Here is a 121,896-nt window from a genome sequence, read left to right on the forward strand (position 1 = left end):
CTAAAACCTACAACGAAAGTGGATTGGCTCATTGTGTAAGGCTCACTCACGCTGATACATTACCAGCGTACGAGTCAAAACCCAGAAGTCTCAAACCGAGCCACAACAAAGGCTCGACCGAAGGCCTACAACTTCCAATGCCAGAAAGCACAGCTCCTTCTCATTAGTAGCAAGTGGTAGATCAATACCAAATGGTAGACTGTTTCCACAGATACAGAGGGAGGGAGGGAGAGAAATGAGGGAGCGAGAGAGACTGCATTAAACATTGATGGGGCCTTGCGCTACAGATCGATGAAGGCAGCCCTCTTCACACAATTACCCGTCAGCAAGCAGTCGCATGATACATCACAGACACATGGACGCTCGCATTTGGGGCGAAAGGGCATCTATAGAAATAGAAATAAAGAGCAGCGGGTCTAGATTGGCCAATCTCTCCATCCTCTATCTTTACGTATGACTTTAATTCTATGGGTTGAAAGTGAGAAATGGCAACATGTTTGTGTGATTCGCCCCTTTGTGGCCATGTCTTCTCTGCAGATTTCCCTTCCCAACACATGACACATTTTTTTCCATTCATCTGAACTTGAATCCCTCCTCCTCCTCCTCCTCCTCCTCCGCACATTTAGTAATTCAACGAGACAATCATGTCCAGATGCTGGATGCAAGGCTGAGAGGGGCTTCTCGTTGGGATTGTAGCAACAAACTGAAACAAGCTCCAAAGGGCCTTGAACAACATTATTTAAGAGGGGTTTATCTTTTCTCCGCAACTGATTCAAGATGGGAGGACCAAGAGAGGGAGCTGCAGAAGGGAATGGACAGACAGAAGGCGAGACAGAGAGATGAAAAACCGAAAGACGAAATCAGCGGGATTGAAATGAGCACTTAACAATGATGAAGCCCCAATGGTAGCCTGCTGAGCCTGGCATCTTAATACAGGGCTGAAAACAAAGTGACAAACAAACATGAGAAAAGGCTGCTGCGTCTCCAAACTAATCAGCCGTCCACTCGAGGGATTTATGAATAAAAAGGGAACATTTTTGACAGAGCGACGTGTTTTCGAAACAAATCGTGTGGAAATTTGTCACACAGGCAGACACTGTTCACTCACTTTAACTTGGGAAATCGCCCAAAAATAAGATTGTTTATTGATGGATAAGATCAGCTCAAGTCCAACATGGTCAAGAGCATTGAGCCGAGTCACCGTGTTCAACGGAGAAGACGATCCTTGCGAACACAGATGTGAGACTCTTATAATCCGCGTCACACCAAAGCTGTGTCACTCATACTGAAGGCTTTTTCGTTTTAAATAGAAGATACAGCACAGTCAACAGAAATACATCAAAAGAAATATGTTACTTCTATGTCTCCCTGAAGACAGCAATGACAATGTGGCTGATTTGAAAATTGAACAGAAAATAATCTGCCAACCTCGGAGACATTAGCTGGGAGTGATGGAATACACAAGACCCGCTTCGGTGAGCCACAGACAGAATAAATGAGCAGGCTCACAAATCACAGCTCACACACACACACACACACACACACACATACACAAATGTATAAGCAGTGTGCTAAGCTCGCAGACACTCGCTCTGGCTGAGTGAAAATAAAATTTTCGGCATGAAAGACCAGGTCTCGGGGACAACAGAAAAAGCCGAGAGATGAGAGGAGATACAGAAGAGGGGCCTCACAGAAGCCAAAGTGAGATCAGCAGCAGATGTTAGGAAGAAAGCCTCGCAAGACAGAGGAATTATTATACATGCAGCATCTGCAGAACCTGATGAAATTATCCTGTCATCGCAGCAAGGTGACATTCTCTTGGCCTGACACATCTGGGCTGCCACGTCGCATGAAAGTTGAGATTCAACCTTGCGGCACTGGGTGAGCAGCCACACTCTCTTTCGCCACTATTAACCCCGAGGCGGGGTTGGCAACCACGGACACAACCAATGCACACCCAGAGGTTGGTGACAACAGACTTACGCATCTAATCACTTCCGCGTGGTCAGTCACTCATTCAGCTATTGGCCTGAGACTGAAACAGCACATTTGTACATAATCCCCCCCCCCCACCATCACACACACACACACATCTTACACCTCTCCATCTCTCTCTCCATCTCTCCTTCTCTCGCTTCCTTTCCCTCTGCTGGTCAGGGGAGAGAGGTTAGGCACATAATTTGCATACATTAACATTGCATTAGCAGACAGAGTGATCTTTAGAAACCAGGCTGCCGGTGAGTGTCATCTTTAATTCATCATAACCCCACCACCCACCCTCCTCTCGCTCTCTCTTTCCCTCCACCTTCTTCTTCTCCTCCCTCTTTCCTCTCCCACGCATCCATCCCTCTTCTCCCTCTAATCCCAATGCACCCTTTCTCCTCCTCGTCTCTGCGTGCCTCTTCCATTAACCACGGTCTTTCATCCCCCCCCCCCGGTCTATTTTTTGTGCCTTCTCTCTTCCGTTCCTTCCCCTTATCGTTCTTTATCTCTGCCTGCTGTTGATGACAGGCTACGGGGGGTTTGATTTCTCCTCATATTTGAGCTCTATGCAGGATAAGAAGGAGAAGGGACACACCCAAAAAACACAGACACTCCTTGTGAGCATCGGACTGGGAGGCAAGACTGAGAAGAGGATCTCTCGGCTTCATACGGGGATCTCTGATGTGACACATTGGCCTGTGCTTATTACAAAAGAAAGCTCCCAATCAAAAACTCCATATCTTCTTCTAATGCTAGCAAATTACAAGTAATTTTCTAGCTCACTGGATGTAAAGGAGAAGAAAACCAATGTTCTTCTACATTGTAACCATTACCACAGACTGATTGGAGGAATCTAACCAAGAATTAGTCCTATCCTATGGGTCAATTAAAACCAACAACCTAATTACTTTTAGCGTAAGTGCAAAAGACTTTCAATTAATCCTCCTTCTATACAAAATAAGAAGGCGATAAGGAGCAAAGATGGGTAATAGCTAAACTACATAATGGTGGGGCTGTAGAGTTCACGCTAGACACAGATCAATGTGAGCTCAGCAAATCTCCAAAATATTTCATAACATGTGTATCAGTTTCAGGCCAAACAGTCCATGAAACGGTTAAATTACATCAAACATAATCTGGTGAAACACAGTGTTCAGCATTCTGACAAAAGATACACCATTTCAAAAGTCTCGTTTTCTCTCTGCTCGTGACGCACACAGCAGAAATATGATCGGCCCTCATGTAGATCTTTGGAGGGAGTCTGGCAGTGATGACAACGCTTCGGGAATTCTGCAGTTACTTCAGTCAGACCGTCATTTAATGGATCCTCGTAGGGACCAATCAAAAGCAAACATTTGTGTTGTTGTCCCCCAAACCCCCCCTACGGTGAAGATAACGCTTCTCACCATCCGTTTGGAAAGGAAAATAGACAACACTGCATGTGTTTACACATATACAGCACAGAAAAGCCCAGTCGTTATTTTTATTTACACTCTTCAAGATTTTGTGAAGAAGTGCTTATAGTGCTAATTTTAGAAAATGTGAACATCAAATGTCTTTTTGTTGGAAAAATGTGTCTACGTGGGAAAGAAATGTGTACTTCACAAATGAGTATATATTATCTGACTATGTAAGGTTAATGCTTACATACACACTCATTGGACTGCCGAACACGTAGTGCAGAGAAAGTCAATATGAAACCATTTATACCTCACGGTAATGAGCCCAGGATCGGCTAAGGCTCGCTGTAGCAGCAGACCAGCAGCAGTGACCAAGCAATAATCCAGATGGAAGCAGCGCTAGCCTCCCACAACCATCACAATACTCATTACTGCTGATATTACCTCAGCCAGCCTGTCTGCTTTTAAGAAACCTGGCAATTTGCTGCAGTAAAATGAGGTAATTACAACTCTTATCAGGCTCCTCACCTTACAAAACAGAATCCGGGGAGAGGGAGCCGACTCCCCAATGGTTCACTGGCTGTAGAACAAGACCTTGGCTGACCCACCCACTGTCATTTATTCTCTTTGCGACTCCTCCCACTCCCCTTTCTTTCCAATAATGGCACTAAGAGCAGAAATTTGATCACTACTGACACGATTAAAAGAATTTCTCAATCAATGCCCCAAATTAAAAGCGCAGAGTGGGTGACGTGAACCATAAGGGCCCGAGGAGTATCATTTTACAGCACAACAACTGTGCCAAAAAAACGCTACCCTGCTCCCACAGAGGTGAATAAGAAAATGACTGCTAAACTCATGTTTATGTTGGAGAGCGACCATGGAGGGGGATAAATGGTAATGTAAGTTAACCTTTTGCCATACGGGGAAGGGCTTTATAATGAAAGTCTATCCACTACAGGTTTGACATTTCTAAACTTCACAAATGAAAGTTAAGGTTTAGCCATGACTTTGCCCTATCATCACTTCTGCTGGCTAGAGACACGAGCAGACTGACGGAGAAGAGCTGTGTGTATGTCGCGCTGACATTTAGAAGTATAAGCTATAGCTCATGGGCTACGCGGGGCTGAGTTAAAGCATCTTTGTTTTTCAACCAGTCCAGGAAATAGTGCTGAGTGCACAAAATGATGTCACTCAATTAGCTCCCGCTGCAGTCCTTCACTCTAATTAAGACAGTAGGAATAGTCATTAGCGCAGGCCGTGTGTGAGTATGCATGCCGTTGAAGAGTGAGGGGTGAAGGATCACAAAACTAAGTGCAAAAAATAGAGAAAAATAAAGGAATCAATAAAGTGAATGTGCACAGTGTCTCTGGTTGCATGTCATAGCAACGAAATAGAACCGACTGTCCTTTTCTTTCACACAATTGAACGGAGATAATATGTGGAGCCAGTATGGAGGGCAGAGAGAGAAACCGAGAGCGATAGAGAGATAAAGTAAAAGAGAAGGACAGGACTGACATAGAGGGAGAGGGAAGACGGGCTGTAGTTGTATAAAGGAGAGATATGGAAGGATTAATCAGAGACACTGCGATGGAGAGGGCACCATGTGGCAGCGGCCTGCGTTATCTCATACAGAAATGGATCTAACCTTAGCTGAACGCACAGAGTCACATCATTCCCTCGAAACCACCTGACAACATTTCTGTCCTGCCGCCTGAATGTACAAAAGATACACTCTGCACCTGTGTGGCAATATTTATTGTGGCAGCCGGAGGGGCAACCTCAGAGGAGAAGTGGTAGAGGGACGATATTGCCTGACATGGAGGCGGAGCCCCCATGTCAGGGAGTGGAAAAGAGCGCCAAACCACCATCAGCCCAACAAGCAACACCTGAGGAGGAGAGACGAGGGAGCGACCACACCCTATCAGAGGAGGAGGAGGGGACTATAAAAGGGTCCCGGACACAGGAAACTAGGGGAGAGTAGGAGTGGAAGGAGACGGAGAAAAAGCAAACCCATTGGAGACAACTGCCTTACCCCTTGATCACCCTGGAACGTCTGACTACCCGCCCGGCTCCCGACCCCTGCCTGTACGACTACCCTGCTCCTGCCCGCGCCCTGGACCGTATGAGGAATACCCGTTGTGCACCGAACCGTGGAAGTGAACACCGACCATCCCTCTGGAAAGCGGACAGTGTATTGTTGAGTGTCTATCCTACCTCTATCCACTCTCTATATTCAGTAAAAACCTCACTTGCACCATTTATCTACCGACTGGTTGTGTTTATTGGTCCGTGTTGTCGTGAAACCCCCTTGCCACCCCGGGGGCTGTCACAATTTGGTGGAGAATGTGGGCACAGTCCGGTTCTGGCAACACTGACCGATAGACCGACCGACCCAGTAAGCATGGCCACCCCGGTGCCATTTCAAGAGCTGCTAGCGGGGCTAATCGCTAGCAACCAGGAAACCCAAAAACGCCACGAACAAGCCATGCAAGTACAAATGCAAATCCTCCAAGCACAGCAGCAACAACAATACCAACAGCAAGTACACATGGAGAAGTATATGGAGGTACAAACCGAACGCGCGGAGGCGATGCAAAGCGAAATCAAGGGCATGTTACAGACACAACAGGAGCAACGTACCGTGGAGAAAGCCAACCCAGCGCGCTTCCTTCTCAAGCAGACGGCAGCTGACGATGTTGAAGTGTTTTTTCAGATATTCCAGACAACGGCACTCCGGGAAAAATGGCCAGAAGAGCACTGGGCTGAGTTGATAGCCCCCTTTTTGATCAACGAAACGCAAGTAACGTATCAGGACTTAGAGCGCGCTGGAAAAGTTGACTTCCGGGTGTTGAAAGCGGAAGCGTTACAGCGATGCGGGGTCACGCTGTTAATAAAGGCACAACGATTTCATGAATGGACATATGACACCTCCCTTTCTCCGCGAGCCCAGATGCATGAGATCAAGAGGATTACGACGGCCTGGCTGCACGCAGAGCCAACCGAGGTGTCGCCCACCGATCGTGTCGTCATGGACAAATTCCTTAGATCCCTCCCGTATGAGGCAAAAAAATTGGCCGGCCAGAGAAACCCCCGCAACCTCGAGGAACTGGTAGAGATCATGGAGGGTTACCACGCAGCACAAGCGTTAGTGCGTGGGGGAAGAAACCCGAAAGTGGAGGGGTCCACCCGCAAAGAAAAGATGAGAACGGAGGAAACTACCTATGTGTCTCCCTCCTTTCCCCCAGGCTTTCCCCGACGTCGGCCGGCGTTTGGACCGGAAGAGAGGAGGTGCTACCACTGCGGCGAGATCGGGCACATCGCCTGGGAATGTCCTCACCGCCAGGACGCACCCATGCCCACGGCCAGTGAGGGGAGTCGCCCATGCGGACTGATTACCGGATGCTGGGCCACTCACGAGGACCACATGCCCCTCACCCCGGTCAAAGTAAACGGCCGCGACGCCTCCGCGATGGTGGACTCCGGGAGCGCTATTACCTTGGTGAGACCTACGTTTGCTCAGTACCCGCTCCTAACCGGCACCCGAGCGGTCACGTGCATCCATGGGGAGACCCGCGAATACCCCACCACCGCCCTCGAGATATACACGACGAGGGGTAGATACGTCGGCACTGCAGGAGTAGTGGAAGGACTCCCCGTAGAGGTGCTGGTCGGCCGAGACCTGCCCGTGTTCCAGGAGCTGTGGCGCAGCCTGGTGGTGAAACCAGGTACGACCCCTCACCGAAAGTACAAGAAGAAAGCCATCTGTGGGCTGGGGGAGGAGATCTCCACCGATCCCCTATCGGAAGGAGTCGCCAGTGCCGTGGCCCGGGCGTTGGTGGAGGCCACCCAACCCAACCCCGAGGACGTAGATGCCACAGCCGTCGAGAACGACGGACCCTCCAGCCCCAGTGAGCCCGAAGGAGAGGCGCCGCCCATCCCCGAGGAGGCAGATACCCCCTCCCTCGAAGAAGAGGAGCTGGCCGGGCTGTTTCCCCAGGACCCGGAGGAGCCCATCTTACCCGGGCCCCTCACAGGGAGGTTTGGGACGGCCCAGTTGGAGGACCCCAACCTAGCCCACGCCCTTCGGCAGGTGGCCGCCGTAGACGGACGACCACTGGACGGGGTAAGAGACCTCCCTCCCACACATTTCTCCATTTATAACGGGCTCCTCTACCAGGTAGTAATAAGGGACGGGGCCCCCCTCAGGTTGTTACTGGTACCCCGTCCTTTCATACCCTCTGTCCTCCAGTTAGCCCACTCCCATATCCTAGGTGCCCATCTAGGAGTGGAGAAAACCCTGGAAAGGGTGAGGGCCAGGTTCCACTGGCCCGGAATAAAAAAGGCCGTGGAGGATTACTGCCGGAGCTGCCCCGAATGTCAACAAGTGGCCCCACAACCCCATCACAGAAACCCGCTGGTGCCCCTGCCGATCATCACCGTCCCCTTCAGCAGGATCGGGATGGACCTAGTGGGGCCACTACCCAAGACCAACCGGGGACACAGGTACATCCTGGTGATAGTGGATTACGCCACCCGGTATCCCGAAGCCATTCCCCTACGCTCTATGGCCACCAAGGGCATTGCAAGGGAGCTGGTGATGTTGTTTTCCAGGGTCGGAATACCGGAGGAGATTCTCACCGACCAAGGAACCCCGTTCATGTCTAGGATCATGAAGGATCTGTGTGGCATGCTGAAGGTGACCCAACTGAGGACGTCGGTGTATCACCCCCAAACGGACGGACTAGTAGAACGATTCAACCAGACACTGAAAAAAATGTTGAAAAAAACCATGGACCAGGACGGGAAGAATTGGGACCAACTGCTACCCTTCCTGATGTTCTCCATCAGAGAGGTGCCCCAGGCATCTACCGGATTCTCGCCCTTCGAGCTCCTGTACGGTCGACGACCCCGGGGGCTACTCGACCTGGCCAAAGAAGCCTGGGAACACCAACCCTCCCCCTACCGCACCATGGTGGACCACGTCGAGGAGATGAGGGTGAGGATGGCATCCCTCTGGCCCATCGTCCGAGAACACATGGCCGAGGCACAGGCGGCCCAAGCCCGCGTGTACAACCGGGGAACCCAACCCCGAGTGTTTAACCCAGGGGATCGGGTGTTGGTCCTGGTACCCACGGCGGAATGTAAGTTTCTAGCCCGATGGAGGGGGCCGTATGAAGTGATGGAGAAATTGGGGCCGGTAAACTACCGAGTCCGGCAACCAGGTCGGAGGCACCCGACGAAGGTTTATCATGTGAACCTGCTCAAGAAATGGGTGCGTAGGGATGCCATGCTCTGTTTCTCTCTCTCTACCCTCCCAGGAAAAACGGAGCCAGTCGAGGTACCCGTGGGAGAAGAGTTGACCCCCCGGCAGAAGCAGGACGTCCGGGAAATGGTGGATCGGTTCCGGGACGTGTTCTCCCCGGACCCCGGATACACCACACTGGTGCAACACCGGATAATCACCGAGCCCGGGAAGAAGGTGAAGCTAAGGCCGTACCGCATCCCCGAAGCCCGCCGGGGGGCGATAGAGAGGGAGGTACAGAGTATGCTGGAGGCCGACATCATCGAACCCTCGACGAGCGAGTGGTGCAGCCCTATAGTGTTGGTTCCGAAACCCGATGGCTCAGTCAGGTTCTGCAATGACTTTAGGCAGCTCAACGCCATCTCAAAATTCGATGCCTACCCGATGCCCCGGGTGGACGAGATGATAGAGCGCATCGGGAGGGCCAGATACATAACCACCCTCGACTTGACTAAAGGCTACTGGCAAGTGGCAGTAGCCCCCGAAGACAGGGAAAAAACGGCCTTCACTACTCCCATGGGACTGTACCACTATAAGAGGCTGCCGTTCGGTCTCCACGGAGCCCCCCCCACGTACCAGAGACTGATGGACCAGGTACTACGTCCCCATCGAGAATACGCGGCAGCCTATCTGGACGACATCGTCGTGCACGGGGAGGAATGGGGGGCTCACCTCCAAAGACTGGAAGCCGTCCTGAAAGCTCTGCGAGGGGCGGGGCTGACAGCCAACCCCAAGAAATGTCGCCTCGGCCTCCGGGAAGCTGACTACCTGGGGTACACCATCGGCCGCGGCTGCGTCAAGCCCCAGGTAGGGAAAGTCGAGGCGATCCGGGAATGGCCCCGCCCCCGCACAAATAAACAGGTACGAGCATTCATTGGGCTAGCTAGCTACTATCGACGGTTTGTTCCCCAGTTCTCTGCTCTTGCAGCACCCCTGACGGACCTAACAAAAAACCGGCTGCCAGATCGGATCGTATGGACGGCAGAGACCGAGGACGCCTTCGAGAAGCTGAAGGAAGTACTCTGTTCTGAACCAGTGCTGGTGACCCCGGACTTTACGCAACCGTTGGTGGTACAGACGGATGCCTCCGAGACCGGGGTGGGTGCCGTCCTGTCCCAGCTGAGGGATGGAGAGGAGCACCCGATCACATACGTAAGCAGAAAATTATTACCGAGAGAAACGAGATACGCCACGGTCGAGAAGGAATGTTTGGCCATCAAATGGGCTCTGGGGGAGTTGAGATATTATCTGCTGGGACGACACTTTACCCTGGTCACGGACCACGCCCCCCTGGTATGGATGTCCCGTTCAAAAGACAATAACGCCCGGGTCACCCGCTGGTTTTTATCCCTTCAACCGTATGCTTTCTCTGTTGTCCACAGATCCGGGGCCGCTCATGGAAACGCGGACGCCCTGTCAAGACGGGACGCCCTAGGTTCCTGGAGCAGTCCTCCCCCCAGGTCGGATTTAAGGGGGGGGGTATGTGGCAGCCGGAGGGGCAACCTCAGAGGAGAAGTGGTAGAGGGACGATATTGCCTGACATGGAGGCGGAGCCCCCATGTCAGGGAGTGGAAAAGAGCGCCAAACCACCATCAGCCCAACAAGCAACACCTGAGGAGGAGAGACGAGGGAGCGACCACACCCTATCAGAGGAGGAGGAGGGGACTATAAAAGGGTCCCGGACACAGGAAACTAGGGGAGAGTAGGAGTGGAAGGAGACGGAGAAAAAGCAAACCCATTGGAGACAACTGCCTTACCCCTTGATCACCCTGGAACGTCTGACTACCCGCCCGGCTCCCGACCCCTGCCTGTACGACTACCCTGCTCCTGCCCGCGCCCTGGACCGTATGAGGAATACCCGTTGTGCACCGAACCGTGGAAGTGAACACCGACCATCCCTCTGGAAAGCGGACAGTGTATTGTTGAGTGTCTATCCTACCTCTATCCACTCTCTATATTCAGTAAAAACCTCACTTGCACCATTTATCTACCGACTGGTTGTGTTTATTGGTCCGTGTTGTCGTGAAACCCCCTTGCCACCCCGGGGGCTGTCACATTATGAACAGTAAAACAGGAACAAAAGTGTCTCGCACTCACGCGAACATGAACATCAGGCCAACAGCAGGAGAAAAAGGACCGCACAGAGGGATATAAAAGAAAGTCTCAAACATGTGCATGCACAAAAAGAAAGGCACGATGTATATATGTGCACGCTCACAGGAGCCATCAAATACAGCACAGCCCAGCTGCACCTCCTATATCACCTCCATTGGGACACCCTCAGAGTCTGACCCCCCCCCCCCCCCCCCTCCCATCGGCAGAGAGGGACAGAGACAAGACAGCACAAGAGAGCAGCAGAGAGAGACGGAGCCTTGACGGCGTGATGCCGTGCTGTCGCTCCCTCCATCTCATCTGTGGCAGTAAAAGTACAACCTTCAACCACCTTCAACCCACTGGAGCTGAATTTCAATAAAAGTCAAATTATCACCCGCGCCCATGGGGCTCGGGGAAAGGCACTAAGCCTGAATTGACTGTGCGTAGAAGACGATTTAACAGTCATATGGAAGTGTGAGTGAGTCAATCATATGACGCACGTCTTATTTCTCACTCGGGAGGACATCTCAGCGGTGAGCAGCGGTTAGTGTACCCTGTCGAGAGAGGGTGCCACTGGGATGGATCGCTGATTGTTTTCCATGAGAGTGAGCGTGCGCACGCGTGTGTGTGTGTGTGTGTGTGTGTGTGCGGGCCAGCACTTGCATGTGCGTGAATGCACACATGCGAACATGCGATTGGGAAAGTGTTATTCAATTTAGCTGCCGTTCTCCCTTGACCGACGTGGTGAGATGCAGGTAATTGATGCCTCAGTTCGGTATTCCCCAACCACGCGCTCTTCACCGGAGGGACGGTGCTGGCTGAGCCGGTGCGAATGAGAGGAAACGCGCGGTGTGATCTCAGCTCCCTTAACTGCGAACGAGGTGTTCTTCTGGGATCTCGTTAGTGCAGCTCCACCACACACATAAGCGCCACTTCACCAACAACACACACACACACACACACACACACACACACATAAGCGGCGGATACATCCCAGGAGTCTGGCTAAACTATTGGCGACCGCAGACATTCTCAGGTTGAGATCACCTCTCATTCCTCGCTATCTATCTCCATAAAAAAAAAAAAGTATGTCTGTGCGGCCTCTCAAATGCCTCCGAGCAAACACAATGCTTCCATTAAAAGCAAACACTAAATCCACCTTCTTGCAGCATATGCTCACATGCCTGGGGAAGTCTATATACTTTTGGAGATGGGCTTTGTTTTTCTATATGTATAGAAAATAGTCCGGCGGCTAAAAGAGAGGATCTTGACCTTCTGGCATCAGGCTGACAGAGGTGGGTGAGACTCTGCAATAAGACTCTATAACAAGAGAGAAGGAAGGAAAGAGAGATAATTTGTACCATGGGGAGTAAGAGACAGACCTTTTTTGAGTATATTTGTCTGGAGGACTTCTATCCTGCAGTGAAAAACAGCACATGCCCGCTCTGCTTTTCAGCGCTTATTTAGAGTTGAAAGAGTTGGGGAATGGAAACCGTAAAAAGCGGAAAGAGGCTGATGGGTTTGGTTTCCAGGAGGAGTTTGTGTTTGATGTCCCTCCATTTGATGCTGCTGTTTTTATTTCCCACCATCAACCTGCCCACTCTTTTCCTTTTGCTTCCTCTTTTTAATCAGTCCTTTGTTCTCTTTGTCTCTCTCGCTCTTCTTTCTCCCAGCCACTCGGCTAAGCCTCTGCTGGGAGAGCAAATGTCATTTCACACACATTTTTATTCGGTCTGCTTTGCCACAGGGAGGATGTGGGTGATCTTGATCTCGTGCCGGTGCCACCCACCCACACACACACACACACTGTATCTGACCTCATCTGATTTGGCATCCAGGGTGCCCGGGCGCTTGATCTCTGGCCCGGAGCGCAGCCCAAAATGTCACAGCTGTCCAGTGACACTAGAGGGTGAGCGCTAACGTCAGCCGTCCCTCCGGCCCTTTCTGCTCTCTCGACAATAGCTGTGCCGGTACTAGCTGTCATCTTTGAAGCAACATCCACCACACGCTTCTCTTTTTCCCTCTTTTTTGAACCTGCCATTTAGAATCTTCCGGTCCCTCTGTTGACGGCTGATGTAACGGAGAAAACGTGGGTGGATCAGAGGGCAAGCCTCTGGATGCAGTAAGACAGCCTGTGGTTGCCCTCTCAGTTAAAGAAGGGCCAGCCAGAGGAAAGCAGAGAGCTGCCAGGCAGCGCTGTACTCGGGCAGCCCCGCCAGATGAGGCCTTTTCTTGACGCGACGTGAGGCGTGCTCCCGAAAGTCAAAGTGCGACACTCTGCTCGACAACGGTGACGCTAAAGAGCTGAGACGCCTCGTTAAATATGTAGTGCCGCCGACCCACTTCAAGCAGTTCCTTTACTTCACGCGTAAGAAGCTGTGGCAGGAAAACACTCGCTCGCTGCTCACTTTGCTCACTCTCGAGACACACACCTTCACGCATCCACTCGAATGCACAAATACAAGCAGATTATAGAGCTGCAAAAGCTGCTCCAAGCTGGTGAATTTCTCCGGTTGTATGTCACAGAGTTGGAATAGATGCAGGTGTCTGTCCTGTGTGGGCGCGAGTATATCTGCTGCTGGTGTAAATAGCTCTGATGGGAGACACAAGTGGTTCACAGGTGTTTGGAGAGAACAGTCAGGACCTACTGTGTTTCAGATGAAATGGCAGGAGCGTTTGCGTTGGCGGGAATAACACCTTTGGGTATGTTGTGTTGGAGAAATTGTATGCAATACTTCGTATTAGTTTGAAGCTGCTCGGAGGGTAAAGCGAGGTTTTACTGCACTCCTGTGTGCCAAAACATTGAGACAATCGTTGTGTTGTAAAACTATAAGGCGGTGTTGTCAAGCTGATGCAGTAAACTCCACCCTGTCCTCATGTAAGTCGGGCACTGAAGAAATTCAAAAAAACACTCAGCTCATGAGGATTTAACAATTCTTTCGCATACGATCATGCACATTGATATGAATACACAGAAGGAGACATATTTTGCAGCATATTAATATCTTTTATTTGAACATTTTACATTAATTGGATGGTACATGGTAATGATTCATGTTACATGCGGATCTTGAGTAGATTGAAAAAGCCTCTGGGGCAGTAGACACTAAAAGCTTCCACTGATAATCAACGGCTAAGATCACTTCTCTGTGACGCAAGGTAATAAAGAATATGGCAGGGCTGTCACTTTTTCCAAAAATCAAGTGTGAAAATCGACATAGTATATGTTCAAATTCATTCAGATGCCACACACACACAACACAGCCTAATCTGCTGCAGAATTAACCTCTTCTACTCCTTGCTAACTGTCAGAGGCTGTAGCAGTCTCAGTTTTAGAGCCACATAAAGGTTCTGGTATCATATTATCTGATGAAAATGGGTTTTATACCCAGGAGTCGACCCTTTACAGACATGTCCACTTTATGCTTATCCAGTTCGGGGCAAAAACAATGAAATACTATTTGTCTGCAGTATATATATATATATATATATATATATATATATATATATATATATATATATATATATATTAGTCATAAGCTCAGTACATACGGCACTTGTATAAATGCGATAAAGCACAAAACCCTGAGTGCGACGGTGGAAAGAACAACGATTTTACCCGCTATTATAAAAGGCAATATTCCAAATGTTCGCCAGTGTACACAGTACATTTCAGAGAATGCTTTTTTTGCCCAGGCTTACGTGTATGCTCAGCAAATATGACTGCCGTTTCATGAAGTGTTTGTTGTCTGCGGTTGTGCAGTTATTATGCAGATGGGTGTTGGAATGACTCCCAGAGAGTTTTCACACACTACCTCTCTTCTTTTCAATTCCCCAGGGGTGTTGTTAGCCTGTGTCCCCTGACAGCTCGCTCCACATAATGACGCCGACAGCCCAAAACAAACACAGTTACAAAACATAGGTAGACAAAAAAAAAAGAAAGAAAGAAAAGAAAGTAGAACCAGAGGAGATGAAGGAACGAGGCGGGCAACTCGCAATCTTTGGCAAGACCTATGGCTACTGCTGTGGTGGCTGTGGTCGGGTAGACTATTCGTCACTGGTTTTTTTACCCTCCCTTTTGCATCCCCATCTTTTTTCTCTGCTCAGCTGGACACAGATGTAGTTGGTCATGGTCTCTGTAAAGGCATCGGGCAATGGTGAGATAATGCACTGTACCATCTCTTCTTTCTTTCCCTATTACCCCCTTCTCTCTCTCTCTCTCTCTCTCTCTCTCTCTCCCTTCCTCTCCCCAGGTGTGCTGGGTCTCCGTGATGAACAGAGCCACAGTGTCCGCTGTCTCTAATGGGGATGTTATGCAGGAGGCGGGCAGAAGTGCTCCTACTCGCTGCATGGCCTCACTGCGCCACTAACCGTGCAACAGAAACGCACATATAAATGGGGGGGGGGGGGGGGAAGCTCCACATACACACACACACATATGCAAACACATATGGAGTATTTGCATACTTAGACAGATGAATATATATCTAAACACACACACTCAAATGCACATCTGCACATGGGCTGCTACTGCACAGCCCATTTCCCTGATCTCCAGTGCACAGCAATGTTTGCCATGTAGCTACTGGGACATAATTCACCTACATCTGTCCGGTGATAGCACCTCTGCCAACAGGACAGTGTGCTACACCAGAGCTTGTGTCAATGTGATTGAAGTTTGACAGAGCAGTTAAAGCATTGTTAGTGCTCCCTGTCACAGCCCAGCACACACGGGGGCCTGCCGGTGCCACAGGTGAGGTAAACACAGGCCCCATTTAGCATATTACCCATCAGTCAACATGACAGGCAAAGGAGATAAAGAAATGCACACCCACTGGGAGTGGGAAAACAAGCACTCCAGCTTGGCCCGTCTCACAAGGAGGGCTATATGAAGGTATTTTGCCTGGTGTGTGCACAGGCAACCCACGCACACACACTAACCCACAGACATTCCCACCCGCACACATACAAATACCAAGCAAAGACACTTGCTTGTATGCGCACACACACACACACACAGGTTGATGACAGAAGAGGCATTATCTGAAGTAAAATCTCTCCAGGAGACGCCTCACATAGCTAATTGACTGCGATGAGCCAGAGCCGGCACGACTTGATGCTTTCTTTTATCTTTTCTTATTTATCCCTGAATTTCCACTTTATCTGCACAAAGATAATCTGTAGAAATCCACAAATTTGGGTATTTCTCCTGTGTGATTTATAAGCATCAAATCTTTGAAAAGATCCCAAACTGCTTATGCGTGGCTTATTACTACAAATATGCTCATCTGAAAAATCCGGGGTAAGGAATTCGATTTTATTGTCTGCCTCGAACATATCGCTTCACAACAACATGCTCCATTTCACACTTGGGATGATGGAAGTGAAAGAAAATGTCAACTCTTAATTTCAAGACCATTTAGGGGGTGGGGAGAAAACGTGTCAGTAAAGGTACGAGCAACACGTATAGGAGTTAGCACACACCAACAATGGTAGGCTCTTAACAGTTAGCGTGCGGGGGGGGGGGGGGCATGATGTGGCAACAGGGGCTTAGCAAACAGAGCTGATTGGACTAGAAACAGACAGCTGGCACAGTGGTAGGGAGACCCGTTTAAATGTTCTCTCCTCAGGAGGCCATGAACCAAGTTGACCTTCGCAGACTCAGTCAAATGTAGACATAAATATACAAATATACACTCACAGGGGTGTTCAGTAAAAAGCAAAGATCAGGGGCCTTTTGGTTGCATTGTGCTTTCCATTGAGCCGCAATGAAATAAACAAATAAACAATAAAAAAAGAGAGGTAGGTTAAGAAAACAATGGAGTGAGACAGGCTGACGGCGCAATTGATACAGCAGACAGCACGCATACTCTCACAGCAATATTTACACGGTCTGCTGGTATTTGCCTTGCATCTTTGAAATGGCATGAAACAACCTTTATCCAACGTGATTCTTCCCTGAAGATAATGGATTGTGAACACAAAGCCTCCTCCTCAAACCGCGTCGTCTGCCCCTTCCTCACTTCCCATCATTAACAGACACACACACACACACACACAGAAGCGCGGACACAGCAGACAGAGACAGACACACACACACACACCTCCGTCAACACTCCCCGAGGCAGTAGTGTTAATTCCTCCCAGCCTATTCTCAATCACACATGGCCGGGAAGGCAGTCGCCAGCGGAGCCTCACTGCGAGATTAACCTTTGCTCTCGCCACAGATTTGTTTTTCAGTGGGACCGGCAGTCGGACAGGGGCCACGGCTGGCAGATAGTAAGTCATTGTCAGAACACTGTCAGCGCTGCATTAGTGGCTTTTGAAGCGAGGGACTGTTGACGTGGGCCGGGTGCCAGCCAAGAGGAAAAGCAGGCCCACCGCCCCACACAGCACTCAACCTGACCTTTGCCCTCAGGATGTGGGGAGAGGGTGGAAGAGTGTGAGTGTGTGTCGCTGTGTGTGTGTATACCTGCGTGGCGGTGGAGAGTTAAAGTGTTTTCTCTGTGCCCAAGCAAGTGTGTATTTTGGCTGCTGCTAGATCCCAATGCAAAAGAAAGGAAAACAATGCTGGCATTTTCTGGCCATTTCTCTCAATTTCTCACTGGTGCACACAATGTGCCATTCTGTTTCCCCTATTCCCCCCTGTGGTCTGTGTTACATTGACCAGAGGAAAAGGTCACATGTCAGAGTGAATGTAATGAGCATGCTCTGGAGAAATACAGCCACTCGGAGTCGAGCTGCACTGTTAAAACTTCAAAATTAAGAAAACCTCAAGTACAAAAACTGAACTTGGATTTAATTTACCCCTGTTATTCTTCACACACCTCAGCAGAATTACGTGTGAAAGCAAAGGTTTTCACACAGGCTTTAGTTGGTACCTGCGGTTGATCCAACTGTTTGACCCGCATGTGCAGCTGCAGAAATATGCACGCGAGTGAAAACATAAAGAATCAATTGGGCTGTGAAGTATTTGTTTTGCTGTAGAAATCAATACTAAATGCCTTTGACAATTATCATTGGAATACACTTACAACACTCACTGGTCTCCATTCTTACTTACAGCGTTTCACTTCAGTCAAGTGCTGTGTTACAGTAATGGAGAAACAAATTGCTCAGACTTCCAAAAACACGTCTTTCAACTTAATAGACTAGAACAGACTTCACTGAGGAGAGAGAGGGAGCGAGACACAATGAGAGGGTGACATATGTGTGCGATAAAGAGACAACGTGATAGAGCTGCTCAACTGCTTTGCCTCAATTTTGATAAGATATTGGCCCTTTAACCGAGCTGCCGCAGCAGAGGTGTACAGTGGTCAACAAAGTCCCTGCAAGCGAAGAATGGCCAGGGCCCTGTGAGCATTCCGGTTCCACTTGCAACAGCTACACAAAACCTTTTAAATGGCTTATAATACAGCGGAGGGAGGAGGAGGATGAAGGGGTAGGGGGGGGGGGGGGGCCGGAGCGGGAGCAGCCGCCGGCAGCTTTGTACCTCATTGTGTGGTTTGAATAACACGGAACGGCGAGATAGCTCCAAACACAAGCGGAACAGGAAAAGGCCATTGGAGAGTTCCTTTCAACAGCCCCGTGTCTCGCTCGCTCTCTCCCACCCCTCCGCCCGCCCCCATGTCACACAGGTGAGTCTGCCTTGCTCCGCATGCTAACCAAGTGAAAAGCCATTCCTGCCAAGGGATGTTCACCAGTGGGTAATGTACTCTTTACAGCACCTTATTCTCAATAAAAGCAGGCGGGGGCTGCAGAGTCATGGAACCGAGCTGCTCGTAACAACAGGCCCAGCACAGAAATTGAGCAGGCAGGATGTGAGAGTTGTCAGGCTGGCGGAGAGAAGGCTGCGACTGAAAAAGCGATTTGGGGTTTTAATGAAGCGCTGATGAATGGGTCTCAGACCGCGGCGGCTACAACTCAAAGCCCAGGCGGAGACACTATACCTTGCTGGGATGAAAGCTGCTCACTGCTGGTTCACAGCAGGGTCATGTCTGTCTTAGAACTATAGACAGACATGACACATATTGTCCAAACTCTGGTTTGTAAAGCAGCAAAAGGGGTTTAGTTTTTGTTGTTCAGAGTATAGTTTAGTCTTTAGGAGAGGCCACCGTGAGGGTCTGAACATATATGTGCAAGAGTGGGTGGGGGAGTATATTGTATGTGTGTGTAAAACCCAGTCATGCAGTCAAAAAGCACATTAAATGTTCAGATTGATATGTCAGACACAGTGAACAGGATCACATAAAAGCCTAAGCAAGACCTCAGGCCCATTCCACATGAAGAAGAGTATAGGAAAGTCAAAGCTTTGTTTAGTACGGTTCTTGAGTTACGGCATATTTCATAGTCTTCCCAATAAAAACGTCACAACGTTGCTCTTAGTCTTATACAACCACTTACAATGAAGTTTCCATTTTTGCTGAGAGTAGCTGCGTACACTGTAAATATGTGAAGGCAAGAGGAAATGCCCATTTTATGACAGCATATCCGGAGTTAAGTGTCTGAATTTGTCTCAGATTGGAACACAAGGGTACATGGAGAACAAGATAAATGCAACTTGTAAAACCTGTAAACTCATCAGCTGAAAAAGCTACTGTACTAAAAAAAGCTACTCCTAATGGATTTTTGAGAAGTGGATTTAGGTACTTTTCCACTTTTGTTGGAATTACTGTACTCTTACATAAAATGTCACAGTGAGGAACTTGGTTGTTACCATTTGGCATTATAGCCCATTGGTTTGAGGAATTAACTTCACTGTCTACAATCATAGTATTGCCACTTTTAAGGCTTCATTTTGCTCAGCTGCCTCACTGCCCCCTTGATATCAGCTGTGCGCCATGCAGGTTAACACTGTACACAATACAGGCAGCCAGGGGAACTCTTTATAAAGAAGTGGCATGAATTGATCTCAACAGCAAATCAACGGCAAACAGCTAACTGTAGCTTCCAGGACATAGAGTGTCAAGAAGAGGCCAAAGCTTCCATGTGCAAAATGCACAGGAGAAATAGTGGAGGAACAGCAGACATGGAGAATATTTTCATGATGTTATGTTTTCTTTAAATACTATTTAATGAGGTTCTGAGACTCCTCCACAGCTGCAGGTTTTTATTTTATTATTATTTTATTTTATTATATTGTGTATAAGTTGACAGACAAGTCTGTGTTTCCGCACAGCACATCCATAACTGTATTTTATGCATATGCAAGAACACACACACACACACACACACAAATACACACTCATGCACTTACTTGCATGAAACTTTCCAGTTTTCCCTTTTAATCATAAGCTACCATATGTCTCCTTTCTGGAGATCCCCTGCTGCCTCGCTCCCAGCCAGGCAGGTAGGCAGAGCTTTTGGGGAGTCCACCTGTGATGGTTCCAAAATAAATCCAGCAAGCATCTCGGCTGTTGCGCTGAAAACCTCGCCGCTCGTTTTTTTTTTACAGTGGACTAAAGCCAATGCTGAGAGTCAAGCTCGGTTCACAGAAGACGCAGAGGACAGCCTCGCGAATACTTATGCCTTAGTAATTAAACGTTTATTTTTGCCCATCGCAGCTTCGCAGACTGAAACATACCGTACATACCCACATGTCTAAAGGACAGAGCAGACTGGCAAGCAGAAGGAAGGTAGATTGCACCAAGGCTATCAGGGATTAGAACACAAACCGTGGACACTTTTACTGTGCAGCACCTGTGCCAGCAGCAACACACATCTGCCTTGCATCTGCTCATTACGGGTGATTAGCGAGATGATATGGTGTATTCTCCACCTTCTAAATACTACCCTGCAGTAGAAGTACCTGGCGTCTCTATACACATCACTTACCTAAAATATACCATTTAGAAATAAGGGCTCTTTCAAAGATAAAGTGTGCGGAAGAATCATGTTCCCATCTGAGCTGGTGTGCTTTAAAACAACAAAAAAGCAAACATATCTTCTTCTTGTTTCTTTTCCAAACTCCTGGGTGGGCTTAAAAATAACCCGTCAGACATTACACCTACATCACAGCAGAGATGACCCAACAGGCAAAAAAAGCACACACAGGACTGACTCAATAATCAGCCCACATACCACATACATTGAAAAAGCATTTGACTCCATTCATCGTGAAAGCCTTTGGCGTATATTGTGGCATTATGGGATCCCTGAAGATATAGTTCATGTGATCCAAAGTTTTTACACCAACTTCACATGTAGGGTTGGAAACAGTCTCCAAAAATTCCAAGTAAAAACAGGTGTGAGACGAGGATGTGTGATGTCAGCTTTGCTCTTCAATATCACTATTGACTGGGTAATGAGACAAACAACTGAAGACTAAAATAGAAGCATTAGATGGACTATCTTCATCACTTGAAGATCTCGACTATGCAGATGATCTCTCTCTTCTTTCACATACTCATCGAACATGCAGGAGAAAACATCCCGCTTCAGTGATTTTGGTCAGAAGATTGGCCTGAAGATCAGCAAAAAGAAAACAGAAGTGATGACTCTGAACATTCCAAGTCCCTCACCAATTCAGGTTAACGGAGAAGATCTCCCTAAAACTGACGAGTTCACATATTTGGGCAGCACTGTCAGACATGATGGGGACACAGATAAAGACATCAAGAACCGTCTTAATAAGGCAAGGAATGCTTTCAGAGTACTGAATAACATATGGAGGTCACAGCAGTACACCATCAAGACCAAACTCAGATGTATCAGAGCTGTGTTTTATCCACCCTGTTGTTCTATTATATATGCTATTAATATAAAACCTATTGTACGGTTCTCAATGCTGGAGAATGACACAAGAAGATCTCAACAGACTACCAACCTTCCACACCAGAGTTTAAGACGAATACATTTTCTGGCCGAACACCATTTCAAATGAAGAACTGTATGACAAATGCCAACAAGAATGCATGGAGACCATCCTCATGAGAAGAAGATGGAGATGGATGGACATGTGTTGAGAAAAGATCTTGCTGATATTACAAGAACAGCCTTACATTGGACACCAGAAGGGAAAAGGAAAAGAGGCCGACCAAGAAACACACGGAGAAGAACTGTGGAGGCGATGCAGAGCCTGAACCTCTCATGGGGCACCATCCAGAGACTCGCACGGGACAGACGGGAGTGGAAGACTTTTGTTGCTGCCCTACATGCCAAGAGGCATAAAGGTAAATGATGATACCACATACAACAGCTCCTAGTTTCAACATTAAAGTGCAAATGTGCAAAGCTCCAAACATTATCTATCTATCTATATCTATATCTCTCTCTAGAGAGAGAGAGAGAGAGAGAGAGAGAGAGAGAGAGAGAGAGAGAGATATATATATATATATATATATATATATATATATATAAATAAATGATTTTAAAAAGTCATGTTTCTGATTCCAGCTTCTTAAATGTGAATATTTTCTGGTTTCTTTACCCCTCTGTGACAGCAAACTGAATACCTTTGAGTTGTGGACAAAGTCAAACATTTGATGACGTCATCTGGGGCTTTGGTGAACACTAATAGACATTTATTACCATTTTCGGACATTTTGCAGACCAAACAACCAACCAATTAATCGAGAAAATTGTCTTTTGGTGACAGGACCGAAAAGGACAAAGCGATGGTGGCAAATAGCTGAAAATTCAAAATGTCAAATTCAGTATAATTAAATACATTTCGGGGGTGTGTAAGTGTGCACTAAGGAGACAAAAGCAAACTATCAGGGTTCCTAAGGACAGTGAGAACAAACCCTATTAACATAACCATTTACAATAACAAAATAGAACGCAGGAGCTGAGATATGAACTCATAGGACTCTAAATTGAGAGTCGCAGACAACCAATGGCGGGTAATTTGCAAATAATATCAGTAATTGAAGCAATTAACTTTGTTTTGTTGTGGAAAGGAAACCGTTTAGACACTCATAAACACACACACACACACACTTACTCTCAGACACAAACACAAACATACCTTCACTGGTTTGCGGGATGATGAGGGTGCAGCTACAGCTTTCCAGTGTGTCTTTTCTTGAAATACTTGTAGTGCAGGTCTGATACAATACAGTGCCGTAATGCTAAAATCAGCATTGCATGCATACAGTAGGTACTGACAAGAGGCCATTTATTATTCACGTTACGAAAAATTAAACTGTGTTAAAAGCCATTCCAAAAATCACTGCAGTCTCTCTCATTTCAACAGTGTACCAGATGGTGGTCCTCTCACTCCTTTGTTCACACATTTTTCTTTTGTGTTATTTTTGTGTCTGCTGTACCTCAGTCTACCAACAGACAGACGCCGCCTCGGACACAAAGCAGACAAAAAGCATCCGCCCCTCTGTTCTCTGAGGCTGCTCGGATAACTAGCTCGATAACTAGCCTTTCATGCAGTGAATCTCTGCCCAGTCTTCAGGGTGCATTTTTCAACACACCTGCTGCGATGGGAAGGCCTACCAGCACAACAATGCCCCACAAGACAGTTTGAATGAATTCTGCTGCGAGGCTAAAAGGGAAGTTGGTTGTTTGAAAGCCTTAAGTTATGCATGCGTTTGTTATGCAGGAGTTGCTAGCTTTCCAAAAATAGCTGGCAGTGACATATTTTCCTGGTTTATCTATTATTTATAGACTCTCTAAACCATTTTGGTCTATTAGCCCTTATTCAGGTGATCAAAAGAGTCGTTATGTTAGACTTAGTATTCTTTTTAAGAGCATGAACGGAAGTCCAAATATAATACCAGTGGATAGATAAAGTAGCACCACGCAGAGGCAACAAACAACACTGTTATTATAATTATCATCACCCTGATGAAAAATCCTGCTTTTATCTCACAGTGAGGGAGATCCTCTCCCGTGGGCGTTCAATAGAAATTCTCATTGCAGGATACATCTCTAGATGTGAGCGGCTCATGTAGTGCTACATCACAGACAGGAGGGCAGTTCTGCTTACCGGTCTCATTACGTTTGAGTAACACTCAATGAAAGAGATTGGAGACAATTGGAGACGACTCCGCAAATAAAGACCTCATGTGTTAAAATCCGGCTTTCAAGATACATTGTTTCGGTAGCTTGTTCACACAGCATTTGTTTCTATTGCATTTTATGACGGCATTCTGGCCATTTCTTGAGCTATCCGAATCCTGACCAGACTGCTGGGAGAAAGGTACGAGGACAGCACCTAATCTGCTGATCAATAAGAGGATTTCACTTCATACAAAAGACTGCTCATCTGCATTCACCACAGCAGCCGGGGAAGAATCCTGCAGGGTTTCCGAAATACTATCCTCTCTATCCCTGTGTTCTTTTCCAGCCCTGCCTTTTCTCCATGTTCACCTTTTCGTCTGTTAATCCCTGTCTTTCATGCCAACAGGAATGGGCGGATTAGAGCTGGGAAAGTATTCACACAGCACACAAACCTCTCGCACTCTATATACCCTATCTCCAACCCACACTCTCTTCGGCAGATTGTCTGCGTGTATGCGCGTGAGAGTGCACTGCATGTGCACAGGGTATGCTAACCCCTATTGGACTGGCATGTAGGTGTGGGATGCGTGTGGGTGGTACAGTGCTTTACAACGTAGTATAAATTAGGGTGAACAGTCCATCACTACTTCCTCTAATCCTGTTTAAATTAGCTTCTTCTAGAGAGATGCTCAATACACACACACACACACAAACACACACACACACTGTATACACAGACATGTTCTTTGTCTCTATCTCCCTCTCTCTCTCTCCCTCCCTCTCTCACACACACACACACACACACACGCTCCACCACAGCTGAATCTTTTGAGCAACTTTGGATAAACACACCTGTTCAGAGCAGACCTGTCTGTCTTAACCACAGTTTTTGTGGAGTTAGCTTTTAATCCTTTTCACTCTCCCCTGTCATTCTTGGGCTGCCTTCATCTGTGGGCCTAGCTAAACCAGACCAGTCACAAACACACACACACACACACACACACACTCACACACACGCTCAAGCTCTCAATCACTCGAGCTGAGCCTTTGAGGGACTGAAACAGCAAATAAAGCCGTCTTTCACAGATGAAGTGCAAAGACTGGCAGGATCTAATAAAACGGCATTAGATGGTCCAATCTGTCCAATCCATTCAGGGTCGATGCCTCCGCATTCCTTCTTATTGCAGATGGTTTGAGATATGGATTCATTTTCAGATCTCCTGCTGAGACAAGCACTGCGAGCAAGAGGAGGATGACCCTCACTCTCAGGTCACATGCTCGTCACACGCTTGATCAAACACACATTTATTCTGGGGTTGGAGTGGGTGCTATTTCCACCAGCCATTAGTAGTTGTTTAACACTCCAAAATGGCCACCTAACATTTTGAGACCTCAAAGCTTTCAGTGGTCTAGTGAATGATGGGTGCTCTTAAAAGGCACATAAATCCGCAGAACTTGACACAAATAAACAAGTTCATGTCCATACGCACAAAGGCCATGCAATGTTCAGTGTTAGCCACGCAGCAATAAAATTGGACAAACGAGGCTCCGCCACTCTTAACAACATCCAGGACAAAAATATTGAATAAGAGTACAACCCATTCGGGTGTAAAGAGCAATATGGTCACCATCACATTTGCGGAAAGAGCAACCACAGCAGGACTAGGCTATCATGCCATGGAGCGCAAGAGGGTATGCAGGTTTCCATTCCAACCACAGACTCGTTATTTCTGCCAATTACACGGCTCGGTGGAATCATCTGGTGCAGTCTTAGATGGTTGCCTATCTGTGATCTATAGTGTGCTACGGATCCTCAATGACTAGACTAGAGAGAAAGCTCATGCTGCACAGCCCCAAATAATGGTTTTGGCATTATGTGTCAAGGCAATGCAAGACGGAGCAACATTTAATTAACATTTCTAATTGTGCCTTGACGGCTGCCTCGATTTAGTGGCGGCTTCATCCGCAGCTGATTACGTTGCAATGATGAGGTTAATGGTGCTGGATATTTGGCTGCTTGGCAAACAGTGAGCTTGAGGACGCTGTGGGGTATGTTGTTGCCCCTGGCAACCCCATATTCAGACGTGAATTAATAGGGGCTGTGTTTAATATGTTGTTCTGTATGTTAGCCTGGACTTTCTGTTCGGTTAAAAAAAAAAAAGGGACACAGAGTTGTTCTGAGAAAATTCAAGCAAGCCTTCCGTATAGAAAATCATGAGTTGTGCACCAGTCAAAAGCAAACACACACACACACACTAGGAAAGGCACATTGGCGCCCAACACACTCAGCCCGTATTATTCTGCCTCACTGAGCTCACTTGACTCTCTGCCAGTGTAACTGTAAAAGTCACCCCCCCCTCCCCTTCCCTGCTTCTGTCTACACTCCTGTCCTGACTTTCCCTTCCTTGCTCCATCCTTCTCTCCTATTTCCCCATCTTCAATCCCAGTCCTTTCTCCCATTTCACAATAAACACTGCGACCCTGAAACAAATGAGGGACATATAAATGGGCTCTCGGTTTATTGTTAACAAATAGTGCACAACACAGCAAAGCATTCATTAGGACACAGCAAGGAGCAGCCGTTTATATTGGCCGTCCAGTGGAGAAGATGGAATTGGTGGAGCAAAGATAACAGCTGTAAGATAACAAAGACAAACCTGATAACACAGAATGAGTCAGAGAGGCACCCAGAGATCTGAAAGCCATTAACTCTGGTGCTGGCTGAGAGGAATCGGGTCGGTGATGGCCTATTTCTGTAGGCTCTATATCTCATCAGGGGCTATCACCCCAGACTGTTGTGTGATTTATTTGCCCTCAAAATCCCTTCCTTTCTTTTTTTTTTTTTTTAATCAAGTCTGTGCATGTGTAAGCCCAGAAGTACAAGCCCGCTCCATCTAGCTGTTCCATCAGCTGAAGACCTTGAGCCCAGGTGTGATGTGATGGTGGAACAGAAAGAGGAAATAGTTTTGCTCCAGATTCCCCTCGCTTATAGAACTACTTGATTTTAGCCACAACATTGCCGTGACTCAGAAATTTCTGGGTCACCAATCCATGTCATGCTGTTGAAACAGTTTCACAGTAGTCCATTCACCATATGCACTGCAGGCCAGCTAGTAGGGTATGGAATCTGCACGCAGCCAGACTTTATAATGAGACCTCGAGCTGTAGCTAGGTACTCTATTGATAACATATTGTGCTGACAGGGGACCATTGATGATGCTACAAGGACATGTGCACAAAAAGGGCCACCCTGAATGGCTCATCCACGTCCGTGCTACATGTTGAATCAGAAGTGTCAAATGATTTGAGTTCATTGAAACCTGATATTCAATCGAAAATTTAATTTAAAAAACATGTGAAAGAATTTTATGTAATTTGATCTTTTGCGATGACCTCTCTGTCACCACATATGCACTCGCACAACTGAAGAGCAGGCACTTGGCAGATAAGGAAACCTGGGGGTTAATGTCCGCCTGTCCTCAGGTCTCAACTCTGAGACAGGAAATGAGCTGCTGTGTCCACCAATCACTTTAGATAATGGTGAGATTTATTAGAACGGAGCTGATGCTGCTGTGCCAAGTCTAATTCATTTTCCTGTGCGTGCGAGAGAGAGAGAGAGAGAGAGAGAGAGAGAGAGAGAGAGAGAGAGAGAGAGAATAAAAAATTAAAATTAGGCGTGAATAAATGTGAATGAAATACTGTCTGTGTCCAAACATAAATATTCCAAAATAGGCTGATGGATACCATTGGTTTTGTTGAAAGCATGTAGGTTTGTACTCCATTTGCTGCGGGACAATGTTAAACATGTGGGCTTGGCAAACCAGAAAAACTATAGATCAGACAGCGAGGCCCAGCCAGCTGGCCCTGGCCAAGTAGCCCTCCGCTCTGTCAACCTCATCACGAATTAGGACTTTTGCACTGGGCCGCATGTGCCTGTGTGCACAAGTTTAAGAGCTTCCTAAATGAGAACGGAGATTAGTGAGGTGCTCGTTGAAACTGCAGTGCTGCAGCTTCTGCTGAACCCTCACAACTATAGTAAATGTATAACGTGTGACAGGCATAGCTGGCCAAACAGATGGCTGCATTTTGAATGTTTTAGGCAAATGAGAGTGTCACTCTCTGCACTTTTAGTGGTTTAACTTATACCCATCAGTTTCAGAGCTACATTCATTATTTGGTCCAAGTTCATCTTAAAAACTACCATGCCAATAAAGCCCTATTGAACTGAATATAATTATTACACCACTACTTCTATGCTTGAACATAATGAACAGGTTTATGCAGCTTTAGGAAACAACAAAACCCAAGTGGGTCTATCTAAAGAAAGAAATCCTCTACATATACTCTCGGAAAGAAGAGGTTTGTCAAGATGTGCTGGAGAACTCCCTCTCAGACCCAACCAGTCCCACATCCACCCTGCTCCCTTTATAACAGCTATTCAATGAGAAGGGCATTGCCTCATTTCCTCTCTGCTAAATCACTGCCCTTAATGTCTCCATGGGTGACCAGTTCTCTTCTCCTATCAATCTTAACTTCTGCCACCACTTATGTCTTACCCCCCTATTTTATATCAATATGCTCTTAGTTTCTCAATTACTCGAACCCTCCTTCCTTTCCTCCACACCACATCTCACTCTTTCGTTCTCTCTGCTCTGTTGCTGAATGAGCCTGGAACCACAGCAGTGCGACGGCTGACAGCAGGGGAATGTGTTGAGGTCTTACCGAATGTTTAACATGCAGTCAGAAACGCCCAGACGGGCGCCCGGGCCAACAAGCTTGTTTTATTTGCAATAATGGCTTCCTCTTAACAAAATATCTGTTGGCGGGAGGCAGTTGATGTCTGTGGCTGTGTGTGAGGGAAATTTATATACTTGTCAAACATGAGCGGCTATAACTTGTGACTGAGATCATTTAACCTGCTCATCATAGATCTTGTATTGTGTGCGTGTGTGTCTGTGAGTGATTGTTTTTTGATACTCTGCTACCCCTCACAATACATCTTCTATAATGGATGGGTGACTGGGAAGGCCCCCCCCCCCGTCTAGATGGTGGGGTGGCGTAAATCAGAGTTGATTTGGCTTCCTGCCACAGATGTGTCAGCTCACCCTGTCCAATGAGGATGCAACAAACAGCATTCCACGTCAGTCACATCACACTCCATAGTTCTTCCAGGTGGCTACAGCAGGCCTATCCCCCTGCCTTTTTCAGACGGACTCCGCCAGACTACTGCTAGTGCCCCCCACATGTCCCTCCCATGGATTTGTTGCAATACCATGTCATCTCTCTTCCTTTGGCCCCTGAAATAGGCCTGTCAAGAGAATTTCAACTGCATCAAAAAGCCCAGAAGGCTACAGTCAGCGGGAGTGAGAGGGAAAGCCTTCAGTACAAAGGCTGGAATGGAATCAGATGACATGGAATATACTGGGTTCAAAATCTCATTGTGGTGCAAGAACATAGGGATAGATCTCTAGTTCATTCAAGGCATTGGTCCCAGTTGTGGAGTGATGGCGAGTCTGTGCTTCCTGCCATGTCTGCCTGCTGTGTGTAATTTCTCCAGGACCATGACAGAGAAACAACTGGACAGAGTGTGCAATTAACGAAGCGCGTCTGCGTTCGCGCCGCTGCTCTCTTCCTGCCACTTGCAGTCGGACAAGCAGATTGATGCTACAGCAGCGAGCACTGTTTCGCTAGCATGTCAGGTCGCTAGCTGCACTCTGTGTGCCTCAGGAGAGAGCAACAGAAGAACATGGTTCCCCCTTTGCCTATGTCCTCGTCAGCCTTGTTCGTATTCTCTTACCGAAGGATTTTCCTTCTCCTCGGGTGAACAAGTTTTACAAAGTGACACTCGCCATCTAAAACGTTTGACTGCCTGCAGACAGACTTTTTCCTCTCGTGTCCAACTCTGAAGACAACAGCAGGCAGTGCACCTCGCTGAAACATGATGTATGGGCGCTTTGTATCGTGCCTAAATGTAAACACTGGAGACCAAGTCACTGTGGAAAATGATTTGCATCGTTGATGTAGCCACCGCAAAAGGCCATTTGGTTTAGAGAGATCTCATTATCAAAAGCAACTTTGTTGTCGGAGGATCTATGAACATCAAAAGAATCCAACACTGTAATATGAGAAACCCAAATTAACTAACATGCACACACACACACACACACACGCCAACGATGGAGACAGTGCAGAACATCTGTGATCAGCATTAGTCGGATGGATCTGCTTGAATACGCATGCAAATCTAGTAGACAGCGACAAAGGCAAGGCTGTTCTGGCACACAGGGAAAGACGGAGGCCGACAGAAAGCAAAAGAGAGAGAAAGAGGGCAACAGAGATTGGGATGGAACCAGTAGTTTTTCCACTCCCAATGCTGCATGGCTCAGTTTTGTAATTTACTTACAAGGGCAAGGCAGCGCAACTGAGAACATGAATAGTTTGAGCAACTGCCTGAGCGAGAGGGATATTAGAGCGAGAGGAAGGAGAAGAGATGGAGCTCAGAATAAATGGGGAGGGGAGGAAAAATGAGAGAGGCAGACTGGGGAACTCATTAACTTCTCTTTAATAAAGCCCAAGTCACATGGGAGCCCTTTCATTCTGTCATCTATCTAGTCACACACACACAAAAGGCACACAATACACTCAGTGCCACATTGATCACGTCCAGATTACCACACACATTCGCACATCTCCACAATCACTAGACTCACATTAAAAATCACTAACCTATAGACCTTCAATAGTGATGGGATAGCCCTGACAAACCTTTGTGACTCTAAAGTTACTCTAGATCTACAGTGCTGACAATAACCTCGCCACTCCTTTATTCTGTGACTAAATTACCGAAGTGCAGCCCGTGAATGCAATGTTTTGGAGTCTCAATGGGACTCAATGCCATTACCTAAGAAACTTGAGATCTTAAAGCAACAGCACAGCTTTTGAGGAAAACTGCAAAGATGAAGGAGAAGCAAAACTTTTTCCAGGACTTTTCTATGTATAAGCCGTCTTCAAAGACAGAAAAATGGAAACGTAATTCCATGATGAATATTGAAAACGGGCACTAGGCCCAGTATCAGATTCCCTTTTTGTCGTTATCATTTGTTGGATAAGTACGCTCTGACTTGGAGGCACAGGAGCGAGACTAGAATGGTTGGATACTATAGGGAAGGAAAGTAGGGATTATAGAATTGAGGCTTCTTCTATATCTGAACATCCATGCCTTCCCAAGGGGCCAGACAGCAAGGCTAATTTAAGAAGCGTGGGCCCTGTCAGCTGACACGAGCATGCGCGCTGACAGACACACACAAACGGGCACAATTATCCGAAAACACACATGGCGCGCAAATGCACTCGCTGCACAAGGCTAATTCCAGAAATGCGGGCAACTGCGAGTACAAAGCCAACACAACCTGGCGTTCTAATGGGTGGAGGCAGGGGGATACACACACACACACACACACCTACACAGAGACAGAGAGAGAGATTGATTAACGCTGAATAGCAACACAACAAAATGAAACAAAAAATAAATTGCATGCATCTACTTAACATGGCAACCCATGGCATTGTGTGAAGCAGATGACCCTTTTGCCATGTGAAGGTGTGTTAGTCACATCAGTGAGTGTATGGGCTTTCAGGAATAAAGACACACAGCACAAAAAGTAACACAAGCAATTAGCAGTCTTGCAGGTTCGTCGCATGTCACTGTGCAAGATGAGTCCAATTGAAACTGTGGTCAATCAGTGGCCGCAATCTCTGTTTACAGCATGTACAAGTACTTTTTGGCCAGTTCATGCTTTTATTTGAGAGTCCACAGTAGAGAGATGACTGTGTGTGTGTGTGTGTGTGTGTGTGTGTGTGTGTGTGTGTGTGTGTGTGTGTGTGTGTGTGTGTGTGTGTGTGTGTGTGTGTGTGTGTGAGCAAGGTCAGTCAAAAGAAACAAGTACAGTCATGGCCAAACATAAACCCAGACCGCACACACGCACTCTGTTCCTTCACCCTACATAAAATTAAGCGAACGTACAAACACTAGTAGAGACATAATATTCAATTACCGATACCATTAATGCACATTACTGACTTTGCGTCTTCCCGGAGTCTTTGTGCTTTCTCGCCTCACAGGTTTCCATGGATCGTATTTATATCTGGACCCTGCTCCTTCCCCCCACCATGGCCCTGCTGACTCCCACTGCTAATATCATTTTTATTATTACTCACATTACTATTCTATATTAACGATACCATTAATGCACATTACCGACTTTGCTTCTTCACCGGAGTCTCTGTGCTTTCTAGCCTCGCAGCTTTCCGTGGATCCTGGTGATACCTGGACCCTGGTCTTGGCTCCTGCCGTGGTTCTGTCATATGCATTGAATGTGTTGTAACTCTGTTATGTTGTTCATTCTGTACACATGACATCTATTGCACTTCTGTCCGTGATGGGAGAGGGATCCCTCCTCTGTTGCTCTCCCTAAGGTCTCTTCCTCTTTCCTCCCCGTTAAAGGGGTTTTCGGGGGGAGTTTTTCCTGTTCCGATGTGAGGGTTCCGGGACGAGAGGATGTCACATGTGTACAGATTGTAAAGCCCTCTGAGGCTAATTTGTAATTTGTGATTTTGGGCAATACAAAAATGTATTGAATTGAATTGAATATGAGGAATATTTTTTTTCTTTACTGTTCCCTTACTCAAATGATCACACCCAGGTGTTCTGTGATCAAGAGGGATTTCAAAAGCAGGGACTTGCAATTGCCAGTATCCAGGGGGCGACCGCCGGCCTACCCTATCAGAGACACCGACTCTCCGCCTCAATGGGCGGCCGGCCATTTTGTATAGCATCAGTTCTTCACCACAGAGATCAAAGAGACTATTAAACGGCGATCAAATAATTCCAACAAACACGACGAACTGGCTGCCACCGAAGGAATCCTTATGCTGCCAGCAGTCGTGGAATCGGTAATCGTGTGCAGGAATTCATTCTCCCAAGATACCGTGTGACATTCCTCAAGCAGATTTCCATCTCAGTGCCACTGTGTGCATGATGACTCATATGATACAACTTAAGGGTTTGGCACTGAAATACATTCGCATTTTAGAATACATTAGCATACCCATAGGGAGCTGTGGTAGCATTGATTACAAGTAACCTCATGTATTTAGATGCTTCTCTCCCTCCGATCACACACACAATATGCCAACCCTGCCCAACCCCCTTGCGCGCGCATACACACACACACACACACACACACACACACACACACACACACACACCTTTTCTTGGTGAAGCAGTCCCATCCCTGCTGTGAAGCAGGTGCCGTAACATGATTCTACCTCCCTCCATGCTGATACACATAGACACACACACAATGACTTGCAGGCACATACACATGCATGTCTTCAAAGACAGAGCTGTGAGGCAGAGGTGACAGGTCTCTGGTTCCATGCCATCCTCAGCAAATGTAGTGCTAATTGGTATTCCCCCACTGATATCGAGTAGAGTGCCTCCAACACGGCGTCCATATGGACCCCAATATGGAGTCATCTCCCGCACACTAGAGGATCATGGGAAGAGAGATCAATTAAAAACATGTTTCTGTTCAATTGTCAAGCGAATGTTAGACAAACTTTTGAAATGTTGCAAAAAAGAAATGCAAATTAGCCGTGTTTCAATCAACTGCTTTGGAGTATACTTGGGCAATATGATGAGGTCGTTTTTGAAAGGGTAAATGTCAGTACTGAATGAAGTACAATAAAACATTTTGTGAATTTTTGGAAATGACATCTTTTTTTCTCAATACATTTCGACTAAGGATTGAGATTATACAGCGACAAAGACAAAGCGCCGCGTTTGTATTAATAAAACCAATGTCAATGTTGTGACAAAATCCTTGAAGCTTCAAACTGTTTGGTACAGCACAAGTAGTTATAGTAATAAGTCCATCAGGAAAGATGCACCCTCTCGCAACAAGAATGCAAATCTGTCTATTTGCCGATGGTTTGGTTTAAAAACCGACCCAGAGAACGTGAACACAGTGATTTGTAAGCTGTGCGATAAACAAATCGGGCCTTAGAATGTAAACAACACAAATCTCCATCTTAAAACTCACCATGCAACAGAATAGCTCTGCCACCGACTCCGTCCACAAAGAGCAGCCGGACAAAAACTGTTATAGCAACAGGATAGGAGAAAAAACGGTTCGCAAACCGGAAAACAGAACAGGTCAACTAACCCTTTGTGTATTCAGCTTCAACTCATGTACTCATACAGTATTTGGCAGCTGGGCAGAGGCACATGTAGACGGTTTAGTATGACAGCTGATTAGAGAGATGAGAGATGTGACTGCGACACCTATAATGATCTCTTCATCAGATTGACGGGCTAGGCAAGGCTCCAATTCACACATTTTGCACGACACAGAATGTCGTGCACATACAGCAAAGAGGGTCAGCATGTCAGACACACACACACACCAATACGCCACACACACTGCTCCACTGAAGGTTAGAAAAATACTATTTGCTTTTATAAATCCCTCCTGTGACTTCCAGAATATTCCGCTATTATGTAGGCCCGAGCAGGGCTATTTCCTCCCCCAGTTAGCCTGTCATCAGGGGCATTGTGCTCTATTGTCTGGGAGCGAGCCCAAATGGGGCCCTTTCGGGGATATTTTCAGGTACTTTCATGGAAGAATGGAGAGGATATTCGTATCACATTTCAGTTTTTCTATTGCTGAGCTAACACAGTTTTGGACAACACACAAACACACCTGCATTGACACGTACACAGACGCACACTCGCAAACACACACCGGCACTTCCTTCACTGACCCAAACGAGCGAGTCAAGTGCATTTCCAGCTCCCGGCCATTTCCTCCATCGTCTCCCAACAGACAGGATCCCATTACAAGCGCCTGGCTGCTATCTCCCACAAAGGCGGCAGCAAAGATCGTAATACACGTTGCAAAAAGGGAATGTCCGAAACATTTCCAGGAGACATCTACAATTCTGGGACAGTTGTACTGAACTTACAACACAAGCATTGAAGACCATCTCAAAAAGGATTGACCTGCTTTACTAAACAAGGGCACACTGATCAGTCCGGCTTTCTTAAAAGGAACTGGCATGCTGGCGCGAGCTCCTTTAATTGCGCTCTCACTGATCCATCTCATGATTATTGGCAATTATCTGTCAATTAGCAATGTGCTGATGTCACCAAGATGTGAAAGGCAAAGCAATCAGGGGGTGTTAGTATAGAAATGGTTGTCCATATTAATGACCCAATCAACTGTCCAGCTCGCACAGAGGACCCTGTGTGTGTGTGTGTGTGTGTGTGTGTGTGTGTGTGTGTGTGTGTGTGTGTGTGTGTGTGTATGGTCCTGTAACTAATCTCCAGTGTGACTGTAGCAATCACAGCATATCAGGCCTGTCAACACCACTTCATGTCTACACTGCTCAGTCGTTTCTGGGGCTGCTAAATAGGATACATATGCCACTCAAAACGGCCTTGACTGGAACACACTTAACCCCTCCTCCAATAGCCCCCTTACCAACCATCACCCCAGTGAGGTGCCCAATTTATTTGAGTCTTATTGAATCGTAAAACACTGTTCATGTGATAGAACCGAATTCTGGTAATTGCTCTATTAAAATAATCTGTCCTTCGGAAGGTGCTGGATGTAGATCCAAAAGAATATCACAACACAGAAGGCGCGCAATATTCAACATGCATCTGAAATAGCAATCGTTATTCTATTATGTTGTTTAAACTTTGAATATCCATGCAGTGATATACTTAAGTTGTTTTGTAGTTATGAATGCTAATATTGAGGCACTGTTCTACATGAGGCAAACCCCTTTGTTCGCCCGGTTAAATGTTCAGGAAAAGAAAAAGACGCATAGGAGATGACGAATCATCCTTGCATCCACCAAACGCAATCAATCCATCAGACAGACTCTTGCCTCTCAAATAAACAGAGGATGGTTGCTTACGACATCTGTCATTCCCTCCCCATGCTGTGATCCATGATATGATCGCAACGCTGATACGTCTTGGACGACTCACAATCAATCTTCAGAGCAAAGGCAACAGACAGACAGTCACCGAGAGAAAGAGCGAGAGGCCGATTCTTGTTTGCTTTTTGTCTTTTTCAGAAACACCACGACCATCCATCATGCTTTATCTTCTAGAAGCTGCCGCGTGATGTTTATCAAAGGAAGTAGAATTCCAAAGCATTACCTGAGCCTCAAATTGATTGAAAACATGTGCAGCAATTCAAGTCACTCTCTGCGCTGTCTCTACGTTTTCAACTATCAATAACAGCAGATAGAAGGTGTCCTCTTTCAGCCAATCATTGCCAGGTGTCTGAAAGTCCTTTTAGAGCAGGCTGAGTGATTTCTTCTTTTTTTTTTATTCATGCTTACACAAGTACACACACACACACACACACACACACACACGGACTCCCACAGTGACCTTGTCAGGAGTTATAAGCGTCACTTGAACAGAGCATTCGTACACGTGTCTCTTGGGTTGGGTTAGGTAAGTCCACATATCAAGTAGCCTTCATAAATCTGAAAATGGACGGTGTATTGTGGGACTGTTCGAGAAGTAAAAGCACATTTCGAGACTGGGCAGATTTATCTTTTCAAACCTTGAAAGTACAGTCAACACGGCTGGCACCAGGTGGGTTGTTAAAATGTTAATAGAGCCCCTTTATTCATTGGCGCACACACACACTACTTCCCACACTTTATGAAAAAAAGCAGAAGTATCAATACATAGTCACACATACCTGTCGGTGCAAACACATGCATGTATGCACACACGTGCACAAACACACAGAAGCATTTCGCACCATTGCCTTAGATGGAAAAACAAAGAGAAGACGACCTTAGAAGTGTGAGTTTGCAAATCACAGCGGCCTAACACAGTCACGCACGGCTCTTAGAAAACATACAAATACAAGGCATTGCTCCTTCAACGCCCGTACCCGTTTAGTGTTGACTGAGGAAGGACAGACAAAAGCTTTGGCATGGAAAACAAAAGCCAGGGAGACTGTCACACAATAGCAAATCCCTGCATGACTCTGCACGGCCAGCTGCTTTTGTCGGGATCGTTTTGTGAATGGTGAATAGTACACAGTCATCATTGACTTTAACACAGGTTGGAACATGACACATCTACCTGAAACGGTTGGGAGGAACTGAGTAATGTGCTTCATTTAAACTTAAGTATAGTTAAAACTGAAATGACGCCCTTTCGCACGAGACAGCAAACTGTACGTGTTCACATTTTGTGAGAGCTCCCGGTGTTAAGAACAACAACACTGGAGCGGCGGAACCAACCTCAAAACCTGAAGACCGAATGAATTAAAGTGGAGAGAACAGAACAGGACGAGTGACGATGACCATTTCAATGAATTACACAGTTTAGCCACGCCTCCGCCGTGCTTTGATTACACATGAATAGACGATGTGTGACGGACAGCGTTTGCACAGGACATCATATTAAGAGACGGTTTTCTTGTTTTGGGGACTTTTTACATGAGGTCATTTCTAAACCTCACACAAACTTGCAGAAGCAAGTTAACAAAAAGATAAGACAGGCAAAGGTAAAAGATTCTTAAAACTAAATAGAACCAGACACACATAATTATGTAATTATGTGTGAGAATTCAGCACAATAGACACTTGCATACGTACAGTACACACACACCACAGACTTCATGTCAAGTTAGGCCTTTAGACATCATTCATAATTGATTAAGCCTGTAGTGGAAATCCCAGGCTGTGCTGGCGTGCATTCAGATAGAATAGAATTCATGATACAAGAGGCACGCATTACATATTATGCATTAATAATCTCTCATCTCGTATATGTCAAGGCTGCATCCTTTGATATTGTCTGGATTTCCGCTAAAACTGATGCGAGGCAGTCGTAAAACACAGCCAAGAAAACCGCTGTACAATTTACATTCAGCTCGGCTTAGCGGGGACGTTTGTCATCTTGACATATCATCAGCCGAGTGCAGCCGCACGGCCGCAGTGGAAAATTTCTGCATTTGAAGGAGCACATCTGTTCATTCGCATCCACTTTATCGAGAACTACCTGAGCGCGTGCCATATGTGTGTACAGTGTATTCTCGCAGTTCATTTCCCGAGCTCTCAGAAACGGGCCGACTCCACCCAGACATCAGTGTCAATCTGATGAGTGGGTGTCTAACAGTGTGTGGAGCTCACATCAAAGACACGCCGCTTTGAATGCCTGGCCTTGGGAGAAAGCGGGGAGGGAAGAGACTTGAAAAAAGGATGAGGAGGGAGGCAACAATCGGGGGTTCAATTTTATACTGTTCAGCGAGCCCCATTACCGGAGAGGTTTGGGTTCTGACTGTATGACTGAGACAGCGATGCTAACGAGCTCAACCAAGACATCCTTTGTAGATTTAGCAGCGACCTTAACAAAACGAACTCACACTAACAGCACATGCACAGGCTATGACCCAAACAATCTCTACATCATTCATTATAGCTACGATGTTTATTATAAAACAAAAGGAAAAGCACACTCCCAACAGACATCCAAGGACTCTCACGAAGATGTGCGCAGACATACACGCTCTAAAGAGCTGGATGGGCTTAAGGGTTAGCAGCCAGAGCCAGCAGCCTCCTCATTAGCACAAGATGGTAGGCAGATACAGGCCCATCCTTCTCTCCCCTCTGTCTCTTTGTCCCTCTTCGCCTCCGTTCTCTTACACAAATGTGTCCTTATCCTTGTCCTCTCGCAAAAAGAGTTGCACATACAGCCGTAAAGAGGGAGGAATGCTATACCGTCTCTATGCGGGAAATGTTTTACTTATTTGATGCATCTGCTAGAAATACATGCTCAATAATATAAGGCAAGGTTTATCACCTTAGTGTGTTTGGTTGTGACCTTCAGGTTGCATTGCATTGAAATGAGTCCCCTTGGTCCTTACTGTCATAACTATTCATGAGGGGCCGGCGAGGTCAACAGGCCAACATGGGCTGGGATCAGTTTGTCATGAATATCATAAAAATGCACATTTGGGAGAATGTATTCAGGAATACTGAACATTAGACAGCAGAATCGGGTATTCACATCTTGAATAATTCCCATGCTGGATTTCCATTTGCTTTTTACAGAACAGAACTTGAAAGCCAAGCAAACCACCTTTGGTTCTTTTAGGGAAATCTCTCTTTCACAGCATCACTTTTCTAGTTGTACTCTAGCCAGCCAGGAAACTGTTGCTAGATGGAGACGCTGTCCACTCATCTCCCATTACCCTCTGTGCTTCAAATCAATAGCTAATTACCTCCAAAAATCTCTCTTCTTTAAGCTAGAGAAGTGGACAGCACAGGACAGGCAGACATTTGCCTGGCAGAAGGAGTGTTATGCGGGGTGAAAACTGCCCTCCCACTATTGCTACTTATTGGCCCATCAGTGTCCTTCTCAGAAGTGACCATTCCATTTTGCACTGAGCCGGCACTTCATTTCTCTCCACCACACAATTTTCATTTCTCATTTCTCATAACGCAGACACGCGCGGTGACACAAAAGAATAATTCATGCACAATTTCTCTCTATCTGCCCCTCACTTGCCAAGAAGCCAATGCTTAATAAGAGATTACATTTATGGTGAGGAGAGGGGCAGGGGAATGACGAAATATGTCCACATGCCCTGAACCTGGGAGAGGCACTGGCTCTAACTCATTAATAATGGGACAGGCCCCAGGCCCAGGCCCTTAGCTCTCCGTCGCTACTCATTTCCTTTCCACACATCAAAGATGTGTGTGTGTGTGTGTGTGTGTGTGTGTGTGTGTGTGTGTGTATGGCTGCCTATGTGTGAGTGCTGAGGCTCTTGTCGATGCATATCTGTGCTTGTGGACCCAATCAACTGTCCAGCTCGCACAGAGGACCCTGTGTGTGTAGGTGTGTGTGTGTGTGTGTGTGTGTGTTTGTCAGTCCCTGTGAGAAACAGCCTGTGGAGGAGCCAGCTTTTATTTAATCAGAAGTGGAGCAGCTTCCACCACCATCCGTAATTTCAGCCCTATTAATGTTCTGCCTTTAATTCCTCTGAGCGCTGGAGACGCAGCATCCTCTGGGCTGCTGATTCACTTAAAATTCAAAAAGTACCACAAAGTTGTTGTTTTTTCTTCCCTGTACGGTAGCAACTTCACATATTGGACATTTAGGCTCCAGAAGCAAGGAATTTGTTGTATAAACACAGTGTGTGGTGTACACCGTGAGCTAAATCGATTTGATTGTGGACTTTAAAAGGTTTCCCACACATCGAAAGTCGTAGCACCACTCTACCTGCCTCCTCCTACTCCTTAGTCAGCCTTTGCCCCGCAGCCTTCCTGCTTGCAGCCCTTAAGCCTGAGCCGGGCTTAAAAGTAAAATGAAATCATTCTGGGCTTGACTCAAAAACAGATCTCATTATAACAATCATAAATGAAGCCCTTTGTTCCTACAAGCCCAACCCCAGCAGTCTCTTAACCCCTTTCCTGTTCCTGCCAATGCTGCGTCTATTACCTCTTCAGAAACAGACTCATGTTTCACTTTTTGCCCCTTGTATGTCCCCTATAATGCTTCATAAATGCATCTGTTTTCCACAAAAAAAAAAGTGCGGGGGTACGAGGCAGGTGAGGGAGGGAGGAGGGGATAAAAGAGGGAGAGAAGCCGCTTGAAACAGCCAATTATTCCCAGGCAGGAAGGTTTGGGAGAGGAGGTGGGTGAGAAGGGGGTGTAGCTTGCAACTCTCAGATTTAATTAAGATTCATTGGGGAAAAGAAATAACAATCTAGAAGGCAAGGAGAAGTGGCCAGGAAGTCGAGTCAAAAACAGGCCTTTGTGGATCTGGCCGAGGCCAATTCAGGGGGGGGGGGGTGGGGGGGGGGGGGGTTGGGGGTGGGGGGTGGGGGGGGGGGGTTGGGGGGGGGGTCTTAAAGGACCATGGTGTGGAAGAGGCTGCGAGCATAGAGGCCCGCAGGAACCAGGCTGCGTGAACACGGGAAATAAGACTTGATTAATCAATGCTTTCTCTTCTCGCCAGCAACAAAATATCGAAGAGGCTCCCATTTCCTGCTGACTGTCGAACTGTCGCCCAATCTCTAGGACAGGTGATAATGGAGGGAAAAAGCCTGAGAGACAGAAAAAGAATGAGAAAAGCGCATTTTTCACACCACCATCCTTGAGTGGTGGGACCGCTGGGTCACTGCTCCCAATCAATTACTCGTATTGCCATTTTCCACTTGGTGTGGCTCGGAGGTTTATGTCTAAGTTTGTGCTCTTGTGCACATTAAGCCACGATGAGTATGTCTGTGTGTGTGTCCATGTTGTGCGTTTGCCATGTGAGAGAACTGGCTGTACCAGAAAACAGATGACTCACACAGTTTGAGGTTGAACCGTGTCGCGAGCGTCAACGCTTTCACTCCTGCGCTCGAATGTGTTTCGTATGTTGCTGACGCAGTGGGCCCGCTTATCCCCGAGATTGGACTGATAAGGCCTTAGCCTTCGTCCCTGCAGTCAGTCACCTGCTCCGATAAGGGCCGAAGCGCCAAGCAAGACGGGCGGAACCTAACACTGCTGATAGCATCTCCTCGGCAAATCCCAGGACACGGGAATGTGTGGAAGACACGGGAGGACAACATGGTACAGAACACAAAATATACACTCGGCGAGAGAAAGAAAACAAGACCGATAAGAGAGGCTGGAACGGACGCACATACAGTACACCACAAGCTGCTCTCCTCCTCTTCTCTCTCTCTCTCCACTCATTCTCACAACGAGACGCACACAAAAATGTGCACATGCATACCAGCCCCCAACCTGCATCCACCATCTGGCCTTCCCAAGGCTCAGATGTCTCTGGGGTAAGGTGAGCAGTGAGGGGGACTTTGTGTGTGCGTATGAGTTATGTGTGAGTGTGTGTGCATGTGTGCATGTGCATATGAGAGAGAGAGAGAGAGAGAAAAAGAGAGATTGAGAATTCAGCAATCCTACTGTCCAACAGAAAATACGCACTACAGTATACGGTGTACTGCAATACGTGGAAGAGAACCTGCACAGACCACAGATTATTGCCACATTGTCTCATTGACTGCATGCAAGCGCAACACTTTCACATTAAAAGGCAATGCAACACGTTTACAGCACTGCAGGTACATGAGCTGCAGGCAGGGGTTTTCACTAGGGGTCGTCATAGCTGAGTCGGCCGCGTAAGCACACCTTAACACCGACTCGTCTTTTTCACTGTGGACAAAATAAAGCCTCCATTATGGGATGAGGCCACGTCTGCTGCCCCTGCCTGCCATAATGGCTTTAGCACTCGACTGACGACACAGACAACCCAAACGTACAATACACACACACACTGCGGTAAAAGAAGAAAAGTGGAAATTGAATTCTACTTCAGGTTGTCCCAGATCAGCCGTATACACACGTAATCCTTCATGTCTTTTCCGTACTACCACCTCGACCCGTGGGCCTGTGTTGCGCTTACATTTTCATTCTTCTCTTTTCTAACCATTTGAAATAAGAGAGCAGGGGGAAAGGAGCAATCTCGCACACACATCCATTAGAGACTCAACAGGACTCGTTTCACAGACTGCCACCTCTGCACAGCTGGTGAGCTCACATGGACGCACGGCTCATAGAGCGGTGAAGAATTCATAACTCAACACTGAATTAGTCTCGCAAAGTCATTCTATATCAATAAGTGCTGTGTTTTCAATACTATAATTCAGTGGCAGCTGGTGGAAAATGTTCTAGGTAGGGCCATCCTATCAATTTCAGCAAACATCCCAGTATGATTTAATGCAAAAAAAATGTAAGTATCAAACACGCATTATTACTTGGCAGTTAAATATTTAACATTTATTCCAACACGAAAAGAATCAGTAAATAACACTTATATAACATAATATAACATGTTCATTTATTGAGATGCCCCTATGGACCTTGTTATAGGAGGTAAAGATCAGGAGAAGTAAACATGAAGTGTAATTATGAATACTGATGTTAAATTAAGCTATGATGAGTTTTCACTGTTAATTTAACATCTCTATTACATGTTGATGCCTCCATGACCAAGTTAAGCAGATGAGACTGAGGACAGCTAGGTAGAAGAAAAGATGTTCACTTTGTCTAATATGTAGCTTGACAGAGTTCTCCATGTGTGTCCTGGTGTTCTCATGTTTCCTTACCTCCTCATCCCTCACTCCCTACCCTGGTGTTCTCATGTTTCCTTACCTCCTCATCCCTCACTCCCGTAACTGTCCGTGCTGGATCCGTCCCCGTTGTTTTAAAAAGCTAAATAAATGATTAGCATGACGTCATCCAGCTAGCCAAACCTGTCTGGTGTATAGCTAGTAGTGAAGCTTCGCATGTACTGCTTCCCTTTCCCGTGAGTCTGCTGTCTGATTGTGAGGTCAGGCTGATCTGATATCAGCTCTTTGGCTGCAGAATCTCCTCAAAGTTCTCCTCTCAAACGGGTCTTGGAGGAGGAGTGCTCGCGCTGGCGCGGGTGCCTGTAGAGACTTCTGACGAGAACGCGCAGCGAGGGGGGCCTGATCGTTCTGGCCCCAAGCTGAATCTATTTGAGGGCGCTGATTGGCTCAATTGTATGCCACTCATTTATATCTTGAATCAGCAATTGGCTAAACTGCTTCATAAGACCCGTCTCTTTTGGGCCAAAACGATCAGGCCCCCCAAACTGCGCGTTCTCAGAGTGTCGTGCACACAGACAGAGAGCACGAGCAGGAAAAGCATATATTTTGCGCAGATATCATACTTTACACACATTACTGGGTACATTCCACAGTTCAAAAACACAAATATTTACAATTTGTATAATTTATGATTATTATAATTATTGTTTTGTTTTGTGTGGCTCATGGTGGGGCCATGCCCCATGGCCCTCTATTGACCAGCCGCCACTGCTAGAATTAAGTCTGTGTAGCAACTGGTAATCGTTTTCAGACCAGCTCCATGTCGGACCATCCTGAGCACCTGCAGTGTTCTTAGATGACGATGTGACTTGCCCCTCAGAAAAACAACAAAACATTTCAACTTGATGTGGAATATGTCAAAATGAAGCACGATTTTGAAACTGCTGTTTTTTTTAAGACAGATTTTTGTGGATATTATTAATTAATTAATTCCAACTTCCAGCAGGAATTCACCAGCAGAATACCAATAATGTGATATTTTATGAACCCAAGAGTCTGATTCTGACCTCTCCCACAGTAGGGTCAGAGCACCGGGTCAGCTGTGAGACAGTGCCTCTGGAGATGAGTCAGTGTGTTGCTCAAGGGAACTTCAGCAGGGCAGCCATGACTCTTACTCAGATGGAGGCTGGAACTTGCTCTTCAACACGAAGTCCTCTAACCTTTCAAATCAATATTCCACTCTCACACTAACACTCCTTATTAATGTATACTGACAACGTGCGGTTCTGACCTCCATGACTATTATCTGGTACTGCAGCAATCATTAATATTGTTTATTCAGGAAGCTAAAACATCCTACATTGCATCCCCTCGGCCCCTGAGGATGAAGCATTGCTTTAGTATAGCACAGGTACTTAACACAACATCCTAACGGACTGGTTACTGCACATTAGTGATATCTTATCACACTGAATGTTGCTCCTGCGTGGGACTCTGACGTGTCAGACATCGGCCTCTCATCTTTTGTATCTGCCTCCCTCCCAGGTCTATCTTCCAACCGCTGTTTCATCCCTCCCCCCACCTTCCATCCGTTCCTCTAACCTCCACCACCCAGTTCCAGGCAGTTAAATGCGCGGGCTTATCTAGGTCTAATTGGTTTAAGGGCAAAAAGAAATAAGCAATGGCTCTGTAAGTAGGGGAGAATTACTGCTGCTGTTGGCAAGAACCATCCGCACACCACGAAGCGAGCGAGAGAGAGAGAGCGAGAGAGAGAGGGAGGGAGGAGACGAGGAGCGCGGAGAGACAAGAGCGGAATGGGGGAGATTAGTGACGAGACTTGTGGAAGACAGAGCAGGATGAAGAAATGAATGGGGAAAGGGAGGTGTAGTAGGCAGAGGGAAGATGATATGGGAAAAATGTAGAGAGAAGACGGACAAAGGAGGGTGAAGCAGAGAGCTGCACAAGCTTCTTTTTCTAATGGCATGCAAATCCCGTCTTCCCTCTCCTCCTCTCCTCCTCCTCTCCTCCTCTCCGTTAGCCCTTTTGTTTCGGTCTGACTGCCCTTCCAATAACTTGTCGGCAAATGCACTTTTGTTGGCAGATATCATGACTTCATGTGTGTGTTGTGTGTGTGTGTGTGTGTGTGTGTGTGTGTGTGTGTGTGTGCTGGGTAGCTGCGCCTAGAGTTTAAATCCAACAACTTTGAAGTCCTATAATTAACTTTACACTCAAACTGTTTTGGTCCATCACCGCACAAACAGGCACCTTTACACTGGCCACCGCGTCTTTAAGCTTCAATTCTCCATCTCATTTGTCTGTACTGCTAAACTGCCTCCCATCTTATCCATTCACCCCCCGAGTTTGTCAGGTCATCAATTATGTGGGGTGTTTACTGTGACTGTAAGCATGTGTAAGGAGGTCAAATAATTTGTTCATTTCATGGCAAGTATGTGTCCATATGGTCACGGCTGCTCCTTACTATAAAGTAACAAACACACGCGCACAGATCGCTGACACTTTGTGATTATCGGCTGATTTGGGCTCCTAATCAGATTAAGGGTGACTGGAGAGGCAGGGATAATGTGGTCAATGGCTCCACTCTCTTTCTCACACACACACACACACACACACACACACAATAAAAGCAACAGATTGGAGTTCAGATCAGTGCAGATTTTAACCAGCCCATGGGACAACCTCCTTTCAATTAGCGAGCCAAACAAGGAAATCACTTTCATCCTTGTTACCGAGGTAACTCATGAGCCATCTCTCTGCCCATCTGTTTCTTTCTGATCCCATCTTTAAGAGGAGAAATCCCACACTCCTTTCCCCGCGGGGACACGTCTTTCCTCCCTCCCGTCCTCCACTCGTCTCCCCGGATTGACATGTCTGTCTTCATTTCACACAGGGTAAACATTTGAACCTCAAAATATCCATCCTAACAAAAGGGTAGCAATTGTAGGCCTGGGCTGGGCATCCATATGGCTGTGTTGAAATGTGACGAGGACAAACAAGAAAGCCACCGCCGAATTACAGAGCACAGGCGAGGCTGAGAGCAGCGGCGGAGCAGAGTTGTAAATGATTAAAGAGGAAAGATGCATGTGAAAACTCATTTCATGTGTGCTTCTGATTTACTTATTTATGCCACAGGGAGGGGGCACATACAGCCGTGGGAAGCCGCTGTGTTCCTCTGTATGTTTTATTGGAGAGTATGAGATACTGTACAATAAAAGGAGAAAAGAAACCATATATCCATGATGCTGCCGGGATATCCATCCATCAGCCAATGTCTGAGGCTACAGCCAGTGTTTGGGTCCCCAGGGTGCCACAGCGGAAATGAAAAACATATTTAACTGAGGAGATATTAGCCTACTAGTGGCATTGCCGCCTGTCCAGATAGAGCGCGCACGAGAAAGAAATGAGGAAATAGGAGATGCACAAACACAAGAAGTGAGAGAAAGGGAATGGAGATGGATGGAGAGAAAAAAAACATAAAGGGACAGCCTGAGAAAAAGGGTTGAGGCAGAGTGTTTGTTGTTGTTATTTTAGTTTGTTATTTAATCGACTGGTTGATTTCCAAAGATAATAAAAGAGAATTGTACAGCTTCATTAAATCCAGGTTAAAAGGGAGACTTCTAAATCAGTGCAATCCACAATCTAAGAGCGTTTGTCTCAGCAGTTTAAAATGCCACTGAATGATGCTCAGGGGCTTCTGGAAATAGTGTTTCATCGGGAACATTGGAGGTTTGACAGGCTCATAAAATGTAGCCTTCGTTTCCCCACTGTGAAAAAGTAATTGCTCATGGGATAATGCAAATCTAAAATAGCATAATATTTATGGAGGAGACTCCTCCTGTCCTGCACTCCTGATGTATAGAACGAGGAAGGCTTCAGAGTGAGAGAAACATATTCTAGCCACTGATAAACTATCGGATGCGACTAAACACATTTAAAGGCATGCTCTTCACGTGGACAAGCGACACCAGTGACGAGCAGCGGAGTGGGAGGACTGGCGCGCCGAAATAAAGGGATTACCACGGCGATCTGCTGCGACCCACGTGTATTGACATCCCTGTACCCCTATGCCAGCGGCGCAGCGCTGCCCAACAGAAGAAAAGAAACGTTGCAAGCATCCCCAAAAAAAAAACGGCGCGTCTTGGAGACGAGCATTTCAAACAAGATCTACAACAAGCAATAATCACAAATCTTTTTTTAATTACCTTCCATCGCGGAGGATGTGGTGACCAGCACGCATAAAAGCGCAAACAAATCCACTGTCATGGCAGAAAAGGTAGTCTCCACGGCCCGTCCCCAAATTACCAAGACGCACGGCGCGCGTCAAAAAAGGCTCCCTCAGTTGTCAGAGCGGTACTCCAGCAGATAGCCTGTGTTGTGAGTCACATTTCAAGCCGTAGTAAACAATGTGTGACAGTCAGCGGAGTGTAGGGGCTGAGGGGTGCGAGGAGCAAGGGGGGGGGGGGGGGGCGTTAGGGGGAGAAGGAGGTGGTGGGGGGGGGGGGCCCGACATTGCCTGCTCAACGCCCCATTAGAGCGCTGGGGCCAATCAACGACCCAGAGCTGAAACTCGCTAGCCAATCAGCGGCCCCACCGCTCCGCCCAGCTCGCATTGTCAAAACACAAAACTTTTCCTTGACCTATTTGAAGCGGCGTCCGCTTCACCGAAGGGAAATACCGCCACCACTCGGGTGACTTCCGCTACTGCACAGCAAGCGCGCACGGAGCCAAGTCCATCCCCCGTGGGAGACGATCTAAACGACTGTGTACTGGTCCAGTGGCCTGTCAGCCTGTGGTTCACGATAATGCTGCTGTTGAACAATGCATCAGGCTCCCATATGGCCTGTTCACGTTCCCTGTTGGAAATGTGTGCTGCACATGAATATCATCCTGAACTAAGACATACAAATCAAATGGCTTACACAAATAATTGGTATTTTACTCTATTTTCATTGCTAAAAAGGGACAGTTTGCCAACCCCACCTTGTTGACACCAGACATTGTAGAAAAATGTCTGAAGGAGCCCATTGCACGGTGTGGCCCCCCCTCTCTCTCTCGTTCTGCTCACACGAGTGCAAACATCATTTGCGATGAGGATGTTCTTTCATAGCGTTAGTGAATCCAACTGCACATTCTAATGATATTAAACAGGCATTGCACATCAGCCTCCCCCCCCTCCTCCTTGCCCCCATCACCCCTTTTGTGGGCACGTGTGCTTCAACAGATGGTACACACAATGAGCAATTCCCCTCGGGGGACACAGAGGGCCGAGGTCTGAGGTCTCAGCAGTAGAAGGGGGCAGTTGCCGCCCTGTGGCCCAGAACCATACACCTGTCTCGGGCTAGATATGCCCCCCCCCCCCCCCCCCCCCCATCCCTGGAGCTGAAGAATTGGGTTGTTAATCTACAGCCTGAGTCGACCTGGTTTTTACCCGGGGCCACTGGATGGCCTAATACTTCACTGCTGTCTCTTCTCAACATACTGCCCCAGATACTTTTTACCTGCTTGGGTTGAACAGTCTGGTGCCGCAAATAATATTTAGCTGATAAAATGAGAGCCTGTATCTTATTGCACAGTTAGTGCAATAAGATACAGAAGCAGTTAAAGAAGCCACACGTCCCTCTTAAGTATCTGCATCTTTTCCCCCCCCGTCAACAAGCCCGGACTGTATTCTTACTGCGTCTACCTTTTGTGTTCCTTTGCGATTCAATTCCTAACCTTTACGATGACAAAAATGAAACACCTTATAAATCAAAAGTGACTCACACTGGTGGTGTCCAACTGTGGCAAAGGCCAGCAGATGAACTGGGGCAGACTCAGTGCTTCAGAAGCATCAGGCAGCGGTTGCTAACATGGGAAAGTATAGCCAATGAGAGCGTTTGTCATTTTTAATGGCGTGGCGAGAAGTGGCGCTGTAGTGTGACACGGCACAGTACAGCACAGCGTGCCCCCCCGGTGCTGGCTGGCTGCTTATTTTTCATCGGGACCGGTCGTCATAACCTATGACTCCACGGGTCTTCTTCAAATACAGGAGCAGCACATTGCAATCAGTCCCTGTTTGCTGTCCACACCCTGTGGAGGGGTGGGGTGGGGGAGGAAGGAAGAGTATGAGGGGAGGTAGGAACAACAGTGCTGCTGCTGCAGCACATCCTCCCTTACAATACACACACGCGGATACCACACTACAAACGTGCGTGCAGCCGCTCACCCACACAGCACTCAGATAATGAGCCACACAAAGCCACACAAGCACTTGCCTACTTCAGCTGGAGAGCCTCAGCCCAACACCAGCACTGAGCCCAACAACATTGTAGAGAGCCTCTCGTTCTCTCTGTGGCCTGATTTCTTCTGCGTGGTTAAGCCTGCAAGTGCAGCATCCCAGTTCTTTTATCTTTTCTCCATTCCTTTGTTCAAAACCAGATTCCAGACAAAATAAAATAAAAAAGGCAACCTCTCCAGGCGGTTCTCTGACTTCTGTTTGATTTTAATGTTTTTCATTCTCTGCATTCTGCGAGTTGACCCGAACGTTATTGCGCTTTTGACCTGTAAACATCCAACTGGTATCTTCCTCTCCATGACTAATGTGCCATGACCTTTACATTTCTCCTCCTCTCGGTCTCCTGTTTCCTGACTCCTGTCCGCCTGCTGGAAGAAAAAAGAAAAAGTCACAATTGTTCTGTTTTTCCAGTGGAGTCAGGCAGGAAATACAAAAGAAGATAAAGAACAGAAAGTACCTGCCGCACACAAGGAAGACCTTTTAGGATGAAAAGATGACGTGCATTATATGGAAACAGCAGTGTTTACTTCACTGCATACTCATTATTTAGATATGCGATAAGCAGAGTGCAGGAGGGGGATATAGTTGGTGACAGGAGGGATACGCACCAAGAAGAGCTGGGCGATTAGAATAGCACAGAATGTGAAAGGTAGAAACAGACACACGGGAAAGAGAGAGGTGTGTCCCAGAGACCACGGGAGCTGGAAAGATTTGTCCGGTGATGAATATGAATGCATGCAAATGAAATGCCTGAGTCAATATGGAGACAGTGCAGGGACCCAGGTGACAGAGGAGCGCAGTGCTACCCCCCACCCCGGGGGGCTGGACTGGTTATTAGGCTGGGCTTAATGTGCTCTGGACCGGTGTTCCCCAAACAGAGGGTCAGGACTAGTGAGTCCCAGCCACAGTCGTATGTTCTGGGTCACGGCTCAAGAGGGGGCGATGGAAGATATGTTGTGGGGGGGGGGGGGGGGGGGGGGCTGTACAAGCGAAGGCCAGCCTCTTTGCCTGTGTTGTGTTTGTACTGCAAAACATAACTCCAAAGACAATGTTCTTCAGTGAACTAAACATTTCATATGGCTGTGAAAAATTCAACCGGTCCCATTCAATCAGCCATCTATAAAAGAAAGATATGAAAGCAAAAGTTTGAAGGTTAGTGTCACATAGGAAATAAAGAGTTCCAAGAGCAGAACAACTCTCTGACAGTAGGTCAGACAGAGAGACAGGCCAGGAGCTAAATCCAGCACTCTCATTAATCTGCCAATGATGCCAAGACTGATGGAGGCTGTCCCCTGCTATCAGCACACACTTCAGGGACATTCATTGCACTCCTCTGACACGGAGCGACACGCAGAAAAGAAAAGACACTTCTATCAACACGAAGACAGGCACTCGACCCTGTACGCGAGCACACATGGAAGTACCTATTTACAATATTCTGTTAGCACGTACAGAACAGGTTTCATAAATGTTTGTGTTTTTGTATGGGGAAACGAGAGAGAGAGAGAGAGAGAGAGAGAGAGAGAGAGAGAGAGAGAAGAGGGATTACACTCCAGCTCTCCTTGCAGCATTCTTTGCTTTAAGTATCGCAGTCTGATTAATAAGTCATCAGCTCACGTTCATCCTATTCAAAGATTCAGGCTCTTTAGTTACCATTAATCACAACAACACAATGAGGAGATTCTGCCCGGCATTGAATGAGTAAGAGCATCATTATAGCTTGCCCTTCGTCAAGTGTGCACGTGCGAGGATGAGTGAGTGAGTGAGTGAGTGAGTGAGTGAGAGAGAGAGAGACTAGGAGTTCGGGCCATGTTCCTACTTGTATTTAGTCTTTTGCGCGCGTGTGCATGTATCATCATCATCATGTGCAAACTCGCATGTGGCGCGGCTGACTCAAACGGAGAGTGATGGATAATATAGTGGTGCCCCCCCCCCCCCTCAGTCACTCTGCTATGTCAGCTGCCATAGGGTTGTTCTGTTGCAGACGATGTTCTGGCAGCAAGCACCCAATCAGTCTCTAAAAAGGTGCCACCGGTGCCCAAAAAAATCTGAATGGAAGACATAAAAACCCTGCAAAATCCAACATCATGCACGAATTTACTGATTAATTCTTCTTTACTTGATGGGCATGGTGATTAGGATGTATTAATTTCCTGTGATTATGGCTCTCTAATCACAGCCTCTCTAATCACATTTCAGAAAGCTTCCTATTAACCATGTGGCCTTAGCCCCATCCGGTGTTATACACCTTTCAATTTATGCACCAACCTTTTTCCACCCACTTCAGAAGAGGTGCTTTGACAAAAAACATTTGACACATGGTAAATTGTTTTTTGTACCCCCGAGCGTGTTATCGTGGGTTAGTTGAGCGGAGAGGCTCATAAAGTAGTTTCCTGGCTAGAAAAAGAAGAGACAGTCAGGAGGTGGACTTGTTAATGAGAAAAAAACAAAACTAGCCTGACAGCTCATCCCTTCACGTCAGCTCCCGGTGACAGCCGATCCCACTCATTCCCCGTCTCGTTGTTTGTTTCGCAGGGACATCATCAGAATGCATCCCTCCGTCCTGTCTTCTTCTTTTCCTCCCCTCCCCTGGCCTGAGACAGATAGTTCAGTACAATCTATCAACCTCAGCCAGGGCCATTGCTTTGTTGAGCCACGTATGGACAACACACACACACACACATGAGTCCGTCACACTAAATGGGATCAACATCTGGCGGTGGAGGGGAAGAGAAAAACGGAGGTCAAATCAATCTGCCCTGTGTCTGCCGTACACTGATCCCCTTTCATAGGCTGACCTCTGCAAAACCCAGCAAATGAAACTCCAGTGCTGCATTTGAATACAAAGAGTGCAGCACTTCAGTTTGTCTTGAACACAGTGGATGAGAGCACTATACTGACGGATGACTGGACTGAAACATGTAATAATCCTTTAAATGTGTCTTCTCACTATTGTAAAACATTTTACCTTCTGGTAGTTAGAAGACAATGGTGTTACTTTTCTTCAATAAACACTAACACTAACTATATGGGTGGGAATAACCAAAGGCCCCACGGCACGATGTCATCATGTTAATGATGACATCGGTTTATCTCACTTCAGTTATTTAGAATTTCAGCAAAAATGGTTTCGTCAGTCAAGCAGACAGATCGACTAACACTGTAATGAAAACTTGTCATAACTGTTGCATCATGAGGTGTTTGTATTAGAGTCTACAGAGTCCATGCTGAGTTTACCCATGACCACACCAGGAAAAAAAACTAAGCATCCTCTTGTGGAGTGAAAAAACAATTGTTACCAAAAGATTTTATCTGTATTTGCCATTAGGAACGTGACAATATGAAATGTTGATATCATATTGGTGATTATTAACCAGAATACTTCTAATGGGCCTATAGCCAATGAACTAAAATGTATTTTATCATCAACCATTTCCTTTTACTTTACGTTGTGAATAACACACGCTGCTTCGAGCTGTTAGGAAGTTCCTAATTCTGTGCCAAATTTTTATTCATGTCAAACAACTTGATTTATTTTAGTTTCTCACCAAAACTACATTTTACAAGATTGCATTAGAACACATCGTCCAACACTAATTTTTACTGAGTGGCGCTTCTAGAAGCCCTTTTAAAAAAATTCGAATTAATTCATTCATTACATAAGACTGAATCATTTAATTTCATTAAGACCCATTTGTTTTGCATGGCCCTGTCTTATCAATTGCTCCGCCAGTTGTTTGTGATTACCTTTTGTTCTTTAATTCTTTGCTGTGATTTTCTCTTTCATATTTAGTTTTCCAATTTGTGGTTTTATACCGCACCACAAGCAAACTCGTTTATAATTATAAAAGGATCCCTTTAGTTTCTGTTACAGTTCATGTAAAATGCAAATGTAGTCTCACGCAAATACTTTTCTGCATACGATGCATCACACACACACACACACACACACACACACACACACACACACACACACACACACACACACACACACACACACACACACACACACACACACAGTTGTCTCAATGGTTCAGGATGTGATGGTGGCGGTGACAGCAGAAAAGAACAAAAGGATTCATAAAACAATGCACAAGCCATCAATAAATGTCACGATAGTGCTCCTCAATGCTTTTTCCGTGGAGGACGGAAAATGTAAATTGATACTTGGCCGTGGGACAACAATGCACTTGGACATTTGTTATTTAGATAATAACCACAACGACACACAGCAGTTATAGTCACGCACACACGCAAACAAACAATAGCGCAGATTTAACACACTGACCTTCTGATATTAACATTGACTTTTGAAAGCTATCTGTTCTCCCAGCATGCATCATCAGATCAATAAACATTGCTGCCAGGTGATGCTTGAGGCATTATCGGCCTGTTGCAGGCTCAATTACAGGACACACACACATACACACACATGCGCACACAAAACGTTAACAAAGCGCATGTCAAATCGTAAATGTCAAAACCTTGTTCTGCCTCAGAATGTGTTAGTAATTACTACTGTAATACACACTCACAACACTTTCACTCAGCATTGACTTGTTGAACATCACTAATTGTTAATCAGCATTTTGTGTTATGTGGTTAGAAGCAATGAGCACAAGTGAGAACGCAATTAACATTTCCAGCGCTCTCACTGCGTCACTCTTTTACATTTTTCCTTATTTCTCTCATTCGGCGTCTACACCGCTACCACGTGACTGCATGAAGCCCAGTCATCTGTTGTCATCTCCTTATCCAATGAGAAGCAGAGCCCATTACCTCACAAGTTTCCCAGTCAATGATTTCTCATTTAGCCCATACTCCCCAGATCCTCAGCTCATTGAGGGCTTGATAGATGACCTGTCAAATATGCATGTGTGTGTGTGTGTGTGTGTGGAGAGAGCTTACCCGGGGCACGAGACAGGTGCAATGAGAAAACAGATTTCAAGCACCACTGGGTCAGAGTCCCCCAGCACTCTCATTCCTAAAAAGTTTAAATCTTTCACAGTGACGGCATCTCCTTATAGTCCTCAATCTTTGTCTTTTTGCAAAGAAGAAATTGAATGAATAATGGTAACATTTTTTTAAATAATCTACTTCGTGGAACGTTTTTTAATGCACACACAATAAATGACCTGATACACATCGCTCTTGTCCATGTGTTAATGTCAGTGCACCATTCCCACTGTGGGCTTGCAGTAGCATGTCAGGCAGAGCAGTCGCACTGGAAAAAAGGGACAAAAATGAATATGCTCCATGTCAGTATTCATACGGGAATAAAAGATTGATTTTATTCAACCCCAAAGCATTTCACAGAGGACATGGAAGACCTGCACGAAGCTGGGAAAGAAAATGAAATCACGAGACAGCCCGAAGATGTCTTGGCATAACAAAAAGGTGTTAAATATTTATTTTTGGGAGGTCTAATTGTCAGTGGCATTCAAAAGTCGCACGTTGACTGATGCCTGTTAGCACACTTGTTTATTCATTTCCTGTTAGTACACAACGGGATATCATATTTCTTGTACACAATAATAGTAATCCATGACAGTATATAGAATAGTGCATATTTAATGCAATTATGTACGATATTGTGAGCCTGCTGGAGAAAAAGCATGAAGCTATGCCTTTGTACAATTCCATCACTAAACTGAGCACACTTCTACACTATCATTAGTGCTGGTGGGGCACGAAGACAGCCCGATTCACTGTAATACAGTAACAAATACTTTGTTGACACCACATAAATCCTGATCACACAATCGTGCTTTAGCAGGGAGGGGAGGGGGGGGGGGGGTAACCCTGAAACTGTGTGCGCCACAGAGAGACCACAAGAAGCATCAGAGAGCCTTTACTTGGGTCGATATGAGATCGGCCGACATTGCAGCAGTTCACCTAAGGACTTACAGGACTTAACATCGGGGATTGTCCTCTTCTTTTGTCCTCCAAGATAGAGGGAGTGACAAGTTCAGCAGACCGACCCCTCTGCACAGCTCCAGCTGAACTCCTGGAGCAACATTGTCATGTCACATAGAGGGCCACGGGGTCAGAGGTTATTATGGATCGGTTGAGGTCACAGAAGACGGCGCGAGTCCCCCTGTTGGTTGCTCAAATGTCAGCTGGATTCACAAAATGCGTCATCGGGAATCGTTTCAAGCTGCTGGAGAAGTGTGTCGACACCGAAGAATTTGTGTGAATTATATATTTGTGTTGCATTTTTCTTTCCCTCATGTGAGCAGCATGGGAAAAGTATGCCTGTTGTGAAAGCACTGCCACTTCCCAGCACTGAGCGAAAACACGTCCTGTGGCACCACACAACACTTGACTTACTGCTGGGATCGGCCATGCCGTTATGCCACAGCGCCACCTGGCCCATGAAGGCGCGCCACTGCAACTAGACGTGGCCACGCTTTGGCATGATGAAGCTTTCCCGTAGAGGCTGCTGATGATGGAACGTGGTCCTGTGACGACCCCTCCCTTCCACCAGGGGTCTGTGTCCTGTTTCCTCTCAGCTTGTCTTGCAGGATGTCAATCGGCAGCTAACGAGCCCCACCCGAGCCTGCTGGAAGTGGCCAGCTATAAAGAAGGACCCTCTTCTTTGGCCCGCTCCTCTCCGACTCCTGTGTGGAGTAATGGCTGTTTGTTGGTTTAGTTAGTGTTACTTTATATAAATGTCTATTTATTACTTCATACTCGTCTTGTCTCCCTCATGTTGCGGCCTTTTGAGCCGGGTTGTGACACTCCAAAAATAGTTTGCGGCAAAAACAAGGCATTTTCAATGTGGAAAGTATATAATATTTTATTGTATTGCCAATGTGAAGTTATATATTTTTCCCCCTAAAATTAGTTTTTTTGTGGCTGAATTATCTTTAGAAGTAGTATTTCAGTCAGACATTTCACTCTTTAATTAGCTATTAACCTTGATGTATAACAGCAACATTTTGCAAGCTAACATTGTTTATCCTTAGTCTGACACAAATAACATGATATTCAAAAAATAATACACATACAGTATATTACATATAATATGTATAGACTTTGTCTTAAATTTCCAGATCGACAATATTACGTCTTACACCTGATATGATGTTTACCGTCTAACAATGCCTGTGTGCTCACACTGTAAGATATTGTGTCCTCTATTGTTTCAGTGGCACACACTCAGCTGCTTCCATCATTGTTTTGTTATTGTTTACACCTGTGCTTTCCCCCCGTTATGTTTATCTCACGAACGCCAATGCTATGCAATGTGCCAACAAAACGCGTAGAACAATGAACCAAACGTCTGTTTATTTTTCAAGTGTCATTATTTATTGCTTCATGAACTATACAGTAAATACATGATGATACAAGGTTGCAAAGTAACCCTGAACATCAAATACCAGATGAAATAACCGAGAATAAACATCTGTATCAATAACCTAGATAATGAACAAAGACACAGGTAAATAAAACTAAATCGGTGGCTTTAAACACGCGTATACTGCCATCTAATGGCAGACATGGTAAACACTTTCACGCTGCGTCTCCTTATGCAGTCTGTATGCTCTGCGTTCACTCAAGTGACAGCACAATACGGTGGACAATTAAATACCAGTGCTAACAGCAACAACACTGCGCACAGAAAAAATGACTATTACTAACTGTATTGATGCACAGATTGATCGAAAACTAACTCTTGCTGTGTACATGGATAAATGAATATTAAATTGCATGTAGTCTACTGTTGCAAACATATTTCCATCGGCTTAGGTTTATTTATTTACATGTATTTATTTTATCCTAACGTTACCCTGGTATATGTGCTTGCATCATAGACGGAAAGTTTTCTTGCATGCGCTCAGTCTATTGCCTTGACTTTTATTTTGACATATTCTTACTTCCATACTGTCTTGCTTTGCGTCCCTCTTCAAAAGAAAAACCAAAAGAGGGCTTTGCAAAAAACAAAATGTATGCCAATTAGGGGTGTAACGGTTCACAAAATTCATGGTTGGGTACGATACAGTGGAGCCACGGTTCGGTACGTTTCGGTACAGTAGAAAACTATAAATGCCAGAGAAATGTACATGATTTTAAAATATATTTATTCATTAAAACTAACAATGATGGAACTATTCCTGAGTGACCCATTTTCTGGGGTGTCTTCTTAGCAACACATAAGCATAAAAAACAAAAACTGCTCCTTAATGTTATGTAGTATTGTTACTTACATCTTGCAAAAGAGATGTTTAATCTCAATGGGACTACCTGGTTAAATAAAGGTTAAAAAAAATAAAAAATTCAAACGTTTAACGTTAATTCAAAGGTATTGTTCGTCATGCGTACCGAACCGTGAGCCTCGTACCGAACGGTTCAATACGAACACGCGTACCGTTACACCCCTAATGCCAATGTATGTCTGGGAGACATTACTAAGTGTGAAGTCCTACTTCAAAATAAAAGCATACCTCATGATGGGTAGTAAAGAAGCGAGTTAAGTGTCTTACCTTGACATGTAGCGGTTCATGTCTCTTTGTGTCTGCAATGCTACGGACACAAGTACCTGAAAAGTTATTCCTCTTGTGTTGCTTTCGTTTCTTCTTCTCCGTTTACATTTTGGCGGCCTGCAGGCTGATCCTCGCATTACCGCCACCTACTGGAGCGGAAACTGCTACTGCAGATAAATACAGCTGAAAATATCTCTTTAGAAAAAAATGAACAAATGAATAAAAACTCAACAAAGGCCTGCAGTGCTCACTGTTGTGTGTGTATGACAAGTTGGGCAAAATTCTTCTTCTTCCTCTCCAGTATAAAACATTTAAATGAATTAATTAATTACAAATCTGTTGATGTGTGTGTTCTGGCAGCGCCTGCTCTTTTTAGAAGCTGGGGCTTTGAGGCTTGAGAGGCAGATAACGTTCTGAGGTTTCTTGAGAGTGATTTAGTGTCATCGCTTGATAGAGGCGTCCCATCACAGTTCTGTGAGCAGCAATCACTTTCAACTGTGTGTGTTTTTGTATGATAATATGTCTACTGTTCAGTTGTATTTCTGCCTTCCAGGAACAATGCTTTCAAGAGACTATAGCCTCAAGTGCTTCATAGAGTAAAGTTATCCGAAATATGTGAAACGTTTGGAGAATTAGCTTTGGCCAGTGACCCACCACATATTCTCTCCTGGAGAGATGACAATTAGGAACCAGATCCACCCTGAAGTGCAGTTGTGGGATTACGTAAATTGAGGAATAATACATACTTTTTCATTTTGTGGATGTTGTTTTAGTGAACCGTTTTGATCTTGTCATTCGTCCTGAATCATTCTCCCTTCAGTCTTATTTGGTGTAACCACTCTCAGGGTTCCAGCATTAATAACATCTAACCGCCATGAAAACGGTCTGCCAACTGTTCAAGATGAACTACGACCATGGTACAGATGTTCTGGTGCCAAGGACATATCATTTAACTGTCTCAATACTCCAGTCTGAGGCCAATATGCATGGAGCAAACCTCGTGGAAGGCATGGATATCAGCAGCTACAGTAAATACGAATTTGTGTGGTAAAACCAAGCTGTTAAAGCTTTGAAGATGTCTGTGTCTTGCAATATTTCCTTCTTGTATCTGCAGTGATTAAACACACTTTGATTGGACGCACTAAGCACACACCCCTTGGAAAATTCACCACAAGTGTTTCTAAACGAGAAAAACAAAACAGCCACAAAACCAGTGCAGGCCCTGAATCAACAGAAGTCAAGTAAGAAAAGCAACAATTACGATGTAGACAATTGTAGTTTTTACAATGCAGTCATTCAAATAAAAGCCACATTTAAACAACAATATAAACCAAGCTAAAGAGTACTGTTTCACAAACCTTTTTACAGACCAAACCCAGCATCACTAAACCGTTCCTGACACGTTTACATAGGTGGGAACTCGAACCAGATCGACAGACACAAAGGTTGAGCTGGTATTACCGTGAGTTACTTTACAATGAATGAATTATATAAGTACAACAATATAGGCTTTTAAATCTGTTTTTTTTTTCTTGTCATGTGTGTCCCTGTAATCGTAATATCTATTCCATGTGTCCCTCGCCCTCATTTTGAACGATCAAATTCTTTCTTAGCTGCACTGAGACCCTTTCCCCACTGGGTGGCAGTATGTGCATCTGCTCTGCACAACCTGAGGGAGAACTGTGAGCTCTTTTGTAGCTTGACCCAATCTCACATTCAGTCATCTGACAGAGGCAATGATGTGAATCCCTTGATCTCAAATGTAAGTGCCGATGTAAAATGACACAACAGCTCAGCTCGATTATGGAGAGAGAAAATGGGAGAGGGGAGCGGCAGGCTTTAGTTCAATTACAAGGCAGATCAAAGAGTGAGAAGAAAAGGTGACAGAATATGTCTGGTGAGCCAAAAGGCAAAAAGGAGTGCGGTGCACATCTGCAGCCATGTAGGGACATTTAGATGGAGAACAGCCTCTGCCAGTTCTTTCAGCTGAACTTCCAGATTTGACACTGATGTTAAAAAAATTACAGTGGATCTCATTCTTGGAATTTTTTTTTGGCATTTTGATGTGAAAACCTGGGTGCATTCTTTCTGTAATCCACATACGAGTAGCTGGGATGATGAAGCAACTAAGACAACAGGATAAGTACTTCAAATGCCACGTTTATTCGGTCAAACATTCCCTTACTGTAACCTAGCGATGAAAGATTAGGTTTACTATGGCACCTGCTGGTCAGGAGAGAATAAGACAGAAAGAAAAGGTTCTGCATCGCTCCAGGGATTTATTTTTAAACTATTTCAGCTAAAGAGTTGCTGTCATACTGGAATGGAAGTGTATTGAACATTTTATACAGCACATCACATTTGAATGTGTTTTTCTGAGATATTAAGTGCACCGTCCTGGTAGCGTAAGCCGTGACGGACCCGGAAAGCAAAGCCAGATCAGGATGTACTGAGCTGAGGAGATTTTATTGACAAGTGTTTTGCCCTGAGGTGATATTTCAAATACGGAGGCCATGTAAGGGGTTGCGAAGCGGTCGCTCATGAGAGTGCTGTGAACCAAAAGGGCAAAGCTGAAAGCTAAACGGAGGAGAAAAACGTGGGTGCATTTGTGGGGGGGGGGGGAGGTGAAAAGCTTCAGACGTAATCGATAGCTGACAATGTGAGTGTGTCTCCTCCCCGCTTGTGTTCACAGAAGCAGCTGCTGAGGGAAGGGGGCCTGCAGAGACATGAATAATCATTTCAGTGAAATTGAACAACACAATTGTCTCACTGTGAGAAACGCACCCCGTCACTGAGTAGAAATATGTGAAGTATATGAGATTGATTATAAAAACTATGTGAGAGCGGATTGTTACATTTATTCGGACACAGTTTGCCTTCGAATGCCCATGTTGTGAGATCAAACAGGTGAAGAAGGTCGACCTATACAAGGACAGACTCTTTGTATTTGGCCCAGCTGAGAGGCTGGCACTTGAGATTCACTGTGACATCATTTAACATTCATAATCCTGGTTAAAGAGTGCTGCGCTGACTCAATCTTACATTTTTGTCACTCCTACAATCTGTAGCCTTGTGACAGACACAGAAACGTCGCAGCTCGGCGCGAGAACCATGAAGTCCTTTAGCTTCTGTTCCCATACTGGAAGCACTGTGTACACAGCAGAAGCATTTCCGTCTCCCAGAGGATCATGGTCAAGTACGTACACATTGTTAAAACCATCCTGAGGTGGGGGGGGGGGGGGGATCATCCCATTCTCTACACACAGAAACAAGACAAAGCACTTTGTGTTCTCTGAACATGTGGCAAACAATATTTTTCTGCCTGTGTGGCAACAACCAGACAACAGCTGTCACCTCTGACATCATCACTGGAGTGCATTTGGCCCTATTGAGGTGGCAGGGTGCCCTGATGCGCTCTGGGAAACAATTTGGGCAGATGTTATGCGCAAACAACTTCCTATTCCTTTTTTTCCTAAGAAAACTAGACACATTGTGCAGGAATTTAAAAACCTTTTTACGGGATAAAACAATGTACTGTATATATATTTCATTTTCACTGACAAAAACACACACACACAGACAAACACACCGACCATTAAAGAAACAGTACACAGGCATGTTGAAAATCTTACAATGTATATAATTGACACAAGATTTCAGGTACAACAGCAAATGAGACATTTGTATTTTCCATCCTCTTTCTGGCATCTATCTCCACCATAAGCACAAACTCTCCATAGATTTCTGAAAACAACAAAAACCAAAATACATAAAAACAAGAGAATTAAAAGGACTTTTTTCTCCTCATATATTGGCACCTTTAAGAAATGTCTCTCGTATTCAACTCAGTGTAGAATAAAGCCTTCTTTAAATGGTGGTATAACCAGCTTTGCATTTTTGCCACCTTAATGAATGAGAGCAGGATTGAGGTGCGCAAGCTGATTGGAGATCAGCACTGTGGGCAAATCTTCTCCCCTGCCTCCTCTCTCACTCACAGGGGCTTTGTTTTTACACTGTTTCACCACAGTTGAACAGGAGACGTCTTGCTGGGTCAGATCTATCTGCATACACACATCCCCCCCAATCAATAGTCGTTTCTGGAAGGTGTTGACTCGCGCATCGATCAACCGTCTTGTGATGTCTTTGTGCAGACAATGCCATTTATTGGCCTCATAAAAGTGCAGGTTTTATAAAAGGGAGGGGGACTTTGAGCAACAAATTAATGAGATCAAAAGGTGGAAGAGGAGAGGGGGGGGGGGGGTTGTGCAAATTTCAGCCGATGACATTGTGAGACAGTCATTGAAACTGAAGTTGTGAGTCATAGTCGTCTTTGAATTGGAATGTCACCATCACAGTTGGAGTCATTTCTCATTCTTCACCGGGCTTAATGTGGACTTTCATATCAATTTGCAGATTTTTTTCTAGAGGGTCACAAAAAGAAGACCCACGTGGTGCTCTTGCACTGGACCATCTAATATTCTATCTCAGAATCGAGAAATGGACCCCAACCCGAGACGAAGTGTCAAAGGCAGTCACAGGCAGATTTCTTTCACCAGGAACTAACAGAAGGAAAGACACTCGCACACAGACACCAAGCATTCGTGAACTAAGCATGTCAAAAACAGGAAAATATCTCCAAAGTAACACGTCAGGTAGCACTCATGACAACAGCGTCACCCATTTGCAGAGCAGTAATGAACCAAGAATCGAACAGATGCGCTTCTCATCCTTTGACGGAGCCGCCAACAACTTAATTGGATCTGTAGTATTGTCAACTGTACGGGGCATATTTTCATTTTTCATAAAATGAATAAAACCTATATGCACCTAACATTTGACAATACCAGTGTACAACTGAAGCAATTGTGTATTTTAAAACATGTGTCTATTTACACATAACATACAATACTTTGCAATACTGACGAGCAGAGATACCCTCAATCAGATCGGGAGTCATTACAGTGGCAGTTAGAAAATCCCATTTTAGAAAAATGACCTAAATTAATGTTTTATTGCTGTCAGTTGAATAGCACTAAATCAGACAATGCTCGTCCAATATCTTTCAATATATTTAATTTCCGTGCCCTCCAAACTATTTATGAAGCCTCCATCGTCCGACCATCTTTTCACACACACACACACACACACATATATCAGCGTCTTCCCAGCGCCCTGCACACAGCGTTCCAAAATGAGAGCTTTGACATGTCTGTGAATTAAAATGTGGTGTGTGTGTTTCCCCGTCAGGAAAAGCCTTACACTGTGTTCCCACAACATTCCCAGTAAGGTTGACACATAATGAAGCACTGTGTCATCATCATCATATTGGCCTGGCACCACGTAGAAGCACGAGGAAACGCTTTGAAGGTCATTATGACTGATGGGCGGGGAGAAGGGTAAGAGGTACTAGGGGTGGGGAATTCAGAGGCACTGATAGAGAAAAGTTGCAGAAAAATGGAAGGCAAATATGGATACGCTATGACGGATGACGAATGAAACAAGTGTAATAGCATCCAATGATCCGGCTCTTATGAAATGTTCACACTTCATTTGCTATTTTCTTGCTAGAAAACAGCAAAGCGGAAACAGAAATATGTACACTGCGGTGTCTGCCGTTCAAATAGTAGGACGATACAAAGACGTGCGTGGTGTGGCTTTTACCGTGATATGGGTCATTGCTGTGATTATACAAAAACACATTATATTGCAAGTTGCAATTATGATGCTGGATGAGTGGATGGATGGAGTGGCGGCCGGTGTCACGTTACTCCCACATTAGACGATCATGCCGGTGTGAATGTGATCACGGCTTTTATTACAGCTTACATGATGAAATGGCAAAAAGTGCTGACGCTCGCATCCTCGCTGTGTGAGAGTGTGTGTGTGTGTGTGTGTGTGTAGGTGTAATCGTATTGTGAAGCTTAATGCATTAAGAGGTCTGCTGGGTCGTGCTGTCCAGATCATCCCCCTTTAAAAGTCATCAATATTGTATTTCATTTTAGTTTGTGGTTTGTGTAGATTGGGGAGTGATTAAACCACTCTGGGGTCTGTGGTGAGTTATTGATAAATAAATGGTTCAACTGAACACAAGTGCTGTTTTAAAGGAGTGGAGTTACAAATCTTCGTGCCGCTGCAAAGCCCATTCTCCCTCTCCCCATGGTGTCAACACCAACACACTGTTAGCAATATAGTCTTACACATGTTTTAGGTACAGATATAATCTCAGAAAACCCAAACACCAGAAACAAAACATTAGAAGATGCGAAAAGACCAGCTCCAATGGTGTCATAATATAGCAAGAAACAAAAGAAAAGAGCAGAACCCAAACACTTAAATCCATTTAGTTCTAATCCAAAACCAACACGAAGTTCATCCAAGTGATTTTTTTTGTTGTCGTTTCCTTTTACTTATTTCGTTTTTTGGCAAAGTAACTAACTCCCCACATCTCCCCCCTCCCCTTTCAGACTCTCCCCGACCTCCGTGTCCCAAACTCAGTCCCAGTTGGTCGATTCCTCCGTCAATTATCGCCGGAGCAGCAAAATGAGCAGTGGGAGCAGGTGAATGGTGATGCAGGGGAGGTGCTGGCTGCTGCTGGAGCTTTTTACCTTCCTGTTGTCTGGAAGGTTGAGATAGAATGTGGGTCGGTCGGTGATGGGGACAATGAGGCGCGGCCCACGGGAACACGTATTGTCGGCGCACATGCCGCTTCCTGAACCGCTGACATCATCGCCTATAAGACGGAGGTTAGGACATGAATGTAACGGTTCGACATACATGCAAGTCACAAATGGGGTTGCTTGTGTATTCATAGAATTAACATATTAAGACCTCTGCAACACACTCATACATATTAAACTACACCAGCAAGAAATATGAGGTTCACTGTCCTGGTGCTGGCTCCAGAAAAAGGATGTGAATTTTAACGCCAGCAGCAGCTTGTGTTACTTGCATTATGTGGTATGAAATATCACTTCAATAATTCAAAAAGGCACATTGATTTTAGGCCATGCATTTTTATACTGACATCTTATTCCAAACATACTGCCTTTGCCCTTTTGCTGGAGTTTATACCAGCTAAGTGTGCTGTCTCCTCAGATAAACAGAAATGGAGTTACTTCCTATTATCTGGACCTTGTTAAAAAAAAAGCTTCTAATTATCATTGAGTCATCCGGGATGAAGTTTCCTGTGACTGCGCTTGAGAAACCTCTGAGCTGTGATGGTGAATGTACTCACTGGTGTCCTGAAAGTCCACATCCTGGCCGTTGAGAGCGTTCCTCAGGCGGTGAGTCATGATCTTCAGCTGCATTATCTGTTGGCGTATTGTCATGTCTGGTTTGGTGATGTCGATTTCCACTTCAGGGTTGTTGATCTGGCTGGCAAGGCCGTCACCCATCACCTCAGGAAGGTACCTGGCACACATTAACATTTCATTACACAGCGTCTGGAACTTTTGCAGCTTCCCACCACAGTTAATTGGACACAGTGAAAGCTTCGCTGAACAGTGGACACTGTGGCCTAGAAGTGGCATCGGCGGGATAAAGGCACATTGATTTTCCGTCATTTCCCATGATTCAGTGGAGTTGCTTTAGACACATCATTTTAAGGGGACCAGAATGACAGCGGCACCTTTGCACCTATACTGTAAAATGCAAGCCGCTAACACGAGAAAAAAGTACTCATTCAACAGTTCAACAGCGCCTCACAGTACCCATTATACTGTGCATTCACGTCACCATTTTGAAAGATATCTTGTCAATTCTTTTTACTTTTTACATCTTATTTTGAAACACATTTCTTCCTGGGTTTCTGTGCCTTACCTAGCACGATTCATGCCGTTCCAACACTTATCCTCGGCCCCTGTTCCAGTGGCAACTCTGTCACTGCAGAGAATGCTTGGGAGAGAAACCCAGTACGGCTGCATGTCCCTCAGTCTCGCGGTTACATCAGACACCTTGGGCAGAGCAAATTCATGAGCCTTTACACTTTGTTCAAAATCACAGCGTGATGGTTCCTCAATAAAATAACTGCAGTGCTCAGTCATATGACTCATCCGTCCATCCAAGAGTTCATTCTCATCTAATCACCCGATAGTTGTCTGTGTAAAGGTGAAATGAACAGAAAAAAAGGTTTAATTGCCCATGATGAACAATGGCTCTTGTGTCATTAAAGCGTCACTATGAATGGGCCAGACGAAGCCATCAGAGAACAACAACGAGGACGCAGACAGGTACATACTCACCAGTTTGAACATCGTGGTCGAGCTGGTTTCCAGCCTGTCCTCCGGCATAACCTTCCCTCTCTTCATGTCATCGACTCCCGTGCTGCTGGCTCCTCCCTCTCTGATGTTGCCACACGCCTGGAACAACTGGGGCAAGAGGAAGCGAAGGAAAGACGATTGATCGACAAAATGTGGAGAGGGGATACGCGAGAGTGGGGGACGAGTTAACAAAAGGGTCGTGTGAGGAAATCAGTTTTGACAAAAAAAAAAGTTGATACTTTACTCATCTTTCAAAACACTGCAAGTCCCAAATCAGATCTCTGTGCTTTATCATCGAATTCATCTTCACAGAGTAACTTGAAATGAAAGGCTTCAGAGTTCAGACTCGCTCTATCAAGTTTATTTTCCTTCCGCGTGCAGTTCTTATTGGTGTTGGTGTTAACAAGACTAAAATGTAATGATGCTGAAACCAGCACTCGGAATAGAAAGCTATGAACCGCTTCGTGCAACAGCACAACAATGTGTTTGTTATATATACGAGTGCCTTTGAGAATACAAGTCTCTACGTTTGAAAGCCAACAGCCACAAGTGAACTGGTTATTTGCATGACCCCAAGAGTCAATCACAGCATCGCTGCAGCAGAATGATTCACAGCTCAGGAAGCACTGCTCGTCTCTACGGGGCTTACAATTTATAAATGGAGCCCAGGGAATACAGTCAATCTGTCATCCAATCTGGCCTGTTTATAGGAGCCTCAAGCCTTTGAACCTTCACACATAACTAAAAATGTATCCTGTTTTAAGATTCCCGCCATGTTCGTCAGCATAACTCCTTGGTGTTGTGTTCACAGCAGATTGAATAATGGACATCAAAACACGGCACTGACTCTGTTGAAATGGAGTCGTGGCAAACGGACCTCAAACACATTTACTCATGCACAGTGCAGTTTCTGTATTTGGTACGTTTTATGGGGAAAGTACATACAGTAGCACAACAATCTGTTACAACAGCTAATCTGTCCTACGCAGTGTCTACCATAATACCAGACTGTAGACATGAATTGACTTCCACTGGATCAACACGGCACTTTCCCCGAGAGATGAAGATCAGAGGCTGAAGCTGTGTGTGATTACCATATTGAACCAGGTCAGAGGCAGTCCGCCAGGCTATGGCTCACCTCAAGCCTGACAGGCTCTTTCACAGCAAACCAGCACAGAGGAAGCTTTGTCTTTCTTCTCACCATCGACACTGTTTCCCACCTTCACCAAACAGCCCAGTCAGACTTTTATTGCTGCCAGTGCCATGTAAAAACTGTTGCTCGAACACCATTATACAGTGACGTACACGCTTGGCCTGCAGGATCGGTCATGACTCACATCCTTTTGTTGTCAACCTAGTATATGAAGCATTGCAACAACAAATGAATGTAGTGGTATGATAGGTGTTGATTGCACAATCAAATGAATGCAGCGGATATAGCGCAGCATAGTGAGAGTGGACCCAGTCTCTGAACGGATGGATCGATGGGATGTGTTACTTCCTCACTCCTAATTTTGTTGCTTAGCCAAGTGAAATGGCTTTCTCTTTAACATGAAATAGTCATGACTAGATAAGCAACAGTCAGCTGATTTGGCTGTGCTTTGAACAGATTTGATTGACAGCCGTCTGGCTTCATAAGCAAACAATGACACGACGACTGTCATCTCTTTTTGATTCCAATATTTCTAGATTCTGATTGGGTGCGTGGAAGTGCGTCACATCACATTTATTTCCACCCAAAGAGTCCGACTTACTTCAAACCACTGAGTAAAGCACAGACACAATCTCTCTTGTGCAAAAAATAAAACTGTTCTAACTTTGGCTGAAATTGTGTGTGTGTGTGTGTGTGTGTGTGTGTGTGTGTGTGTGTGTGTTTTTGTAGGACAACCTGGCTCCTAGAAATAGGCAAGAAGCCTTCAGGGTCTTTTAAAATATAGTGCCAACCATTTTATGGATATGTTTGCAAATTTGACTTTGATTTACTTCCCTCAAGCAAGAAAGATCTACCAATATCTCCGTCTAACTAGCGATGAGAAGTGTCAGTACATGCCATGGAGTTGCCATTCACTGGCTGATAGACGCTCTCAACTGTAGCTGTAACACTGTATGTTCCAAATATGTTGAGGGTTACAGGCCTGCACGGCGCTGTAGTTTGTGTCTTTAACCAAAATAAAGAAATTCACAAGTCATGTCTTTTTCATGACCTCTTCATTGAATAAACAGCAAACAGCTGTATGTGTGTTCCAATGTGTGCTCTGACCTTGCTGTTGGTGGTTTCCATATTCCCCGACATGGTAGCCACGGCGTCTGATATGCGACTGGGGAGGGACAGGAACATGCTATCGACACCAAATGTGCCATGAAAGCTTCCAGCCACCTGCATCAGTGTTTCTACAAAGACGGGGAAAGTACAGTCAGCGTACAGAAAGTGTGAAATGTTTAACATGCTGTACACCGGCAGAACGATTCCGCTGCATTCGTTGCACAAAGTAACGTCATGTGTCGGGCGAACCTGAGCGCAAACATATGGCTGAATTGGATGCATGTGTCAATATGTGTGCGCGGCCCCCACCTGCCAGATGCCTCCACTCGGTGTTGAGGTCGGCCTGGTTGGCCAGACAGCCTTTCATGACGTTGCTGCAGTAGTTGGCACAAGGTCTGGCAGAGGGCATGCCACGGCAGTGGGGACAGTAAGTCATCCTCATCATGGCCCGCATGCAGTCCAGGCTCAGCTGCACCTGGGGTAGGGCACAGATACAAATACACATACAGCACCTGGATGAAAGATCTACGTTTTATTAAGCATACATGATCTAATAGTCTAAAAGTTAAAAAGAAAAAACGACAGCAGCAGTTGATCAAACTGTACATTTGACCACTTTCACAGTTAAGAGCCCTGCTGCTACTGTACAGGACAATTAAATACATGATGCACACAAGTCTTGTATACATAATGTTTCTATAGCCAGACAATAACAGTCGCAGGACTGCGGGAGGTCACCTCCCTTTTTTGACCTTTTTCTCAGTTTGCGCCAGACTTTCATTCAGCACAGTTTCCTTGGAAACCACCAGTTTTCTTTCTGTTTCACATGCGATGAAGAGGCCCTGACATTCATACGAGTATTCTCAGTGCCTGACACCATCCTTCCCGCTTCTTCCATTTCACTCTGTATCCCACAAGGCTGTTCTCCCAGGAAAAGTAAAACTGGGTTAATACCAGTAAGCTCTGTTCACAAGAGAGTACAGCTATGCATACAAAACCTCAGGAAGTGTGTCTGCGTGAGAGAGAACGAGAGAACGAGAGAGAGAGAGAGAGGTGGATCGAGCCCAGCTACGCATACAAAGCTCCTCTAAGCTGACATCTGGGCCATCTTGATGCCTTTCCTGGAAACAGTTCTTCCAACAGGAAAGTTACAGTTAAAACCAGCTTTTAACAAATACACAGTGGGATTAGGACAACAATGGGAATCAGGTGGGAAAACAAATGATAGATACTTTGAACACCCTGCAGACCTGTCAGTAGCTCAGTGAAGATGGCCTGCTCGACATAAAAGTGATCACCCTCAGACCACTTTGTGATCCACACTTTCTCACGCTTTAAGTGCATTATTTCATCAGCTCTTGTGTTGAAAATGGAATATTTTAAAGTTTCAAACATCTTTCATTGTGTTCTGTTTTAAGTCTTGGCTGTATGAACCCAATCCCCCCACAAGGATCATTACAATTGAATGTAATCCTATTTGATCCACATAAGGCAAAAGCAATTGATTTAGACTCTGCTTCAAAATCAAATTAAATCTAAAACCACATTAGAAAAAATATATAATGAGCCAAAATGTGTAAATGGATAATTATTGCCAGTTGCACAAGGAGGACAGTATGAAGTGAAATAAGTGACACAGAAAAGCAATAACCACATTCTCAGGCTTAATCTCAAGTCATATGAGACATGAGTCAGATCCTCACTCCTGCCCTCCGTTTTCTCCCGTCCTCCCATCCTTACCCCACCACTCATGAGCCAGAGATGAGTCAGGCGAATGCGTCTTTGGTGAGAGAGACGAGTGAGGGGTAGGGAGTGTGCAGGGATGAGTGAAGCAAAAGAGAGATGGGGGGGATGTTTAAAAAGCTATGAGATTCACCGAGGGCGTTGGCAGGGGAGTAAAAAAACCCCTGTAGGGTGGTGTTAATGAAATACTTATTAAGGACAGACTGTCATTAGTATTGTTTCTGTTACATCATCCATACAGTATTAATGACGGGAGTCCTGGGTCGGGCACAACAGACACGAAGCAGAATGTAACACTTCCATGGTGCTAATTGGAGGTTGCTGTTGACAACTTCCTCTGTATTCTTGGAGCTGCGGTGCACCAGGCACTGCGAAGGAGGGACCGTCAAATTAGAAACAGCAATAAGACTCACATGCCCAAGGCTGCAACTGTTATTTTCATCATCTACAAATCGATAAACTGAGAAAGACAAATTATTAAAATGCCCATCTCAATTAGCCAGAGCACAAGGGGCCGTCCTGAAATTATTAAACCAATTGACAGAGATATAAAATAGGAAAAAAGGAGGAAATCCTAATTTTTAAGGAACTGGATGGATTTATCAAGCAAAATTGCCAAAACACACAGATATGTTTCTTGATAAATTGATAAATTGGTTAATCGAGACTGTTACAGATACATTTTTAGACGATCAACGGAGCAATTGATCAAATAACTGCTTCAACACGTATAGAGGCACATGCACACACATATATACACAGTACACACACACACACGTACACTCTCTGTGACGTGATTTAAATCCTCTCATCCAGCGATATCAAAAGAAAGTTTCGTGTTTGAAATATTCTCTTTGATGGTTGCAAGTTCAGCTCATCGCCACGACTGCGTTACATTTGAAACACCCACACCCTTTCTTGCCCCTACCCTCGCTTTCACAACATGCTCGCCGCACCTGTCAGTATCTTCCATATTGCTCGTGGCTATCATGCGCCAGGCTCTTCTGTCTCTCTCTCTCCCTCCCTCTCTCTGCTTGTCTTTCCTTTATAATTACTAGGGCTACATGAGCGACCTCTCCCCCTTGTGTTACAAAGCAAGACGATCCAGACTCCTTGCCTCCAGAGTGAGCCATGTGGCGCGTGGCCTACTTCCTCCACTCCCCTACCTAAGGGAATAAAAGAAGTCCGGAAAACGTTAAGGACACAGCAACTGGTGCTGCTCGGCGCGAAGCAAGGGAAGAATTAATACCGAAATCATCCATCAAATTATTACGGTGTTCCGCGCATCTTGGTCTTATTCTCAGCCCCCTTTCGGGATGCTCTTTCATCACCTTTCACTACACTTCCATTTTTTTTCCACCGCTAAAACAACTAAAACATGGCAGGGAATCATGTTATGTTTATTCTGAGTTTGTACCAAACACAGACGCTTCCTCGGGAGACAAGGGAAGCAATTAACAGCAAAAATAATTGTATTCTATCCAGCTTTCACACTCCCTGAGCAGCGTGTGGTAAACATCCTCAGTCGCTGGTCCCTTTAAGTGGCGATACATAGCTAAAAATAGGAGCGGTTGTCTCGTTAGGGCCCAATAGATCGAAGGTAGAATTACAGTGGAAAGGAGGGGAAAGCTAAGCTCCAAATTAGTGTACCAAGCTCTTCACAGTCAAAGGAGACATGACTTGACTCAAAGAACAATTAGCCATTCTGTCTAATTGCACAGTCCTTACTTGGAAATTCCCATTAACAGAGATTTTCCAAGTGTGTCCATAGCGACTACTCTCTTGATACAGTGTGCTCTTGCCTTCCCTCTTAAGGCTTTCGATGAGTGTGTGCCCAGCCCATGACCTTATTCTAAGTGGCAGCGCTCCGGTGCCCTGGTGTGACATTTTGTAATTTTGTAAAAGCCGCGCTAATTATGAACACGTATCCCCGAGCCAGCCTTGTTAAATTGAACACATCGCTCACTGTCCTTCAGCACCAACAAAATGGCATCAGTCAGGAAATATGTATCGAGAAGTAGCCACACAGGGGAAATGTTCATCACCGTTGGAGGGAAATGAGGGCATGATGAGGTGTGTGTGTGTGTGTGTGTGTGTGTGTGTGTGTGTGTGTGTGTGTGTTTCCGTAACATTATGCCCTTGTGTGCACATCTACTTCAGTGTGAGCATGAGCGTTTGTCCAAGAGAGCTGCTTATCAGCTGCAGAGATCACAAGCTGTTCTGGCTGGTCCAAGGGTACACAAATCATGAGCAGCAATTCCAACACAGCATGCTGCCCATGCTAATTGCGATCCTTACTTGTCTGCTGGCTCGAGTCAAAGTTAAGTAGTAACTGTGTGTAGCGCCGTTAGACTAGCTGCATCCCTTAGCTCCGGGTCAGGCAGTTTTAGTTAATTGTCACTGTCACTCTCCGAGTCTAATTATTCACCAGCTTCCTGCTACGCCAGACGAGTTGTGCTCATGGTTATTCCTGATTTTACTTCCCTGTGGCTGCAGGTGGGCTACTGCTGCCAGCAGCCACTTAATTGAGACATCCTCTGGTCCCTTTGTATAGGTGTGAGACGTTGCACCTATTTTCTGGGCCAGAGATAGACAGAACGAGAGCGAGAGAGAGATATATGCTATAGGCCAGGCTGTCTCACTCTGATGCAAGCAAACAGCACCGTCTGTGCCACCCACAGTGCTAGTCTGAACACAGGGAGAAGGATCATATACAGTCTTTCTTCGACATGCATCCAAATGTGTGGCTTTGTAGTCATGTAGCAGCACCACAACCGACAATGTCATTATTTATTTATATTCTCCTGATCTTTGTCTCCTCACGCCCCCACACACAGTCTGACCTTGTGATATTGTCTTCAGATAATACTGTAATATTCATCTCTGAAGCAGCATTGTTTTCTTAAAGAATGAGTATATTTCTCATGGGGCCACTGCTCTCAGCATCCTGCCTGCCAAGTGTCTGACGGGAGATATCTTTCAGCGGCGCGTCAGTATTGGCCACCTCCCTTTCAGGAGCTGCCGTTATTTCTTGCTCTGATCTTAACCTTACTCTTGTCTTATACACAGAGGGGACCGTTTCTCTTGGGAGGTATTAACCCTCCCCACGGCCCAGGGAGACATTTTTCAGCGTGGAGCTGACATTAACTGTTGTTGCAGGGGCTGATTGTCTGATTGCCATACTTTATGGAGCCTCTCGTTTCCACCAACATTGATCTGCCACTGCTGTATACGATGCGCACGGACTGGTAAAACCATGCCTGTGTGTGTGTGTGTGTGTGTTTGGGTGTTCACATAAAGAAGGGGCAATGGTGTTCACCAACAAGAGATGAATACAGACCGCTCAACACCAATGTTGAACACCAATGAACATGTGGTGGGAGCAGAGAACATCAGCTTTCCGGCAGATTAGACACCAGGAAAAAGGTTTGCGAGGCAATTAGACACGTTTATCAAAAAATAAAATTGAGTCTGTCATTTTAAAAGGGAAGGAAAACGAATTGCGGCCACTGGACGGAGGGGATACCATTCAAAATGAAAAGGGGAGAAAATGGGAGAGTAAGCCTTGGGTTTTACCTGGGACACTTTGCGCACCACGTCCCCACTGACCGCCAGTCCCTGAACAAAGGAGCGTGCTGCCACAAATGTGCGCGTGACCATCGTCTTCATCACGCGGGGCGTGTCTCCGAAGGGCCGTAGTGTCTCTATCTGCTTGGACACACACTCCAGGTAGTCCTCACCTGCAAGCAGCATACACATCCATTAACATCGTCATCGAAGTAGAGAGGACATCTAAAGATTGTGCTTCAATAGAATATAAAGTCATCTCAAACATCTGTACGAGGTCAAGAAATAGGATATTATCATTGACGGTCAGAGCCATGCCAAATGTTCTGCTCTTTATCGCATGTATCTTATATTTGTACTGGTCTCAGGCAATACACCTGTGTTAAGAAGCAGCACTTGGTTGTTAGTTGGTGTTCTACAGAAAAGCTGGTTGTACCTATGTTATACTGCTTGTTTGCCTGGAAGAAGAGCTTCTCCAGCAGCCTGGCCCAGAATTCGTTCAGCACCTCCTCCAGGTTGACATGGGAGCCTCGGTAGTACTGCCTCAAATCCGCGTACAGGTCAGAGAAGACCTGGGAATTCTGGATGTATAGTAAGCCAAAATTTACAGTCAAAGTCTCCTGTAGACTATTCGCAGAGCGGTTCAGCATCTCCAGGAAGTAACCTGAAAACAAATATAGACAGTTTATGGTTTAAAACTCATGTTTACACTTTCGGCAACCACACACTGGGCAATGTTATTTTGTTCTGCGCCATATTTATTCCTCTTTCCATTTCCATTCTGACCCACTGTACATGTAGTGTGTGCTGCTCAATATAGAGTTATTAACGAAGATGTGTCGGCCCTTCAGAGCTGTAAAGCTGTCTGGAATATTCCCAGAAAACGATTGTTTTTTTACACAATTTCCCTCTTATTCCTAACGCCTTGTGCTGCATACCAACACTTGCCTCGTACTGTCAGTGAACCTAATGCTGAAGTATGTGTGAGTGTACCTCTAGGGGGATGTCAGAGAATTGACAGCGCTTCATGGCGCAGTATATACTGCTCTGAGTGAGGATTCAGAGATATAGGCTTCAGACAGAGCTAGGCAGGCAGACAGACAGACAGACAGACAGACAGACAGACAGACAGACAGACAGACAGACAGACAGGAAGGCAGACTGTCAGCTTTGGGGGAAAAAAAAAAAAGTTGAAGTCAGACTGAGACAATAACTAAAAGAGTAAATGGAAACAGGAACGTAAACTGCAAATCCAAAACTTATACTCATGTTTTGTCCCGATCGTTTACATTTACATTCATGAGGGGCACAGGATATTACACACATCGAATGCAATAGGATACAACTCCACTAATATCTACAGCCTCAAAAAAAGAAAAGAAATTGACTGTTCTAAGGTTAAGCAACTTTATTTGATTGCATTGGATTGCAGTTCAAACTGGTGATTCACCAGTGGTTGAGTTTCCGTCAAGGTGCATACACTCACACATCGAGTTTGTTTTCACGAATCCCAGCTATTCTGTGGCCAGTGGCATCAACATGTTTCCATCCGTCTTGTGTGTCAACAACGTTTATAAATGAGGCCCGTGTTCTGCCAAGTGTGTGGCAGCAACAACAACACTGTCCCCGAACCATCCATCCATTCAGAGCCCACATTTGCGCTGCATCTCCACATACACAATGGGTTCAAAGCAGATGCATGTGTGTGTGTGTGTGTGTGTGTGTTTGTCTGTGTGTGTGTACATGTGCATCTGTGCTGCAGGGAGATGGGAAGCTGGAGAGTGTGCGACAGTGTTCACTTTGTAGGTGTCTTATCTCTGCGTGCCACCACCCCTGATAGGGCGGAGACGTGAAAAGGAGTGAGGTTGTGGCCTCCACAGGGGACACCTCGCCTGGAGCATATTCCCATAACGAAGCGTTTTTTAAAGACATCATAACACACACAAGCATCCCCCCCCCCCCCACACACACACACAATCCAGCATATTTAAATGAAATACAAACACGACAACAACATATGGAAAAGCCAAGCCGAGTTATACAGGAGCAAATACTCCAACACCCACATGCGCAGGGCCTGAAGACATTCACAGCACTTGGAGTTACATAACATTTTAATATGCTAAGCTCATCCTGACCCATCTGCGTGGCATTATCTAAGCAGTGGCCTTGTTGGATATCTCTGTTCCGCTTCCCGACTCATGAATAAACACCAGCCGGCCTGCTTCGCCGCTGCTGTTATTTGCTGCTTTCTTCTGGCATTTTCATAGACTCCGAGCTGAAAGGTCTACTTTCATTGAGCCTTTGATTTGGAAAAAAATGTCTTTATCTATGAGTGATATTCAACTTTGTTTTGGTTTGACACGTCAGTTCAAGTTTCTTTCTCCTACAATCACAACTGCCCTTTGACGTTTCCCTCAGTTGGGTTCATGCCCAGAACAATATCAGTGTACATTATTTCTAAACCAGAGTCATGGTGATGTGTCAGTTTAATGCACTCAATGTACAATGAGCTCTGGGCATGAATGTTTGCCTCTAAGGGGTTCAAAAATATCTCTACGAGTCAAATTAAAAGGCCTTTATGTTAAATATTGCTGCTTTTTTGGGCTTTTGCTGGATTAAGCTGAAAACCTGTGCCTGCTCTTCCTCCCTGGTGTGATATAGGCAAATCAGCATTTCATTTTTCAAGTTTAGGATCGTATTTTGATGATATGTGGCCGTTTTATTGTGTTACTGAATGTCTAAATTACGTGTTAAAACACTGGAATAAACAAACCAAACCAAGTAAGTATTTCCTACTGCAATGTGACAAAAATGGTCGGGGACCAGGTTCAAAGTGTGTGTCATCTATTCTTTATAGATAAATAAGAAGAAAGCAAAACAAGTCAATTTTCTAAAAGGCAGAAACGGCGGATGTAAATGTTTTAAACATGATAGAGAAACCTCCTCAGTAAGCTCCTCATTATAGCTATAAACCTCAGCGTGCACAGAAAATGGCAACTTAATGAATGGTGGCGTATCGCCTACGTCTTTGTGTGTGACGTCAATTGTTTCTTAGATTCCGTTGTTTGCTGAGATAAATGCTTCTGACATGAAGCAGCCGTCCGTCCAGAGTTTGTTGAGCAGCGATACTTCCAAGCTGGATGACACATCATTCCCCTGTTTCCTGACCTTCTGTCACTCAAACTATCTGGAGTCACAGCTCTGGGCCAGCCTCAAAGCACCAGCAGAGCTGCATTTGTGCAAGCCAACACACAAAAACATACTTCCAGGAGTCAGCAGAAAAGCACATGCACACACATGTGCACAGAGAAACCAACTTCAAAGTGACAGCACACAGACGCACGGGGATCACAGACCCTCACACACACAGACACACACACACACACACAGACACTATACAGGGTACACAGTGGCAGTCAGACAGACAGACGGGGAGCTGCTGTGACTGGTGCAGCTTTGCTTTTAATCCCCATTAGAATTCATTCCTGCTGTGTACTGTCAGACAGACTGTAAAAATGCTTAAAGTCTGGTTCACCAAAGTGACTTTCAGCAGAAATGGTTTTATTTTTATGAAATGATTTATCCTCATTTCTGTTTACTATCTTTACGTGGTTGGGGCATATTTTTAAGCACTCTGGGCTCACCACACGTGGAGGTCAGATCTTGGCAAATGGTATCATGCTGTCCAGTTCTCCTCTGCCCTTCAGCTCAGGTGAATAATGATTATCATTAGTGTGACACAAAGCCCCCTTGTGCACGTGTGTGTGTGTGTGCATGAGCTTTTGTGCGTGGCGATGACCTTTCTCATTCTTCATCTGCTTGTGTCTATACGGGGAGCTACAAGCTCATCCCTTCCCTCACCCCTCCTTCCTTTTAATCTCTCCAGCAATCTTCTATCATCCCATGAAGCCTAACCTTCGCTCCCCCGGCGTCTGCTCTCCAGGGGAGGAGCCATGTGGGAGAGGAAGCCTAATTGCTTATATTGGTGTGTTTGCACTACCTTTCAGTGCAGCAGTCACAAGGATACTTCATCGCTCCTCAATGTATACATTTAATGTCAGAACTAAACCTCAATATAAGGGATGTCTGTTAGTTGTGAGGATATATGACATCCTCTGTGTCCATCAAACTGATTCCAATCGTCAACAGAGTAGAACTGGGCTATAAGTCACTATTGTCCTGTCACAAGTTTATTGCGACACTATAATCTAGAATCGTTAAAGAAAGCTGTGTTCAACAACACAGCTTTGATTGAGCAAAATGCGCGACTGAGTTTGGTCTGATGTTATGCATTAGAGTGGAACAAAAATTCATCGTTTTGCACATCGGTTTGAGTGTTTTCTTTGCACCTGATTGGCAATATTGTGTCGTATGTAAATGTTGGAGAATATCCTTTTAATATCATGAAAATGCTTCAGGCGCTGAACAGAGACCAACCACATTGACTGCGTACTCTCATAATTACCAGCAGTTCCTTTCTTTAATGTGACGGTAGATTAGGAAAATCTGTCTCACCAACCTCTCCCTCTATCACATTCTGCCTTTCCCTCTTTCTCTTCTCTCACACACTTAGAATGAGCCAAGTCAAGCATGTGTGTCTTAATGACTTTCTTCCTGCGGTGAGAGGAGAGTTAATGATTTCATTCGTAATCACTTTGAGCTTCACATCCAGGCCACCTTGACATGCCAGAGGCTTATTTCAACTCTATTCCTACGTCCACTTGTCCCACTGCCTCTTTACATAATTAACACACATATTTAAGTGTACACACAAACCCTCACAGACCTTGGAGGTACTCTAGTACTCCACCGTCTTTTACCCTCTCTTGGTCTTATGTCAATCAATACGGTGCTTTAAACCAGATAAGTCGCCTCTACCTCCACATGCCCTCTGTCTCTCTGGTGTCTCTCCATCTTCAGTCCCCCCCCCGCTCTGTCTCCCGTATCAAGTCGTGTTACTGACAAGAGATTCGGAGTAACACAGAGTTAGCATTGATCCCGAGTTACTTTCTCACACAAAGGTATTAACTATGGCCGAGGCTTGTGCTACTCATTGCAGGATAATCCAGATCCAGGGTTCTCAGACAGAGGGCTTAGCGGGTCTGGCAACATTTGCCACTGTCGACTAAAGTTGCAACTAACACCAGCTGATTGAATAATCTGATGTAATACGGGTCGGTGATTAAGCAATCGCAGGCTGATAAGAAATCCCTGAATCTTTCACAACTTAGCCCGACTAACTCTCTGATCTCCCGAGAACCATTTCGTTTTTTGTTTCCTCCAAATTGGCAGTTAGCATTATCTTGCATGTGCAGGAAATGTTTCAAAGCACACGGGACCATGTGTTGGAGGACTGAAAAAAACTTTGTAAAATGTACAATCCAAATTCTGGGAAGGAGAAGGACACTTCCCACACATTACAAATGGAGGGAAAATGAAAGAAGATACATGTACAGTGATTTTGACGCTGATGCTTAAGCATACTGAGGATTCATACACTTACTAACCTACAATTTAATGACCTTATGTAGGAAACTAGCTGAGAAACATGTCAGCTCAACGGAGTTTTGGCAGTGCGCCCGAGACTGACATGGGAGGATTAGATAGAGAAGGAAGATTAGTGAACGAATGAGAGGGAGTAAGACAGGAAAAAGCAGCAATTGTATATCTCCTTCATATCTGACAGCCATAATTCTATTTGTCCATTTTGCAAGTGCTGAATGATCATATTAGCCGGTTGGTTCTTTGGCAGGGAGGAGCGAGGCAGAGAGACAGAGAGCAAAAGATGAGACACATGCCAAGAGGAGGAGAAAAACAGGTGTCATTGGTGCATAAAAAAATAAAACTAGAAAGTACTCAGAGAGCACGTACCAAAGCCTGTACACTGCTCTAAATGTGTTATTTTAATGGAACATTTTAAGCTGCATCTGGATCTGATCTGCATCAAAATCATGTTGATTCTCTGTTGGCTGCCATGACTTTTGGGGAATATCCAAATCCTGTGTGGGAATATCAGGCGTTTGTACAAGAATGAATTGTGCAACATTCGCCTGACGTCAGACTCAGGAGTACTGAGTTACAGGAATTGAATCATGTTGCCACCTGTAGGCTAAATGCCATCACGTTTTTCCGGTTGGCTTGAACTGACACCTGCACTTGGTATAACGTACACAATGTATTCAAGAGGCTATACAGATGTAACCAATATAAATATAACTCTCCAAGCAAGGAATCCTGTTTCCATAGCATCCCTCATGGTTAAGGGATTATCAATTCAAATTTGATCTGTTTTATAAATGGCTGTTATAACTACTTTCCCAAAAACAATCTGAAACATATACTGTATGAAGTAACTTGATATTCTAGAGAAGGACAGAAAGGGAGACTGGCAGAGCTGTAATATTGCAGGCACAGCAAGGCTCGTCTGTACTCTGTATCCCACCCATTGTCTCTTCAGCAGGCCCCACATGGTTTTGTGATCTCTACTTTTTCTACCAGAACCACTCCCCATCCACAAGTACCCAGGATCCTCAGCCTTTCCCTTTGTTAGTTCCCCCACCTGTGCAAGGACAATGAAAAAAAAACAAGCACAACAGGGCACAAAACAAATCCTGCTGTCCTGGGCGCCCTGGATGTACAACAGATGATATGGGAGCTGTTAGACTGTTTATGTGTCAGTCTGACTCTCCATCAATAACAACACTTATCACACACATCGCAGTGCCCCAAGAACACTGCCAGCCCCTTAGCCAGCATTTAGATGCTATTAAAAGCTCACTCATAATAAACACGCCGACACATCACATAATGCATGTCATTTATCAACAGGCTCTCTGTGGAAGCTTTTATTCCACTCTCTCTCCTCTGACTTTCCCTTTCTAGCAGTATGCACCATTTACCCATGCCTGTTTTATTTTCTATCCATCTGGTTCTCTTTTTCAGCTGCTTGTTTCCTCCCAAACGCCACACTGTTCCTTACCCTCACTATCATTTGGTTCTCTTTGTCTCTTTCATCTCATCTTACTTTCCACTGCTCACCATCCGTTCTAACACCGAATTCCTCTTTCCTTTTTCCCTTCCAAGGCACCATGGCTCCTGGTGAGTAATGTGTTTGGCATAATTAGGCCAGTGTACTCCAGGTCCCTGCCGACGTGATTTGCATGAAGATAAAATGAGCCAATCAAGCGCCACAATGGGAGCAGATGTCCTTGTCCCTCATGACATCATCAGAGGTGACCCTGAAAGCAGGAAATTAGAGGATGGGTGGCAGGGAGGTGGGAGTGAATCAAATATGTTGCTTAGTTGTGGGAATACTGCAGTACAGACTGTGCCACCAGTGTCCAATCTAAGTGAGCATGGATTTAGTGATGTGGAGGGGGAAAGGAAAACAAACCAGCCTACATTTGGTTGGAAACAATCAGTATTGGGTACAACTAGCTAAAACTAATGCCACAGTATAAATTCTAGGATCTGCCTGATGCAAATTTCGCCATCAGCGGTTGTGTCGCCAGGCTCTGTGCGGACAATCGCTTACCGCCAACGTGTTGTGACCACTGCGCTACGAGTGGCAGCGTTGGGATCTACTGAGCATGTAGTGGGCAGCATAAACTGAACTACTATGCGACTGTGGTGTCTGCAGCTGTACGCGTCCCTTTGGGAGTATAACTGTGTTTTAATGCAATCAAATACAACAGCTCGCAATTAGTCTCGCCTTATAGCGTTATAAAGACTATTCACTGAAAAGAATACAGCAGGCTGCCGCTTGCTATCAGCTGATGGCGATACAGACTTGTCCTTTGATCCAAGTTTAGGGCCCGTTTCCTAAATCTGATAGGATACACTTGAGAGTGCTTGATGTCATAATCGCTCAGTCTGTCTCCCCGGGAGGAGATGAATTACTGAACAGTCCAGCGGGGAGATGTTCAGAGCTCTACTTAAATGAATAAATAAGCGAGTCCTGCTTGACCATCTAGAAATGAGAGTACCCATAAACCAGCCAATAATCTTCAAAAATCAGATTAAGCTCTATGACCACTGATCTGCCTTGAAATGAAATGGGCTGGAAAACACTGGCCAATAAGTATTTGGCTGCTCATAAATACTGTGTGCCAGTGCATGAATGTGCATGTGTGTGTGTGTGTGTTGAAGATTCAAGACCTGAGTTAAGGGTTGGGATGCACCAATCCGACTTATTCAGGCCCGGTACAGATACCGATACCTGGGCTCTGTGTATTGGCCGATACCGAGTACTGATCCTGAACCAGTGTTTGATTATCAGTATCGCTATAGGAGCCTCTCTAGTTAAGAATTAAGTTTCTTTGACCCGCACTCCCTTTTTTCCAAATATTCATCCATCTAGTAGAAAACAGCAAGAAACGAAACGCTGGAATTGTCTAAATAAATCATTTGATGTGTTAAACGTCCCCAAGGTATTGAATGTTAAGCTTTTTTTCATGAGTTTAGTCAATTGTCTAGTTATTTCAGCCCTTCTCTGAAGTGATGCTGCCACAGCCATATACACATGTACAACAAGAGGTCAGGCACAGTTATGATGTTGTAGGAACTATCTATTTGATTTTAGTATTTAGTTATTTGATTGATAAGTAGTTTTGTTTAATTATTCTAGATGTTTGCATTTCTAGGTTAGAATTGTTGATGTATTAAGATAGCTTGATCATCACCGGGGTGGACCGATGGTATTTTAGAGCAGGAGAGGCAGCGATAGGAGTTCCTTTGTTCATACGTATGGACAATGCTTTCTTTTGCCTGCGTAAACCACAAGCCCATGGTGCATCAATGGGCCTTTGATTTATGTTTGTTTTTGATTCATCGGACAAATGGCCACTACAAATGCATTATGAATTGTTTCTTAACATCAAAGGACTGAGGGAATCAAATAGAAGCAGAGAAGAAATTCTGTCCCAATTTAACCTTTTTGTCCAATCAAGGCACAGACACTAGTCTGGTGTTCGAGGATCTTAAGTTTTGTAAGAAGTGATCTCAGGACAGGAGTTTGCAGCTGTATGTAGAACCCTTCAGGGCCAAGGAGTGCCTCACATACTGTACAAACCGAATCTGAAATTTGAAAGATAACAGGTATGAATTTTGTGAATAATATTGATCTTGGTAATATATAGTCTAAATAAGTATTCTTTTGGTCAAAGTAAAAACATGCGCTTTTGCATGAAGCTATATGTGGCAGCAGTACAAGTGAACACACACACACACACACACACACACACACACACACACAGTGAATCAGATGCTAGTGATGGCACCATTAGGCCAAACACCACCTGCCAGGTTAAAGGCTTCCGTCTGTCGAACACACCTGGTTGCTATCTAACGCGCAGCTCCCTTTGGTGCCATCACTCTGTGTCCTCTCTGACCTTTTCCCTCTCACTTTCACATGTAACCCCATCTCTCTTTCTCCGTTCATCCCGTTCACTCTCTCCCTCTAGCTACCACTCTTCATTTCCCTTGCTCTGACGACGTGTCCCCTTTTCTCTGGATCTTTTATCCTTCCATCCGTCTCAGTTTCATTCTGTCCCCTCCTCCCCCTCCTTTTTCCCTCCTCTGCATTATACCGCTGTATATTTGTTTAACATGATACAATATTTAGTTTGTACAGTATGAATGACAGTGAAGAGATGTGGAGTACTACCAAGTGCAAACCACGGACACACATGCTGTATACAAGTACCCATCAAATCTCAACTGTGACACACACTAAATCACAAGCTTACAAACACACGTTTGCCTGCTCACATATCTACAGTGTAGGCTACACACTCGCAGGCCCAGAGCCAGCTGTATGTGAGCATGCTGGTCCTCTAATCTGTGGCTTGGTTGGGGCTTCTTCCAAAGTCCATGGACCTAAAAAGTCCAAGTCTGCCTGGAACAGTAACACCCTACACTTAGCCACATGGCGCTAGCTAGCCCACACCCTGCTAAACACAGCCAGATGTGCAGCGACTGGCAGCATGGTACAATGTCACTGAACTCGCTTTCAGCCATAAAAAAAAAAAACTTAAAGAAATTCTGCTCTGGACGTGGTTAGGAATCATCTAATCTTCACCTATTTTAAACCATAACAGCCTTACTTCATATTTGTATAAGATCCAACAATTTCGCCGATCATGTGGCAGCAAATGCAACGTGTTATGGTCCAATTAACCCCAGTCTATCGCTCAGCTCTTGCCTTCCGAGGACACAGTCAACAACAGATGGCTTTAAGACGTCAAGGTCTCAGCACTCATATATTTCTCTCCTCCCTCTGTCAGCTCTGCCATCCCCACCTGATTGCTGCTGTATCCCTCCGCCAACCAGTCAAGTAGCAGTTTACATCCACGTCTGTGCATACTCTTATAATACTGTATATGCAGTGAAGACTTTGAAGAGATTCAATAAAAGGTATTAAGTGTAATTATTGTGGCGAAATGGAAGTTATGACCACATTGAGATGTATGATTCCAGCGAATAATTTCCAGTGACTGTTGTCTTTAGTTGGAGACTTGGTGGCGTGCCGCCTGGCTGGTGACATCAAGGCTTGGAGGCCAGCGACTCAACGAGCTGTTAAGGAAGGCTAGCTAGGTGATCATGTTGGAACTGGACAGCGTGGAGGCAGTGATGAAGGGGAGGATGAGGGGGGGAAAAAAAGTCTAAATGGAGGTTTGTCCCTTTGTGGATGTTTGTGCCGAATTTGAAGAAATGTTCTAGAGGAGTTCCAAAGATGTCAGGTTCATTCGAATGGAATGGACGGACGGGCAACACACAAAACATGAACTCTGAGCACACAGGAACACAAAACAAGCTACAAATGACTTCATTCTGAGGCAACGCAAGTTACCATGATGGTGTTGTGTGTCTTTGTGTATTGAACTACGAGTTTTTGGATTTACATCATTCGAATGTTTAGAGTTTGGAGCTGAGTGCTGCCTGGAAGTGTGTGTCTGTAGTCTGTGTTGTTTACAGGCATGCTGTGCTAAATGAGGTGTTTTCCTGAAAAATTGGGAAAGCTCAAGAATTGTAGGATGACATAAACTAACTTGGAGATAATGTGTATGTCCTGGCCAGGTTTGTGTGTGTGTGTGTGTGTCTGTATGTTTATGCTTGTACTTGGCAGGGTGACTGTATCCCTTTGGCACAGCCAACCGCCCCCTGAGTGATAGGGCGGGACTATGAGAAAGCAAGACAGCGATAGAAGAAGAGTAAAGAAATGTCACTCTGCCACTAATCACTGTAATCTGAAAAGGTCAGGCTAACTAGCCAAACTCAGAGCCCCGGCTGACAGATCCATTGTCACCCACTGGCCGAGGGGAACGAGCAGAGCGCAGAGACACCCTTCTATAAACTGGAGCAGGTCATTAGACACAAATAATTGCCTTGGTGCGCCAATGTGCTAAGATTGAAAATCCCTCTCTCCTCTCTCTCCTTCTTTGTCTCGCTCATTTTTCTTCACCCACACTCGCAGCACTGCAAATAAGTCTTGCGATGCTTCAGTTCGTATTATTAAGCGCTAAAACAATACTTTGCTATGGTGCAGAGTATATTTAGTCGTTCAGACTCTTGCTCTACATACGTTATCACAACACTTAACATTTAAAAGAGGAACTGCAATGTGTCACAGCCGCTAACTGAAGGTCCGCCTCCGGAGCTGCTGCTGCCTGCTCTCCTCTCCCTTCTGCAGTGGCCGTATGTTAGATGAAATGAAAATATGAGTCATTGTTCTTGTTTCCACTTTGGAAACCGAATTTGAATTCTGAGAACTGAATGTGGAAGCATGTAGAGTTGAGGGTCAAACACAGTTACAGAGCAACTGAATTCATATTCACATTATTACATTTAGTTTCAAGTTCGTTGGAAACTAATTCATTCATTTTCAAATTATGTGATTCAATTTCGTTTTTATGTTCAGTTTCTAGTGACACAGATTTCTGCCCATAATAAAGCCTTATTTGAGGAATATATGTATCAAGTCCTCTCAAGTATTGACTTGGCGTTCTGACAACACGACTGCAATGCATTACCAGCCTCTGCTGTTGAAACGTGACAGTAGATTAATGTTCTTAATCAATCAGTGGACTTTATGATACAACTTATCTCTTACACTTCTTGTCAGACTGTGTCGGTGTATGTCTGCACCTTTGTGTGGGCTGGGTATGTGAAATGAAAACAGCACAGCCGGAAAGACAACGGTACTGTTCTATCAACACTGACACAAAAAAAAACCACCCAAAAACTGTGTCCTTGTGCAGCATATGTCAAAAAGCTTGACTCCCTCCGTCTCATTCCCTCACTCAGTCATACACTTATCGTGATGACACAAACTCACCATCGAAGGCCTTGTACTGTCCAGTGAGTGAGGTCTGTAAGGCTCGGCCGGCCTCTTTGAGTAGTCCCTCCATCTCCCTGCGGCTCAGCGTGGCCAAGTTGTCCTCCATGCCACTGGTGCAGCAGGTGTAACCCTGGGGGCAGATGCGCAGGTGCTCCCCTAGAAGAAGGACAGGTGGATGCAGAGGAGGAGAAAGGATGGAGGGGGGGGGGGGGTGAAGAAAAGCAGAGAAGAACAGGGACAAAAGAAACATGGCATTATAATTTATAGGTTCTATCAATTCAGTCAGCACTCAACAAAACTGAGATTGATAGTTCCTGTGTTGCTGCTGTATAAAATACTCCGCGCTGAACATGAACAAAGGGAGAATTAGCAGCAGTGGCTGTTTTTATGGCCTTAAAAGCAGCCTGTTGGCAGTCGAGGAGGTGGCAGGGCTGAATGTGTCCGCCCGCCTGATTACCTGGCAAGATGTGGAGAACTCTGTGGAAATGGGAGCACTGGAGCAGGAGTACAGCATCATCTCCCATGCAATTTTAATGAGCATTCCTGACACACATTCACGTGCATGCATTTGAAAACATGTGCATGCACAGACACACACGGACACACACAGATACAGCAAGTCAGGGCGAGTGTGAAGGATCTGTGAGCTCGGATTGTGTGTGTGCGAGTATACACACACGCAAATAAATACCACATGAAAGAATTTAAACAAGGGCTGTCAAAGTTGGTTAAAACGGCAGTCAAGCTGCAGCTGAAATGAAAAAAAAAAGCAATTACGTAAGACGGAAACATAATTTTCCACATCAACGCAACTAATAACACACATAAAATGAATCCAACGGGAAACACAGAAGCACACAAGGATTGTAAAAACAAGGCACTATGTAGAGCGGGGCACACCGAATCACATTGAGACGTGGTGGGAAAGAGGAAAGGATTCCGTTGGACTGCTAAAGTCAATGGGACTATATGAAACAATATGAAAATATTAATTGAAGCTTCTGATGCACGCACAGAGACAAAAGAGTACGGACAAACGTCAAAATGGCTGTAGCAAGTATATGCAGATAGGATGGCAACCATGTTTTTGGGCCTTTTTGCTCTCGTGCTGTTGTTCATATGAGGGAGTAAGTTTGAATAAATATGAAGGAGCATCTAATTGAGGAGCATCTAATTGTTGTGTCACCCTAGGCCTTCCCCCACAGCCATAAAACACACACACATTTTTTCTTTTGCTCCGGGTTGATTACTCCAGTCCATCACACAGTTGATAATAATTTCTTAAACCGCGGAGGGTTGATGCCGCTAACCCCGACTATCAGAATCACATTTGATCATAGGATGCCTGTTTCAAATAGGAGTGCTACATTTACAGGTGATGAGACGAACAGTTTGTGTGACCGACTCGTCCATAGTCTGTATTACAGAAGCCAACGTCTCCATTGCTATTTGATATCAGCGTGCCACTGGTTGCACTTTGCGTTAAGCAGTGTTTATAGATAGAGTGCAGGTTGTAGTATTTCCATCCGGATTGTATTACTCCCTCCATGGAAGAAACACCGAACTGAATCTCACCGAGTCCACCCTCCCACCCAAAGGCCCTGCAGAGACGAGCATTCTAACTGCCTCTCTGTTGGTTCACTCACATATACGCACGCAGACAGACCCTAAACGTAACCATCATGTCTGCTTTGTCTCATCTTGTGAATAATTAGGGAACATGGCCACTTACTGCATTTTGATCAGTATCTAACTTGGAATTATTTTTGGATTTTTCTATCTTCATGCTTTTCAGTGTCACAGCCATGACACATCTTTATATGGACGTTTCCAGGCCATTGACATACGTTTAAACAGCACAATAATATTAACAACACAGTGACTCAACCTATAGCTTTGCTGCAACATTTTAAACCTTTTAAGTTTTGACTTTAATTCATTTGATTTAAATTGACATATATGTCTGCAACATACTAAACACACAATGCTTTCTCATGTACATCAAATGTACAGTAAAGCATCCCAAGAACTGTGGCCCTGTTCTCTCCTGCATTAATAGAATGCATAGGTTTGGGTATAAGCCTCAATTTAATCATCAAAGCTTTACAGTTTACACATTCTAATATTGTGACTGGGAAGTCTCGACATGTTTACTGTATGTCTGCATCATCGGGCCAAAACTGTGCTTTACATAGCCTGCACAAAGGCATCTACAAATGCGGTGGACACGCATACGTACAGGATTCATGATTTAATGTCCCTCATGCTGTTATTAGCATGCACCTGGTAAAGGTTCCGCTGAGGGGTAAGTCTGAAGGCACACCGCCATCGATAACATTGATCCCCATCCCTTTCATCGTTAATGACGTGCGTGGGCTCAACGATTACGAGCATGCATTTCAGCTTCATTCACTGTAGTTGTGGGCTGAGATAATCACTGCTGCGTACGAGCCGCTTTGCCATCTCAGCTGTACTTCACGGTCAATGAGGGTGTCCACGTACTTCACTGATCATATGCCAACAAAGTTTCCGCAACTTTCCTTTAAGTGCCTGGTCTTGACCGAGAGAAGCAATTAAAGGTGATTTTCCTCTTTGAACACGGAAGTGGAGAACGGGGCTGCCTGGATCGGAGGAGAAGTTGACATTGAGCATCTCTCAGCACCCTCTCACTGGTCATGGTGTCACCCATTCACACGCCAAGGGAGAGAGTGAGAGAGAGAGAGAGAGAGAGAGAGAGAGAGAGAGAGAGAGAGAGAGAGAGTTTGTGGACCTGGAGAAGGTCACTTGTGCGCAAGTGTGATTTGAGTGCGTCGGTGAGAGGACGAATACATTGAATGAGGGAGTGAGAGAGTGACGATGAGAGTACAAATAAATGGAAAAAGGGAGAGAGGATAGGAAGAGTGAGAGAGAAGCTTGATGGAGGAACGGCATACAGCGCTATCAGGGGTCAGCAGCTATCCGTCAGCCCCCGGGACAACCGTTTAAATGCCTGGGACTGCGTTTAGTGTCCATGTGTATTACGGGCCTGTGGCCATTTCTTCCAGTGCAATCTGCTCGCTGCCTGCCATTTGAAGGACATCTGTGCAAAGAACAATACACACTTAACCTCTTTAAAAGCACAATACGCTCACACACACACACACACACACACACACACACACACACACACACACGGATAGTAGGAGGTGTGAGGCTTCCACATGCAGCCAGGCAGGAACAACCTCTTCAGAGGGTCCATTTCATATATTAATCAAAAAATGTAGTGGTTTCCTCGATACACTCACAACATCTGCTGATTGGACACGCACGTGTGCAGTTTTAAACACACACGCAACGCAAGGTCCTGGACACACATCTGCCGCACAGCAGAAAAGGTCACCTGTAAAACAGCATTACGTTTCCAGTTGGCTAACCTAACAGTCGGCTAATGTTACAAACAGGGCAGTCTCCTCCATTTGCCTCTGTAAACTGCAGTGTGTGTGTGTGTGTGTGTGTGTGTGTGTGTGTCTCTATTTAGGTGAGAGCAACAGTAAGCCACTTTCGATCAAGTGTAGAGGAAATGTATCCTTAACAACCAGACATAGCTCTCGCTTTTACACTTACACACACACACACACACACACACACACACACACACACACACACACACACACACACACACACACACACACACACACACACACACACACACACACACACACACACACACACACACGTTCAGTCTAATAGCCAGAGGATACTAGAGTAATCAGCAGAGGAGGACAGCTCAATCTGGAGAGGAGCTGTTTCAGTGGGATGCTCCAACAGAGGCCATAACACAGAGTGCCGCTAATGCTAATGCTAATGCTTGAGACGTCCAATTTTCTGTGCTTACAATACCAGACATCCTATTTTCTGCTCTTAGAGATAGCTAAAGAAAACATGTTTTCATTACATACCACAAGACCACTCCTCGTACATTAGAGGTTAACTCTTGCCTTCACCAATTTCCAGCCTGCCCTCGCCATTTCCTGTCTCTATTGTTCCTGCAGTCTGAATAAACTTCACGGAATGCATGATGAACTTGAAAAGTACGGTCATAATAATAGTACTGTTCGTATCTCGCAAGAGACGGTGAATTGCAGAGTTGAAACTGCGCACGGAGATGAAGCAAAATCCACATAAACAAGATCTGCTCAAAATGAAATGATCTATTCAAAATTATTCAAATCGACAGAGTAGGTGTTCTGCATTAATCAGTGCACTTTCTGGGAGACCAATCAGCACAGAGGAAGCAAGCCAATTATCTGGCCTCTCCTAAAATTACACACATGCATGAGCCACCCACCCACCCAACAATTAATGTATGCGTGGCGGCAAAATTAGGGAAACTATTCACCCCATTACAGTCGCCCCCCACCGTTTCTTTCCCTTCTCTTTTGACGGACACGGCTGCTTAATGGTGAGCAATTCCCTAACCATTAGCTTATCACTGTTCACCAGGGAGGAAGGCTCCTATTAAACAGTAATCTGGGAAGGCAGAATAGGGTCGTGCACACTGTGACAAAGCATGGGCGAGACTGACAGTCAGCGGCTTTTAGAGATGGTGGGAAACGCAGAGAGAGGAGAGGGCAACAGGAAATTAAGAACGCCTCAAAGCCAAAGCGTCTCCGTCGTTTGTCTGGGAGTCCGTGAACTAAAGAGGAGAAGTCAAAATGCCGGCCTTGCTCAGTCATGTCGCCATCGCTGTGTCACTATTTAGTGTGAAGGTTTCTTTCTTTCTGGTCCAGGGCTAGTAAAAAGACAAGATAAGAGAAAATAAACACCGTCTCACAACACAATGCGCAGACAATTTCCCGCCTGTGACAAGTTTCGAAGCCACATTAGTTCCGTCAATTCAGAAAACGTTAACCTGTGCAGGTGTTATGCTGATTGAGCAGAGCAATTCAGACGTTGACTATTCAGTGTGTTCATGGAGGGTTTTCAGCATGCCCCCGTGTGTGCACAGCGTATTCAAAACCTCAGTTTCTTTGTCCTTCACGTTGGTACAGAATATTCTTTTTTTTTTTCATTGCTGTCTACTGATGCTTTTTTTTTTTTTTTGCCTTGAAGCACAGTGTGTATTTAATTCATTTTTAAGATGACAACAATTACCACAGTGGCACAACAGTTAACACTAGAGCTGAAAAACAAAAATATGATCTCATCTGTTTTGCATTGAGTTTTCACAATGCTAATGCAGGGAAACATGCACACAGCTCAAGTAGACCGGAGACTCAGAGAAAGTGTCCATTGGTCATAGGTGTGACTGTCTATATGTAAACATTGTCTAGACTGTCAGACCTATATATGGACACATATGACTTGTTTTTTGATCTGCTCTTTCTTGCATTCTACACCCTGACTACTGTGTGTTAACTGTTCTCGGGTTCGACATTGGGGGACAGATTGTCAGGATAAAAGAGATGGCATGTTACCTGGAGTTAACCAGTGTATTGAATTCTGCTTAATCTTGCTCTGCAAATACACAAAAGCCCCTAATCAGCCTGAGCACAGTGGGCATCTGTTGAACCGAGCATTCAAATCATTTCTTGGCCCTAATCGACCCATTTTTCTTTTTCAGACTAAGCACACAAGCTGAACTCGACCCGACCAGCAAACCGCACTCTTTATGCATTGTAGTAGCATTTCATTAATAAGACCACCGTCGTATTAATAAAGAAGACAGGAATTAATGCTGGACTTCACAGTGAACCTAACTAGCCAACAGTTCTGGCTGTATTTTTGCATTCTGACACTGCTAGCACTAAAGCTTTGGAGAAGTATGCATAGAGGAATTTAGAGCGCATTACATGTTAACAGTTGGTAAATCTCCATACTTTTCTTCTGAGGCACATTTGACAAAATGGCATAACTGCGACCACGCTCATATGCTGACACACATAACGAATGGCTCCTGGTTAAGATTGCCGTTGCATAACTGACACTGTTTCAAACCACAGTGTGTGTGTGTGTGTGTGTGTGTGTGTGCACACATGCTGTGGGATCTGAGAGATTAGCAGCCTAATCCAGTCATTGATGAGAGAGTGTGCGTGTGTGTGTCCACAGCGAGGTGGATTATTGCCAGTGCCAAGGAAAACAGCCATGGACACCAGGAATCACGCACAGGCTCACACACCCACACTTGAGCAGTGGATTAGGGTTTAAACAGGTGAAAAGTAACAGGGCTATTTGGCAACTGAGCTTTACATGTCTCATTCACCAACTGTGCACACTGACATTGCACATGCCGAACAAACAAATGCTTAATACAGGCTGAATAAGAGCTGCCACCCGCCTAACTATCACACACACACACACACCCCCACAGCGACCTACGGGCGACCCAGGCTTTAACCTAGACCCTCAATGCTCACCAGTCTGGTAATGTGAGCCAAACAGAAAGTCACATAAATAGCTTCCTCCAGCCAGACGAGGCGGCGGCCGCACAACACATTAATAACACATAACTACTGAGGCCGGCTGATCTCCATGCTGCCTTCTTCAAGCGCCCACATTTTCCAACTGACTACCTGAGCGGCCAGTGAATATTGCTCTCAACTGTCACCCTCGACAAGATGCTCACTTGACTTGAATCAGACTCGTTTTAATGGGCTGGAATGACTAAAGGAATAATGCAATGATGTGGGCTGTGGAGAGATTACTTGGTTAGAGTTAAATAGCTCCGGCTGTGATTAACTCAGTGGTCCGTCTGTGTTAACAAATGGAGCAGAGAAAAATGGAGTAAAGTAGGGGAAGCAGAGTATAGCAAAGGACAGGACGGGATGAGATGGGATGTTGCCCCTACATAAGTTTATGACCACCTACAAGTTTGTTTTACCATAACTGTGTGCTCATGTTAATGCACAGTTCAGTTTTCTGTTGCCCTAATCCCAAAGGAAAATATCGCAATGTTAAAGAAATGCTAATACAATTATTCAGCTCTTTAATAAGTCTCGTTCAGAAGGTCAAAGTAAAAACCAAATAGCTTCAGTATGAGGAACCCAAAAGTGACTGTAATTATTATGAATTGTGTCCCTGTTTATATCATCTCCCATAGCAACAGATGTGAACCAGATGCTGGAACATCAGACTGGAGAACAACAGCGATAGTGTCATTGTTTACATACTGAAATGGATTCGCGACGGCAATTACTAACGTTAGAAGAGAGAAAGAGAATGTGAGCGGGCGAGCAAGAGAGACGACCTGAACTAAAACTTCATTTTGTCCCTCGTTTGGAGGCCCTACGTGCAACATTTAAAACCATTGTTAAGATGCAACATTGCCGCTGGGCCGGACAAAACCTGTGGGATCTGAAGATGGATTGCAACAGGTTTTTCAAATGAGGAAGCTGTAGCCCCAATCAACATGTTTGACCGCCCACTCTGGTAAGACAGACACAGAGTGACATGGACACACACACACATGAATGCGCACAACTGCATTTACTCTTCGTCCCATCTCAGAATAAACACTGAGTGTGAGAGCCAGCTGCTTTGAATGCTGGCAGTGGGCTGTCCTATTCACTTAGCAGGTACAGTCACAGTGCTGTCAAGGACTTGCCCGTTCATGTCCTGGCCTTTTTCAGTGTCATCTCCACTCTTTTCATTTCATTCCTACCATTTATTTGTTTTGTTCACTTGTCTGACTGAGATTAATTCAGACTGACCTGGAATGCAGCAGAATGTAATTTACTCAGACTTAACAAGAATAACACATCCAACAAAATACTGTACAGACACACACTGTAGTTACACCCAATAACCCACCCTGCTTGTCACAGGCATGTCTTAACTTGAGCTCGTCTGTGTTTTTACTGACTTGCCGAATCTCAAAAAAAGGGAGACGGAGTGGAAAAAGTCAGTGAAACAGTTACTCTGAATAAAGTTATCCTGCTGATGTGTATCTGAACCATATCTTAGACATACTGTACTGTAGATCATCTCAAAATAAAAGGAGCAGAGCGCTGACCTCATTTCTGTGTGTGTAAGAATGTGGAGTGTTGGTTTGGAGTGTGTGTGTGTTTGTGTGTGTTTGAGTTTTCCACTGACGATCCAGCGAAGGTCTTTTGACCGGAAACGTCAACAGTTGACACACATGAGGCAGAACATCCTGTCACATGACGTGGACTGGGCGCTCCTGCCTCCCGTGTAACTGCACGTGACAAAGTCTACAAAAAACTCTTGGGGATGAGGGAGGATGAGGAGGGAATGACAGAAGCCCCTTTCACATGATAAACCTGCAACATTGCTGACTTCAAACATCCATGAGACAGTCAGACTTTTTTGACATTGACAGTTTTCTCACGGAAAAAAAACTGTCGGGAATAGATTTGGTTGCAACGCCGCAGCAGGCCGAATTGCAAAAATGATAACAACATAAAAGAAGAGCATTGTCTGTTCTCAGAGTTTGCCTAATTGAGGAATTTATTTTACTTTTTTTTATGTATATCTCTCCAGTTTGATTGCTGACCATTGCTGGCGGTGGGGGAAAAGCCCCCCCCCCCCCCCCCTTCAGCTCCCCGCTATTCTGTCAACTCTCCACGTGAATTTAAAATTGTACCTATCGAGCATTCAGCAGCTATTTAGCAGCTAAAGAGCCACATAGTTCAGACATGTTTCAAGGTCCTGGCTAGGCAAATTACCAGAGCAATATTTGCGGAAAAACAGCTACGAGTGCCTTTTCAAGGCTGATGTTGACATGTAAAATTGCCCCAATTGTATGCGTGAAAGGGGTGAGACAGCCAAAGAAAAGGAGAGCCTACAGCACAGAGCCTGTGCTTGTTTGCAGGTATTTGTGCGTGCGTGTGTGAGAGAGAGAGAGCTCATGGCTTGACTCCTACAAGTGTGCGAGCTTCGCTGTCTCCTGACGGTGAAAGGACAAACAAAGGATCCAGTTCCTTGTGCTGCTGAGAGGTGGAGAGGCTGATAGATAGAAGCTGACCTGCTGTTGTCAGAGCCTGTCAAAGCAACAAGAGCTCGGAACACATTCAGCCAGGACTGAGTCAGAGACACGGACACGGAGGCTGGTGGGTGAGGCAGCTGAGAGAGACGTACGTAGGAGCAAAATGGGAAGGTGAGCAGATAAAAGAGCCGGGGCGGTGTGAGGAAAAAGCAGAGAGGATGAAACGCTTTCACAGAGGAACCAAAGATACACTAAGAAAGATAACGAGAGAACGAGGGTAAGGGTAAAGAAGGGGAAAGGGTTTAGAACCGAATGATTTAGTGACCTTCAACTAACTATTTTCACTATGAATTCAACCGGCTATAATCCATATTTACCTGGTGAGCGTTATAGCATATTTCACAATTTTGGTTCACTCTAATTGCTGTCTTAAAACTCTACAGGCATGAAAAAGCTTAAACCCTGCTGTGCTCTATACATGCTCAGCACCAAACAGCAGAACAAATGATATCAACTGATATAATGTGAACACAAAAAAGCTAACTTTTATTCCTGCTAAACTTGCACAAATAAACAGGTTTTAAGTATTTCTATATTCTCACTGACTTGAGGAATAACAAGTTGTACAAAACTGGCTGTAATACCATCGGTACATAAACATAACATAAACCTTGGTTTGGTGCCTTTATTTTCACGGAAACCAATTTAAAAAATATATATTTTCGTGCAATTTGTTTAAAAAATCCCACAATAATGCTTGACACGGCTTCGACTTGGTGTACAGGATGACTGGTCCTCAATTCAAAAGATGAGATCTTGATTCTTAAATTTATCGATTTCCCCCCCCCCACACCCCAATGGACACCACATAAATGTCACTCTGTGTATGCTGGGTGTGCAAAGAGCGAAACAATTCACATTATTAACTCCATTAAATTATGACAAATCCCCATTACTACCAATCCCTAAACTCATGTCTTAAGATTGCTAACTTTGCCTGAGAAGCAGCCACAAAAGTGTTCAATGTTATACTGAAACACGAGCACGCAAGTCTCTTTTAAGCCTTAAACATCAAATATACAACATTCTGCCAGATGATTTAACAACTGGTTGTAAGATTTCAATCTAATACCTTTCTGCCAGTTGATAAACTTAATGAATAAAACTTTCCCGCAGTATTGCAACAGAGTTGCAGGCACAGATGTTACCTGCCAAGACCTTTGACTCGCTCAAGCTCATCTCCTTGTTCTCACACTTGTTCTCACACTTGTTCACACACGATGAATTCCCGAAATGACGCAATGCACAATGAACAGAAAGGTGCATTTAATGCACTGCGCAAAGTCACATTCTGAACCTGCGAATCTCATATTATTATCTCTTCATAGAGGTTTGTACGGACTATTAAATAATAATAATAATAATAATAATTAAACCACTTCGACCTTCTACATTTACAAGCTGCCGGCTAAGATTGATGCTCCTAGCTTCCACTGCACAGAAGGAACAGTCTGTTCTCTCTCTCTCAATCTTTGGATAGAAATGAACAGAAATCCATTTTAAATAGAAGACAAATGACACATTTGATGGAAGGCTTGAACGTAATTCTAATATTTAATGTGGATTTCTTCTCTCTGCTGTCACAGTACAAAGGGCCTCTTAAAAGGCCGTCAATCAGCAGCTCTCAACCCACAAGCACACACCCATGCCACTCCCATCGAATCGTTTTCAAAGCCATGAGGTTGTCGAATCCTCAATCCGATCTTCTTTAATCCTCAACAATGATTCAGATACGTATTAAGTGTTGGATGATCTGATCATAGCTCGGTGCTTATGTGACTATGACTGACACTCTCTGCCTCAGTCATAAGATCAAAGCACAGACAAGTCTCTCAGTCCATCCCATAGTTCATGCCCCCCGCCCCCCCCCCCCCCTTCCTTCCTTCGCCTCTGGGGATTTGGCCAGGGAATCTGGGCCTCCAAAGAGCAGATCCACACTTGCCCAGATCCTCAAACGCTGGCATGTTTTATTAATGGCTGGGGCTAGACATCACTCATTACCTTGGAGGGGTTTTCTCTTATCTGTATGATTTTGTCATTTGTCTACATTTAAAATCAAGACAAGTAGTATCATCATCTGTCATTTAGTGGCATTATTGGTTTGATGCACAACCTACTGGTTATGTAGTCGGGCCGCATCGACTGCATGTACGCTCCCTGACTTTAAGCATTGAAATTACAAATCTAGCTGAGGTCTGATCAATCAGCAAAGCACCAACAGCAGCACTTCAATCAGTGAGCCAAAGACAGAGAGCTTTGTATTCCACTGTGTGTGTTCCTGTTTAACTGACAATCAGACGCATTATGGCTGTGGGCTTCAACGATCATTCTCGTAAGTCCCGTAACCAGTGAGTCATATTGGAAGCCAGATCTGAAACAGGGGCTGACATGGGAACTAACGCAGTACAAGGAAAGCCCTGTTTTTGCGACGTTGTGTGTGCATGGTGTGCGTGCCAAGCTGTCTGTTTTGAAGTCAGGTCAGAACAAGCTAGCCCCTTCAGGCCTCACTTAGTCACTGTGAGTCAGTGAAATGTCTTGACAACAGACAGATAGACACGGCTAACTGACAGCCAGGCCGAGACACTGAAAGGCAAACAAACAGAAACATGAAAGCCACACGGCAAATGGGCAGCAAGACAACAGGGTGGAAGACAGTTTCAGGATGGGCGGTCAGGTAGGCAGACAACAGACAAAGACTGATGGAGAAGATAGTCAGGACATACGCAAACCAGTGGAAAGAAACAGGACTAGATAAAGAGGCTGAGAGAATGTCGGAACTATTAAGTCTGTGATTTCTGTTTTCCTCCTCGCCTCCAACCAGCCTGTTCTCTTTGAAAACCTCAGTGAATCGCCAAGAAACATCACAGAGCGCCATTCGCCGCAGTAGCTCATTTCAGAAAACCAGGCCACCAAATCATTGTTCAATGTCGGCCACCATCGCCGATGTCACACACTTCCCCTGCTTGATACAAAACAGCATGGGCCTTGACCGTTTACAAATAATGACTGAAGAACCACAACCCCCCCAGCTGTGCTTGCTGGGAAAGCTGAGTCACCTTCAGGATGTTAGTGGTGCACCAAAATGGTGAAGTAAAGGTTGGTATTTTTAAACTAGAGATACAAAGCAAAGCATTATTTATTTGTTGGTATTTAAATGTGAAAAAAGACTTGTTAACGGAATAAATATCGGCATCATGCTACAAAGTACGAATCGCTTTTCGGCTACTCTTTCACTCAATGTTACCGAACATTACAAAGACAAACAGTGCGTCATCATTACTCCATAACCCTGTCTGCTAACCACAACCTTGAGTTCTAGCTTGAAGGTACATTGGCTGTATGCCTGCCTAACAGAGACAGCGAAGATCGAGACAGATAACTGCATGCTTGCAACCTAGATGGCTACTTTTAACCCAGCTTTAGAGCTATTAAAATGGGCGGTGGTCCGTCTAGTCCTACATGTTAGCAGTTAAATTAGGCGCACTTCAAATTAGATACATGGTTGTTGTAATTATTGTAATCAATTCTTGTGTGTTTTTGGGAGTGTGCATGCAATAAGCAAGGACTGCTGATCATCTCAAATAATTTGGTGAATTTGTCACGGGTGTTGGGGTCTGACCATATGGCTTCAACATGTGCTGTGAACAAAGAGAGTCAGGCCTTCCCTTTTGCAAGCAAAGGTTTCATCCTGATTGTGGTTTGATGAGAGCAAACCTCCTCTGAAGGAATTTCACATTAGGGTGTGAATTTCCCCCCCCCCCAAAACTATGGTTCCTGAAGTCACCTGAATGCACCGCTGCAATCTCATTGGCCGAGAGCCAAGACAGCACCAGGACCCCTGTGGTTCAGCCACTGTTCTACAAAACTGCCTGCAGCTCACACCTCAAGGCTTTTTCCCTGCGACCTCCGTCGAGCTAGGGAGCACACAAATGCTCTCTTCCCTCTGGACTTCGTCCTGGGACAAGAAGATGCATCCGGCTCTTCTCGTCCCCCCCCCCCCCAGCACCACGCTGACAAGAGAAGGCCCACGAGGACCGCGCGGCCTCATCAAATCCTCCGGCAGGAAGACAAGGACGAACCCCCTTCCTCCGCCAATGATTACCGGGAGGTACGAAACACAACGTACCTCAGCCGACGTTAAACACAGGCCTCCCCTCTGCAGCGAGGAGACCGGCATCCACGCCAGCTCAAACGCCGCGCCGATGCCCGCCGAGCCTGCGTCCACTCCAGAGCGAGTCACGCTACTGGGAGCGACCGACTCCCGAAGACCGAGCTACTCACAGTCTGCGCCCGCTCCGAGAGCCGCGCTGCCGAGTCAACACTCGAGGACTGATCGATTCCCATCACGGGAACGGGCCCCATCGAACGAAGCTTCTCCAAGTAAGATTCATGGTGTCTGGGCATAGCTTAGCATAGCTTAGCATTAGCTTAGCATTAGCTTAATATAGCTTATTCATTTTGTGTTATTATTCCCGCATCCTGTTGTGTTAAATCACTGTCTTGCTACACCGCGTCATTACGCAATCATCGCGGACCACGGACCCCCGCTATATTGTGTATTGCCTGCTGTAACTGTCTGCATTTAGATCCGTCACTACTAGTGAATGGAGAGTTTGTGTATTATCACTGAAAGACTGAGTGGCCGGACCTTCGTCTCGCCGACCGAGTTTTGGGGTGATAGGAAAACAATACTCTCATCTCACCGCAGTGATGAAGATCTGTTTTGTTTGGGATTTATTTTCATTTATTTTATTACACTTCGTGTGGTATTCTCTCCTCATTAAATCAGCCCTGTGAGTGAAGGGTGGAATCTCGGCTATCGTACATAACTGCCGGCAGTTCTACCGACAGCGGCACTTTGTGTACGATACGGCCTGCGATCCCCATTCTCACTACAACGCGGACCGCACACAGAGCGTGATTCATGACCCCCCTCCTCTCTCTCTCTCCGCTCCCTCTCTCTCACTAACTCACACACACATAGTCAGCAGCCCTTGGGTAACCCCGTTGCCCTCGAGTGCCTTACATACACATATAGCTTTGAGCTAATCTAGCTACCTGCTGAACAGCTGCGACCACATGTCGACGCCGGGTCCCCTGTTGGCTAACCGCTATTTTGGGTCCCACGCATGAGCGACGTCACCACGTCCTCACCACGTCACACGTCACTGAGCTGTTCCCTCGCTCCCCCCCCCTCTGCTCACCCACACACACACACACACACACACACATACTTACATACAGACATCCTCATCCATTTTATTCATTTGACTTTAGGTATTAGGCATATAAAATTGTGTGATAACGTTTGTTGGTTGCAATATTAATTGATTTGATCATTTACTGTTTTGATTTAATAAACTCTGTTATACTTTAAGGAGCAGTCGTCTGTGATTACTTGTGCATGTGTATGTAATGAAATTGTATGTAGTAGCTTGTGTACGAACTTAAACCTTCACTGTCACTTCGAATGTGTAGTCGCACCCGACTATTGACATTACGAGTGGCCACTAATTATGAGACTTAGTTTATCGTTTGGTTATTTGTCCCTGTTTACAGGGTGGTGCCCCGTTGTTATTAATAATCATTAATGATTGTTACTTACATTAATAATTCTATTGATGTCAAGAATTCAGTTTCTTAAATGCTGATAACCCAAACACGCCCCTTTAGATTCCCAACACGGGTTAGCACTTGTTAGCGTGACAGTGCCAGGCTGACTGGTCACACAATGGCCCCTCAGGCTCTGGAACAAGCTTGATGATGTGAAAAAAAATCATTTGTTCTCTCTCCGCTGTCAGGGACAGTGGAAAGATTATGTGCAGTTTGAGGATTTATGTTTTCGTGCTGCACCGTCCAAGCATTCTTCACAGATAGATCAGCTAGAACCACAGCAAATTACTCCTCTGCCATAGCTGCAGGGGAAATTACATCCGGAAGAGCTTGGAACTGATGTACAACTCTGATGCGAAAAGGTCAGACTGGACTGTAACAGTCAGAGGCAGAGAAAAAGATACGCACTACACTCCAGACTGTATGATTTATGATTTACATATAGTCTGGGAAATATTGCTGGAACCTGAAAATCAGAGATGTGTAACAGATATATTACCGTTATTTGGCTATAATATAAAATGATTTCCCTTCACAAAAGACTCACTGCCACTCTGGTATCAAGACTTTCACAGGCCGCCCTTTAGGCCTTTACAATTTAAAATCTTGGCATATTGCCCATGTGGGAGCAGCTTTATTACAGCGCTCTGACAGGTAGCTGCTCAAGATGTGTAGAGGAATGTTTGTGTCTTTCACTCACTATGCCTCTGTCTAATATGCCTTTCAGTCCAGGCCTGACAGAGGGCTTTTCATTCTGTAGGTAAACCTCAACATACATACATCCTCATCGCTTGTCAAGTGTGCCCTGCTGAACTCGGAAGTGCGGCAGTTCTTTGCTCCTTGCCTTTACTCGTATTATCCTCTCCGTCTCTGTCGTTCTCACATTCCTCCACTCACTCGCACTGCCATTCACTCTATTAATGTTTTCCTCTCAGAGCGCATGTGCCTGTTGACATGAAGGTTTCAGATGTTTTCCCGTCGCTTGCCAAAGTTTCTTGGTTCTCTGCCTAGCGATGCTTTAAACATGGAGCTGGAAACTCCGTCTTGCTCCTCTCACTTTCTTTTATTCCCACGTTATGTACGTTTTTCATCAGTTTTACGAACATCACATTTTTTTCAAACAACCCCTTTTTTTGGGGGGGGGGGGAGTTTCTTTTTTGTCAAGATTTCCAACTTTCTCTTCTTTCCAAATTTGACTCCTCCTTGTTATCAGTCATCAACACTTTTCCACCTGCAGTGTTACATCTGAGAAACTGTGTTCAGTCTACATCAGTTTGTTCTGATGAGAAACACAGTGATTCAGCATTTGGTACACAACAAAAAAAAGAAAAAAGGAAATAACGGTGTGCTGATGGCTCCGATGCACCAGCAGTTGTGCTGCTTATTATCCATTTTGATAGGACCCTTGACATTTAGATTTTAGCTTGAAGTCAAAGGTTAAATCATTTTTAATTGTAGCGGATGATTGTTGAACTCAACCCGCTGCACTTTAAAAAGCTGCCACATAACTATCAAATTAGCAAACATAGTCAGCCATGTAAGCACTTGTGTTAGGTGAGCTGACATATAACTTCAACAAGCATGGGTCAAATTTAAAGAGGCAGGGATCTTATCATCTCATTTTGCCAACACATTAAATTAAAATGTCTTTCTCTGAGGTGCTGTCCAAATATTTAAAAAAAGGGAATAGACCCCCCCCCCCCTCCACGAGCTGCTGAAATGCACCAGAGTGAGTTGGACAAAGCTTCTCCACTGTCCTCCCTCGCTGGAAACAGTCATTAGAAAGAGCTGGCCTGTGCTGAAAGGCTAGATGGTTATCCTCCCACAGCGAGATGAAGGCAAAAGAGAAGGAGGGAGAAAGAGAGCTGAGAGGGAGGCCACAGGGAGACAGATAGGGCACTGGCTTTTGCTGAAAGGGTAGATGGTTATCCCTCCAAACAGGGAGGGCGGAGAAGCTGAGAGTCGAAAAAGAAATTTGAGAATTTACACACAGAGTGTGGGCGCAGGGAGAAAGAAAGAGAGAGAGAGAGAGGGATAGACAATGACACAGAGAGAAGGACTGAAGAGCTCTCTGTGGTTATCTATACTACCGTACTCCTGTGAGACGCTGGGTCTTATCTGCTGTCCAGACGCCAGTCAAGAACAGGCACAGGACGACTTGGAGTCAGCAGCACCACTGCACAACCACCAGGCTAATGCTACGAGCAGACGGGAGCTCATGATCTGGCTTCTGCTCTGTAATGTGAGACTTTTATTCACTTAATCGGTCGTGGACACTTATCGGTTGGATTCTAAATCTGTTCATTCTACACATACATATTCCAAGACACAAGACTGGCATCATTTTCTTCTTTGTTACCGTCTCCATAACCACAATAATTACTTTTAATATACAGATGATTTGGTCCATACTTCAACAGATTGCCTCTTCAAAACAACTTGTTTTTCTGTTTCTCATTTAAAGGGATCGTTCAACATATTTTGGGAAATATGCTTATTCGCTTTCTCGCTGAGACTTAGATGAGAACATTGATATCGCTCTCATGTCTTTACGGAAAATATAACGCTGCTGACAGCTGCCAATTAGCTTAGCATCTTGCAAAGGCAGGACACAGGGAGAAACAGCTGGCCTGTGTCTGCCCACACTACCCACTCTATTGCTCACTGTTGAACACGTTCTATTTGTATTATATTTATTTACTCTGCACAATAAACTAAGTAAAAATAAAAGAGCTCACAGGGGATGACAAGCCTCCAGGAAGTTACTGTGGCTAGCAAGGAAAGAGCCCATTATAGTCTGAGCCAGGATTTCTGTTGCCCCTATAGTTTCCAGTCTGACTGACTTCTGGTGGTAGCTTTATTCAGCATATAACTCTCAGAAAAACATAATTTGATGCTGTTGAATAGAAGTAAGAATATTAAACTAAGTATGGAGATGCTTAAATATTCAGTGTTTTTTAACTTTTTTAAAATCTGCACGAAGAGAATTTGCAAAGATGCTAAAACTGGAGCAATGTGCTCTCTTTTACTTGTTTTGGTTCTAACTCTGGCAGCTGCATTGTGTACGAGTCCAGTGTCACGACTTAAAACTTTAATGCAGCTGCAAAGTATATGAATACCTCTGACCCTCTTTGAACGAAAATACATCGTACTCTCCAAATGCTCCTCCGCCATATTATTCACAAGGAATGCAGTCGATTGTTGTGCAGCTCCTCCTGCAGGATAGATTTCCACCAGCTGCTCTTTTCCCACTCCTCCTCATCCAGCTGTGCGAAGGTGTTAAATGCTCTGCGGAGGACCTGAATACATGGGACTCAAACCAGCACTTGCCTGACATCATGTAGCCTTTCCCTACATCACCGCCACCTACAAAGCCCACCATTGTGTGGGCCGGGCCAGCCCGTGCCCCCCCCCCCCCCTCCCACACAACACCCGTCACACCACCAGCCCTGGCATCAGTCATCGGGCAAAAGAGCACTTTTAATTACCTTCAAATCTGTCAGCTGCCACTGAGCCGTGTCAGATCATGTCCCATTTGATCTTCATGGAGATTCAACCCATAAAATTACAAGTGAAAAAAAAAGCCAACATAAAAAACGAGCAGATATTTTTGCACAAATAGATAGAAGTCCCCTTTCATCCGTGGCATGCACACCTTTGAGCAGATATACAACAGGTGTGTGTGTGTGTGTTTATGCATGTGTCTGAGGCTTTGTGTACAGTAAGCTTCTGAGCTACATGTCCTGACTAGAGAGGAATGGCTCCATTCTCTGAAACGACCCAAAAATAGTAACCTGTTTTCACAACTTCTGAACAATAATCTGTTTAAATGTTTGATTTTGTTTTGATTGATGAATGAAGACCATATATGGTAAAATGTTGATTATGGACAAATAGTTACAGTAATCAAAGCAAGTCTGGGATGCTACTGTATGATGACAGCAGATATACAAGCTTGAGTTCCAATTTGAGGGTGGAAACAAGCTTTGACAGTAAAATATCCGTCTTTTGTGATTTAAATGCAACCAAAGGGAACGGTACATGCCTACATTAACTTTTAACTCCTAATATAAACCTTCATGTACAAATGTATTGCTATTACTCCCCTGTCACTAGAGGTGAAAATATAATAAAGTGATCTTGGAAAAAACCTTTTCTCCTAATTACCTACCTGTATCCTTGGTTGAGATTCAAGCCACAAGCAAAAAAAAGAGAAAATGAAAAATCCAGCGTATTTTCCCCTGCAGTGTTTAAAAACAAAACAAAAAAGAGATGGGGTGTTCCTTTTGCAGCAGAACAGCCTTATTTCAGAGAGTAAAGATGCTGAACATCAAAGCCTGCTTTAGGCTAGATACAGGGGGAAAAGAAGAAAAAAAAGGTAGAGGCAGCAAGAACTTAAAGCCAGTGGTCTCTATACCGAAAATCTCAGCATAGGAAAGAAAGAAAAGAAAGAGAAGGCCCTTGTACTTCAGAGAAAGAAACATGAAGCTGATGGAGTCTTGTTAAGGCGGTTGTCTCCAGACAGCGCGACAGGTTCCCCTTACGGAATACAAGAATAACTGCAGGGGTAGTCGCCATGCAGTTAACTGCCGGGGCCGATGTCTGTTTCACCAAACACTGCTGCAGAGCACGACCAAGTGTAACAGGCTGGTTAACAGACCTGCTCGTAAAAGCAGGTATCTGCTCCATGTTGTTTCCACACACACACACACACACACACACACAGTTACATACAGACCGCAGAAACACCTAGAGGTGCAATAAAAAAGTCCTAAACTGCGACAGAGTCTGTTTGCTAAACAAAGCAGAGACAATATAATTCTGACAAGAAGACAGACGAGCCTCGGAAGCGTCTCCTCACAAGCACACACACAGAAGCACAACTCACGGCCTCGAATTGCATTCGTCCATTTCCACTTTCCCAACCTGGAAAAATCCTGAAAAGCTCACAGGTTCGGATGCCAGGAATTAAAGGGGATGCTGGGAGACCAGAGTTGTGTTTGTGGACAGGCTATGAGTGTGCCAATCCAAGGGAACTCAATTAGGGGAGCTAGGGATCTAATCTGTGAGTAAACAGTCAATGGCTAGAGCAGAGCTGCAGTTCCCTTGGCTTTCTTTTTTTTTTTTCTTGCTCTGTTTATCTGTTGTTTGCCAACTCAGCTACCCAGAAAGAGGAGATCTTGATGAGGGTACTCTACTACCTGACTAGAATCAACAGAATTTGAACACCAGACTTCTGACCCCGTGCTGGGTTTGCAATAAATGTAGTCTTGATGTCGCTAACTAATTGTGCAAATCTATTTACTGCTACTGAAATGATAGAGAGCAAACAGTATGAGGACTTGTATTGGACCAACAAACAAAAAAAAGCATTACAATTATTTCATCATCCGGAAAACATCATTCACTTTCATTGAAGCTCACTGGGAGGAAAATATTTAATGATCTGACTGCAGAAGCCAAAGAAGGCAGAATGAAAGTGCCACATGAAAAATTAAATAAATTAATTATAAATTGAAAAACATTTTTAAATTTGATCAACTAGCTTTCCCATGTCCAAAATGTATGTGTGGAGTAATACTTTCTGATACTGATACCAGAGTCGGTGCAAATATCCGACATCACGGTGTCATATCATTTATCAGCTCATTCAATGCACTGCACATGTGCAAGTATTACACTGGTTAAACACTCATGTGCACCGTTTTCCCTGATAGTGCTACATTTTGAACAACAAAGAAATTTACCAGGAGGAGAGCTCGTTAGCGTTAGCTGTTAGCAGCCGGAGGGAAGCACAGTCCTGCGAGGCTAAAAAAAATGGAGCTTACAGCTGTTAACGGAGTTACATTATGAAGCTCCATTCAGTATAAAATGAGTATTGGGGCAGAATAAATCATAACGTTATGATGTGTCCAAATGCAGTCTTGTAAAATATTTTTTTTTGCGAGAAAGTTAAATAAATACAGATGTTTAAAGGAGATGATTTCACAGCAATGTAAAATAGACATTAGAGAGGGAATCAGGCTTATGACCAGTGTAACGTCTTTTTTATTATCGAATTAAATTATTCAGCATTTAGTCTCTTTGGCAAATGAATTTCACTCAAAATATGAATGCAGGGGGATGAGAATAGAGTCTGTAACCATAACCTCTTCCATTATTTTAGAAAAAAGAGCCAATAACCCTGAGTCATTTGTTAAGCGAGATGAGAGAGATAGAGAAAGGCAAGGATCTCCATTTGAGTTTACACATTTGTAACCAGTGTTTGACTCCTTTTTTTGCTCTCAGCATTAAAAATGGCACAGTCCTTTCTCTGACAATCTAACCACACAAACGCATAAAGAAGACTGTCGTATACAGCAGAGCATTGAACAAAAACAACTGCTCTGGGGGAAATTAGTGAAACACAACGGCGCAAAGACAGTTACTGCTCCGGGATGCTGTACATGCTAAACAAACTGTAAAGTGGCACATTATCCATTTGTTTTGCACACTGGTAATAATCAGACACGAGGGACAAAATCATAACTGCCGGTCTGAAATCATTTGAAACAGCAAGACTCCCCTTTCACTCATGACACCCATCCCGGTAAGTTGAAATAAAATAATAATCACATCACAATGGGAGCGTGAGCATGGTCTATGGAGAAGAGTATTTATAGCAGGGTAATGGTGCATTAGGCACTGTGTTTCCAAGAGAGAAGGGGGCCGAGCTACAATTTGCAAAATGGGCGATGTGGGAGATGGGACCAGTTAAAGACGCCTTTTCCAACAACTGCTGCATGACATTTACAAAAGAGCTGGTAGGCCTGCCACACAGAATAACTCCATGCCTGTTTGAGGGACGCAAACTGAGCAAAGTGCTTTCAGAAAAGGTAACAATATGGTGTAGGGGGGGGGGGGGGTATGTCAGCTTGACAGTGAACGCATCTCATCTGAAGGGCTGAAGTGCTTTCCTAGCACAATGGAGCAAAGTCCTTGGAGGGTTGTCTGAGATACATTTAGCATCCATTAAGCTATACTCCCCATTCATGGTGCTTTAGAGAAAGTGTGACGACTGTAATATTCATCAATGTGTTATACTTGCCAGACGTCCAAAATGCAGGCAATTCTATTTGCACTGCTGTGCAATATGTTTGTACAGCTACAGTATGTTCAACCATATTTATCAGCAAATTTGACCCTTGCTGACATGGGCAGATGACAAGATGGGTCCTAGGGTCCACAAAGTATCGGGCTGGAACAACTATAGCTGATTTGGAAAATGATTTGGCAACATTTCGACAGACAAAAAAAGTTAAATGTTAATATCTTTAGGTTTTTGGGCTGTTGGTCAACAAAACAAGCAATTAGAGGAGCTAACCTCGGGTTTGGGGAAATTGTATTTGATCTTCAGGAACTTTACAGACAAAATTATTAATAATTTCAAAAATGAATCAAGAAACGAATCAAAGATGAATAAATCATTAAATATTCGGGTATTAATTAGTTGCAGCACTAAATATGTATAAATTGGACAAATCGGCTAGTTTGTGATCAACAAATGTTCGTTCATTTTCTTTTCATTGACTGATTCCTTGACTTCTCATTTCAGCCCTTACAGAATACTTCAAAAACATACACACCATATACTGGAAACCACACCATAAAAATATTTTTTCATGCAACCCATATTGGCAACATAATGTCACCACATAACCGTCTCACAGAGCAGCAAGACAGACAACAAACGACTCATTTTCATCTTTTTGACATGTTTTCTGGAAATGTTATTGGTTGTATCCTGCTAGAGAGGGGTCAAAGTATATGGAATGGGAAACAGCGCACCAACAACTTTAAGTGTGTGTGTGTTTGCCACAGTGTGCCGCTCCAGAGGTCATCTCACCCTTCAGCTCTTCAGCAGACGATGGCGTGTACGATTAAAGCTCCCATCACCTCACTGCCACAGACCTGCCTCTGCCTCACAGAGCGATTCAGACGAGCTAAGTGCCAGTCTCACGCACCCCGCTCCTCCTCATCCGACACTGCCATTAATATGATTGTGAGCTCATTCGGCTGTCAAAGATAGAGATATAATAATCAAGTCAGTTATAAGGAATTGAGGAGAGGGATATGTTTGGAGAAGCAATTTGTGATTGATTTTAATTTAATGAGTACGCCTCAATGGTGCATACTTGAGTCGAAGCCGTCAGAGGAGACAGTGGAATTGGCTCTGTGTCTGAGGCGTAAACAACGGCTACTGACGTCACCCAAAATCAACAGGGCCAGGGCCTGAGAAAGACAGCCAGCCAATTTATACAACAATGTGAAGAGAAAAAACAAGAGGGGCTTTGCGATGAGCGCGACAGCTGTGCTTCATCACGGGAACGAAGCCAAGAGAGATGTGAAGGGACACACAAGGCCTGAAAGAAGGTGAAGAAAGCTCGGGAGAGGAGGAGAGAGCTTGAGGGGAAAGAGGAGGATGGGATGAGACTGGAGAAAAGGGAACAAAGTCTCAGCTCTCAAACTCATATCTCAAACACTGAGAGGCTGAAAAAAAGGGATGGCAGATTTAAGAAGAGAGGGGCTGTTGCAGGGAGAGTTCATCCCAGTGAGCGAAAACTCTCTCGACAAAACACCCCAATATGAAACATCAAAGCGGTGATGCTTCTCTGTGCATCACCGCCACGTTGCACAGAGATGAACAGTTGCCAGAACCAAGACGGTAGGTTTTTGTTCCCCTTTACCAACTTTCAACAGGAAGAATATGCAGTATTTTACTTGTCTTACCTCTACTACATGGACAAAATCATCAAGTATATAAAAGCTACAGAATGAGAGGCCTGGAAGCTTTTTTAGAGATCATTACTTTTTAAAATCGTCATCTCAAGTTTCAAAATAAAACAAACATATTTTCGCAGTGGGAGAATATCGTGCACTAACAGATCCTTCTGTGAAGAGACGCACCAGATCCTCTTTCCTTGGTTCCGTCCATCCTGTCCTCTAAACCCTGGACCATTCATCAGCAGAGACCACATGACAGACCCGAGCCATTCATCCCGAGCCTCGCACTCTCCTCTGCCCAGCAGAATTTGTGATTCAATTTGACTGAGTGATGCCCGGGGCCCCCAGGGCTGGAGCCGAGGCTACTGGGAAAGAAGGGTGTATGGGAGCAAGGAGAACGCAGGAGGCGAGTGGTGAAACAGGGGCCCCCACTTCTGCTGCTGCACAGCTCGAGGAAGCCATTTCATCACATTGTGTAAGTGTGTTACTAGTTGATACGCTAACGCAGGCAAAAACAAGACATACGGTACAAAAATACCTGGATGAGATCAAAATTGATTTCATCTCACCAAAGTTGCAACTGGTTTTTAAGCCCCACTGAACAATTCTGTCTCTCACCTGATCTCAGCAGGAAAGCAATGACATATTTAAAGAGAATGCTTTTAGTTTAAACCAGAGCCCGGCCCAAAATAGAGAAGAAAGAGAGACACTGGACCATCTCCTACGAAGCTCAATGTTACAATCATTAAAATGAAAGACACTGGTTGAATACTGTAACGTCCAAACACACTGGCATCCGTCAGGACCAAAACAATCCTTCTAATCTAACACTGTGGAGTCAGGGCTTCCAGTTCAAATGCATTGCACTTACTGGATCACCTTGTGCATGTGTATAAGGTGTGAAGACATGCGCTGTCTTATGGCGACCATCATACTACAGATCTGCACTCTGCGTTGTGTTCAGTCAGCAGAGGGTTTCAGCGGTCAACATTTGGAGAATGTTCCCAAAAAAACCTTTAATTTTTCCCTCACCAGCTATTGTCAAACCCACCTTGACGGAGGCACTTAGCATCAAACGAATGAATTAACTAAGATTGCATATTAGCATACGCTCTGTGATTGGCATCCTGCTCAGCAGCTCCCAGTATACTGTATGTATCCAGTGCGTACAATGTGTACTACATGTAGTCTTGCCCAAAACAGCAGGTCGTTGCTCTAAATTGCATGTTTTTAGTCGCCTTGTCTGGTGGAATAACACTTGAACAAACAAATCATAAACATAATGTAAAACGAGTCTCATGTGAGCTCTTATCAAAATAGGCACGCAGAAACCGAGTCGTGCATCACACTCACACACATCAACAACATCTTTACGTACATGCATTCAAATGCACGTGCACGCACTCACTCACACACATACGGTACAAAAACACATTATACGCTTTGGAAACGCACAAGGCAGCCAGCCATGCGCTAAGCTTGAGTTGATTTGGAAGATGTCAAATATTTATGTGAGACGACTCTGCAGGGGAGGAAGAAGAGATGAAAATAGTGAGGGAGCAACGGAGAGAAAGCAAATAACGAGACGAATGAAACGATGACGAGCGGGCCCGACTGAAATGCCCCGTTACGGCTGAGCGGAAGGAAACGCAGGCTAAAATATGTCATTGTCATTTCAAGTTCATTAGCTCACCGCGTGCCGTCTCCTCCTGGGAGGAAGGAGAGAGGGGAAAGGTAAAATGTGTACAGTAGCAAAAAAAAGACTTCGGAGCTCTTGAACAATAGAATGTGAACTCACATTGAAAATTGCTTTGTGAGTTTTAAGCTCGTGTTTTTACACAAGGAAACTCCATAAGCAAAGGCTATATGTGAAACTCTGTCAATTACTACAAAGAATGTGGAGCCAATGTATCAAGAAATGTTGAGATTCAATCCAAATCTTATCAGTTGACACGTTTTCTTGTCCGACTCTTCCCTTTCCACTCTTCTTCCATCTTTTCGGGCGGACAGCTTAATAAACAGCACGTTGCTGTTAATTGGTTCAGATGCCAGGTGTAAGTGGAGGACATGAGGCTACGCACAGGACGTACAGACGTGATATATCTATAGATGGTCTCCAGAAACTTTCCCTCAAAACCGCACAAACATTAAAAAACGAACTAGAACTAGAATAAGTGAAAGGGGCTGCTAAAGGGAGTGGAGAGAGGAATGTGGAAAAATATCATTAACAAGCTAATCCTGTACCAGCTAACAGGATGACAATTGACAGTAATTACATATTCCCCCTGTAATTATGAGCTTTTTTTAACGTGCCCCCTTTTTCTCGTTGGGCCTTAAGCCTCTGGTCATTCTCGCCTCTCCATCTTCAGACAGTCACTCCACCTCCAGATCTAAATAGTCCAGCGCGGTCAAGCCAAATAAGCAAACCACCATGATGTACACGGGGCTTTCCTCTGCCACAAATAACGCTCGAGAAATGATGTCACGTAAAAACCAGATCTCACCATCTAATTAAAGAAAAATGTGCTCGGAAAGCAGAATAATCCGACAGGAGACGAGAGTTGGAGTGGACTCAGAGAGAACTGAGGAAAGCCGCTTCACCACAAACTGGGAGAGGGAGATAGAAAGAGGCTGCAGTGCACAACCCCTTTTGGGTATTCTGGTTGCTCGAAGAACGAATGTTAAGGGGGAGCAAAGACTTCTTTCTTTCTCTGCAGTTTAAGCCAAATGTACCAGATGGAGAGGGAGAGATGCAGTATCACAGAGCACGAAAGAAAACTTTGCCAACAAAACAACACACAGATTTCACTGTAATTACATTCAAACTCAGAGCAAAGGAAGTTGGGGGACTGTTAAAGTGGGTGTAAGAAAATGGATTCCGACAGGAAGAGTTTAAATAAATCGAACAGGATCTTTGGCTTGTGGAGGCAACATTTTTAGAAGTGATTCATCTTATTCTCACACGTCTCTTCCAAAGCCCAGATGACCGAGGAGTCCCGGCGTTGCCATCATGTCTGTAGCTCCAATTAATGAAGGTTTAGAATTTAGAATTGGATTCTTGAAACGTATGGCTTTAATGTTAAAGGCTATAAAAGGTGTGGTAAAATTAGATCACGAAAATATGGAGTCATAAAAATCACAGACAAGTACCAGAAACAAACTAGCTTTTTTTTTTGTTTCTATTAGAGAACATCTGTGAGCATGCAGTAAATATCACATGAAAAATAAATGAATTCACAACTTCCTCTGCAGGAGCACATAGAGTGAATACAGAATCAAGATTTGCCAAATATTTAATTTGGCGATTGAAGGAACATTAATCCAGAACAACCGATTCATCACCAAATCCCTTTGTCACGCAAATATGCAGAATATTTGTCGATTGTCTTGAATTTTGAGCATACATTAGTTGTGTTTCTTTGTTTGATATCATTGTAAATCAAACATAATTGGGTTTCGGGCTGTTGGACCAAACAAGTCATTTAGAAGATACCACTTTAGGCTCTGGGAAATGGTAACAGGCGATTTTGTTTTTATAATAGCTAGAGATGCTGTAACAGTTCATCTTATCACCCACGTATTAACTTTTAATAGTATCACAGTATTAGAATCAAAAAAATCGATACCCAACCCCCGTGGGCCTGCTGAATGTGTTGCCATAGTGCCATAGCCACAGGAGCGAATGCTCGGGTCCACATGTGCGTGTTGGTGTCGGGCGTGTCGCCCTGTGCAGTCCATACTGCGTGAGCCCTCGCTTAATATGATGGGCGTCCTGCTTTGGGTCCGCACCGTCTGTCAAGCAGCAGGAGGGCAAGAGGAGAGGTAGCTGGAGCCGAAGCGACGCCACACCGAGAGCCAGAGCCAGTTTCCTGTCACTTCAAATACCCACCTAGTCCACAGAAAGCACAGCTGGAGGGGACATTCTGCCATGGCACACGGCGGCATTTACATAACTGACGAAAGGGCAAAACAAAAACAATCGCCAGCAATCATGCGCGTGCACGCACTTCGCACAGCGAATGGAGAGGAAGCGGTTTAATAATATTCTTGCCATGTCTTTAGAAGTCATGCAGAGTCCACACACATCTGTGACACACACACACACACACACACACTCACACACACAAATGAATACTCTCTCATTTGCTTATGGTGACATGCGGCCCACACACACACTCACACAACGAGAGACAGTGAAGGCGCTTGCAGTGATGAGGGAATAATTCTCCTTTTGACACAACCAATTCCTCTGAAGACAAAAGAGGAGTTCTAAGCCCCCACCACCACCACCACACACATACACACACACATACACATACGTGTGTGTGTGTGTGTGTGTGCTCGCCAAGGGAAGGCTGTATGTGTGAACGCCTACTCTCACATCAGACAAGTGACACGGAACAAAAGACACGAGGAGCGCAGCAAGAGAGAAGAAGAGGGGGGGGGGCAGCAGCTGAAGTGCATGCTGGTCAGAGAAGAGGCAGCTGACACTTGTCACGGTAGTGCATTATATCCTAAAAAGCAATCTCTGTTGGACCTCAATTTCTTACCCTTTAAGACCCTGAGGTAAATTGCAGTCGATTTATTTTCTTTTTAAATAAGTCAAAGGAAATGTGGGGGGGAAAAGTGACACGTTTGTCATCTCTTACGTCTTTCCGTCCAAACATGAGTCAATGTAATTATTTTGTGTATTCATACCAGCTGCATGGATGATTGAATGCATATTCAGCAACACTCTAAAAGCATGAACAACATTTCTAAATCGCACACTGACAAAAGCACACTTATACACATAAAGCCAGCAATGTTACATATATATTTTTAAAAAGAGCCCAAGACAGATAAAGGGCCAGACCAAACATTACCATCAGAAGTGTGTGTGTGTGTGTGTGTGTTAAGCTTGTCGTCATTGTAGCCGTTCTGGACAGCAGCCTTATCGCCACAGCCCATTGATATCTCCGCTGATGTGGTGTTCTTATTCTCCATATGGTGGACACCGAATTGATCGCACTGAATTCCATATTGCCGCCTCGTGAATGGAACTCATTATTCGCCTTGGAGATAAGAGCGTCAAGGCCTATTCTGAAGGTTAACGTCAGCATGACGCCCCACGCATCTGTTGGCCGTCCTCCACACACAGATCAAAGCAACAGCAACAGTTGTTTCTGTAACACAGTGTGCAGGCTCATGACCCTGCTGCAGTTTACAGTGTGGGAATCCCTGCATCTGGGCTCCTGTCTGCGCCTGTTTGTGCGTACAGTATCTGTGTGTGTGTGTGTGTGTGAGGGCGTGTTTGTGAGCGTTCGTGTCTCTTTGCGTGTATGTGTTTTCCTACCAACGAGTTGTTAAAATGCTGAAGTCAGTAAGAAGCCTCTTGAAGCATTAAGCCATAATGAGCTGCAGGGAGCATGAAACAGACCACAGTGTGTTTGATGTTCACCATAGAGAGGGCGAGAGAGAGGGGGGGGGGGGGAGAGAGAGGGCCCATGGTCTGCTGACTGTGACTTGGGCTGGTCTGCCAGGTTTCGCTAGTCCCTGCTCCGCCCTGTGACGGGCTATATGTGGGGAAATAGAGCAACACAAAGAAGCGTGAAGAAGAGAAAAGGTGGAGTTAAAAATACGTAGCCGTCAAAGCACAGAACATGAAGTAGTCGTCTTAATCGGCATCACTTTTGGGCGGACGATATAAGGCTCAATGTAACCGTCCCATTTCCTTCACACAGTCAAGAAAATTGTCAATTGTTGTGACTGACGTTGTTCGATGACTTGTTCTGTCGCATGTGGAGTACTGCTGCTGAGTCATTTGGTAAAGTGCAGCTGAGAAACATCGACAAAAAAAAACAACAACTTCAAATTGCACAGAACAGAGCAGCCAGACTGGTCTGCCATTGTTCCCGCCGTGCTGATGTGTGTGAGATGCATAACTCTGGAGGCTACATTAAAGTCTAGACTTCTGCTATTGATGTCATTTTGAATTGCACACTGAATTTCTTTTGTAAAAAAAACGAGTGTACACAGTTGTTTTGTCATACTTGTAGGTGTAATATGTATCAAGTGAGCAATGGTCATCTGGTGGCATCAACTGTTCTTTATACATCTTCTCCTGCTTGGAAAACGCTGCACCAACATCAGACAGACCAAAAGTAGATTTTATTTCATAAATACAATTGTATAAATCTCACACAGATAGTTATTATTGTTTTGGAATCTTTTTTTCTTTTGTTTTTACGAATATTATTATTTTATTGCTGTGTATTTGTGACAATTTTGTTCTTGTTTCCATTGTAGGCCATCATATTTGAATGTATCATTTATCATATTTTCTCCTTGGCTTCTTTTGTCTTTTCTTTTTTTTAATGACACTTTTTTTTGGTTTAAATTGTTTGAATATAGTTTCTGTGTGAAGCTCAGGAAGACTAGCGACCACTCTGTGGAAACTAATAGGGATCCAAATAAAGAATAAATGAATTTAAATGTTTCTCCTTTGCAACTGTAAGGGTTTTGTGAAAGTAGAAATCTATAAAGGTCATGTGTATATTTTATCTTGTTCTGGTGAATCCAGTACGTTGATGTAACAGCATTCACTTCAGGCTCATGCCGTGTTGGAAGTGTTTGAAAAATCTTTTGGTTTCTGAACTACTGAGACTTCCTTTTACATAAAAAATCAACCCAGGCAGGGTGTCCTGGTGCCTCTGGGTTTTTAAGCTGACCATGTAATTGGAACATGACAGGTTCAAGGCCAGTCGGGTTTCTGCTTTTTCCCCCAACATGCCTCACTGAACTGGGACACCAATTAAGTCTCAATGCCTGCTGCTATGACGTGTTGGTTCATTATCGAACTGCGCAGGCAAAGAACCGAACTATTTAGCTCGGTGACACCGTTAACAGTGATTGTTAGTACGAACAGGTTCGTGAATAAATTGAGAACACTGAACAGATTATTTTACAATCATAACTGGCATGAGAGTACTTTGCTGAGGGGACAAGAATGAGGGGCCACCACAGGTCAAGCAGCCTCGCAGGGGGACTGGAGGGTCTTAAGCCAACAGCAACTGGTGGAAGACACAGCGATACTGTATAAGTATGTCCACAGAGATTAAGGGCTTAAACACACACAACATTGTACATGGTCTACATTTTGGACTATGAACACTCGAGCTGGTGGGTCGTCTGGGTTGCAGCTCATGCAGATTCTGAGAGTTGGGTGCTTTTATACCAATGCGATATCTCCTCCACATGTTTACTGTTTTCTTGTTGGTTTTGCAGCCTCTCCCCGGCTCGGCCAGCTTAGTTTTATTCTGGCATTGGACTCCTATCTCCATTTAACCTCTGGCTGGAAAGTGGTGTAGGGGGCAGCAAGCACACAAGCAGCTATTATCTTATCATTACCCACAGTCAATTAGGTAAGAGAGTGGCCCGGGGAGAATTTCCTACCCAGTGCGGGAAAACTCATGCTCTGTTTTAGCTACAACGCTACTTTGTACATTTAATGACTTGTAAAAAAAAAAAAAGCTGCTGCGTTTAAAAGATTCCCATACTTTTTTCTCTGTTGGCTACCATAGTGATCAGCCCATATTTCCAGCCACAAGACAGTCTTTAGTCAATAACAGTTCCTAGCAGGCCTGGTGAGCAACAACCCCACTGTGTCATTTGCCAAACACTGGTTAGAGACGACACTTCAGAGCACTGAACAGTCTGCCTGTAGCAACCGGCAATCAACAACAACACAAATACAGCATGGGAAAAGCCAGTGCAATATACCAGAGTGTTACCAGCCTTCCTCCAGATGTCTCCTGCAGCTTGTGTCTTTGTTTAGGCGTATATGTCGTGGAGCATCTCACACTTATTGGCTGCCAGCTGCTTTCAAAGAGCGCCTGGCGCCTCTCTCTTTAAGAGCCGATGAGAGAGAGAGAAACAGAGGAATGAGGAGCGTCATCCCCTGATGAGTCATCGCGGCCGCAATGGTGGGGTGGGACAGGGAGGAGACAGGTGGAGGAGACAGAATGGAAATATCCATTTTGGATAAATACCGACAAAAAAAAAGAAGCTTGTTTCCAAAAATAACTTCACTGGACAGAGTTACACCGGCATCATCACATTCGTTTTGATTACATGCGAACCATCACTTTTCATTTCTGCTCAACTGATGGCTGTTCCCACGGCCCAGTAAACACGGCTTTAACACAATATCAAACAGCTCACCCTTAACTCAATAGCTTGCTTGTGCTTGGCTTTCGACGGCGAATTGCTGAACAACAGGGGGACTGTCCGAGTGGTGTTACATGAGGCGTATCAATGTGAAAGCAATATCTAGGAATCTTCTTTCACTGTTGACTGAGCAAAATCAAACAGGGACTGTGATGTGGGATGTGTACCTCACACGTTCATAAAAGTGCCTCATTCAAAGGTAAAGAGCAGCGGTGTACAAGTAAAAAGTACATCTTCACAAAACAAACTGGAATAACTCATAACTTTAAAGGCCATATTACTTGCAGACCTTGTTTAGACTTTATCTGCATATGATTCCATGTTTGATGAGACGCGTTTTGTGCATCTAAAAACGAGCTTTATTAATATTGTGCAGGAGTGTATTCGCTACTTCGTGTGCCGAGGCCTTGTGTCTCATTTAGTGTGCAGTAGCATTGAAATGGATTCGAAAGAGCTGCGACTGGACATCATTCTTACAGCTGCGATGCAGTTGTCTCTCAGCATGTGACCTGGAGTCAGGCCCAGCCTCCACATTAAGTTGATCAAGCCCTGGTGTCTCACAAGGGAAACATCATTCTGCAAATATCAAGCATAAATGAAAGCTTTCATATTTCACTAAGACGTTCAATATGGCAGGCTGGAGCGGATGAACGTTTATTTACGCTTGGGAGCCAAGAAGACGGGGACACAGGGAGGTAAGATTGTCAACGCCAAATCTCCCCTTTCCTCGATCTGGCTTGCTGTCTCACATCATCCACGTCTGCGTCTCTCTTTCTCGCCCTCTGTTCTCTATCTATCACTTCCTGGCACTCAGTGTCTGTCTCACTCCCTTATTTTCTCTCTTATTGAGAATGCATTGGCCCCAGACTTAAAGTAAGCTCCACATCATTGATTGAAGCAAGAGGAATAGCTGGTGTCATGACAAGACAGATTTTATCTGTAAAGCATTATGGATTACAGACATTTGGAGGAAAAGGGGGATTTCGAAGGCGCCGGGGCTGGCGTTAATTCTGTCAAATGATTTATTCAGTTTGGCCAATCAATTAAATTAGAAGTGTCCAGTTACGACTTGGCCCTCACTGCCTTATGATGTATGGCGTCATAACATGAGCTAACAGTTTCATCACATTACCGCCCCACCCTCTAATCTTATAATCTCTCCTATCCTATCAGTGCGATCACTGGGAAAGATCTACTGGATGTCCTTGCATCGGATATCATGTTCCTCATGAGCTTAATGCTCCATCTTTATGCATCTTAAAGGCGTCTCTATGGTCACGAAGAAACACCTACAATCTGAACGTGTAAGCGGAGCGTTATATATGCTATTTCTGTCAAGACACAATGCTCTTTCTGCAGCCATGCTGTGCTGTGTGAGAGCCAATATGCGCTCAGAAAATAGAGCCGTTCCTACTTTAGAAGTGAGTGACCATTCGGTGAATACTGCAGAAAGTCACCCTTGTATGTCTCAGAGCCATTCGGACGGCGCTCATGGACAAACATCTCTGTCTTCACGGGGGAGAAGAGTTTATCTACTGTCACAGTAGTGTAGCACTCTGTGGAGAATGAATTGGGCAAAATAGAGAAGGTGGCTGACGCAGTCTGGAGGGGCTTTTTCGAGGAAAAATGGTCTGTTGTTATCAGATTGGGAGGGTCTGTGGCTGTGTTACAGGGAGAACCACTGCGCACATCCACACTCATTTCATGTTGGTTAAACATGCAGATCACTTTAAATATTAAGGTTGTACTTTCTGTTCTTTACTTTTGGAGAAAAGGTTCTTCGCATTCATTCATTTGACAGTTTTGGGGCAATAAATTGAATAAAATATGCAAGTTCAGATCTAATTCCTATTTCCTTTGAATCTGTGCACAGGAAAGCGGTTGTGTAAGCACGCACGGCCACGGTCTCATGTCTTGTCCATGCATGTACGATGCCGTAACTAGAACCTGAAATTGCAGGAAACTGTGTGTGTGTGTGTGTGTGTGTGTGTGTGCATGTTCATGTGTGTGAAAGCGTTGCACTGAATTCCAGAGGAGGCACACCTGTAATCATCTGGCTTGTGACCGGCTGACATCAGACCATGAATGACACAGTGAGCAACATCATATTTGTGCGGTTACAGCACATGGTCAAGTGAATGTCAGGCATTCTACTGGGAAGAATTAGGCACACAAAGAACATACAGGTTTCAAAGAAGAGGAACGATTAGGGAGGGGAGCAGCTTAGTTTTGAGCGAGACTGAAAAACGAGAAGACAGAAAGGGAGGTGCTGCTCCTGCATCTGTGTTTCTAAAAATGTCAAGTGTGGGGGAATTTAAATGGACATTTCTGATCAGGGAAAGCCAGAGTGTCTGTGTGACATGTCTGTACTGTCTTAATGTATTTTCAAAGCAAGTGTTTCATCTCGAGAAACAGCCGAGAGCTAGAGATCCCTTCCTTTTACCGTGTGACTGGAAATGCGTGTGACTACAGGTTTTAAAAGGTGTAAAGATAGAAACTGGGTTTGCTCACTCTCACAACAAAGCAAGACGTAAAAATACATCCTTTTAAGTTCCTGGGAAAGAAAACATATTTCGAAGTAACAGTTTGAGGCAGTCATGTGTGCAAACTGCATTGTGTGCTGTTTGTGAACCAAATGCACACAAACATTTCTACAAGATAGGTTAGACCTACACACCAACACTTACACACACACACACACACACACACACACACACACACACACACACAATGGTGTTACTGCAGGTGCGACTTTGGCCCCAAAATAGACTAACATTCCTTGGGGGACTTGCAGAGAGATTATGCTTCTCAGTGGCAATGAGTTCATACTGTAGCAGCTGTATGAGGGCTTCGCAGTGTGCTCGACACTTTATGGCACGATTTAAAGAAAATGTTGTACATTTGGACAGGTAGATCACCCTGAAAGTGCGTTTGGGCTCAGGGGTAAAGATCCCATTTGCTCCAAAGAAATAGTGCGCACTCCATGACCGCAGCAGACGCATTTCGAAGGAGCTTACCTGATATTTCGGACTGAGGGACACCATCCAGAGGGAATCCTTTCCCGCTATAAAACTGCCTGATATCCGAACAACTCCGAGCTTTGCTGGTCCCTTTGTCCCCATAGGCTGGTGCCGTTAGAGAGCACACTGCCAAAGCCGCTACGATGAAGGAATACATCATGTGGACTTTAGTCAAGTGCAAATCCGACCGAGAGGCGAAGCGGCTGCGTTGAGTCCTGAACGGAGCAGGAGACTCCCAGTAAGTGGCCGCGTGTCAAACGGGGCTCCCAAGTGCTGCTGTGCGTAAAATATCCTCCACCTTCCTGTGTCCCTCCTGCGCTTTGAGTGCGTCTGCCGAGTCTGTGGCTGCTCTCCGCGCACTGCCGCACGGCACAGGAGCGACTCTTCACAGCGCAGAGGTCCCGTCTCTCCCCTCTCCTTCTGTAGGGCCGATGTGGACAGGACAGTAGCTTTGTTATTCTTCCCAAACGACTGAATCTCCTCACGCTGTGCCCAGGATAAGTGCAGTTATCCTGTCTCCACTGTTGTTGTTTGTTTTAGTTCACCTAGACAGGGACAAGCAAGACATGCAAATCATTAGGTTACGCGTTTACAGCTGGAATCATTTGTGTCAAGCAAATAGCACGGTATTGCGCTGACGCTGAGCAGCTAAGGTTCTGTCGCCGCACGCCTACCGGCTATGACGGCCCGGGAGGGATCCGAGTAAGGAGGTGCGCACTGGCGGCAGCTATCGCAGCTCGTTCCCGGCTCAGGGTACTCTGAACGATGCTATGCCAGCGCTGCCACTCTGTGGTATGAGGAGGAGGCGAGAGAGGGAGAGGGGGTGAGAGAGAGAGGGAGAGGGGGTGAGAGAGAGAGGGAGAGAGTGTGTGTGTGTGTGTGTGTGAGAGAGCGTATACGAGGTATCGTGTTCCTGCTCCGTTTCATCCCGTCTCATTTAAATGTTATTTTTAGACGTTTCAGAATAACATTTTTACAGGTTTGAGTGGGTTTAGTTTTGGAAACGTCTGTCGTTTTGATGTCCTATCCGTCTGTGTGCGGAGGCCTGCTGTATGTGGTCTTTCATAACGTGGTCTGGTTCTCAGTGAAAGAATGTGCTCTACGCGTCCGGACAGCGGGATCTCCACCAGCCAGGTGTCACAGGTGAACTGTGGGCGGGCCCTCGACCCCACGCGCACACCCAACACTCTCCTCCGCTCCGCAGAGGGGGCTGCATGCATGCGCCGTATCACTCCTCGAAGGGGCAATTTGACGACAAGTCACTACATGCCTGATGGTTGCCAGTTTACTTGTCACCTGCTGAATGCCTTCACTATTCGAGTTTCTGTACGTGTATTTGAACTACGCTCACCTTCAGTATGACGTTTACAGGTGCGTTGCTGTCTTCTATAGCTACAATAACTGCCCTCTTTTTATAAGGCTGTTTGCCTTATTGGCTCTGT

At 45.1% G+C, this 121,896-nt stretch overlaps 2 protein-coding genes across 2 annotated transcripts in view; both read right to left on the reverse strand.

The window, feature by feature from the left end:
• ephb1 (EPH receptor B1) overlaps positions 1 to 47,199 on the reverse strand; it is a gene marked incomplete at its 5' end in the record, with an annotated part of 141,711 nt that extends 94,512 nt beyond the window's left edge. Inside the window, one exon of the mRNA XM_079284599.1 lies at positions 47,139 to 47,199. Coding sequence (XP_079140725.1) covers positions 47,139 to 47,199 — 61 coding nt within the window. The remainder of the gene's footprint in view (positions 1 to 47,138) is intronic.
• Positions 47,200 to 61,315: 14,116 nt separating this feature from the next.
• Positions 61,316 to 121,239, reverse strand: gpc1b (glypican 1b). Its single transcript, XM_079284876.1, has 11 exons — positions 121,129 to 121,239; positions 120,452 to 120,999; positions 85,865 to 86,023; positions 73,964 to 74,191; positions 73,537 to 73,700; positions 68,527 to 68,692; positions 68,215 to 68,345; positions 65,937 to 66,062; positions 65,515 to 65,648; positions 64,931 to 65,106; positions 61,316 to 64,426 (listed from the first exon to the last, which is right to left on the reverse strand). The coding sequence occupies exons 2-11, from the start codon at positions 120,612 to 120,614 to the stop codon at positions 64,218 to 64,220; spliced, it is 1,656 nt and encodes a 551-aa protein (XP_079141002.1). The 5' UTR covers positions 120,615 to 120,999; positions 121,129 to 121,239; the 3' UTR covers positions 61,316 to 64,217.
• Positions 121,240 to 121,896: the final 657 nt, after the last annotated feature.

Source organism: Melanostigma gelatinosum, assembly GCF_949748355.1.
Source record: "Melanostigma gelatinosum genome assembly, chromosome: 15".
NCBI lineage: Eukaryota > Metazoa > Chordata > Actinopteri > Perciformes > Zoarcidae > Melanostigma > Melanostigma gelatinosum.

Bases quoted from the DNA above. Each gene is read 5' to 3' on its own strand.
- gpc1b (XM_079284876.1), bottom strand. From the start codon at position 120,614: ATGATGTATTCCTTCATCGTAGCGGCTTTGGCAGTGTGCTCTCTAACG. The intron at 68,693-73,536 runs GTAAAACCCAAG...GCCCTACCCCAG, and splicing joins TGGTGCGCAAAGTGTCCCAG to GTGCAGCTGAGCCTGGACTG. The intron at 65,107-65,514 runs GTAAGGCACAGA...AATGTGTGCCAG, and splicing joins AACGGCATGAATCGTGCTAG to GTACCTTCCTGAGGTGATGG.